At 43.8% G+C, this 106,182-nt stretch overlaps 1 protein-coding gene across 2 annotated transcripts; it reads left to right on the forward strand.

The window, feature by feature from the left end:
- Window positions 1-2,076: 2,076 nt before the first annotated feature.
- Window positions 2,077-88,746, forward strand: LOC124720248 (speckle-type POZ protein-like). Of its 2 annotated transcripts, none has more exons than XM_047245566.1 (6): window positions 2,077-2,164; window positions 30,333-30,473; window positions 37,585-37,692; window positions 55,271-55,847; window positions 85,367-85,412; window positions 88,453-88,746. In XM_047245566.1, exons 1-5 carry the CDS (start codon window positions 2,131-2,133, stop codon window positions 85,410-85,412), a joined length of 906 nt encoding a protein of 301 aa, XP_047101522.1. In that variant the 5' UTR covers window positions 2,077-2,130; the 3' UTR covers window positions 88,453-88,746. The 2 variants fall into 2 exon arrangements, with proteins under 2 accessions (XP_047101522.1, XP_047101523.1); XM_047245567.1 differs by having other exon boundaries at window positions 88,479-88,746.
- Window positions 88,747-106,182: the final 17,436 nt, after the last annotated feature.

Consider the following 106,182-nt stretch of genomic DNA (forward strand, 5'->3'; position numbering starts at 1 on the left):
GAATTACACTTGCTTGTATTTTTCTTAATTGAGCTGTATATGTGCCCCTAACTCAATAAATTTTGCCCTGCTGCTCAGATAGTGTCAAACCATCTATGTTGTCATCGCACATGAGGATCACAGCGGCAGCAATATGTTGCTCATTTTTGTAATCAACATCACTGAAATCCCACAAACACCTATGCAAAGCATATATATAGAAAAAGCGAGCATTATTCTCCGTTCCCCACTTCATATTTCAGTTTGTCTACATTCTACGAATACACATAACCTCAAAACTCATGCAAATAGTGTCACCAAAGTTGGAACACGCCGAAACTGTTTACTTTCACAGACGAGTTGCGCGCATGCGCAGTGGCCGGTAGCGCAGTTGCCTGCTGTAGGCTGAAGAGCAGACCAAGCACCAAGCACGGACTGCTTACGTCGTCTTAAGCTGGGTTTACACTAGCAAGTCGCTTGCAGAAGTTATTGCTGCAAGTTATTGCTATCCGCTTGCAGTTGTCTTTACACAGCAGCGCACGAATTAAGCAAGATTCTTCTGTAAGTTCTTTGGCAAGAAACTTGCGTCAACAACTTGCTGATGCTGTTTACATATGCTTTCAGTACCACTACGAGTGTCAGCCGAAGTGTAAAACGACAAGTAGGCGGGTGAGATATGCTGCAGCTCTTGTAATTGTAATGCAAAACGTGAAAAAGAAAAAGAGAAGTATTTGGGTTACAGAGTAGATAATGAGAAGATCGCAAAATGGTGCCTGTAATAACCTTTGCAAGAACTTAGTATCGAGAGCATGGATACTTTTGAAAACCTTTGCAGAGTGTCCACAAATGATTCTGAGTGTTTGTTGATGTTAACAGCGCCCGTCATATCAAAATGAGACACAAACTTCGGTACTGCCATTTTAGCAAAGGAACGTGTGCAGTCACTCTATGATTTATAGCTACCGGTGAGCTACGAATAAAATAGGCATTTCATTTATTTATGTGAAACATACAACCAAAAAAGTTTGAATTTTGAAATCTCTTCTTTGTAGGAGACTCATACAAGTCCCTAATGTACTTGTTTCATATTCCCGTCAGCACGATTTCTCTGTCGTACCTGATGTATATAGAGCCTTTTTAAAGTCTTGAAAAGGGAAAATTATTTGAAGGTATGTGAAAACACAACAATGAAATTAAATTTTTATTGAAATAAACAGCATTTTACAGAATGATATGCTTATAAAAATGTTTTTTTCCCTAATGCTCATAAAATGGAAAGTGAGAAGCTAAGTAAATAGAACAAGTAATAATTATACATCCTCTTTTTCTAGACTCCTAAAACAACAAGCGAGTGGATGCAGGTGGCAAAGAGGTTGTGTCTTCAAGTTATGCTACTTTGTATGTACTCCTTTTATAGATGAGTCGAATATCGACGAGATTTCATTTAATGCGCTCATCTTCTTCACTCTATCCTTAAAGTATCGGTTATGCACGTTCCGTATTTTGGGATAGCTCTCCACGGCTTCAATAAAATGTTCTGTGTCCTGCTTCATCCATTCCCGTTTCTCCTCCATTTCTGAAATTTGTTTGCATATAATACGTAAGATGGTTGCATAAAATTAAGTCACCACATTAAGTAAAATGTTAAATATGAGTGTTATGCAGACGACATACTTACTATAACTTGCGCTTCCTACTTGCAGGAAATAGAAATAAATCCTAAAAGCTGCAAGTTACTTGCAAATACTTCTCGCGTGGTGTTCACACTGGAAACGGAAAACGTGCAGCAAGTCACTTCCGCAATAAATTGCTACGGTCGCAAGTCGACTTGGCGATATCTTTACACTGGCAAATCGCGCGGCAAGTTCCTCCGCGCAAGTAAATTGCTGCAATAACTTGCGAGTGTAAACCGAGCATTAGCTGCGCATGTGCAGTACGGCCTGTTGCCTGGCGCTCTCTGACAACTGCTCAAACAAACCTCGGCAGTGGGTGGGGGAGCGGGCGATGCAGTGAGAGAGCTGACAACGTAGCGCAGCGGCATGTGACGTCACGCAACACAGCTTGGCCTCGAGCGGCCGCTAGCGCAGTTACGGCCCAGCCGTGGACTCTCACTGCAGTTGCTGGCGAGAGGTACAGCTGTGCAGCTGAAGCATGTGCGCGGAGCCAGCTGAGCGGAAGCCGGAAGGTGAGTGCTCACAGCGGCAGCCTTTTAACAACACCTGTCCGGAAAACTCCCGGAGCATCAGAGGCGTAACTTTCATATAACTGTAGGACCTTACACATGCGCCAACCGACTGACCGACCAATTTCGTGTGCCGCCTACACGTGTCCCGAAGCGAATGGACTCTGCGATTACAGCACCACAGTCACAAAAGACGTACTTTTATCGGGAGTCTGCATGCAGGTACAAAAAAAGGCAGGCGCGCTATAGACTTCTCAGACCCACGCAAACGATCAAACGTTTTGACAAAACCGCTCTTGTCTAGTATCAACGAAAGAAAAACGAGGATGATGGAATGCAGTCAAATGAAATCAGCTGATGCTGAGGGAATTAGATTAGGATATGAGGCATTTAAAGTAGTAGATGAGTTTATAGAATGAAATTTTCACTCTACAGCGGAGTGTACGCTGATATGAAACATCCTGGCAGATGAAAACTGTGTGCCGGACCGAGACTCGAACTCGGGACCTTTGCCTTTCGCGGGCAAATGCTCTACCACAGGAGAGCTTCTGCAAAGTTTGGAAGGTAGAAGACGAGGTACTGGTAGAAGTAAAGCTGTGAGGACGGGGCGTGAGTCGTGCTTGGGTAGCTCAGTTGGTAGAGCACTTTCCCGCGAAAGGCAAAGGTCCGAGTTCGAGTCTCGGTCCGGCACACAGTTTTGATCTGCGAGGAAGTTTCATAGTAGATGAGTTTTCATATTTGGGGAGCAAAATAACTGATGGTCAAGGTAGGGAGCATATAAAATGTAGATGGCAAATAGCGAGGAAAGCGTTTCTGCAGAAGAGAAATTTGTTAATATCGAGTATAGATTTAAGTGTCAGGAAGTCTTTTTCTCAAAGTAATTGTATGGAATGTAGCCATGTATGGATGTGAAACGTGGACGATAAATAGTTTGGACAAGAAGAGAATAGAAGCTTTCGAAATGTGGTACAGAAGAAAGCTGAAGATTACATGGGTAGATCACGTGACTAATGAGCTACTGAATAGAATTGGAGAGAAGAGGAATTTGTGGCACAACTTGTCTAGATGAAGGGATGAGTTAATTGGACATGTCCTGAGGCATCAAGGGATCACCAGTTTAGTATTGGAAGGCAGCGTGGAGGGTAAAAATCGTAGAGGGAGACCAAGAGATGAATACACTAAGCAGATTCAGAAGCATGTAGGCTGCAGTAGGTACTGGGAGATGAAGGACTGAGTAGCATGGAGAGCTGCATCAACACAGTCTCTGGACTGAAGGCCACAACAACTAGCCACGAAGTTTTCGAGCAGTGTTTGTCAGTTTAAGCTCACTTTCAAGCAGGCGCTATTCGTGTTCGTGTGTGTTTAGAGTGTAGTGAGCCACGGCCACAAATGTAAACAAAGCAGTTCTGCCATCGACTTTGCCACTGTGTCTAAAGAAGGAGAAAAAAACTAGTTTCCTTATCTAGGGAATAGCTTAAAATGAGAGACGTACTCATGAAAATGTGCTAAAGGAAATATTATTCTCAGAACCCGATGATTACATCAACTTTCTTCGAATGGACAATCAAACTTTTTAAAACTTATCGAGTCCCTCCTAAGAGAGCAAACTTGCCCGTCAAGTTCGTTATTGTCTAGGCGCGAATTTGTCAATCAAGACCGTACACGTACTAAGAAAGCTTGTCAGTTTAACCTTGCTTTTGAAGCAGACACTTTTCGTGTATATTGTATTTTGGCACCGGTAGGAATGGCTACAAATGCAGATAAAGAATTTCTAACGTTTGAATGGTGGGCTCCGTGTCGTTCCCAAGTCGTACATCGACGGTACACCATAAAATTACCAAATATGCAGCAACCAGTAGCAAAATTGTTTTATTTATTCACTTTTGTAAATCGATTTCAAGTGGTTAACAGCCATCATCGGTGCTTTCAACCAATGTGTTCTGAGTGGTAATACTGTCTTAAGCAGAGGTCAGACATAAAATGATCATACCACTTTGTTTGACCTCTGCTTAAGACAGTATTACTACATATTGGTTGAAAGCACCGATGATGGCTGTTACAGTTCAAATCGATTTGCAAAAGTGAATAAATAAAACATAATTTTGCGACTGGTTGCTGCATATTTGGTAATTTTATTTCTAACGTTGTCTCTGGGACTGTGTTTAAACAAAAACTAGACGCTGGTCCAGGGTATGGTTTAAAATGAGAAATGTGCAACTCGAAAAATGTTAATAGAAATGTTTCACCCAGAACCTGATGATTACATCAACTTTGTGCAGATAAACACTGAAACGTTTTATAACTTTTTTAGCATTGCTGCAGCGTGATACTGAAAAAGACACATGTATGCGAAAATTTATTCTCTTCTACTTGCTCCTCTAATGACAGGTCATTAAAATACCGCAAAGTGGGAACAAATAGCCCACATCGTCCGCAGAAGTAAAGGGTGAATTTAGATTTATTTCATTCCACTCCGCTTGTATGTCGCTCTATTCGTAAAATATTGATATCGTTCGTAACCTCTTCATGCATAATATTTGGCTGGTAAAAATGTGGTACCTGTACCATTTCCGTAATTGTCAGTGGTATTTTGTTTTTATCCTTGATCGTTGTTTTCATAGTAGTGGAAACTCACGATACAGTGAGATAAATAGTAATAAGACAATTTTTCACCAAACATACGCGGCGAAAAGTAGACACAAACAACGTTCGCCATGTTGTCAAACTTTGTCAATCAAAATCTCTCAAACTCGCCAGACACGATCTATGCTTGACAAACACGTCAAACTGCACCGCACATGGTCAAATATTTGGCAAGCATAGTCAAGTTTGACGAAACGTGTGGTATTTTATGGGGCCGTTTCTGCCGTGCATTGTTTTGAAACCAGATTGGCGGGGCCTGCTACCGTCTTAAATAGCCCAAAACATAAGCAAATTACTGCTTACGATTGCTTCCTATTCATTCTATCTGTCGTGTGCACGCAACAGGTGTTTTAAATACTAAAAATTACTGTGCTCACGTGAATAACATAGTGCCAGGAAGACAATTTCGAACGTTTCTCTGTTCTTAAATTCCTGTTTCCTCTAGTGAAGGCCTCAGTGAACGATCACATTTTGTCAAACTCTACTATGCTTGCCGAACATTTGACGGTGTACACTGTTCTTTGACGTCCTTTCCAAGCATAGAGCGTGTTTGACAGGAATTTTGATTGACGGGAAGGTTGACAAGATTTCAGACGTTGTTTGTGTCGATGATTCGCCGCATACGTTTAGTGAAAAGCTGGTAAGTTTATCTCACTGTTTCGTCTAGGCAAATTACCATCAAGGATAAAAACAAAACAGCAGTGACAATGACCAAAATGGTAGAGGTGTCATGTAGTAATGTTGTGTGAGCCTCACTGCCCGTTTTTTTTTATTAACCGGTTTGTGTCAGATTTTAATCTATGAAGCTCAGTGATGTATGTAAATACCGCAAATGTAAATGTGAATCCAAAAGTACTTGAAGTGAAGCGCATCTGGACAGCAAGAAACTCTTTAGCGTGCAATCCCCGCAACGGTAGTAGTTGTGAACCTTTGAGTATGGACTCTAAGAACAACTCGATTTATTAAAAAAAAGGCAACTTTTAATCTGTATCTTGTGGAAAGAGGACGTGTTGCTAGGCCGTCGCTCAGAACGTATTGTACATTTAATGAAAATTGATATTTTAGTGATAAACCGAGTAAAATATGTGTAAGAGTTGCCAAACATTTATGTATACAAATTTTCTGGAAGTGAAGAATAGAAATATCTTGTTTTTGGATAAGGAGGTGAACTTCATTGTCGTCGCAGTCTATCAATCGACAGAATTGTAAGGGTACAAAGTTCACTAAAGTACGGGAAAAGAAATGCATTCTCTATAGTTTTCATTCGATAAGTAACAACCTCTCATAATTTCTTACTTACAGTAACTGGATTATGTTCTTGTACCACAGTATATTGCTGAACTCCACTGACCAATTTTGATGTGACCGGACGTGTAGTCTGAAGGAAGTTTGTGTGCTAAGCAATCTCCTTTTCTCAGGAAAAGCAGATTGTTGTTTGATCTTATTTACTTACAACAGTGGTCCCGTAGGTATGAAAAGCTACGAAAACTTGGGCTCAAAGCTATCAGCAATACGGCCAAGTATTTTAAACCTTAAAGAACAATAACTTCCTCCAAATTGTAATACGTCACCAACTGGTGCAGAGGCTAATCACGAAAGGAGGCAGCAACCAAAATTCAGGTACCAGTTAAGACTTAAAGCAAAAATCTCAATCAAAAATAAATCTCTCTCTCTCTCTCTCTCTCTCTCTCTCTCTCTCTCTCTCTCTCTCTCTCTCTAACACATATATAAATATACATATTAAAGAAAGTCATCTTATAATGTCCTTCCCAGACCTATATTACGCAGGAAGGGATTAAGAAGAAAACCATTATTTTACGCATAACATACAAGCGGGAGTGCAATGAAATAAAAGAAATTGAAATACTCCGGTTCTTCTGTGGACGATGGCGGCTGCATGTTCCTATATTGTGGTATTTTATTGAAATGTCAAAGCAGCGAATAGAAGAGAATACATTTTCGCGTTCATGTGTCATGTTTTTCAATGTGAGGACGAAGTAATGCTAAACAAGTTATTGAACGTTTCACTGCCCCAACCGCAGAGAGTTACGTAATCATCAGGTTCTGAGTGTAACATTTCCGTTAACTTTCCATGTGTGTATTTCTCTCTCATGTTAAAGCAGTTCCTTGGCCCAGCGATTTGTATTAGTTCTTTTTTATTTAGAAATGCTTTATCTCCATTTGTAGCCATTCTCACTGGTGCCAAAATACAGTACTGGGGTACACGAAAAGCGTCTGCTTGAAGTGTGTTCAAGCTGACAATCTTTCTTCTACGTGTACGAGCTTGTTTGACACATCTGTGGCGAGGGCGGAAGCGAATTTGACACAGACGTTTCCTCTTTTACATGGGCCCCAACAAATTTTAAAGTTTAATTGCCCATTCGAAGAAAGCCCATGCAATCACCGGATTTTCTGAGTAAAATTTCCTTTAGCAGATTTTCGTGTGTAAATCTCTCATGTCAAGCCATTCCTTAGACCATCGTCTTGAAACACAGTACCAAAGTCAGTATCAGGTCTGCTTTGTCCGTATTCGTGGCCGTTCCCACTGCTGTCAAAATGCACAAACAGCGCCTGTTTCAAAGTGAAGTTCAAATGACAAACTTTATTTGTATGTGTACGGATTTTTCATAGATTAGCGGTTACACAAGTACGCATTTGACAAACAAATTCGTTCCTTTACAAAAGCAAAACGGGGATAATGGAATGTAGTCGAATTAAGTCGGGTGATACTGAGGGAATTAGATTAGGAAATGAGACACTTAAAGTAGTATATGAGGTTTGCTATTTGGGGAGCAAAATAACTGATACTGGTCGAGGTAGAGAATATATAAAATATAGACTGGCAATGGCAAGGAAAGCGTTTCTGAAGAAGAGAAATTTAACATCGAGTATAGATTTAAGTGTCAGGAAGTCGTTTCTGAAAGTATTTGTATGGAGTGTAGCCATGTATGGAAGTGAAACATGGACGATAAATAGTTTGGACAAGAAGAGAGTACAAGCTTTCGAAATGTGGTGCTACAGAAGAATGCTGAAGATTAGATGGTTAGATCACATAACTAATGAGGAGGTATTGAATAGAATTGGGGAGAAGAGAAATTTGCGGCACAACTTGACTAGAAGGGATCGGTTGGTAGGGCATAATCTGAGGCATCAAGGGATCACCAATTTAGTATTGGAGGGCGGCGTGGAGGGTAAAAATAGTAGAGGGAGACCAAGAGATGAATACACTAAGCAGATTTAGAAGGATGTAGGTTGCAGTAGGTACTGGGAGATGAAGAAGCTTGCACAGGATAGAGTAGCATGGAGAGCTGCATCAAACCAGTCTCAGGTGTGAAGATCAGAACAACGGCGCCCTTAATACGACGCACGTGACCTCGTTAATATAACCTGCTTTTGTTGACATATCTCGAATAAGCGAGAGGAGAGGGAAGTGATATGAAAAGTGTGGTTTCGATATCCACTTAATTCCTCTTTCACTGTATTTGTATCGATAGTAAATGGAGCTGGAACTGCAAAACCAGCCAGCCCGCTGCAATAAATGGTTTTCAGTTAACCTTAAATGTGGTTTCGACGATTTCGTGGACATAAGCTTCTGTCTCAAGAAATCTCATTATATTCGAACTGAGAATATGTTCAAGGACTCTGTAGCAAACAGGGATATTGGTCCGTAACTTTGTGGGTCCGTTCTTTTACCCTTCTTACATACTGGAATCACTTGCGCTTTTTCCAGTCGCTTGGGACTTTGTGCTCGGCGAGAGATTGACGATAAATGCAGGCTAGGTAAGAGGCCAGTGCCGTAAAGTAACGTTTGTAAAATCGAATTAGGATTCCACCCGGACCTTGTGATCTATTTGCTTCCACAGTAAAGTAAAGCCGATTTTATAAAACGGGAGAAAGGGATAATGTAGATAATTTTAGACCTATTTCTATGCCATCAGTGTTTGCAAAAGTTATTGAAAAGGCTGTGTATGTAAGGTTAATTGATCATTTTATACCACACGATTTGCTATCAAATGTACAGTTCGGCTTTAGAAGTCGTTTAACAACTGAAAATGCTATATTCTCTTTTCTCTGTGAGGTACTGGCTGGACTAAACAAAAAGTTCCGAACGCTTGGCGTATTTTTTTATTTAACTAAGGCATTTGACTGTGTTGATCACAAAATATTGCTCCAGAAGTTGGACCATTACGGAATGCGGGGAGTAGCTCACAATTGGTTCACCACTTACTTTAGCAACAGGCAGCAAAAGGTCATCATTCACAATGTTTATAACGGCTGTGATGTGGGGTCTGAGTGGGGTACTGTCAAGTGGGGGTTGCCCCAGGGATCAGTGTTGGGGCCGCTCCTGTTCCTTATTTATACACTCCTGGAAATGGAAAAAAGAACACATTGACACCGGTGTGTCAGACCCACCGTACTTGCTCCGGACACTGCGAGAGGGCTGTACAAGCAATGATCACACGCACGGCACAGCGGACACACCAGGAACCGCGGTGTTGGCCGTCGGATGGCGCTAGCTGCGCAGCATTTGTGCACCGCCGCCGTCAGTGTCAGCCAGTTTGCCGTGGCATACGGAGCTCCATCGCAGTCTTTAACACTGGTAGCATGCCGCGACAGCGTGGACGTGAACCGTATGTGCAGTTGACGGACTTTGAGCGAGGGCGTATAGTGGGCATGCGGGAGGCCGGGTGGACGTACCGCCGACTTGCTCAACACGTGGGGCGTGAGGTCTCCACAGTACATCGATGTTGTCGCCAGTGGTCGGTGGAAGGTGCACATGCCCGTCGACCTGGGACCGGACCGCAGCGACGCACGGATGCACGCCAAGACCGTAGGATCCTACGCAGTGCCGTAGGGGACCGCACCGCCCCTTCCCAGCAAATTAGGGACACTGTTGCTCCTGGGGTATCGGCGAGGACCATTCGCAACCGTCCCCATGAAGCTGGGCTACGGTCCCGCACACCGTTAGGCCGTCTTCCGCTCACGCCCCAACATCGTGCAGCCCGCCTCCAGTGGTGTCGCGACAGGCGTGAATGGAGGGACGAATGGAGACGTGTCGTCTTCAGCGATGAGAGTCGCTTCTGCCTTGGTGCCAATGATGGTCGTATGCGTGTTTGGCGCCGTGCAGGTGAGCGCCACAATCAGGACTGCATACGACCGAGGCACACAGGGCCAACACCCGGCATCATGGTGTGGGGAGCGATCTCCTACACTGGCCGTACACCACTGGTGATCGTCGAGGGGACACTGAATAGTGCACGGTACATCCAACCCATCGTTCTACCATTCCTAGACCGGCAAGGGAACTTGCTGTTCCAACAGGACAATGCACGTCCGCATGTATCCCGTGCCACCCAACGTGCTCTAGAAAAGTCAACTACCCTGGCCAGCAAGATCTCCGGATCTGTCCCCCATTGAGCATGTTTGGGACTGGATGAAGCGTCGTCTCACGCGGTCTGCACGTCCAGCACGAACGCTGGTCCAACTGAGGCGCCAGGTGGAAATGGCATGGCAAGCCGTTCCACAGGACTACATCCAGCATCTCTACGATCGTCTCCATGGGAGAATAGCAGCCTGCATTGCTGCGAAAGGTGGATATACACTGTACTAGTGCCGACATTGTGCATGCTCTGTTGCCTGTGTCTATGTGCCTGTGGTTCTGTCAGTGTGATCATGTGATGTATCTGACCCCAGGAATGTGTCAATAAAGTTTCCCCTTCCTGGGACAATGAATTCACGGTGTTCTTATTTCAATTTCCAGGAGTGTATAAATGATATGCCATCTAGTATTATGGGTAACTCGAAAATATTTCTGTTTACTGATGACACTAGCTTGGTAGGAAAGGATGTTGTGTGCAATATTGACTCGATTTCAAGTAGTGCAGTACATGACCTCAGTTCATGGCTTGTAGAAAATAAACTAACGTTAAATCACAGTAAGACTCAGATTTTACAGTTTCTAACACACAATTCAACAAAACCTGACGTTTTAATCTCACAGAACGGGCGTGTGATTAGTGAAACTGAACAGTTCAAATTTCTAGGTGTTCAGGTAGTTAGTAAGCTGTCGTGGAAAGCCCACGTTCAGGATTTTGTTCAAATACTTACTACTGCCATTTTCACTATTCGAACGGTATGAAAAGTGAGTGATACTCCGACTCGTTAATTAGTCTACTTTGCTTATTTTCATTCACTTATGTGGTATGGTATTATATTTTGGGGTAACTCTTCCCATTCTAAAAGGATATTTTTGGCTGAGAAACGGGCAGTTCGGGCAGTAAGTGGTGGGAGTTCACGAACCTCTTGTCGACCTCCCTTCACGAGTCTGGGTAATTTGACGTTGGCCTCTCAATATGTATATTCCTTATTGTCGTTTCTTGTTACCAATATTATTTTATTCCTAAGAATAAGCAGCTTTCACTAGGTTAATACTCGGCAAAAATCAAACCTGCGTTTGGATTGGAGTTCTTTAACTCTTGTGCAAAAAGGAGTGCAGTATACTGCTGCATCCATTTTCAATAAGCTACAACTCGAATTCAAAAATCTTAGCAGTAATCCACGCGCTTTCAAATCGAAAATGAAGAGTTTCCTCATGGGTCACTCCTCCTATTCTGTCGAGGAGTTCGTTGAAAAATTACAATGATTCTCATTGTATTGCTGATAGCGTTTTCTTAAACTTATGGACTGACTTTTTTCAGGTTCATGAACATTTATTTTTGTCTGTTATTACTTTTATGTTGTAAGTTCATGTACTGGCACGTTCCATGACCCTGGAGATTTGATTCTCAATTTGGTCCTACGGAACTTGACGTGTAAATAAAAAAAAAATCTGTTTTTCTACGATGCTTCCTACTGTGTCGTCCATACGGGAGTCTGTCCGATAGTCAAACGACGGTACGTTTGTACGTTTCTTATGCGAGAACGGTTTCTCGAATGTGAAATTTAAAACTTCAGCTTTCGGTTTGCTATGTTTCACTGCCACAACGGAATGGTCAACAAGGGGCTGAATGAAAGCCTTAAGGCCCGCACACACGCTACTGCATGTTTGACAATCACGCTTGCTCAAGCCTGCGCAAGTTCCTCGCGCCTCCACACGACTAAAGCAATCACGTACAAGCATCAGTTTGTTTACCACGGAACAGGTCTGTAAACTTCATCTGCTGCAGCCCCTGATTTGTAAGTGCTGTCACGTTTCCTTTTTCCTCGCCTGTAATTCGTTCGTAATGTATTAATTTTCTTAATAACAGTCTTTACAGACGAATGGAAAAAGTGGTAGAAGCCGACTTCGGGGAAGATCGGTTTGGATTCCGTAGAAATGTTGGAACGCGTGAGGCAATACTGATCCTACGAATTATCTTAGAAAATAGATTAAGGAAAGGCAAACCTAAATTTCTAGCATTTGTAGACTTAGAGAAAGCTTTTGACAATGTTGACTGGAATACTCTTTCAAATTTTAAAGGTGGCAGGGGTAAAATACAGGGAGCGAAAGGCTATTTACAATTTGTACAGAAACCAGATGGCAGTTATAAGAGTCGAAGGACATGAAAGGGAAGCAGTGGTTGGGAAGGGAGTGAGACAGGTTTGTAGCCTCTCCCCGATGTTATTCAATCTGCATATTGAGCAAGCAGTAAAGGAAACAAAAGAAAAATTCGGAGTAGGTATTAAAATTCATGGAGAAGAAATAAAAATTTCAAGGTTCGCCGATGACATTGTAATTGTGTCAGAGACAGCAAAGGACTTGGAAGAGCAGTTGAACGGAATGGACAGTATCTTGAAAAGAGGATATAAGATGAACATCAACAAAAGCAAAACGAGGATAATGGAATGTAGTCGAATTAAGCCCGGTGATGCTGAGGGAATTAGGAAATGAGACACTTAAAGTAGTAAAGGAGTTTTGCTATTTAGGGAGCAAAATAACTGACGATGGCCGAAGTAGAGAGGATATAAAATGTAGACTGGCAATGGCAAGGAAGGCGTTTCTGAAGAAGAGGAATTTGTAAACATAGAGTATAGATTTGTCAGGAAGTCGTTTCTGAAAGTATTTGTGTGGAGTGTAGCCATGTATTGAAGTGAAAGGTGGACGATAAACAGTTTGGACAAGAAAATAGAAGCTTTCGAAATGTGGTGCTACATAAGAATGCTGAAGATTAGATGGGTAGATCACATAACTAATGAGGTATTGAATAGGATTGGGGAGAAGAGGAGTTTGTGGCACAACTTGACCAGAAGAATGGATGTGTTGGTAAGACATGTTCCGACGCATCAAGGGATCATCAGTTTAGTATTGGAGGGCAGCATGGAGGGTAAAAATCGTAGAGGGAGACCGGGAGATGAATACACTAAGCAGATTCAGAAGGATGTAGGTTGCAGTAGGTACCGGGAGATGAAGCAGCTTGCACAGGATAGAGTAGCATGGAGAGCCACATCAAACCAGTCTCAGGACTGAAGACCACAACAACAGTATCTTTAGTTGCTGATGGCTTTATTTCGTTGTACTTTGTGAGAAGTACCTCATATACTCGTCTCTTTTCGTTTTATCGTGATATTCATTGCTTTTAATATTCCATAAGCATGGGTGTCTTTCGTAGCACCTAATACATTCCTCCAACACTTCCCGGTCCGACATCAGAACCAAGAAGGAAAGACGCAAAATCTAAATAAACGCGCGCTCTCCACAGTCTGTGACCGAATGACAGATGTGTGCTTGTTCAAGCCTCCCTACTCTAGGCACACACGAGCAAGCATGGACGCGCTTGGATGCTTGCACAAGCACGCATAATCGAAATTCGGTCAAGCGCCAAGCTGCTTGTGCAAGCCTGATGTTCTACATCCATACTCCGCAAGCTACCTGACGGTGTGTGGCGGAGGGTACTTTGAGTACCTCTATCGGTTCTCCCTTCTATTCCAGTCTCGTATTGTTCGTGGAAAGAAGGATTGTCGGTGTGCCTCTGTGTGGGCCGTAATCTCTCTGATTTTATCCTCACGGTCTCTTCGCGAGATATACGTACGAGGGAGCAATATACTGCTCGACTCCTCTGTGAAGGTATGTTCTCGAAACTTCAACAAAAGCCCATACAGAGCTACTGAGCGTCTATCCTGCAGAGTCTTCCACTGGAGTTTCTCTATCATCTCCGTAACGCTTTCACGATTACTAAATGATCTCGTAACGAAGCGCGCTGCTCTCCGTTGGATATTCTCTATCTCTTCTGTCAACCCTATCTGGTACGGATCCCACACTACTGAGCAGTATTCGAGCAGTGGGCGAACAACGGTACTGTAACCTACTTCCTTTGTTTTCGGATTGCATTTCCTTAGGATTCTTCCAAGGAATCTCTGTCTGGCATCTGCTTTACCGACAATCAACTTTATATGTTCACTCCATTTTAAATCACTCCTGATGCGTACTCCCTGATAATTTATGGAGTTAACTGCTTCCAGTTGCTGAGCTGCTAGATTGTAGCTAAATGATAAGGGATCCTTCTTTCTATGTATTCGCAGCACATTACACTTGTCTGCATTGAGATTCAATTGCCATTCCCAGACCAAGCGTCAATTCGCTGCAGATCGTCCTGCATTTCAGTACAATTTTCCATTGTTACAACCTCGACATATCACAGCATCATCCACAAAAAGGCTCAGTGAACTGCCGATGTCATCCACAAGATCATTTACATACATTGTGAATAGCAACGGTCCTACGACACTCCCCTGCGGCACACCTGAAATCACTCTTACTTCGGAAGACTTCTCTCCATTGAGATTGAGATGCTGCGTTCTGTTATCTAGGAACTCTTCAATCCAATCACACAATTGGTCTGATAGTCCATATGATCTTACTTTGTTCATTAAACGACTGGGGGGAACTGTATCGAACGCCTTGCGGAAGTCAAGAAACACGGCATCTACCTGGGAACCCGTGTCTATGGCCCTCTGAGTCTCGTGGACGAATAAGGTGAGCTGTTTGCGCTAATTTATCCTAGACACGGTCAAGCAAGCTTGCACAAGCACGATTGTCGAGCATGCAGTAGCGTGTGTGTGTGTGTGGGGGGGGGGGGGGTGCCTTTAGACCCGCTTAGCGATTCTCCGTGAGACCAGAATTTTCCTCGGGTTCTCTGCTAGATCTTTTGCCAGGCTGTGACGGTGGTAGTTCTATGCTTCGCGCATGGATCTTTTCACAGACGCACGAATCTCTACTAACTTTCGCTTGTCATTGCGCGTTCCCTTTTGAACTGAGTGTGCAACGGCCTCTTCTTCCTCAGAATCCGCCGAATTTGGTGATTAAACCATGGATCTTTTCTTTGTATCCCGGCTGGATTGGCGGTGCGTGGGTCTGCTTCTGTGAATTGCTTCTGTAAAATAGGCCGAGAGTGAAGGAAGCGACTAGAAGCAAGAGAGGTGAAGCACTTCGGTACTGCATGTAAATTTAACACTTTAGTGTCAAAAACACAACTAAATACGAGGGCCCCTCCAAAAGAAATGCACACAATTTTTTTAAACATCCATCTTTTATTCTACATGTTTTAAAGTTTTACAGTGTGTAGATACGTCCTTTAGGAACAATATTTTCATTTCTCCACATAATTTCCATCCCTCTCAACTGCCTTACGCCATCTTGGAACCAGCGGCTGTATACCCGCACGGTAAAATTCTGGACCAACCTGTTAGAGCCACTGTTTGGCAGCGTGCACAAGGGAGTCGTCATCTTCAAACCTTGTTCCACAAAGAGAGTCTTTCAGTTTCCCAAAGAGATGATAGTCACATGGAGCCAGGTCAGGATTGTAAGGCAGGTGTTTCAGTGTTGTCCTTTCGAGTTTTGTGATCGCTTCCACGGTTTTTTGACTGACACGTGGCCGTGCATTGTCACACGACTCAGTCGAGCTCGAAGTTTCTTCAGGGTCCTCACATATGCATCAGAATTTATGGTGGTTCCACTTGGCATGATGTCCACAAGCAAGAGTCCTTCAGAATCCAAAAACACCGTAGCCATAACTTTTCCATCAGAAGGTGTGGTTTTCAATTTTTTTTTCTTGGGTGAATTTGCGTTAGGCGACTCAATTGATTGCGTCTTCGTCTCTGGTGAAAAATGATGGAGCCATGTTTCATCACCTGTCACAATTCTTCCGAGAAATTCATCTCCACCGTTCTCGTACTGTTCCAAAAGTTCGCTGCATACCGTTTTCCTTGTTTCTTTGTGAGCCACTGTCAACATCCTGGGAACCCATCTGGCACAAATCTATTTTAACGCCAACACTTTCAGTAATCTGCAAACACTTCCTTCCCCTATTCCAACGTAGCGTGACAATTCGTTCACTGTGATGTGTCTCTCAGCAGTCAGCAGTTCGTTAACTCTCTGCACATTGTCTGGAGTGTGTGCAGTACGAGGCCTGCCGCTGCGAGGACAATCCTCATCTACATCTATGTGATTACTCTGCTATTCACAATAAAGCGCCTGGCAGAGGGTTCAATGAACCACCTTCATGCTGTCTCTGTTCCACTCTCGAGCGGCACGCGGGAAAAACGAGCACTTAAATTTTTCTGTGCGAGCCCTGATTTCTCTTATTTTATCTTGCAATCTGAGGAGAAAACTAGTGATTGAAATTTCATGAGAAGACCCCGTCGCAACAAAAAACGCCTTTGTTTTGATGATTCCCACTACAATTCACGTATCATGTCTGTGGCACTATCTCCGCTATTTCGCAATAATACAAAACGAGCTGCCCTTCTTTGTACTTTTACGGTGTCATCCGTCAGTCCCACTTGATGCGGATCCCACACCGCACAGCAATACTCCAGAATAGGGCGGACAAGCGTGGTGTAAGCAGTCTCTTTAGTAGACCTGTTGCACCTTTTAAGTGTTCTGCCAATGAATCGCTCTACCCACAATATTATCTATGTGATCGTTCCAATTTAGGTTATTTGTAATTGTAATCCCTAAGTATTTAGTTGAATTTACAGCCCTCACATTTGTGTGACTTTTCGCGTAATCGAAATTGAGCGGATTTCTTTTAATACTCATATGAATAACATCACACTTTTCTTTATTCAGGGTCACTTGCCACTTTTCGCATCATATAGATATCTAAATCATTTTGCAATTCGTTTTGATCATCTGATGACTTTACAAGACGGTTGATGACATCATCGTCTGCAAACAATCAAAGACGGCTACTCAGGCTGTCTCCTATGTCGTTAATATAGACCAGGAACAATAGAGGGCCTGTAACACTTCCTTGGGAACGCCGAATATTACTTCTGTTTTACTAGATGACTTTCCGTGTATTACTACGAACTGTTTCCCGCAGTCTCGTTTTCAAAGCACAGGAATTCTATGACAGCACGTCGCTTCTGACGAACGTAAAGTGTAGCAGCCATCTTGAAGACGTGCTGTGACGGCGCCACTCACGGGAACAGGTTGAACTAAGTTTGAAAACAAGCGGGAAGGATGTACCTACAGACTGTAAAACTTTCACACATGCAGAATGAAAACTGTATTTTTACATAAATTGCAATTCTTTCGGACTGACCCTCGTATCAAATGCATACGTAACTTTGGCTAGGATGAGCACTTAGGTGCAAAACCGTAGTCCATGTCTAATCTTGTGAAGTTAGGATGACTGTTCTGTATAATCTCAAAAGTAACAAATACCCGTTGCTGTCCAAACTTTAACTCAACGTAACTCATACAAAGTCAAATAGCAAGCTAGCCAACTCGGTACTACAAGCGATATTTCCATACCGTCTGCTCTTGATGAAAGGAGGTTGAAATCAACACGGCACTCGCTAAGCTCCTCAGCGTCGGCCAGAGGGTGGTGTGGGCGGCATTGTCTTCTCTCGTAGTGCCAACTAACGAGAGCGGGCACCTAAGTCGTGGCATTGTTAACTATCGACGCCACAGTTTCCAAGCCAAAGTTTAGTTTCAAATTTTACTTTGTGTCTGTCAGGCATTTTATATGCTCAGAACTTTTGGCTGCCTCATTGTGAAACAGTGTTTGAACTACAGACAATCTTAGTGTGACGTAATTGCGCTTTACTTTCCGGTATTATAATTATGTACATCATTGTTCCTGTTGAAATAGGATTATCATAAATGTTGGTACTAAAGTCGAGACAAACCCACAAAAATCGAATCATAAAATAACGGCGAGAAAGGACTTCGTGCAACTGGAAAAATTAACCTATGCGTCACTTGTATAAATACACTACCGGTCATTAAAATTGCTACACACGAAGATGACATGCTACAGACGCGAAATTTGACAGGACGAAGATGCTGTGATATGCAAATGATTAGCTTTTCTGAGCATTTACACAAAGTTGGCGTCGGTGGCGACACCTACAACGTGCTGACATGAGGAAAGTTTCCAACCGATTTCTCATACACAAACAGCAGTTGACCGGCGTTGCGTGGTGAAACGTTGTTGTGATGCCTCGTGTGAGGAGGAGGAATGCGTACCATCACGTTTCCGACTTTGATGTAAGTCTATCGCGATTGCGGTTTATCGTATCGCGACATTGATGCTCGCGTTGGTCGAGATCCAATGACTGTTAGCAGAATATGGAATCGGTGGGTTCAGGAGGGTAATACGGAACGCCGTAGTGGATCCCAACGGCCTCGTATCAATAGCAGGCAAGATGACAGGCATCTTATCCGCATGGCTGTAACGGATCGTGCAGCCACGTCTCGATCCCTGAGTCAACAGATGGGGACGTTTGCAAGACAACAACCATCTGCACGAACAGTTCGACGACGTTTTCAGGAGCACGGACTATCAGCTCGGAGACCGTGGCTGCGGTTACCCTCGACGCTGCACCAGTACTTACAAAAACAAAAAACTTGTTGAAGTGTGTAACTTGTTGTAGGCCGGCCGCTGTGGCCGAGCGGTCCTAGGCGCTTCATTACGGAACCGCGCTGCTGCTACGCCCGCAGGTTCGAATCCTGCCTCGAGCGTGGATGTGTGTGATGTCCTTACGTTATTCAGGTTTAAGTAGTTCTAAGTCTAGGGGACTGATGAGCTCAGATGTTAAATCCCATAGTGCTTACAGCCAGTTGAACCATGCGAACTTATTGTAACCTAAGCAAAACACCAACATAATGAAAAAATACTAAAGTGCTATCACCGGCCACTGCTTCGACTGGGGTGGGGGTGAGCAAGGAGCACAATGAATGCTCTTAGCCGTGTGCTTGGGTTGGTGGGATATGCTGCAGCGATTTCATATCCGCAATCACAGTTACACCCGTCCACCTCTACATCTGGAAACATTCAGGAAGCTTTTCAGCAAGTCTGAATAGAGAATGTGGCCATACTCTCAAATAATTAAAAAAAAAGCCTAACCTTTCCATTCTACTTTGTCTATTTTTGAAATCTGGATGCCACAAGTTAGAGTGTCTCATCTGTTTCGTGCTTTTTATTACTTCTGTACTCGTTGCAATGTTGTTGTTGTTGTTGTCTTCAGTCCAGAGACTGGTTTGATACAGCTCTCCATGCTACTCTATCCTGTACTAGCTTCATGTCCCATTACCTACTGCATCCTACATCCTTCTGAATCTGTTTAGTGTATTCATCTCTTCTTCTCCCTCTGCGATTTTTACCTTCCATGCAGCCCTCCAATACTAAATTGGTGATCCCTTGATGCCTCAGAACATGTTCTACCAACCGATTAGTTATGTGATCTACCCATCTAATCTTCAGCATTCTTCTGTAGCGCCACATTTCGAAAGTTTCTATTCTCTTCTCGTCCAAACTATTTATCGTCCACGTTTCACTTCCATACATGGCTACACTCCATACCACTACTTTCAGAAACGACTTCCTGACACTGAAATCTATTCTCGATGTTAACAAATTTCTCTTCTTCAGAAACGCTTTCCTTGCCATTGCCAGTCTACATTTTATATCTGCTATACTCCGACTTTCATCAGTTATTTTGTTCCCCAAATAGCAAAACTCGCTTACTACTTTAAGCGTCTCATTTCCTTATCTAATTTCCTCAGCATCACCCGACTTAATTCGACTGCATTCCATTTTCCTCGTTTTGCTTTTGTTGATGTTCATCTTATATCCTCCTTTCAAGACACTGCCCATTCCGTTCAACTGCTCTTCCAAGTCTTTTGCTGTCTCTGACAGAATTACAATGTCATCGGCGAACCTCAGTTTTTACTTCTTCTCCATGAATTTTAATGCCTACTCCGAATTTTTCTTTTGTTTCCTTTACTGCTTGCTCAATATACAGATTGAATAACATCGGGGAGAGGCTACAACCCTGTCTCACTCCCTTCCCAACCACTGCTTCCCTTTCATGTCCCTCGACTCTTATAACTGCCATCTGCTTTCTGTACAAATTATAAATAGCCTTTCGCTGCCTGTATTTTACCCCTGCCAACTTAAGAATTTAAAAAATAGTATTCCAGTCAACATTGTTAAAAGCTTTCTCTAGGTCTACAAATGCTAGAAATGTAGGTTTGCCTTTTCTTAATCTAGCTTCTAAGATAAGTCATAGGGTCAGTATTGCCTCACTTGTTCCAATATTTCTACGGAATCCAAACTGATCTTCCCTGAGGTCGACTTCTATCAGTTTTTCCATTCGTCTGTAAAGAATTCGCGTTAGTATTTTGCAGCAGTGGCTTATTCAACTGATAGTTCGGTAATTTTCACATCTGTCAACACCTGCTTTCTTTGGGACTGGAATTATTCTTGAAGTCTGACGGTATTTCACCTGTCTGATACATCTTGCTCACCAGATGGTAGAGTTTTGTCAGGACTGGCTCTCCCAAGGCTGTCAGTAGTTCTAATGGAATGTTGTCTACTCCTGGAACCTTGTTTCGACTCAGGTCTTCCAGTGCTCTGTCAAACTCTTCACGTAGTATCATATCTGTCATTTCAGTTTCATCTACATCCACTTCCATTCACATAATATTGCCCTCAAGTACCTTGCCCTTGTATAGACCCTCTATATACTCCTTCAACCTTTCTGCTTTCCCTTGTTTCCCTAAAACTGGGTTTCCATTTGAGCTCTTGATATTCATACAAGTGGTTCTCTTTTCTCCAAAGGTCTCTTTATTTTTCCTGTAGGCATTCTCTATCTTACCCCTAGTCATATATGCCTCTACATCCTTAAATTTGTCCCTTAGCCATCCCTGCTTAGCCATTTTGCACTTCCTGTCGATTTCATTTTTGAGACGTTTGTATTCCATTTTGCTTGCTCGTTGGAATATTAATTCTATTAATTAAAAATTATTCATACATAAAAATAGTTCTTATTCCCCATATAGTGTACTGAACAATTATTTACCTTCAGATATTCCTCCTTCAGTGTCTTATAAATCGCTTCACATGTTTCTGGAATTACTTAGATTAATGTGCTCTGTGATATTAGATTGCTGTATTGTAAACTAGAGCAGCTGTCCCCTGCATCAAGAAATCACAGTGTGTCAGTGAGCCTGTCTTCTGCACATGTTGCATTTCTGAAGTGTTCTTAGAAAATACTGAAATGTACTCTCATCCATTCATAAGTAATTATTTAAGACTTGACGTCTTCTCGCAACAAATTTTGCTGAATACTTTTATCATCTCGATGTAATACTCACGGCTTCACTAAAGTATGTTTGTTTTCTCTGCCGCTCTCTTCCAAATGCAATTGTCATACAAGCTACTGCAGTGCCTAGCCGGCCGTTGTGACCGAGCGGTTCTAGGCGCTTCAGTCCGGAACCGCGCTGCTGCTACGGTCGCAGGTTCGAGTCCCATCGTGCTTTGAGCCACTTTTGACTACAACCTTTGATGTGGCGCTAATGGGGAAAATCACATTGTCGCCATCTTTTTCGTCAAAGTTCAAGATGGCGCACGACAACAACTTCTCGCTAGTCGCAGCAAAAGTGGCCGTCTTTAATCTATAGGAGGCCCTGGGCACATTACGATATGGCGCCTTTATTACCTTGACAGAGCACTATTCTGTCAAAATAGACAAAGAAAGTAAATGAGCGAGGCTCTAGATGTATTGTTATTTATTTACAGTCACATTAAACCAATAGATAATGTAATATAATCCACAAAATTAACTCTTTTAGCATTCACAGGTTAGTGTTTAGAAATCTATGTTGACTGAAGAGGTACCCTTCTAGATTTGAGATGGGCAACGTCGTCAATCACTTCTTCAAAAGCTACAGTTTTAATTCTTTTCAGTTTGGAGAAGGAGCGTTCCGTACTGCGGTTGTTTACCATCATGCTTATTCTCAATGCGATTTCTACATTTGGAAATGTCTCCAATTTTGTTTTCTTTCCAAAGGTGATATATTTTCCAATATACTATTAGTTCCCCCATTTTTTACTATGAGCAATTGTCAAATATTCTGTTAAATGCAGACATTCCGTTTCCAACTCTTGCTCATTAACATCCTCATAATAAATTTCAGCAAATTCTTTGTGACTTTATCTCAGCTATTCGGAATTCAGAGTTTTCAAGCGAAAAAATAAACCAAAACGTCGACTGGTGTTCTCATTCGAACTTAATCGCTGTTTTAGATTAACGCTCAGGGTATCAGTTACGGGAAGAAAGGTTTCTACTTTGAATTTCTCTTTTCCATTCAGTTGGACTGACGGTGCAGAGCCATCAGAAAAACTCTGGCGTGAGCTTCTACTTTTTGTTCTTCGAGGTAGGTCCTTGTAATCAGATTCCGGGTTTCTTTCTTTAGCGGTCGATTCGAAGTCTCAAATTTATCCCTGACGTTAATGACAAAATCAAGTGAAGCAAACACGTTAGTTGCACCGTGCGGTGTTTGTTTCTTTCTGAAGATAATTACTTGTTTTGTCTATTCTTTCCAATATAGAGCTCCAAATTTACGTTAGTAAATTTTTGCTTTTCCATTTTTCTGGACAGACTAAGGGCTTCGTCTCTTGTTTCTAATGCCTGGTCTGTTTTTTCAGCGATAGACGTCAAAGTTTCTATAATTTATGACATTCATGCAAGGCGCTTACTGCATTAGCTCGAGCTGAGCATCAGGTTTGTCAAACCCTTTTAACAATATTTTTTGAACCGAAATGTTATGTCGATATATTCTATTGGTGGGTACAGCTCGACAAAAAGTTGTACACTCTCTGAACCATTTTAAAAAACTTCGTTACTCTGCTACAGACCCAGAAGCTTGGACACCTACCAAGTTTAGTGAATGTCTCGCACATTGTACAAATGTGGCAAATTCACATTTCTCCTTGATTGTTGCTTGTAGACCAGTATACTTCCCCGACATATTTGAAGCATTGTTGTAGCTTTATCCTCTGCAATCTTTTATGCAAATATCATGATTCTATACAAAATTCAAGATGGTGTCCGCTAATTACTCTGACTTACAGTCTTTAATAGGTATGAATTTCAGGAACTTTTCAACAGGAATACGTTATTTTACGTATCGAATTGTAAAAGTTAGCTGCTCAACATGAGACAGATCGGGTGTACTGTCAACGGTAATGGAAAAATATTTTACTAATTTATATTATTATATTATATTTATATTATATCACGAAAGTTGTATATGCGGTTTATGGGCTGTGCTACCTATTCGGAGATTAAGATTACGCCAAATAATCATTCAAGATGTCAACCTCACAGATACTGCAGCTGGTAAGGTATCTCTCATACCCAATATAATAAGGATATGAACCTGATTATCCATTCGTTTTCGAGGGTTGCAGTAGCCGGCCGGGGTGGCCGAGCAGTTCTAGGCGGTACAGTCTGGAACCGCGCGACCGCTACGGTTGCAGGTTCGAATCCTGCCTCGGGCATGGATGTGTGTGATGTCCTTAGGTTAGTCAGGTTTAAGTAGTACTAAGTTCTAGGGGACTGATAAGTTGAGTCCCATAGTGCTCAGAGCCATTTGAACCATTTTTTTTAAGTTTGCAGTAACAATAAAGAAGGATTTAGGACAGACATTCACATATGTTGCAATTGATTTATGATCAGAGTGCTTTACCATGGTCAATTGTATGTCTGCTTTCACTCGTAGTTCAGAAAACTAGTTCACGTTATTACCACACAATATCCAAAAAGCGAAATATGTTGTACATGCTGAAGTTCTGTAATTGTATCGTGTACAAAAATTAAAAAAATTACTTTAAAACAATAAAATCGAAAGATGAAAACACTTTTTCATTCATTTTTACTTATGATGCATTAAAGTTAGTTCCATACCTTCAAAGTGGCCTGTCGCAACAAGGTGCACAGATTTGAGTCCTGACGCAATTCCCATGGAGTAGATATGGCTTTTAACGGCGAACCAGCGGGTTTTCCCTTACACCGGTTATTTTCAGCTCCGGTTTAACCTACTCCTTAAAATTGCCGAAACTTTCTGAAATAACCGGTTTTCGGATTTTTATTGCTATTATTTCCAGCGATAAATCGAACAAACACTGAAAAATTGTAAGATTCCCCCAGACTTTCGCATTATAGATATCAAGATACACAGTATCAAAATATTAAATACAGTATGTAAATAAAGGGAACAGTTAGTTCGTCCACGCTACACTACTTTTCTTGAGGAATACTACAAAAACATCACCACTATCCTCCTAGCGATTCTAAATTTTTGAAACTGTGTTAATTTGTCCGTTTTTAAGGGCTACAAGTAGGGAAAGGCATAGTATGTAGACACAGGTAGTAGATAAATTACCTTCTACTTTTATCATAAACTGTGGATGAATTGTTAATTTTTAGTTTTCTCCTCATATGATGTCCAGAGTTCGTTGTGGCCTCTCCCGTTTTCAGTCTTCCAACGCAAATAGAGAATTGTACTTCACTGATAGCCCACTTCGCAAAATACTTTCAGACTAAGGGTGATGCCATTGTGCAATACATCTGATGTCCAACGGCGGCGGCGAGGTGCGGGAAGTATTGGCCACTGCGTGTGTAGACGCACCGTCTAAGAGACCATGCCACGTGGTTGTTGTTGCTGTTGTTGTTGTGGTCTTCAGTCCTGAGACTGGTTTGATGCAGCTCTCCATGCTACTCTATCCTGTGCAAGTTTCTTCATCTCCCAGTACCTACTGCAACCTACATCCTTCTGAATCTGCTTAGTGTATTCATCTCTTGGTCTCCCTCTACGATTTTTACCCTCCATGCTGCCCTCCAGTACTAAACTGGTGATCCCTTGATGCCTCAGAACATGTCCTACCAACCGATCCCTGCTTCTAGTCAAGTTCTGCCTCAAGCTCCTCTTCTCCCCAATTCCATACAGTACCTCCTCATTAGTTATGTGATCTACCCATCTAATCTTCAGCATTCTTCTGTAGCACCACATTTCGAAAGCTTCATTCTCTTCTTGTCCAAACTATTTATCGTCCACGTGGTAACAGACTAATTACTGTCTCAGCAACGCCCTACAAGGTCTTACGCCGTGTGTTTGTTGCTCTATTCTGGCAGCATTGTTGTGTGTGTATTGTGTATTAAACCGGGGACCCAGAAACGACAGAGAGGCTTCGACCTGCCTTAGCCCTCAGTGGTTCACAACCCCACAACAGGCCACAGCAGTGCACCCACCCCACCGCCGCCCCACACGAAACCCAGGGTTATCGTGATGTTTGGCCCCCAGTGGACCCTCCCGGGAACGTCTCATACCAGACAGGTGTAACCCCAGATGTTTGCGTGGTAGAGTAATTACGGTGTACGCGTACGTGGAGACAGTGTTAGCGGAGCAATCGCCGACATAGTGTAACTGAGGCGGAATAAGGGGAACCAGCCTGCATTCGCCAAGAGAGATGGAAAATCGCCTTCAAAACCATCCACAGACTGGCCGGCTCACCGGACCCCGACACTGATCCACCGGGTGGATTCGTGCCGGGGACCGGCACGCCTTACCGCACGGGAAGCAGCGCGTTAGACCGCGCGGCTAGCCGGCCGGGCTTTTTTATAAGAGGTGGAGCCCCCTCCACGCCCACACCGGCATGATGGCCAACACAATAGGTCTACTGCCAACTTTGCATAAGGGTTAGTATTCAGTAAAGTGAGGTGTCGCAGGATGTGGGTACTGCGATGTTTGCGTACGTCAGGTTAGGGCAGGGGCGGGCAGACGTTGCACGTGGCTCGTGAGCGCACAGCGCTGCACGTGTGCTGCTCGCGTGCAGTCGTCGAATGGTGCAGTGGCGACAGCCGGCAGGTTGCGGCAGTGCAGTGCCAGGCTAAGCTGCAGGCGTTGATGCGAAGCGACCACTACGTAGTGAACGTTGTATTTCAAGAACCGGAAAATGCAGAGTGAGTCAGTGAAACGGAGACGTGGACATTTGCTATCTTTTAAAAAGGAATGGGAGAATCATTTTTTTCTTTGTGCAAGAACGTGAAAATTCGAAATGTATAATATGTGGCAGTATTCTCGCTGGTCAGCGGAAGTTTAGTATTGAAGGCCATTATAATAAATTTCACAAGGACGAGTACAATTTATTGTCGGATTCTGAGCGGATGGGGAAATTGACTGAGCTTAAGAAGAGCGACCTGACGATATTAGATGCATCTGTCCTAGTTGCCGTTGTCACGAGAGATCTGCGACTTTCTTTTGTCATGTCTCTCATCCAACTGATTTAACATTTTATGGAGCACTGTTTTCAATTTTTCAGGACGACAACAATAATAGCCCAGCGGTACGTGTAAGCTATAAAATTGTGCTTAATATAGTGAGAGCTGGAAAACCATTTGCTGAATTAATAAGCCTCGGTTAAGAGCAAACATAAGTGATGAAAATTTACGTAACTGTTTGCGTTTGTCTGTATGTAGAAATTTTGTTCCACATATTAAACGTCTTGTAAACTCCACCTGTGATAATTAAATAAAACGTATCGTAGTTAATAGGTACTCTTTCGAACCATGATTTATTTCAAGCACTCCTGCTAACCTTATTCCATCATTCAATAAAGCAAGCTAGAAAAGCAAAACGCATTACACAGGAGGGAGTGGACAGAAGGTATGGTGGGGAGGGGAGATAAGCGGGTGGCCAGCTTGCCCCTGTGTGCACACAGAACACCTGTTAACTGCACGCGTGCAAGTACACCGCACATGTGCAGGATTCCTGCCCGCCCCCGGGTTTGGGTTAACCATTAATACGCGTTCATCTGGAGATAGATTGGTCGAAATCGAACGAAGGGTAGCGGTTCGAAGGGCAGAGGAAAAAAAGTGCCAAGGCAAGAGCCAAGGGAAAAAACCTCTGCGATAGTTAGGTCGGGGTGGTAAGAGCATTAGCGGTTGTCTTGTTGCCTGCGATAGGTCGTGCAAGGATAGGCTTTGTTAGTGGTGGGTATCATGCATGTCGATACCTTGACGTTGTGCGTTTGTGCTGCTCGGCGGCTGGCGCTGGGTGCTGGTACAGAGCCCTCGTTCAGCGTCAGCAACAGTTAGGTTTATTATCGATCATGTGTCCGATAGGTCATACACCGGAAGCACAGTGTGAGGGGAATGTTGGCGGTTTGTTTGTGAGTCAGTGGGCGAGCTCGTCGGTGTCCCTGCTGTGGCCTGTTGCCTCTAATAGCAGCCGGTAGTTACCAGTCAGTGTTGCTGACTTGCAGGGGCTTGCCGACGTTTGTCTCTTGTTAGTGTATGTTAGTTTACCATAGGTGGCTATACCCCAGCCAGTAGTGTCTTTGGCCGCTTGTGCTTCCACCTGTGGTTGTGATATCCGCCGGGCGGGCTGTCAGCATTGTTACTCTGATTCCTCTTCCCACTTTCTAGTATATCGGAATATTTCAAGCAATGGAAATTTTGCGAATAAAGGTGACTCCCTTTTCTAACAAAGAAGGTTTATTTAAAAACCAAAAACATTAGCACTGCTGCTATGGCTAGCTGATATTTCTTCATCCAGATGCCAAGTTCGTTTTGTTTGCCGATGATACAAACATTGCAATAAATAGCAAATCAAGTGTAATCTTAGAAAGATCAGCTAATAATATATTTGTGGACATTAATCACTGGTTCCTAGCCAATTCTTCGTCACTAAGCTTTGAAAAGACACACTACATGCACTTCAGAACTTGAAAGGGTTGTCCCACGAGTATATGTCTAACATACAATGACAAGCAGATAGAAGAAGTGGACAGTGTTAAATTCTTAGGATTACAGCTTGATAATAAATGCATCTGGGAGGAGCACACCACAGAACTGCTGAAGCGTCTTAACAAATCTCTATCTGCAATGCGAATTGTCAGACATAGGGGATATAAAAATGAAAAAGGTGGCATACTATGCTTACTTTCATTCCATAATGTCACATGGGATTATTTTTTGGGGTAATTCTCAAGCCAAGTTAAAGTTTTCTGGGCACAAATACGTGCTGCAAGAGTTACATGTGGTGTGAAGTCGAGAAGCCTGTTTAGGGAACTAGGGATACTAACTACTGCTTCTCAACATATTTATTCCTTAATGAAATTTGTCATTAAAATACATCACTTTTTCAAACCAACAGCTCAATTCATGGAATCAATACTAGAAATACGAATAATCTTCACAAAGATTTAAAGTCAGTCTTGTACAAAAAGGTGTGCATTATTCAGGAACACACATTTCCAATAACTTGCCAGCAGCCATAAAAAGCTTAACAACCAATGACATTCAGTTTAAGAGAAACCTAAAGGATTTATTAGTGGCCAACTCCTCCTACTCCGTTGATGAATTTCTCAGTAAAACCATCTGATTTGTGTGTGTACCTTCTGCACCATTTCAGTGCAGTAATGTGTTCATTGTAAATAAGTATTATAGTTGCTGTATTACACGTTTATTACGTTATAAATAAATTTAAAAAATTTATTTTTAAGTCAGTGCATTACTATCTGTAAAATGACTTTCACATAGTGTTTATTTAAAAATGACGATCATTCCACTTGGGACCTGTGGAATGGTACATTAGCTTATTTTAGTTGTAAATATTTGCCATGTATTGTTTTTCTGACATGTTCTACATGCTGGAGGACCTCCTCACTACGGATCAATTGAAATAAAAGTAAATCTAATCTAAAGTCTAATCATCCGTTTATTAGTAAAAGAAGCACGTGTTATCACTGAGACCAGACAGATACCGAAAAATACCTGTTATTCACGACTAAAATACCGGTGTTGGTTTTAACTGATCGGTTTTTCCCATCCCTACAAGGGATACCGCAAGTTGGGGCGTATATCAAATTCTCATACATACGAGGGTGGTGCGAAAAGTTCTTGGAATTACCAAGAGAGGTCAGAGTTAGCGCAACGAGTTGATCACGTGACACTTACCGGGCTGTTGCCTGTACACACGTGCCACGTCAGTGCTCTCGGAAGAGAGCTGTGGCGGTTGACGTGGTTCTGTTGTTCCTGCGTAGTGATTTGCGAACATGGAAAAAAATCGAGTTTCGATTGTGATTAAGTACTTTGTAAAGAAAGGTATGAAAGCAAAGGACATTGATGCCAATTTCCAGAATTCACTGTGCGACTCTGCTCCTTCATATTCAACCGCTGCCAAGTGCACAAATGAATTGAAATTTGGTCGGGAGAGCTCAGATGACGATACGCGCAGTGGTCGGCCAAGATGTGTCGCTGCTCCAGAAATCATTGCAAAAGTGCAATAAATGGTGACGGAGGATCGCCGATTGAAAGTGCGTGAAATTGCTCACCCTTGCCAGATGTCATCAGGAAGGGTATATCACACTTTAACTGAAGAACTAGAAATGAAAAAATTATCTGCAAGATAACAGTGTTTGGCTCGTTTTAGGAGAAACGAATGAGATTTTTCGCCGGTTTGTGACCACAGATGAAACTTGGGTGCACTGCTATACCCCAGAGAGAAAACAACAATCAAAGCAGTGGAAACATGCCGATTCTCCGCCACCAAAGGAAACAAAGATAATTCCTTCGGCGGGAAAGGTCATGGCATCAGTGTTGTGGCATGTGAAGGGGATTCTGCTTGTAGGTTATCTCCCCACTGGACAAACAATTACTGGAGAATACTATGCTAATGTCCTGTACAAATCGCAACACAAGATACGCGAAAAAAGGCCAGGTTTAGCAAGGAAGAAAGTCATTTTCAACTAAGACAATGCTGCCCGCACAAATGTGCCATCGCCGTGGCAATACAACACAAACTAAGGGACGAATTGTTGCCACACCCCCCTTATTCACCTGATATGGCTCTGTCAGACTTCCATCTCTTCCCAAAACTGAAATTTTTCTTGGTGGATGAAGATTCACTTCAAACGAAGCACTGATAGCCGGAGTTGACAACTATTTTGCAGGACTGGCGGAAACACATTTTCGAGATGGGATCAAGGCACTGGAACATCGCTGGACCAAGTGCATTAATCTACTAGGAGACTAAATTGAAAAATAAAGTTTCAGTGATGTAAGTACTTTTTTCTATTCTGTTTCGAGAACTTTTCAAATCACCCTCGTATTAAGCAACTGTGAAGCACGGATGGGTTCACTAGTAAAATATACAATTTGCCAAATCCTGAAAAGACAGACCCCCATACTGGAGAGAGTGAACGCCAGGGGAAAGAAAGAGGTGCAGAAATTCTACAGCCGGCCTCTGTTGCAGATGGTGAATCGGGCACGGGGCGGTTTGGCGCCACCGTCGCTGCCACTGCCTTTGTGTTGGCGTGGTTCTGGCTCTCCGTGGCAGTGGAGGAGAGGGGGAAGACCTCGTCTTCCCTGCTCGGGAGGTGGCAAGGACAAAGAGGTATGTAATTAATGAAGACAGGCTATCGATCGTGGAGGTAAGAAAAGACGGCAGCTGGCATTACGTCACGAACTTGAAGCTGATGTCCACCATCTTAAATAGCCCAAGACATAACGTTCACCGCATTCGTACTCCCATAGTTGACAGCGGTGACTCTTCCCCGTGACATCAATCCTGACTGTGTCGTATTACCAGAGGATATACGCATTCCGGAACAGAAAAGCGATCGAAATTGCTTGCTGACTCAACACTATGTGATCCAAAGTATCCAGACACCTGGCTGAAAATGACTTCAAAAGTTCGTGGCGCCCTCCATCGTTAATGCTGGAATTCAATATGGTGTTGGTCCCCCCCCTCCCCCCCCCCCCCTTGGCCTTGATGACAACTTCCACTCTCGTCGGCAAACGTTAAATAGGCGCTGGAAGGTTTCGTGGGGAATGGCAGCTCATTCTTCAGAGTGCTGCACTGAGGAGAGGTATCGATGTGCAGGCCAGTCCATTACAGGGATGTTACTGTCGTGTAACCACTCTGCCACAGGCCGTGCATTACGAACAGGTGCTCGATCGTGATGGAAGATGCAATCGTCAATTGCTCTTCAACAGTGACAAGCAAGAAGGTGCTTAAAACATCAATGTAGGCCTGTGCTGTGAGAGTGCCACGCAAAACAACGTGTGCAAGCCCACTCAATGAAAAACACGACCACACCATAACACCACTGCCTCTAAATTTTACTGTTGGCACTACACACGCTGGCAGATGACGTTCACCAGGCATTCGCCACACCCACACCCTACCATGGGATCGCCACAATGTTTACGCTCCTTACACCGAGCGAGGTGTCGTTTGGCATTTACCGGTGTGATTTGTGGCTTATGAGCAGTTGCTCCACCATAAAATCCACGTTTCCACACCTCTCGCTGAACTGTCATAGTACTTGCAGTGGCTCCTGGTCCAGTTTGCAATTCCTTTGTTATGGTCTGGATAGATGTCTGCCCATTACACATTACGACCCTCTTCAACTGTCGGCGGTCTCTGTCAGTCAACGGACGAGGCCGACCTGTACGCTTTTGTGCTGTACGTGTCTCTTCACGTTTCCACTTCACCATCACATCGGAAACAGTGGACCTAGGTTTGTTCAGGAGTGTGGAAATCTCGCTTACAGACGATTGACACAAGTGACACCCAATCACCTGACCATGTTTGAAGTTCGTGAGTTCTGTGGAGCTCCCCATCCTGTTCTCTCATGACATTTAAAGACTATTGAGTTTGCTGATATGGAGTACATCTACAGCCATACTCTGCAAGCCACCTGTGTGGCGGAGGGTACCTTGAGTACCTCTATCGGTTCTCCCTTCTATTCCAGTCTCGTATTGTTCGTGGAAAGGAGGATTGTCACTATGCTTCTGTGTGGGCTCTAATCTCTGTGATTTTATCCTCACGGTCTCTTCGCGAGATATACGTAGGAGGGAGCAATATACTGCTCGACTCCTCGGTGAAGGTATGTTCTCGAAACTTCAACAAAAGTCCACACAGAGCTACTGAGCGTCTATCCTGCAGGGTCTTCCACTGGAGTTTATCTATCATCTCCGTAACGCTTTCGCGATTACTAAGTGATCCTGTAACGAAGCGCGCTGTTCTTCGTTGGATCTTTTGTATCTCTTCTATCAACCCTATCTGGTACGGATCCCACACTGCTGAGCAGTATTCATGCACTGGGTGAACAAGTGTACTGTAACCTACTTCCTTTGTTTTCGGATTGCATTTCCTTAGGATTCTTCCAATGAATCTGTCTGGCATCTGCTTTACCGACGATCAACTTTATATGATCATTCCATTTTAAATCACTCCTAATGCGTACTCCCAGATAATTTATGGAATTAACTGCTTCCAGTTGCTGACCTACTACAAGGGCTATCCACAAAGTACATTACGTTTTGGAATTAAAAATAAAGTATTGGAATTTTTTTTATTATATGCAGATGAAAGCCACACTTAAATACTACTTTTCTACATAGTTGCCATTTAAATTAAGGCACTTATCGTAGCGATGGACGAGTTTGGAAATTCCTTCGTCGTAAAATTCGGCCGCCTGCGCCTTCAACCACTTCTTTACCTCTTCTTGAAGCAGTGCGTCATCAAAACGCTGCATAGCCAACCACTTCTTCATTGCTGGGAATAAGTGGAAGTCGCTCGGTGCCAGGTCGGGACTGCACGATGGATGAGGAAACCACTCCCACTTAAAAGATTCGAGAACTTCACGAGTGGTATTTGCCGTGTGGGCCCGGCCGTTGTCGTGAATCGGCAAGATCTTTGAGCCCAACTACCCCTGCGCTTGTTTTGTATTGCTCTTCTGAGGTTGTGCAGAGTTTGGCAATACCTTTGAGAGTTTATTGTAGTGCCTCTTTCCAGGAAATCCACAAAAATCACACCTTTTCTGTCCCAAAAGACAGTCGCCATCACCTTCCTTGCCGAAATTGTCTGCATGCATTTCTTGGGTTTGTGGGGGAATTTGTGTGCCCCCACTGCATTGACTGCAATTTTGTCTCGCAGTTCACATGCTTAACCCCTGTTTCGTCACCAGTAACGATGCGATCGAGTAACGAGTCGCCATCTTTCTCGTAAGCGTCCAAAAACGTTAACACTGCAGCCATTTGATGATTCTTGTGAATGTGTCAAGATTTTTGGTATCCATCTTGCACAAAACTTGTGGTAACCAAGCTTTTCGGTAATGATTTCGTGCAACAAACTTCGTGAAATTTGTGGAAAACTCATAAGGAGTTCCGTTATTGTGAAATTACGGTTTTCAAGGACCGCGGCATCGACTTTTTCGACAAGTTCGGCAGTCACTATGCTGGGTCTTCCACTTCGCTCTTCGTCGTGAACGTTAGTTCGGCCATTTTTAAATTTTATGACCCATTGACGCACTCCACCTTCAGTGATTATGTTGTCCCCATACACTTCACAAAGCTGCCGATAGATTTCTATCGGAGTACAGTTTTTTGCAGTCAGAAACCTTATTACAGCACGCACTTCACACTTCGCGGCATTTTCAATTAACGCTGACATTTCAAATTGTCACAGTAACTCAACGGAGTACAGCACGAACCTCTCACTAGCACGGCAGGATGCCGACTGAGCGGCGGAATGCCATGACACCAAGATGGCCGCGCTAGCCCCGCCCCTAACGGACACAAACGAAAACGTAATGTACTTTGTGGATAGCCCTCGTATATTGTAGCTAAATAAGGGATCTTTCTTTCTATGTATTCGCACCACATTACACTTGTCTACACTGAGATTCAATTGCCATTCCCTGCACCATGGCAGTAGGTGGCAGCACAATGCACCTAATACGGAAAATTTATGTTTTTAGGGGTGTCCGGATATTTTTGATCTGTGTTATTCATGTGAACTCTTTAATTTTTAGTATTTAAAAAAGTTATTGCTCACACGCGACAGAAATATTGAAAAAGCAGCACTCGTAATCAGTAGTTTATAATGTTTTGGACTACTTAAAATGGCTCCCAGTCTGGCTTCAGTGTGCAGCGTAGGTCTGTAGTGCCACGTTCTTTTTTCACCTCCATCCTACATACGTACTGCAGCACCCTGGGTGGCAGCAAAAGCATCACTGACCGCCATAATTTCTTATCTCAGATACACAGAACACACAGATTTTGCAGATGTAACAGATGCTGGATGCCATATGTTTATACTTCGAGGAGCTTAGGGGACGATGCGGGAGGCCCTGACCGCCGTACTAGGCAAGGTCCTAGCGCTTTTCATTGCCTTCCTCCGACCGTAATGGGGATGAGGATGATGATGATGATGATGATGATGATGATGATGATGATGATGACGACACAACACCCAGTCATCTCGAGGCATGAAAAATCCCTTACCCCGCTGGAAATCGAACCTGGGACCTCGTGCGCGGGAAGCGAGAACGCTTCCGTGAGACCACGAGCTGCGGAATGTGTGATATAAATATAGGTTAAAAATACACTAATCCCGCAGCAGCAAGGAAGAGTTGAGAGATACAAAGGAAAGTGGGAAGACGGGCTTCTGTATCTGAAAGATGTGGTCTGTTCAAATTTCGTGTTACTCGCATCAGTCACGCTAATATCGGAACTATGAGCATGCATATGAGGTTTGCTTCAAATACACACTGCAGCGGTTGTCTGCGTTAGTTAACTTCGAAATTGTATGTGGTGAGTTGATGTTAGTCAAGAACGCGTTTAAGATTACAACACCTCACTGAGTTCGAACGAGATCGTGTAATAGCCCTACGAAAAGGTGGATGTTTCAGGACTTGGCAGGGATGTGCCCACTGCACATGACTGCCGGCAGCGGTGGTGACGAGACTGTACAGCCACAAGACGACCGGGCTCCAGTCGGTCACATGGTGTACTGAGAAGGAAGACCAACGTGTTCGGCATATGTTTCTGTCATGTGCAGCACCAGTCTGAACAGCACCTGGCACCACAGTGACACATTGAACTGTTGCAAATCAGTTACTTCAAGAACAGCTCCGAGCAGGAGACCGTATACCGTGCATTCCACTGACTGCAAACAATTGCTGTTTGCGACTTCAGTGGTGTCAATCGTGCGCTCATTTGAGGGCAGGGTGGAGATTTGCTGTGCTTTCTGACGAAAGCCGCTTCTGCCTCGGTGGCAGCGACTGTCGTTTGTTGGTTAGACCAGTTGAGGGGCTGCAATCAAGTTGTCTGCACGCTGGACACAGTCTGGTCACTCCACCTGTTATGCTCCCCATTCATGCTCACCATACCAGGTGGCGTTTTCCAACAGGATATCGCTCACCCACGCACCGCTGTTGTAACCCAACGTGCTGTACGGAGTGTCGACATGTTGCCTTGGCCTGCTCGATCACCAGATCTGTCTCCAGTCGAGCACATATCACACATCATCGGACTGCAACTCCAGCGTCATCCGGAAACAGCATTAACCATCCCTGTATTGACCGACCAAGTGCAATCAAATAGGAAACTTACAAGAACATCATTTTTTGACATAGTCTTCTTGCGTTTCAACGCAGTTCGTCCATGGTTGTAAAAGCTTCCTGATGCCTTCATAAAAGAATGTCCTCGGTTGAGCTGCGAGCCAGGAATGCACCATTTCTTTCACTGCTTCGTCCGAGGCAAACCGACGGCCCCTTGATGCCTGTTTGAGTGGACCAAACAAGTGATAGACAGAAGCGGCATGATCGGAACTATATGGAGGATGATCCGGTACTTCAAAGTCGAGTTTCTGTAGCGATTCAGCAGTGTGGGCAGCACTGTCGTACAATAACACAACACCTTTCAACAACAATCCTCGGCGTTTGCTTCGAATTGCAGGCTTCAGCCTGGCAGTAAGGATCTCACTGTAACGTACACTCTTTATTGTTGTGCCCCTTTCCCCATAATGTTCCACTACTCGACCTTCTGCGTCCCAAAAAACCGTAAGCATCGGTTTTCTTGCGGACTGTTGGGTCTTGAACCTTCCCTTGCACAGCGAATTTGGATGATTCCATTCCATACTCTGCCGTTTACTCTCCGGTTCGTAATAATGGATCCATGTTTCGTCACCAGTAATAATCCTATCTAAGAAGTTGTCCCCTTCGTTACCATAGCGATCCAAATGTTTTTTTGCAGATGTCCAAGCGCGTTTGTTATGCAACTGTGTGAGTTGTTTTGGGATCCATCCTTGACTTCCGGAAGGCGTTCGATACCGTTCCGCACTGTCGCCTGATAAACAAAGTAAGAGCCTACGGAATATCAGACCAGCTGTGCGGCTGGATTGAAGAGTTTTTAGCAAACAGAACACAGCATGTTGTTATCAATGGAGGGACTTCTACAGATGTTAAAGTAACCTCTGGCGTGCCACAGGGGAGTGTTATGGGACCATTGCTTTTCACGATATATATATAAATGACCTAGTAGATAGTGTCGGAAGTTCCATGCGGCTTTTCGCGGATGATGCTGTAGTATACAGAGAAGTTGCAGCATTAGAAAATTGTAGCGAAATGCAGGAAGATCTGCAGCGGATAGGCACTTGGTGCAGGGAGTGGCAACTGACACTTAACATAGACAAATGTAATGTATTGCGAATACATAGAAAGAAGGATTCTTTATTGTATGATTATATGATAGCGGAACAAACACTGGTAGCAGTTACTTCTGTAAAATATCTGGGAGTATGCGTGCGGAACGATTTGAAGTGGAACGATCATATAAAATGAATAGTTGATAATGCGGGTGCCAGGTTGAGATTCATTGGGAGAGTCCTTAGAAAATGTAGTCCATCAACAAAGGAGGTGGCTTACAAAACACTCGTTCGACCTATACTTGAGTATTGCTCATCAGTGTGGGATCCGTACCAGGTTGGGTTGACAGAGGAGATAGAGAAGATCCAAAGAAGAGCGGCGCGTTTCGTCACAGGGTTATTTGGTAAGCGTGATAGCGTTACGGAGATGTTTAATAAACTCAAGTGGCAGACTCTGCAAGAGAGGCGCTCTGCATCGCGGTGTAGTTTGCTCGCCAGGTTTCGAGAGGGTGCGTTTCTGGATGAGGTATCGAATATATTGCTTCCCCCTACTTATACCTCCCGTGGAGATCACGAATGTAAAATTAGAGAGATTCGAGCGCGCACGGAGGCTTTCAGACAGTCGTTCTTCCCGCGAACCATACGCGACTGGCAGGTAATGACAGTGGCACGTAAAGTGCCCTCCGCCACACACCGTTGGGTGGCTTGCGGAGTATAAATGTAGATGTAGATGTAGAGAATATGAAATCCAAGTATGTAGTGGATGATATCGTAGGCAGAACCGTGAGTAATTTTCAGACGATGTGCCACTTCGTCAATAGTTAATCGTCTAAGAGAATCATTTCACGTGAACACTCAATGGTTTCTTCATTTGTGGCGGTGTGTCATCATCATCATCATTCATCCCCATTACGGTCGGAGGAAGGCAATGGCAAACCAGCTCCACTCGGATCTTGCCTAGTCGGCGGTGCTGGTCTCCCGCATCTTCCCCCTACCCTCCTCGGAGTATGGATCATCATCATCATCCCTGCGCAACTCAGACTCGCTGTTGCTGTTGTTGTTGTTGCAGAAGAGCAGCAGACGGGCAGCTACTACTCGGCCGCAGTCGGCGCCGCTCTCGCACTGCTGCTGCAGCGGCTCTGGCGGTTGATCAGCAAGTGGGCGGGTCGCTCCTGCGGTAAGTCCTGTATGGTAAGCAGGAGGAGGAGGAGGAGACGATGATTTACCCCGAATCTACGATATTTTTTCCGAACCGGGTCAAAAACTTGATAGTGGTGAGTGGCAGCGCCCCACTCCCTTCCCCTTCCCAATCTCGCGTTTGATATAGGATGTCAAAAGTTTTAAAAAAATTGATTTTTGAGAAATATGTTCATTTTGTAGAGCACATCTTTCTGAAGAGTTTGATATATACACTACTGTCCATTAAAATTGCTACACCACGAAGATGACGTGCCTACATATGTGAAATTTAACCGACAGGAAGAAGATGCTATGAAATGGGAATGATTAGCTTTTCAGAGCATTCACACAAGGTTGGCGCCGGTGGCGACACCTACAACGTGCTGACATGAGGAAAGTTTCCAACCAAGTTCTCATACACAGACAGCAGTTGACCGGCGTTGCCTGGTGAAATGTTGTTGTGATGCCTCGTGTAAGGAGGAGAAATGCGTACCATCACGTTTCCGACTTTGATAAAGGTCCGATTGTAGCCTATCGCTATTGCGGTTTATCGTATCGCGACATTGCTGCTCGTGTTGGTCGAGAACCCATCAAAATATGGAATCGGTGGGTTCAGGAGGGTAACACGGAACGCCGTGCTGGATCCCAACGGCCTCGTACCACTAGCAGTCGAGATGACAGGCATCTTATCCGCACGGCTGTAACGCATCGTGTAGCCACGTCTCGATCCCTGAGTCAACAGATGGGGATGTTTGCAAGACGACAACCATCTGCACGAACAGTTCGACGACGTTTGCAGCAGCACGGACTATCAGCTCGGAGACCGTGGCTGCGGTTACCCTTGACTCTGCATCACAGACAGGAGCGCCTGCGATGGTGTATTCGACGACGAACCTGGGTGCACAAGTGGCAAAACGTCAATTTTTTCGGATGAATCCAGGTTCTATTTACAGCATCACAATGGTCGCATCCATGTTTGGCGACATCACAGTGAACGCACATTGGAAGCGTTTATTCCTCTTCGCCATACTGGCGTATCACCTGGCGTGACGGTATGGGGTACAACTAGTAACACGTCTCGGCTACCTCTTGTTCGCACTGACGGCACTTTGAACAATGGACGTTACATTTCAGATCTGTTACGACCCGTGGCTCTACCCTTCATTCGATCCCTGCGAAACCCTACATTTCAGCAGGATAATGCACGACCGCATGTCGCAGGTCCTGTACGGGCTTTTCTGGATACAGAAAATGTTAGACTGCTGCCCTGGCCAGCACATTCTCCAGATCTCTCACCAACTGAAAACGTCTGGTCTATGGTGCCGGGCAACTGGCTCGTCACAATACGCCAGTCACTACTCTTGATGAACTGTGGTATCGTGTTGCAGCTGCACGGGCAGCTGTACCTGTACACGCCATCCGAGCTCTGTTTCTACATCTACATCTACATTGATACTCCGCAAGCCACCCAACGGTGTGTGGCGGAGGGCACTTTACGTGCCACTGTCATTACCTCCCTTTCCTGTTCCAGTCGCGTATGGTTCGCGGGAAGAACGACTGTCTGAAAGCCTCCGTGCGCGCTCTAATCTCTCTAATTTTACATTCGTGATCTCCTCGGGAAGTATAAGTAGGGGGAAGCAATATATTCGATACCTCATCCAGAAACGCACCCTCTCGAAACCTGGCGAGCAAGCTACACCGCGATGCAGAGCGCCTCTCTTGCAGAGTCTGCCACTTGAGTTTATTAAACATCTCCGTAACGCTATCACGGTTACCAAATAACCCAGTGACGAAACGCGCCGCTCTTCTTTGGTTCTTCTCTATCTCCTCCGTCAACCCGACCTGGTACGGATCCCGCACTGATGAGCAACACTCAAGTATAGGTCGAACGAGTGTTTTGTAAGCCACCTCCTTTGTTGATGGACTAAATTTTCTAAGCACTCTCCCAATGAATCTCAACCTGGTACCCGCCTTACCAACAATTTTATATGATCATTCCACTTCAAATCGTTCCGTACGCATACTCCCAGATATTTTACAGAAGTAACTGCTACCAGTGTTTGTTCCGCTATCATATAATCATACAATAAAGGATCCTTCTTTCTATGTATTCGCAATACATTACATTTGTCTATGTTAAGGGTCAGTTGCCACTCCCTGCACCAAGTGCCTATCCGCTGCAGATCTTCCTGTATTTCGCTACAATTTTCTAATGCAGCAACTTCTCTGTATACTACAGCATCATCCGCGAAAAGCCGCATGGAACTTCCGACACTATCTACTAGGTCATTTATATATATTGTGAAAAGCAATGGTCCCATAACACTCCCCTGTGGCACGCCAGAGGTTACTTTAACGTCTGTAGATGTCTCTCCATTGATAACAACATGCTGTGTTCTGTTTGCTAAAAACTCTTCAATCCAGCCACACAGCTGGTCTGATATTCCGTAGGCTCTTACTTTGTTTATCAGGCGACAGTGCGGAACTGTATCGAACGCCTTCCGGAAGTCAAGAAAAATAGCATCTACCTGGGAGCCTGTATCTAATATTTTCTGGGTCTCATGAACAAATAAGGCGAGTTGGGTCTCACACGATCGCTGTTTCCGGAATCCATGTTGATTCCTACATAGTAGATTCTGGGTTTCCAGAAATGACTCAATGTCCAGGCGTATCAAGGCCGCTATTACGGCCAGAGGTGGTTGTTCTGGGTACTGATTTCTCAGGATCTATGCACCCAAATTGCGTGAAAATGTAATCACATGTCAGTTCCAGTGTAATATATATGTCCAATGAATACCCGTATATCATCTGCATTTCTTCTTGGTGTAGCAAGTTTAATGGCCAGTAGTGTGGAATATGTACGCTATGTGATCAAAAGCATGACACGTGAATGAAAATGACGTACAAGCTTGTAGCACCCGCCATCGGTAATGCTGGAATTCAATATGGTGTTGGCCGACCCGTGGCCTTGATAACAGCTTCCACTCTCGCAGGCATACGTTCAATCATGTGCTGGAAGGTATCTTGGGAACTGCAGCCCATTCTCAAACCATTCCAATGAAGTGACTTGGCGTCTTCCTCCGAGTGCAAACACTTTGATATGATGGGGGCTCTCCGTATAAGTAGTTCGCATCTTTTAGCGAGTTTTGATGTATCTCTTTTTGCAAAGGTATCTCTTGCTGTTTCCTTGGCTGGTAGGTTAACAGTTTCAGAATCACTTCCTTGTTTTGATACGCTCTTTCCTCAAAAAGAAGTTTTGCAACACCCCGGTTTCGAGAACTCCTGAAGATAGTTCCTTTGGCTATTGTCACTAAACCCGCGTCACGGACTGTGCGACTGGTCCCGGCGGAGGTTAGAGTCCTCCCTCGGGCATGGGTGTGTGTGTTTGTTCTTAGGATAATTTAGGTTAAGTAGTGTGTAAGCTTAGGGACTGATGACCTTAGCAGTTAAGTCCCATAAGATTTCACACACATTTGGCCAACAACTAAACCCGCCTAAAGATGTAAACAACCATGTATGAGCAGCGCCTATTAGACGGAGGGGGTCCGACAGCCGATCAGTTCGTCATTCCACCAGGAAGGAGGTACACGGCTCGTGTTGTCTGTAGTTCAACCATGCCTAGACGGTCAATACAGCGCTTCGATCCCGTCCGGATTGTTACTTTGTGCCAGGAAGGGCTCTCAACAAGGGAAGTGTGCAGGCGTCTCGGAGTGAACCAAAGCGATGTTGGGACATGGAGGACATACAAAGAGACAGTAACTGTCGACGACATGCCTCGCTCACGCCGACCGAGGGCTACTACTGCAGTGGATGACGGCCACCTACGGATTATGGCTCGAAGGAACCCAGACAGCCTTTCAGCCACAGGATGTCGTGTTACGACTCACTGTGCGTAATAGGCTGCATGATGCGCAGCTTCACTCCCGACGTCCTTGGCGAGGTCCATCTTAGCAGCCACGACACCATGCAGCGCGGTACAGACGGGCCCAACAACATGCCGAATGTACCGCTCAGGATTGGCATCACGTTCTCTTCATCAATGAGTCTCTCATATGCCTTCAACCAGATAATCGTCGGAGACGAGTTTGGAGGCAACCTGGTCAGGCTTAATGCCCCACATACTGTCCAGCGAATGCAACAAGGTGGAGGGGTTCCCTGATGTCTTGGGGTGGCATTATGTGGAGCCGACGTAAGCCGCTGGTGGTCATGGAAGGCGCCATAACGGCTGTACAATACGTGAATGCTATCCGCTGATCGATAGCGGCAGCATACTGGCAAGGCATTCCTCATGGACGATAATTCACGCCCCCATATTGCACATCTTGTGAATGACTTCCTTCAGGATAACGAAGTCGCTCGACTAGACAGCGTGTTCTCCAGACATGAACGCTATCGAACCTATCCGGGATATGAAACTTCCTGGCAGATTAAAACTGTGTGCCCGACCGAGACTTGAACTCGGGTCCGTTGCCTTTGGCGGGCAAGTGCTCTACCATCTGAGCTACCCAAGCACGACTCACGCCCGGTCGTCACAGCTTTACTTCTGCCAGTATCTCGTCTCCTACCTTACAAACTTTACAGAAGCTCTCCTGCGAACCTTGCAGAACTAGCACTCCTGAAAGAAAGGATACTGCGGAGACATGGCTTAGCCACAGCCTGGGGGATGTTTCCAGAATGAGATTTTCACTCTGCAGCATATTGTGCGCTGATATGAAACTCCGCTGCATATTGTGCGCTGATATGAAACTCCGCTGCAGAGTGAAAATCTCATTCTGGAAACATCCTCCAGTCTGTGGCTAAGCCATGTCTCCGCAGTATCCTTTCTTTCAGGAGTGCTAGTTCTGCAAGGTTCGCAGGAGAGCTTCTGTAAAGTTTGTAAGGTAGGAGACGAGATACTGGCAGAAGTAAAGCTGTGAGGACCGGGCGTGAGTCGTGCTTCGGTAGCTCAGATGGTAGAGCACTTGCCCGCGAAAGGCAAAGGTCCTGAGTTCGAGTCTCGGTCGGGCACACAGTTTTAATCTGCCAGGAAGTTTCATATCAGCGCACACTCCGCTGCAGAGTGAAAATCTCATTCTGGAAATATCTGGGATAGGTTGCAAAGGGCTGTTATGGACGACGTGACCCACCAACCACTCTGAGGGATCTACGCCAAATCGCCGCTGAGGAGTGGGGCAATCTGGATCAACAGTGCCTTGATGAACTTGTGGATAGTATGCCACGACCAATACAGGCATGCATCAATGCTAGAGGACGTGCTACTGGGTATTAGGTGTACTGGTGTGTACAGCAATCTGGACCACCACCTCTCAAGGTCTCGCTGTACGGTGGTTACAACATGCAATATGTGGTTTTCATGAGCAATAAAAAGATCAGAAATGATGTATAAGTTGATCTCTATTACAATTTTCTGTACAGGTTCCGGAACTCCCGGAAGCGATTTGATGAAAAACTTTTTTGGTGTGTGTATTTCATGGTTAACCAAGAATATTTTGAACAGACTGAAGGAGCCGTCATGGTGGATAACTTGTGTGGAGAATTTTGAGGAAAGAGCACTTGAGTCAGCGGTTCTTAAAGCAACTGTTTTTTGGGCGTGCAAGGATGATACTTTCATAGTGTGGCTCCATGGCGGAGATAAGTCAATGGAGTTTTTACATCATAAACATTCACCGGAACATTCGATATACTATGGAATTAGAGAGACATAGTTGTGTCCCATTCCTGGGTGTGCTACTTAAAGGAAAGAGTGACGGCTGCCAGGGACATTCTGTTTATCGTAAGCCCACTCCCACTGATTTGTATTTGCACTCGCCAAGTTGCCATCACCCATCCTAAAGCATGAGTGTGCTTAAAACACTTTTATGCAGAGCCCATACAGTGTCGGATGCTAATAGTTTAGCTGCAGAACTTGAACGTGTAAGGTCAGTGTTTAGAGACAATGGATACTCGACACGGCAACTAACAGGGCATTCTCAGCTAAAACCAAGAACAGGAAGGTGGATAAAGAGGGGAACGCGCCACCAAAGTTCCTAGCTTTTCTTCCCTTTGTTGGAAAAATTTCCTTCAAAATAGCATGGATTCTTAGTAATTTTCAGGTAAGTGATTTTCCGTCCGCCATCTAAGGTTTCGGACCTGCTGGGATCAGTCAACAATAATTAGTTATTGCGGAAGGCGAGACTTCATACAAAATTTCTTGCAAGTGTGGTATGGCCTACACAGGACAAACAACACGCACAATGGGAGAACGCTGCTCAGAACAGAATCCTTGCAGTCGCTTTCTGCGACACACAAAATCTGCAGTTGCGGTACATTCTATCTCCAACATTAAATGGAGTATGACAAGTAGAAAGATTAAGGAAAGACAAACCTACGTTTCTTGCATTTGTAGACTTAGAGAAAGCTTTTGACAATGTTGACTGGAATACTCTCTTTCAAATTTTGAAGGTGGCAGGGGTAAAATACAGGGAGCGAAAGGCTATTTACAATTTGTACAGAAACCAAATGGGAGTTATAAGAATCGAGGGGCGTGAAAGGGAAGCAGTGGTTGGGAAGGGAGTGAGACAGGGTTGTATCCTCTCCCCGATGTTACTCAATCTGTATATTGAGCAAGCAGTAAAGGAAACAAAAGAAAAATTTGGAGTAGGTATTAAAATCCAGGGAGAAGAAATAAAAACTTTGAGGTTTGCCGATGACATTGTAATTCTGTCAGAGACAGCAAAGGACTTGGGAGAGCAGTTGAATGGAATGGACAGTGTCTTGAAAGGAGGATATAAGACGAACATCAACAAAAGCAAAACGAGAATAATGGAATGTAGTCGAATTAAGTCGGGTGATGCTGAGGGAATTAGATTAGGAAATGAGGCACTTAAAGTAGTAAAGGAGTTTTGCTATTTGGGGAGCAAAGTAACTGATGGTGGTCTAAGTAGAGAGGATATAAAATGTAGAATGGCAAAGGCAAGGAAAGCGTTTCTGAAGAAGAGAAATTTGTTAACATCGAGTATAGATTTAAGTGTCAGCAAGTCGTTTCTGAAAGTATTTGTATGGAGTGTAGCCATGTATGGAAGTGAAACATGGACAATAAATAGTTTGGACAAGAAGAGAATAGAAGCTTTCGAAATGTGGTGCTACAGAAGAATGTTGAAGATTAGATGGGTAGATCAAGTAACTAATGAGGAGGTATTGAATAGGATTGGGGAGAAGAGAAGTTGGTGGCACAGCTTGACTAGAAGAAGGAATCGGTTGGTAGGACATGTCCGAGGCATCAAGGGATAACAAATTTAGCATTGGAGGGCAGCGTGGAGGGTAAAAATCGTAGAGGGAGACCAAGAGATGAATACACTAAGAGATTCAGAAGGATGTAGGTTGCAGTAGGTACTGGGAGATGAAGCAGCTTGCACAGGATAGAGTAGCATGGAGAGCTGCATCAAACCAGTCTCAGGACTGAAGACCACCACAACCTGACAAAACATCACTTTTGGCCACGGCAACATCTATCATCTATTTGGGACTATCTTATAAAAGAAATACGCATCCCGGATAATCTAATGAACCGTGACACCGGCTACCAGCTGAATAATGCATGGAATCCCGTCACCTCCGAGATTTGCTTAGTCGAAGACGGCAGAATACTTCGTGTATCGCAGCGAGCGGCAGCACCAAAGACAGCTGACCTCTGCAGTTCCATCAGCTAAGGCGCTGCCGCCGGGCAGGGTGGCCCTTCTGTCACCGTGACTCTGGCACATGTGAGGCAATACTCACGGCGCACTATACACGGTCGTCCATTGATCGCGACCGGGCCAAATATCTCGCGAAGTAAGCGTCAAAAGAAAAAACTACAAAGGAGGAGACTCGTCTAGCTTGAAGGGGGAAACCAGATGCCGCTATAGTTGGCCCCCTAGATGGCGCTGCCATAGGTCAAACGGATATCAACTGCCTTTTTTTTAAAATAGAACCTCCATTTTTTATTACATATTCGCGTAGTATGAATGTTATAGTTGGACCACTTTTTTCGCTTTGTGATAGATGGCGCTGTAATAGTCACAAACATATGGCTCACAATTTTAGACGTACAGTTCGTAACAGGTAGGTTTTTTAAACTAAAATGCAGAACGTAGGTACATTTGAAAATTTTATTTCGGTTGTTCCAATGTGATGCACGTACCTTTGTGAACTTATCATTTCTGACAACACATACTGTTACAGCGTGATCACCTGTAAATGCCACATTAATGCAATAAATGCTCAAAATGATGTCCGTGAACCTCAGTGCATTTGGCAATACGTATAACGACATTCCTCTCAACAGCGAGTAGTTCGCCTTCCGTAATATTCGAAAATGCATTGACAATGCGCTGACGCATGTTGACAGGCGTTGTCGGTGTATCACGATAGCAAATATTCTTCAACTTTCCCCACAGAAAGAAATCCGGGGACGCCAGATCGGGTGAACGCGCGGGCCACGGTATGGTGCTTCGACGACCAATCCACCTGTCACGAAATATGCTATTCAATAGCGCTTCAACCGCACGCGAGCTATGTGCCGGACATCCATCATGTTGGAAGTGCATTGCCATTCTGTCATGCACTGAAACATGTTGTAGTAACATCGGGAGAACATTACGTAGGAAATCGGCATACATTTCACCATTTAGATTGCCAACGATAAAATGGGGGCCAATTATCCTTCCTCCCATAATGTCGCACCATACATTAACCCGCCAAAGTCGCTGATGTTGCACTTGTCGCAGCCATCGTGGATTTTCCGTTGCCCAATAGTGCATATTATGCCGGTTTACGTTACCGCTGTTGGTGAATGACGCTTCGTCGCTAAATAGAACGCGTGCAAAAAAATCTGTCATCGTCCCGTAGTTTCTCTTGTGTCCTGTGGCAGAACTGTACACGACGTTCAAAGTCGTCGCCATGCAATTCCTGGTGCACAGAAATATGGTACGGGTGCAATCGATGTCGATGTAGCATTCTCAACAACGACTTTTTTTGAGATTCTCGATTCTCGCGCAATTTGTCTGCTACTGATGTGCGGATTAGCCGCGACAGCAGCTAAAACACCTACTCGGGCATCATCATTTGTTGCAGGTTGTGGTTGACGTTTCAGACGTGGATGAAGACGTCCTGTTTCCGTAAATAACGTAACTATGCGGCGAACGGTCCGGACACTTGGATGATGTCGTTCAGGATACCGAGCAGCATACATAGCACACCTCCATTGGGCATTTTGATCACAATAGCCATACATCAACACGATATCGACCTTTTCTGCAATTGGTAAACGGTCCATTTTAACACGGGTAATGTATCACGAAGCAAACACCATCCGCACTGGCGGAATGTTACGTGATACCACGTACGTATACGTTTGTGACTATTACAGCGCCATCTATCACAAAGCGAAAAAAGTGGTCCAACTAAAACATTCATATTTCTTTACGTACTACACGAATATGTAACAAAAACTGGGGGTTACTATATAAAAAAACGCATTTCATTTGCGTTTGACCTATGGCAGTGCCATCTAGCGGGCCAGCCATAGCGCCATCTGGCTTCCCCCTTGAAGCTGGACGAGTTTCGTTCTTTGTAGTTTTTTCGTTTGATGCTTATTTTGTGAGATATTTGGCCCGGTCACTGCCAATGGACCACCCTGTACAAGGCGGGGTTGCAAACGTCTACGCCAGTCTTCGATGGCTCACCTGAAGATGACTAGCAGGTGCCCAGTCTAAATATCGTGGAATGACGTTTCAGACGACTGGGAGCAACCCCGAAATATCTTCGAACATCCAAACGTTTTCGTGGTGTAGGACTCAACTGTCAGTGGCTTTGTCCACATTCCAAATACACTGAAGCGCCAAAGAAACTGGTATAGGCATACGTATTCAGATATAGAGGTAAGTAAACAGGCAGAATACGACGCCGCGTTCGGCAACGTCTGTATAACACAGCAAGTGTCTGGCGCAGTTGTGAGATCGGTTACTGCTGCCACAATGGCAGGTTATCAAGATTTAAGTGAGTTTGAACGTGGTGTTATATTCGGCGCACGTGCGATGGGACACAGCATCTCTGAGGTAGTGGAGAAGTGGGTATTTTGCAGTACCAACATTTCATGAGTGTACTGTGAATATCAGGAATCCGATTAAACATCAAATCTCCGACATCGCTGCGGCCAGGATAAGATATTGCATGAAGGGCACCAACGACAACTGAAGAGAAATGTTCGGCATGACACAAGTGCAACCCTACTGAGCCGTACGTGGCTCGTGTTCCCGCCATCATGTATTTTACACCTTGTTTTTAACGCACTTCCACCTCACTGTGTTAATTATAATTACTACTGTCACTGAGTTGGCACTTTGACTGACCGTGACCGGCGTTAGCAGCGCGTATCGATATATCCGCTCTCGTAGTATCTTTGTTCGACTACTATTACTTCCCGGCTATTGTCTGTTGTGGGCAGTTCGGTTTGAGAGTTGGGGTTCCGACTTCGGGTCCGTATTGGTGTCGCTCGGTGAGGCCTGGCAGCAATACGTTCCAAAACATCCCAAAGGTGTTCTATAGGATTCAGGTCAGGACTCTGTGCAGGCCGGTCCATCACAGGGATGTTGTTGTCGTGTAACCACCCAGCCACAGGCCGTGCATTATGAACGGTTGCTTGATCGTGTCAAAAGATGCAATCGCCATCGCCATCGACAGTGGGAAACAAGAAGGTGCTTAAAGCATTAGTGTAGGCCTGTGCTATGATAGTGTCACGCAAATCAACAAGGGATGCAAGCCCCCGCCATGAAAAACACGACCACACCACACCACAACACCACCGCCTCCGGATTTTGCCGTCGGCGCTACACACGGTGGCAGATGACGTCCACCGGGCATTCGCCACACCCACATCCTGTCGTCATATCGCCACATTGTGTACCGTGATTCGTCACGCCACATAACGTTTTTCCAGTGTTCAATCATCCAATGTTTACGCTCCTTACACCGTGCGAGGGGTCGTTTGGCATTTACCGGCGTGATGTCTGGCTTATGAGCAGCCGCTAGGCCGGGAAATCCAAGTTTTCTCACCTCCCACCTAACTGTCGCAGTACTTGCAGGGGACGCAGTTTGCAATTCCTGTGTGATGGTCTGGATAGATTTCTACCTATTAAACATAAAACCCCCGTCAACTGTTGGCGGTCTCTGTCAGTGAACAGACAGGGTCGGTCTGTACGCTTTCATACCTAAAGTAGTCGGCACACGGACCGTGCTGTCGAACGTTAACGTTTAGCGTGCCCAGTTCATCGTGCTGCTGAACACTCAGGAACGATGCGACTTGTGCATACGCAATCGCAACGCACTCCAGCGGCAGTTGAGGGATGTTTCTAGTTCGTAAATCACACTGTTTACCAAAGGGGCGCCCGTAAAATTCCCACGTTAGCTCTGTTAAAACGCACATTTCTTCCGTCGTCCACGAAAAGGAAAGTACCATGTCCATTCAATAAGGACACGGGCCTATAAAAGTTCCATAAAAAACTGTGCGTTACAAATTTGGAATACTTATCCGCATAAGATAAACATTATTTCATCATTACCACATTTTAGTAAAACCCCAAGGTCAGTCTTACTTGATCACTGTTCCTACCCAGTACAAAATATCTATATACAAGTAGCGCAAGCTGTCCTTTAGATTAAGCCAATCGAACAGTCACCCCTCAAAAAGAGGTGAAATTGTATTTACATAACATCAAATATTATAGTCTATACTTATATTAAACTAATAATAAAGTATTAGAACCTAACAAAAACGCGAATGTTAGGAAAAAAAATTGGTTGTCAGGACGCGAACCACTGCCCCAACAACAGAACTCATAATGGGACAGGGCCGCCATTCATTACGCTAAACCAACATGACACCTCTTGTGTCTGATCATAGTATCTTACCGCTTGCTAAAAACCTTAGTCGTAGATATGTTGCTAACTGAAATTTAATTATAAGAAATTGTACCAAGAACAATTCGTTTTGGGTGGATCTGCAGTGTGTAGCTGCCTTCAAATAGCCTACTCTCATTATACGCAAGTTACAATAATTCTTTTGCCACAAATATGATGTTTCTCATTATTTTATTGGAACGAATCACACAACTAACAACGGGTTTTCCAGTGATTCTCAATTTGCTGGTGCTCAAAAACGGCATATATACATACAGGCTTGAAATGAATGCCAATATGGTGCCTCACAGCTCTGTACTGAAGGGAGACAGGCGTGCGTGTGACGTAGGCGGCAATGTGCCACCTCATTGGTCAACGCTCAGACGCACGCTCAGAATATCTGACATGCCAGATACTGCTCTGCGGGGGTGTCGGCTCTGCACGTTCGGAAACACTCCCGAGCGTGCTATTCCACGCAGTGACGTCAGAAATCCGGCACGCTCAACGTTCGGATGCACGGTCCGTGTGCCGACGGCTTTACGTGTCCCTTCACGTTTCCACTTCACTATCACATGGGAAACAGTGGACCTAGGGACGTTTTGGAGTATTGAAATCTCGGGTATAGACGTATGACACAAGTGACAGCCGATCACCTGACCATGTTCGAAGTCCAGGAGTTCCACAGAGTGCCCCATTCTGCTCTCACACGATGTCTGATGACTACTGATGTCGCTGATACGTAGTACCTGGCAATAGGTGGCAGCACAATTAACCTAAATGAAAAAAACTTTTGATCACATTGTGTAAGACATGAACCCAACGACCGAATGTACACACATGGGATCTCCGGGCGACCAGTGGCACGCGATCGTTTCATTTCATTTCCGCCTGTTTGTGAAACGATACGGTATTCTGCTCTACCCTGCCAGCCAGAAGGTCATTCACTGTAAATCCATAAAATCGATTTTATGTTCAAAATGATAATCAAGAATTTTTTGTTCACGTACTTCAAACACACTCCATAAGCCATCCATAAGCTTTTTACATAGAGCTTTTTTGTATGTATTTCGTGAAACATGCAAATGCTTTGTTTCTGTAAAATAGACAATCGCCGGCCGGAGTGGCGGAGTGGCGGAGCGGCTCTAGGCGCTACAGTCTGGAATCGTGCGACCACTACGGTCGCAGGTTCGAATCCTTCCTCGAGCATGGATGTGTGTGATGTCCTTAGGTTGGTTATGTTTAAGTAGTTCTAAGTTCTAGGTGACTGATTATCTCAGAAGTTAAGTCCCATAGTGCTTGGAGCCATTTTGAACAGATTTTACGAAATGCTCTTGCCAAGCCCCCCCAGTAGATTGCGCGCCTTCCTCACTGTGGACACGTACAGCACTCGCTGACACCACATGCACCGTACGTATGTCTGACTACAATCCGTTCATCATAAGAATACACCTCATGTAAACATTGCACCATGTACTCTTCCGCATTTGCTGGAACTTCATTGGATTTCCGTTTCACGTGGGACTGCAGCCAAGCTGTCTCCAGTACGATAATAAGTGTAAGTTTTCTGCTGTCAGTTACACGCACATCAACTTAGCGATAATACGGGACAACAGCTTTAACGGCGCATTTGACTTGCACCGTACTGGCCGGTCAGCTGGTACAGCTAGCCTCCAGTGACGTGGCCAGCTGCAGTTTACACGTAAAAACAGACGAGCAGAGGAGCAACACAGCTTCCATTGTCATTTAATTTTTGTTGTTGTTCTGGTCTTCAGTCGTGAGACTGGTTTGATGCAGCTCTCCATGCTACTCTATCCTGTGCAAGCTTCTTCATCTTCCAGTACTTACTGCAACCTACATCCTTCTGAATCTGCTTAGTGTATTAATCTCTTGGTCTCCCTCTACGATTTTTACCCTCCACGCTGCCCTCCAACGCTAAATTGGTGATCCCTTGATGCCTCAGAACATGTCCTACCAACCGATCCCTTCTTCTGGTCAAGTTGTGCCACAAACTCCTCTTCTCTCCAATTCTGTTCAACCCTCCTCATTAGTTATGTGATCTACCCATCTAATCTTCAGCATTCTTCTGTAGCACCACATTCCGAAAGTTTCTATTCTCTTGTCTAAACTATTTATCGTCCATGTTTCACTTCCATACATGGCTACACTCCGTACAAATACTTTCAGAAACGACTTCCTGACACTTCAATCTATACTCAATGTTAACAAATTTCTCTTCTTCAGAAACGCTTTCCTTGCCTTTGCCAGTCTACATTTTATATCCTCTCTACTTCGACCATCATCAGTTATTTTGCTCCCCAAATAGCAAAACACCTTTATTGCTTTAAGTGTCTCATTTCCTAATCTAATTCCCTCAGCATCACCCGACTTAATTCGACTACATTCCATTATCCTCGTTTCGCTGTTGTTGATGTTCATCTTATATCCTCCTTTTAAGACACGGTCCATTCCGTTCAACTGCTCTTCCAGGTCCTTTGCTGTCCTTGACAGAATTACAATCTCATCAGCAAGCCTCAAAGTTTTTATTTCTTCTAGGTGGATTTTAATTCCTACTCCGAATTTTTCTTTTGTTTCCTTTACTCCTTTCTCAATATACAGACTGAATTACATCGGGGATAGACAACAACCCTGCCTCACTCCCTTGCCAACCGCTGCTTCCCTTTCATGCCCCTCGACTCTTGTAACTGTCATCTGGTTTCTGTAAATTTTGTAAATAACCTTTCGCTCCCTGTATTTTACCCCTGCCACCTCCAGAATTTGAAAGAACGTATTCCAGTCAATATTGTCAAAAGCTGTCTCTAAGTCTAGAAATGTTAGACACGTAGGTTTGCCTTTTTCTGATCTAGCCTCTAAGATAAGCCATAGGGTAACTATTGCCTCACGTATTCCAACATTCCTACGGAATCCAAATTGATCTTCCCCGAGGTCGGCTTCTACCAGTTTTTCCATTCGTCTGTAAAGAATTCGCGTTAGTATTTTGCAGCTGTGACTTATTAAACTGATAGTTCGGTAATTTTCACATCTGTCAACACCTGCTTTCTTTGGGATTGAAATTATTATATTGACCTTGAAGTGTGAGGGTATTTCGCCTGTCTCATACATCTTGCTCACCAGATGGTAGAGTTTTGTCAGGACTGGCTCCCCCAAGGCTGTCAGTAGTTCTAATGGAATGTTGTGAACTCTGGGGCCTTGTTTCGACTCTGGTCTTGCAGTGCTCTGTCAAACTCTTCACGCAGTATCGTACCTCCCATTTCATCTTCACCTACATCCTCTTCCATTTCCATAATATTGTCGACTAGAATATCGCCCCTGTATAGACCCTCTATATACTCCTTCCACCTTTCTGCTTTCCCTTCTTTGCTTAGAACTGTGTTTCCATCTGAGCTCTTGATATTCACACAAGTGGTTCTCTTTTCTCCAAAGGTCTTTTTAGTTTTCTATGTGATGTTGTCGATGTGTGCGAGTCTGCTTCATTTCGTTGACTAAGTTTCCTCATGGTCCACCTGTGCAGAGTCTCTCTCTCTCTCTCTCTCTCTCTCTCTCTCTCTCTCTCTCTCTCTCTCACACACACACACACACACACACACACACACACACACACACATACAACTTGCTGTACACTGTTAAACATCAAAAACATTTTAAACATTTTGTAGTTACAACTGTTTTGTTTACGTAAAATGTTTTCGATGATCAAAAGTGCACAAGAAGTTGTGTGTGATGTTTAGTGTGTGTGTGTGTGACTGCACAAATGGACCATAAGCAAACGTAAGGTCAACGAAATGAAGCAGACTCTCACACATCGACAACGTCACATAGAAATGGCATGACAGACCCAAAAAATCGCAATAAAGTCATGAGATGTTCAATTGACTCCTTTATTAGACATGTTACGAGTTTCGGGATTACACCCATCTTCAGACATCACAAACTTCAACTCCTTCCCAACCAACCAGGCGTACAGCCTTGACAACTCAGTGTCGAATAACATATAACTGCGACAAGCAGTCTTGAAGCAGAGCGTTTGTCGCAGTTAGTCACATGTTATTCGACACAAAAAACGCACTTGAAAATAGAAATCATTTCCCGAAACGCGTCGTGCGAAAAATAAAGAAAATCGTGACTGGTAGCAGATGAGGTATTTATAAACAAACGTATTATTTTCAGTCGCAGGCTTTCAGAACCGTTTATAATGGATCAAATCAGATACTCCTGTAAGATTCAGATGTACACTACTGGCCATTAAAATTGCTACACCACGAAGATTACATGCTCGGACGCGAAATTTAACCGACAGGAACAAGATGCTGTGATATGCAAATGATTAGCTTTTCTGAGCATTCAGACAAGGTTGGCGCTGGTGGCGACACTAAACGTCCTGACATGAGGAAAGTTTCCAATCGATTTCTCATACGCAAACAGCATTTGACCGGCATTGCCTGGTGAAACGTTGTGATGCCTCGTGTAAGGAGGAGAAATGCGTACCATCACGTTTCCGACTTTCATAAAGGTCGGATCGTAGCCTTTCGCGATTGCAGTTTATCGTATCGCGACATTGCTGCTCGCGTCGGTCGAGACCAATGACTGTTAGCAGAATATGGAATCGATGGGTTCAGGAGGGTAATACGGAACGCCGTGCTGGGTCCCAACGGCCTCGTATCACTAGTAGTCGAGGTGACAGACATCTTATCCACGCGCCTGTAATGGCTCGTGCAGCAACGTCTCGATCCCTGAGTCAACAGATGGGGACGTTTGCAACAGAACAACCATCTCCACGAACAGTTCGACGACGTTTGCAGCAGCAAGGAGTATGAGCTCGGAGACCGTGGCTGCGGTTACCCTTGACGCTGCATCACAGACACGAGCGCCTGCGATGGTGTACTCGATGAGGAACCTGGGTGCACGAATGGCAAAACGTCATTTTTTCGGATGAATCCAAGTTCGGTTTACAGCATCACGATGGTGCCATCCGTGTTTGGCGATATCGCGGTGAACGCACATTGGAAGTGTGTATTCGTCATCCCCATACTGGCATATCACCCGGCGTGATGGTATAGGGTGCCATTGGTTACACGTCTCGGTCACCTCTTGTTCGCACGGCGCTTTGAACAGTGGACGTTACATTTGAGATGTGTTACGACCCGTGGCTCTACCCTTCATTCGACCCTGCGAGACCCTACAGTTCAGCAGGATAATGCACGACCGCATGTTTCAGGTCCTGTACGGGCCTTTCTGGATACAGAAAATGTTCGACTGCTGCCCTGGCCAGCACATTCTCCAGACCTCTCACCAACTGAAAACGTCTGGTCAATGGTGGCAGAGCAATTGGCTCGTCACAGTACGCCAGTCACTAGTCTTGGCGAACTTGGTATCGTGTTGAAGCTGCACGGGCAGCTGTACCTGTACACGCCATCCAAGCTCTGTTTGACTCTATGCCCAGGAGTATCAAGGCCGTTATTACAGCCAGAGGTGGTTGTTCTGGGTACTCATTTCTCAGGGTGTATGCACCCAAATTGCGTGAAAATGTAATCACATGTCAGTTCTAGTATATTTGTCCAATGAATACCCGTGTATCATCTGCAATTTCTTCTTAGAGTAGCAATTTTAATGGCCGGTAGTGTAGTAACGCTCTGGTAACGTTTCAGAGTCAGCCAACACGCCACCTGCTGCCGTACGCCAGAAGACGCTGGCAGCGGACCTGGGCGCGCTCCTTCAGTCTGGACATTCTGCTGACGTCACCATAACGGTGGGGGACAGCACGCTGAGGGCGCACAGGGCTATCCTGGTGGCCAGGAGTCCCGTGTTCGCGGCCATGATGGCCCACGACTGCCTGGAATCCAGCAGTGGCCACATTTCCATCACCGACATCGAGCCGGAGGTGCTGAGCCAGCTGCTGGTGTTCTTGTACACGGACGAGGCTCAGTTGGAGCCCCGACTGGTCCTGAAACTCCTAGTAGCCGCCGACAAGTACCAGGTGCACACTTTGAAGGAACAGTGCGAGTACGTAGTCTCCCGGAGCCTGCGCGTGGAGAATGCGGTGGCGTGTGCGGTGCTCGCCGTACAGCACTCGTGCTCGTGTCTCACGGAATCCTCTGCGCGCTTCATTGCGGCCCACCTCAAGCAGGTGATGGCCAGCGAGGGGTGGGCCACGGCTGTGCGGAGGCACCCGGAGCGCATGGTGGAGGTCAGCCGCCTGGTTGCCGCAGTTTCCTCAGATACCAGGTGTGTACTCCTTCACCTTCGTATTGTGCCTTTCCTACGCGGCTGCTACGGTCGCAGGTTCGAATCCTGCCTCGGGCATGGATGTGTGTGATGTCCTTAGGTTAGTTAGGTTTAACTAGTTCTAAGTTCTAGGGGACTTATGACATCAGCACTTGAGTCCCATAGTGCTCAGAGCCATTTGAACCATTTGTACCTTTCCTAAGAGATGTTAGACATACACTACTGGCCATTAAAATTGCTACCCCAAGAAGAAATGCAGATGATAAACGGGTATTCATTGGACAAATAAATTACATTTTCACGCAATTTGGGTGCGTAGATCCTGAGAAATCAGTACCCAGAACCACCTCTGGCCGTAACAACGTCCTTGATACGCCTGGGCGTTGAGTCAGAGCTCGGATGGCGTGTACAGGTACAGCTGCCCGTGCAGCTTCAACACAATACCACAGTTCATCAAGAGTAGTGACTGGCGTATTGTGACGAGCCAGTTGCTCGGCCACCATTGACCAGACGTTTTCAATTGGTGAGAGATCTGGAGGATGTGCTGGCCAGGGCAGCACTCGAACATTTTCTGTATCCTGAAAGGCCCGTACAGGGCCTGCAACATGCAGTCGCCCATTATCCTGCTGAAATGTAGGGTTTCGCAGGGATCGAATGAAGGCTAGAGCCACGGGTCGTAACACATCTGAAATGTAACGTCCACTGCTCAGTGCCGTCAGTGCGAACAAGAGGTGACCGAGACGTGTAACCGATGGCACCCCATACCATCACGCCGGGTGATACGCCAGTATGGCGATGACGAATACACGCTTCCAATGAGCGTTCACCGCGATGTCACCAAACACGGATGCGACCATCACGATGCTGTAAACTCAACCTGGATTCATCCGAAAAAATGACGTTTTGCCATTCGTGCACCCAGGTTCGTCGTCGAGTACACCATCGCAGGACCTCCTGTCTGTGATGCATCATCAAGGGTAACGGCAGCCACGGTCTCCGAGCCGATAGTCCGTGCTGCTGCAAACGTCGTCGAACTGTTCGTGCAGATGGTTGTTGTCTTGCAAACGTCCCCATCTGTTCAGAGATCGAGACGTGGCTGCATGATCCGTTACAGCCATGCAGATACGATTCCTGTCATCTCGACTGCTAGTGATACGAGGCCGTTGGGATCCAGCACGGCGTTCCGAATTACCCTCCTGAACTCACCAATTCCATATTCTGCTAACAGTCATCGGATCTCGACCAACGCGAGCAGCAATGTCGCGATACGATAAACCGAAATTGCGATAGGCTACAACCCGACCTTTATCAGAGTCGGAAACGTGATGGTACGCATTTCTCCTCCTTACACGAGGCATCACAACAACATTTCACCAGGCAACGTCGGTCAACTGCTGTTTGTGTATGAGAAATCGGTCGGAAACTTTCCTCATGTCAGCACGTTGTAGGTGTCGCCACCGGCGCCAACCTTGTGTGAATGCTCTGAAAAGCTAATCATTTGCATATCACAGCATCTTCTTCCTGTCGGTTAAATTTCCCGTCTGTAGCACGTCATCTTCGTGGTGTAGCAATTTTAATGGCGAGAAGTGTATTTTCCCCAGTGTTTCGGCGTATATTTGCAATTTCGTTTTCGCTTTCTGTTGATGGGAGTCAGCCTATACAAATTCATGTGACGCCACTGTCAGTGAGAAACGTCAGTGTGTTTCCTGTTACAAACAAAATCTGTGTCCATAGTCCGTATTAATACAGGGTGTGCATTAAGTCCGGGAACACTCTCAATTATTCATTTCACAAGAACCAGACATTGTAGAGATATCGCACATACGTCATTTTGAAGAGAACCGTGAAAGTTTTTTTTTTCATGTATAGGGCCACAGTTTAGTTTGGTAATTTGCCGATAGTCAGCGCTAGTCGCAAACACGGCGAGTTCAGGTGCGGAGCGAGCTTTCTGTGTGTTGGAGTTTGGCAAAAACAAGTGTGCTACAGCTGTTCGACGGATGTTTAGAACCAAGTACGGTAAGAATCCACCAACAAGGAACGCCACTTACCACTGGCACAACAAATTCATTGCTTGTGCCCAGGAAAGAGGAGAGGATGTCCCAGTGTGAGTGAAAGTGAATGTGGAGTGCGTACGAGACACATTCATAAAGAGTCCAAAGAGATCGGTGCGCCGTGCATCCCGTGAACTTTAAATGGCTCCAATGACAGTGTGGAAAGTCCTGCGTTTAATTTTTAGCAACGAAGCCCCTTTTCATACTAATGGGTAAGTGAACAGGGATAATTGTCGAATCTGGGGTACAAAGCATCCACACGAATGCATTGAATTTGAGCGTGATTCCCCAAAGGTAAATGTTTTTTGTGCCTTGTCATGTCGAACACCGTACAGGCTGCTGTTCTCCGCCGAGAGCACTGTCACTGGATATTCCAACTCGGACAAGTTGCAGCAATGGCTGATGCTTCGAATGCAATCGGACTCTCCGTTCATCTTTCAGCAGGATGGGGCTCCAACCCATTTTCATGATGATGTTCGTGGGTACCTGAACACAGAGCTGCCGCATCTATGGATAGGCCGTGCTGCAAAAGGGGACAGCTGTTTCATGACATGGCCTGCCCGGCCACCAGGTCTCACTCCATGTGACTTTCTTCTGTGGGGACACATTAAAGATCTGGTGTGTGTACCGCCTGTACCACGTGATGTAGCAGAGCTCCGGGAGAGAATACGGGAAGCGACTGCCACAGTCGACGATGCCGTGCTGGGACGGGAATGGCGAGAATTCCATTGCCGTATTCTAGTCTGCCGGGTCACTCATGGTTCGCATATCGAATGTTTGTAAAAAATACTTTTACAGTTTCTCTTCAAAAGGCAATATGTATGACATCTGTACAATCTATAGTTTTTGTGCAAAAAATAATTGAAAGTGTTCCCAGACTTTATGTACACCCTGTATTATAGCTCTAAAAGTACAGGGTTATTACAAATGATTGAAGCGATTAAAGCTCTACAATAACTTTATTATTTGAGATATTTTCACAATGCTTTGCACACACATACAAAAACTCAAAAAGTTTTTTTAGGCATTCACAAATGTTCGATATGTGCCCCTTTAGTGATTCGGCAAACATCAAGCCGGTAGTCAAGTTCCTCCCACACTCGGCGCAGCATGTCCCCATCAATGAGTTCGAAAGCATCGTTGATGCGAGCTCGCTGTTCTGGCACGTTTCTTGGTAGAGGTGGTTTAAACACTGAATCTTTCACATAACCCCACAGAAAGAAATCGCATGGGGTTAAGTCGGGAGAGCGTGGAGGCCATGACATGAATTGCTGATCGTGATCTCCACCACGACCGATCCATCGGTTTTCCAATCTCCTGTTTAAGAAATGCCGAACATCATTATGGAAGTGCGGTGGAGCACCATCCTGTGGTACGTTTAGCTCCCTGCTTGCTTTATTCGTCGACTTCCGCGAGCTACGCGTGAAACTTGCCCGCACGCGTTCAACCGTTTCTTCGCTCACTGCAGGCCGACCCGTTGATTTCCCCTTACAGAGGCATCCAGAAGCTTTAAACTGCGCATACCATCGCCGAATGGAGTTAGCAGTTGCTGGATCTTTGTTGAACTTCGTCCTGAAGTGTCGTTGCACTGTTATGACTGACTGATGTGAGTGCATTTCAAGCACGACATACGCTTTCTCGGCTCCTGTCGCCATTTTGTCTCACTGCGCTCTCGAGCGCTCTGGCGGCAGAAACCTGAAGTGCGGCTTCAGCCGAACAAAACTTTGAGTTTTTCTACGTATCTGTAGTGTGTCAATGAATGGAGCTACAGTGAATTTATGAAATCGCTTCAATCATTTGTAATAGCTTTGTACCTGTTATGCTTTCACAACTGAAACGATTTTGATAAAATTTGGTATGGAGATAGCTTGAACCCTGAGGAAGAGCATAGGCTGCCTTAGCAATTTGCATATTTTTTAGTATTATTAACAACTCTAAACGTGGTATACATTAATGTGGCCGCGCGGTTTGTGGCACCATGTCACGGTTCGCCCGGCCCCTCCTGCCGTAGGTTCGAGTCCTCCCTCGGGCAGGGTGTGTGTGTTATTCTTAGCTCAAGTTAGTCTAAGTAGTGTGTATGTCTATGGACTGATGACCTCAGGAGTTTGGTCCCCTATGAATTCACACATATTTGAAGATGTGTGTGATGCAGATGACTCTGGCCCGACTGTCAGCGACAGTCAGTGTCTATCGATTATTCCGTGACGGTGCAAATCCAAGGTTATGCTATTCAGTGTTAACCTGCTTAGCTGAGCGATTACGTGCTTGCCTACCGTGCAGCGAGCCCGAGTTCGATTCCTACATCTACATCTACGTGATTACTCTGCTATTCACAATAAAGTGCCTGGCAGAGGGTTCAGTGAACCACACTCATGCTCTCTCTCTACTGTTCCACTCTTGAAAGGACGCGGGAAAAACGAGCACTTACATTTTTCCGTGCGAGCCCTGATTTCTCTTATTTTATCGTGATGATCATTTCTCCCTATGTGGGTGGGTGCCAACAATGTTTTCGCAATCGGAGGAGAAAACTGGTGATTGAAATTTCATGAGAAGATCCCATCGCAACGAAAAACGCTTTTGTTTTAACGATTGCCACTCCAATTCGCGTACCATGTCTGTGACACTATCTCCCCTATTTCGCGATAACACAAAACGAGCTGCCCTCCTTTGAACCTTCTCGGTGTTAACCGTCAGTCCCACCTGATGCGGGTCCCACCCCGCACAGCAAAATTCCAGAGTAGGGCGGACAAGCATAGTGTAAGCAGTCTCTTTAGTAGACCTGTTGCACCTTCTAAGTGTTCTGCCAATGAATCGCAGTCTTCGGTTTGCTCTACCCACAATATTATCTATGTGATCGTTCCAATTTAGGTTATTTGTAATTGTAATCCCTAAGTATTTACTTGAATTTACATCCCTCAGATTTTGTGTGACTTACCGCGTGATCGAAATTTTGCTGATTTCTTTTAGTACTCATGTGAATAACTTCGCACTTTCCTTTATGCAGGGTCAATTGACACTTTTCGCACCATACAGATATCTTATCTAAATCATTTTGCAAGTCGTTTTGATCACCTGATGACTTTACAAGACGGTAAATGACAGCATTATCTGCAAACAATCTAAGACGGCTACTCAGATTGTCTCCTATGTCGTCAATATAGGTCAGGAACAATGGAGGGCCTCTAATACTTCCTTAGAGAACGCCGGATGTTACTTGTGTTTTACTCAATGACTTTCCGTCTATTACTACGAACGGTGACCTTTCTGACAGGAAATCACAAATCCAGTCGCACAACTGAGGCAATACTCCGTAGGTACGTAGTTTGGTTAGAAGACTCTTGTGAGGAACGGTGTCGAAAGCCCTTTGGAAATCTAAAAATGTGGAATCATTCTGACATCTCCTGTCGATAGCACTTATTACCTTATGAGTATAAAGAGCTAGTTGTTTCACAAGAACGATATTTTCTCAATCCGTGCTCACTACATGTCAATAAATCGTTTCTTCGAGGTACTTCATTATGTTCGAATACAGTATATGTTCTAAAACCCTACTGCAAATCGAAGTTAGTGATATAGGCCTGTAATTCAGCGGATTACTCCTACTTCCATTTTTGGGTATTGGTGTGACTTGAGAAATTTTCCAGTCTTTAGGTACGTATCTTTTTGTGAGCGAGTGATTGTGTATAACTGCTAAATATGGATCTGTTTTATCAGCATACTCTGAAAGGAACCTGACTGGTATACAATCTGGACCGGAGGCATTGCCTTTATTAAGTGAGTTAAGCTCCTTTGTTACACCATCTACTTCTATGTTTCTCATCTTGACAGTTGTTCTTGATTGGAATCCAGGAATGTTTATTTAGTCTTCTTTGGTGAAGGAGTTTCTGAAAACCTTGTTTAATAACTCTGCTTTAGTGGCACTGTCATCAGTGACTTCACCGTTGTTATCGCGCAGTGGAGGTATAGATTGCGTCTTGCCACTGGTGTGCTTTACGTACGACCAGAATCTCTTTGGGTTTTCTGCCAGATTTCGAGACAGAATTTCGTTGTGGAAATTATTAAAAGCATCTCGCATTGAAGAACGCACCATATTTCGAACTTCTGTAGAACTTCGCCAATCTTGGGGATTTTGCGTTCTTTTAAATTTGGCATGCTTTTTTCGTTGCTTCTGCAACAACGATCTGACCCGTTTTGTGTACCATGAGGGATCAGTACCATCACTTATTATTTTATGTGGTATATATCTCTCAATTGCTGTTGATACTACCTGTTTGAAGTCATTCCACATCTTTTCTACGATTACGTGATCAGATCGGAAGGAGTGAAGACTGTTTCTAAGGAAAGGCGTTAAGAGCATTTTTATCAGCTTTTTTAAATAGATATACTTTGCGTTTCTTTTTGATGGTTATAGGTGTTACGGTATTCAACCCAGCAGCTACTGCCTTGTGGTCGCTAATCCCTGTATTCGTCACAACACTCACTATTTGACCAGGATTATTTGTTGCTAAAAGGTCAAGTATGCTTTCGCAACCATTTACGCTTCGAGTGGGCTCATGAACAAATGGTTCAAAATAATTTTCTGAGAAAGCATTCAGTACAATTTCGGATGACGATTTTTGCCCGTGCCGGCCAGTGTGGCTGAGCGGTTCTAAGCGCTACAGTCTGGAACCGCACGACCGCTACGGTCGCAGGTTCGAATCCTGCCTCAGACATGGATGTGTGTGTGTCCTTAGGTTAGTTAGGTTTAAGTAGTTCTAAGTTCTAGGCGACTGATGACCTCAGAAGTTAGGTCGCATAGTGCTCAGAGCCATTTGAACCATTTTTGACTACTGAGGTCGCTGATTTGGAGTACCTTGCAATAGGTGGCATCCTCTTGGTAAAATAGTCCCCCATTCGGATCTGCGGGAGGGGACTACTCGAGAGGACGTCATTATCAGGAGAAAGGAAACTGGGGTTCTACGGATCGGAGTGTGGAATGTCAGATCCCTTAATCAGGCAGGTAGGTTAGAAAATCTGAAATGGGAAATGGATAGGTTAAAGTTAGATATAGTGGGAATTAGTGAATTTCTGTGGTAGGAGGAACAAGACTTTTGGTCAAGTGAATACAGGGTTATAAATACAAAATCAACTAGGGTAATGCAGGAGGAGGTTTAATAATGAATAAAAAATGGGAGTGCAGGTAAGCTGTTACAAACAGCATAGTGAACGCATTATTGTGGCCAAGATAGATACGAAGCCCACGCCTACTACAGTAGTACAAGTTTATATGCCAACTAGCTCTGCATATGACGAAGAAATTGAAGAAATGTATGATGAAATAAAAGAAATTATTCAGATTGTGAAGGGAGACGAAAATTTAAGTCATGGGTGACTGGAATTCGATAGTAGGGAAAGCAAGAGAAGGAAACGTAGTAGGTGAATATAGATTGCGGTTAAGAAATGAGAGGATGCTGCCTGGTAGAATTTTGCACAGAGCATAGCTTAATCATTCGTAACACTTGGTTCAAGAATCATAACAGAAGGTTGTATACATGGAAGAAGCTTGGAGATGCTCGAAGGTTTGAGACAGATTACATAATGGTAAGACATAGATTTAGGAACCAGATTTTAAATTGTAAGACATTTCCAGGGGCAGATGTGGACTCTGACCACAATCTATTAGCTATGAACTGTAGATTAAAACTGAAGAAACTGCAAAAAGGTGGGAATTTAAGGAGATGGGACCTGGATAAACTGAAAGAACCAGAGGTTGTACAGTTTCAGGGAGAGCATAAGGGAACAATTGACAGGAATGGAGGAAAGAAATGCAGTAGAAGAAGAATGGGTAACTCTGAGGGATGAAGTAGTGAAGGCAGCAGAGGATCAAATAGGTAAAAAGACGAGGGCTAGTAGAAATCCTTGTGTACCAGAAGAAATATTGAATTTAAATGATGAAAGGAGAAAATATGAAAACGCAGTAAATGAAGCAGGCAAAAAGGAATACATACGTCTCAAAAATGAGATCGACAGGAAGTGCAAAATGGCTAAGCAGGGATGGCTAGAGGACTAATGTAAGGATGTAGAGGCTTATCTCACTAGGGGTAAGTTAGGGCCTACAGGAAAATTAGACTTTTGGAGAAAAGAGAACCACTTGTATGAATATCAAGAGCTCAGATGGAAACCCAGTTCTAAGCAAAGAAGGGAAAGCAGAAAGGTGGAAGGAGTATATAGAGGGTCTATACAAGGGCGATGTACTTGAGGACAATATTATGGAAATCGAAGAGGATGTAGATGAAGATGAAATCGGAGATATGATACTGAAAGACCTAAGTCGAAACAAGGCCCCGGGAGTAGACAACATTCCTTTAGAACTACTGTCAACCTTGGGATAGCCAGTCCTGACAACTCTCTACCATCTGGTGAGCAAGATGTATGAGACAGGCGAAATACCCTCAGACTTCAAGAAGAATATAATAATTCCAATCTCAAAGAAAGCAGGTGTTGACAGATGTGAAAATTACCAAACTATCAGCTTAATAAGTCATGGCTGCAAAATACTAACGCGAATTCTTTACAGACAAATGAAAAAACTGGTAGAAGCCGACCTCGGGGAAGATCAGTTTGGATTGTGTAGAAATATGGGAACACACGAGACAATACTGACCGTACGACTTATCTTAAAAGATAGATTAAGGAAAGGCAAACCTATGTTTCTAGCATTTGTAGACTTAGAGAAAGCTTTTGACAATGTTGACTGGAATACTCTCTTTCAAATTCTGAAGGTGGCAGGGGTAAAGTACAGGGAGTGAAAGACTATTTACAATTTGAACAGAAACCAGATGGCAGTTGGCCGGCCGGAGTGTCCAAGCGGGTCTAGGTGCTTCAGTCAGGAACCGCGCGACCGCTACGGTCGCAGGTTCGAATCCTGCCTCCGGCATGGATGTGTGTGGTGTCCTTAGGTTAATTAGGTTTAAGTACTTCTAAGTCTAGGGGACTGATGACCTCAGATGTTAAGTCCCATAGTGCTCAGAGCCATTTGAACCATTTTTTATGCCTGCCGCCGGCTTTAAACGTATAATTTTTGCAGCATATCGAGGGTAGATTGAAGTCACCACCGACTATAATTGTATGAGCGGGGTACTTATTTGAAATGAGACTCAAGTTTTCTTTGAACTGAACTGTTCAGCAACTATATCTTCTGAGTTGGGGGTCTTTTTGGATCGGGCCCTTCCACACCCACACCAACGTGGTGAGCAAACCACAAGTTCTACTGTCACCTCTGCATAACATATTAGTTTTTGAATCAGGAGTCACATGATGTGGGCTGTGTTTTCCATGCGTCTTGGTTAGATTACTCATTAACATGGTCCATCAGGACATAGAAAGTGGACGAAAGCGATCGAAGGGTAGCGGTTGTAAGGGCAGAGGAGAAAAAGTGCCAAAGCAAGCGCCAAGGGAAAAAAACCTCAGCGACAGTAGGACGGGTAGTAAAGGCAGTAGCGGCTCGCTGTCTGCGACAGTGCATGCAAGGTATGGTTATGTTAGTGAGAGGTATCGTGCATCGTTACCTTTGTCGTTGCTGGAGCTCGTTGCGGTGCTTGCTGCAGTTGCTGCGTCCCTGCAACAGTTAAAGGTCGTCATACATTAGTGGGCGATCGGTCATAGATTGGCTCACAGTGTAGGAGGTGTGTGTGGCTGGTTTGCTTGCTGTGTGCAGTACGGTTTCCCTGCGGTTGCCTGTTTTTTTCGGCGGGTCGAGCATCTGGGGTTACCAGTAGTAGCTGTGTTGCAGGGGCTCGCCAGTACTGTCGTGTTAGCGTGCTATGGACCATAGATGTTTAGTTCCTTGCCAATAGGATCTTTGGTCTATTATGTTCCCATCCATGGAGGAGGAGGATATTGGTGTTTAACGTCCTGTCGACAACAAGGTCATTAGAGACGGAGCACATGCTCGGATTAGGGTTGCATGGGGAAGGAAGTCGGCCGTGCCCTTTAAAAGGAACCATCCCGGCATTTGCCTGGAGTGACCTAGGAAAATCACGGAAAACCTAAATCAGGATGGCCGGACGCGGGATTGAACCGTCGTCCTCCCGAATACGAGTCTAGTGTTTTCCATCTATGGTTGTGGTCGTAGTTACCCAGAGAAAGGATAAACGGGTTGCGCGAGTGTCTCGTGTTATTGTACAGTCGTGTGGAGAGTTTTTGGAATCGGTAAAACGATCCTATTAATAGTTTAGTCCGATTGTCAGATATAACCTCTACCCATACTATTTCACATGAACTATCTCCTTCAATTTCGCTACAAGGCAAGCTACCTCTGACAGCAATAAATACTCCACCACCAACTGTATTTAATCTCTGAACACTGTTAGATCGTTTGTAGTGGACTCCTGACCTGTTAACCGGAACCCAGAAACCCACCACCCAATGGTGCAAGTTAAGGATTCTGCAGCCTACACGGTCACAGAACCGTTGAGCCTCTGATTCAGACCCTCCACTCGGCTCTGCACCACAGTCATTTCTATCGACGATGCTCCAGATGGAGAGCTCCGCCTTAATCTCGGAATCAAGACTGGCAGTCTTTACCATTTCTGCTAGCCGCCCGAAACCAGACAGAATATGGTCCGATCCAAAGCGACACACGTCATCGGTAGCGACATGAGCCACCACCTGCAGTTGGCTGCACCCTGTACTCTTCATGGCATCCGGAAGCACCCATTCCACATCAGGAATGACTCCCCCTGAAATGCACACGGAGTGCACACTGGCTTCCTTCCCCTCTGTGGCAGCCATGTTCCTAAGGGGCCCCATTAAGCACCTAACGTTGGAGCTCCCAACTACCAGCAAACCCACCCTCTGTGAATGCCCAGACCTTGCAGGCCCAGAAGCTTCCTCTGGAAAAGGGTGGACAACTACATCCGGCTCAGAGACAGCGTCAGCCACAGGTAATGCCCGAAGCCTGTTCGTCAGACGAACTGGGGAGGCCCTACGATTGGCCCATCGGAAAGTTTTTCGCTGCCTGCCAGACTTTGGAATGATCTCCCACTCGACCACGGGTGAGGGGTCAACCTCAGTGCAGGCGGTACCCGGGGGGTACAGACTCCTGTCTGAAGCGCGTAAAAATATGTAACAAGCGAACAGTGTACTTGCCTTAGTAGTACCAGGAACTAGCGGTACGCTCTCGCTGAGGATCTGACAATTCCAGGCCGAATTATGAGTTTTCTCGACCTGTGGAATGGATGTTGTGTTGTTCTCAACATCCTCTCATCATCTCTGACGCGCAAGTCGCCCAGCGTGGCGCCACCAGAAATAAGACGTGTACACGGCGGCCGAACTCCACCGCAACAATGCCACACGATCATTTCATTTCATGCTATTTAACTGTTGCACCACCTCGTATTTCTAAAGAGTTTTGGTAGAGATACAACAATAAAATCGGTCAGTAAGCCCGACAACCATTTTTCAAAACTATTACTATAACCGTCCCAAAGTTAAGTGTGATTTGGCACATCGTTCTGAGAGAGGTCAAGCTGTTGAAACTGTTGGATGTGAGGTCCGTCATTTATGCAAAACACCGTTTTTTCTCAGTTATTTGTGGAAAATACTTGTCATAGTTACGTGCACATCACAACACGTCAGCATGATGCGGAGAATGGAAGTGCTTGCCACACGAAAACGTAAGTAAAAACGAATATAGGCGTGAAAACATGGCGACAAACTAAATTACATTCTAGAAGATAGGTTAACTCCCAGAAAAAAAACTTTCTCATCAACATCGTTTGGCTGCAGAAGACAAGCTACTTGTAGTAATTAACACACAAGTGATCCAGAAAAATTCATGCACACCAAATGTAAACGTATTTACAAAAAGAAACGATCTATTGTTTGAATTAAAGATGCCCATAATTTTATAATCATTTAACAAAAAACGTTCACATTACAGAACAGATAAAAACGAAAAGCCACTGATGATGGCACAGTGGTGCCGAAACATGTTTGGGTACTGAGAAAAAACGGTGTTTTGCACAACTGGCGGACCTCACATCCAACAATTTTTAACTCCAAAAACGGCCAACACAAGAAGCTGCATATCAAAATGATGAGTACAAGCTGTTAGCTATTCGAATACAACACACCTCAGAGGAATCTCATGTCTGCTGGAACTTGGATGCAGAACGTCAGGCGGCCTTAAGGACTACAGAGACACTAGAACAGTCACAACCCCATCGCATTTTAGACACTGAGCGTCATGTGTCTCTTACAGCTTCCAAAACGCTGAAGGCTCATAATGTAGGAGTCATTGAAACCCTGTACAAGGAACAGGGAATTGTACCACTGCATATGGAACGAAGGAGGTTTATGGTTAGACTGCGTACTAAAACTGCTCTACATGAGCCAGAGGAATACCAAAAGTTCTACTTCTGCACAAAATGATCGAGGCGTTTCTTTAAATATAATTAGAAAATATATTGCACGCTCTCAGATTTGACATACAGCAAAATAAGACACACATGCATTACATATCTACACGCGGGCACTAAAAAACTCAGCTCCATCCGAACAGACGATGAAGGCCCAGTGGTACCGATCGGCCGCCGTGTCATCCTTAGCCCAAAGCCGTCACTGGATGCGGATGTGGAGGGGTATGTGGTCACCACATCGCTCTCTGTCATTTGTTAGTTCACGAGACCGGAGCCACTACTTCTCAATTATGTAGGTCCTCAGTTTCCCTCACAATGGTTGAGTGCACCCCATCTGCCAACAGCGCTCAGCAGCCCAGATGGCCACCCATCCAAGTGGCAGGAACTGGCGTTACCACTGCGGCAAGGCTGTACGCACTGCATACATTTTTTATACATACGTCTCTATATTAGTACAGTACTGGCCATTAAAATTGCTACACCAAGAACAAATGCAGATGATAAACGGGTATTCATTGGACGAATATATTATACTACAACCGACATGTGATTACATTTTTACGCAATTTGGGTGTATAGATCCTGACAAATCAGTACCCGGAACAACCACCTCTGGCCGTAATAACGGCATTCATGCGCCTGGGTATTGAGTCAAACAGAGCTTGGATGGCCTGTACAGGTGCAGCTGCCCATGCAGCTTCATCACGATACCACAGTTCATCAAGATTAGTGACGTGAATTGTGACGAGCCAGTTGCTCGGCCACCATTGACCAGACGTTTTGAGTTGGTCAGAGATCTGGAGAATGCGCTGGCCGAGGACAGCAGTCGAACATTTTCTGTATCCAGATAGGCCCGTACAGGACCTGCAACATGCGGGCGTGCATTATCCTGCTGAAATGTAGGGTTCCGCAGGGATCGAATGAAGGGTAGAGCCACGGGTTGTAACATAACTGAAATGTAACGTCCACTGTTCAAAGTGCCGTCAATGTGAACGAGAGGTGATCGAGACGTGTAACCAATGGCACCCCATACCATCACGCCGGGTGATACGCCACTATGGAGATGACGAATACACGCTTCCAATGTGCGTTCACTGCGATGTCGCCAAACACGGATGCGACCATCATGATGCTGTAAACAGAACCTGGATTCATCCGAAAAAATGACGTTTTGCCATTCGTGCACCCAGGTTCGTCGTCGAGTACACCATCGCAGGCGTTCCTGTCTGTGATGCAGCGTCAAGGGCAACGGCAGCCACGGTCTCCGAGCTGATAGTCCCTGCTGCTGCAAACGTCGTCGAACTGTTCGTGCAGATGGTTGTTGTCTTGCAAACCTATCCATCTTTTGACTCAGGGATCGAGACGTGGCTGCACGATCCGTTACAGCCATGCAGATAAGATGCCTGTCATCTCGACTGCAAGTGATACGAGGCCGTTGGTTTCCAGCACGGCTTTCCGTATTTTCCTCAGTCATAGGATCTCGACCGAGGCGAGCAGCAACGTCGCGATACGATAAACCGCAATCGCGTAAGACTACAATCGGACGTGATGGTACGCATTTCTCCTCCTCACACGAGGCACCACAACGCCGGTCAACTGCTGTTTGTGTATGAGAAATCGGTTGGAAACTTTCCTCATTTTAGCACGTTGTAGGTGTCGCCACCGGCGCCAACCTTGTGTGAATGCTCTCAAAAGCTAATCATTTGCATATCTGGGCATCTTCTTCCTGTCGGTTAAATTTCGCGTCTGTAGCACGTCATCTTCGTGGTGTAGCAATTTTAATGGCCCGTTGTGTACATACGCAGGCATTTTCTAAAACTACTAGCTTGCTTACTCACAATCCGTCATAATTTCAAAACCATTTATAAGTGGGCGAAGCAGTGGCTAACAGCCAGTAACTTTAAAAGCTGAATTTTACATTCCCATTTATGTAGAAGGAGAAGCAGGTCTCCGCCGGTCGCCAGTAAATTGCTGGTCATATTCAGGACTTTGTGTAGAAGTTTGGCACAGTGATGCAGTGCAGTTCAGTTACCATACGGTTCAACGATGCGCAGCCGGACAGGAGACCACATCAGTCAACAGTAAAATTACGTCTTGATGTATCCTAAGGCCGTGATGCGGACTCGTCGGCAAACGTTACGAATCGAATGTCCGAAATTCGTACAGGAGCCTCGCTGATATGTTCATTCTTGGAAGTGTGCCGTTTGTAAAGAGCCAAAGAAACTGGTACACCTGTCTAATACCGTGTAGGGCCGCCGCGAGCACGCAGAAGTGCCGCAACACCACGTGGCATGGACCCGACTAACGTCTGAAACAGTGCTGGAGGGAGCTGGCGGCTTGAATCCTGCAGGGCTGTCCATAAATCCGTATGAACCGGTGAATTTTTACTTTAAAAATCTTTTCCTAAAGAATTTGCTTTATTTACTGGCGATTCATTAAGAACATTGACACATTTAACCACACTAGGTGAGCGTGGAAGTAATTGCCAGCAAGTAACTGATGGAAAATGTGAATTTATTCCTAAAAGCCTTTTCAAAACAGATTTAAAATTACAAGCAGAAAGCACACTCGAAATACCAAGTCACAATTGAAACATCACCTTAGAAAATTTATGAATCTGCTGAAACCTCTTACGTTATTTGATTTTCAAACAGTTGAGCAGAACTGAACGTTCTCAGACATTTCTCACTTTACTTATTCTGATCATCACTAAATTGGCACACAATATTTTTAGCGGAACGCAGTCTGACTTTCAATAATCAAAAAAATGAGTCTGAGCACTATGGGACTGAACATCTATGGTCATCAGTCCCCTAGAACTTAGAACTACTTAAACCTAACTAACCTAAGGACATCACAAAACACCCAGTCATCACGAGGCAGAGAAAATCCCTGACCCCGCCGGGAATCGAACCCGGGAACCCGGGCGTGGGAAGCGAGAACGCTACCGCACGACCACGAGCTGCGGACAACTTTCAATAATCCGTACAAAAGAATGGCCCTGACTAACAATAACCTATACCTTTCACGAGTCACTTACCTCACAAAAATCTTCGTTATCAGAACTACTGCAATACAGCGAGCGCCAATACTGCCAGCTAAATAAAAGATTCTAATTACTGAAGGCACTAACTACTGATAGGGATAGTTAGCAAATGAAAGATTTTGATAGAGAACAAACAATGTATTTACCTTAATAGTGTCCAAAAGTCTATATATATATATATATATATATATAAAGTTCATGACATCTAGTCTTACAAATTTACTGTCTCTGATGGACAGACGTCCAGATCATCCCCTCTCAAAACTCCGCCATCTCTCTCCCCACATCCACCTCTGCTGGCGGCTCACCTCCAACTGCGCAACGCTACACGCTGTTCACATCCAACTGCCCAACACTACAATAGCGAATATTCCAACAATGCCAACCAGCCACAGGCAGCACACAGCACAGTCAGTGATTTTCATACAGAGCGCTACATGGCGTTACCAATAAATAAACCTAAACAGCCTACTTACACAATTTAACAAATGTGAATTTTATTCCTAAAAGCCTTTTCAAAACAGATTTAAAATTATAGGCAGAAAAGCACACTCGAAATATCAAGTTACAGTTTTATTTAGAGGCAAGAACAATATTAACAGTAGGAGCCTTCAGGCTGTGGACCTTGCCTGCTACCTTTCAACACGGCCGTAGTAATGACCGCTCACAACAACCTCTGAAAGAGTACACTGGTGCAAATCTGCAACACACCAGATTACTTTGAACAAAAAAATTTTAACGACTCACACAAACATGTAAACAATGCACCCCGTAAGAGGAATGGAAATGGTACAACCCTCAAATTATTTGCCACCGAAAGTGCAATTTTTTTTATGGACACTTATGATGGAAGGGTAGCAAGCTTAGAACCTAAAATAACTATTTAAATAAATTCGGCCTTTAAGCAATAAATTCGTTAACACGGTATCCGACAAACATGACAGAGGCAGACCGACAGACAGACAGACAGACAGACAGACACTGACTGCCCGACACTGAGCCGGCTGACCAACTGACTAGACTCAGACTGAGAGACTGACCTGCCTGACCAACTGCCTCCGACTGACTGACTGACTGACTGACCGACCGACTGACTCAGTGGCGAGCTCATAGCGCCCCTTAAATGCATGTGAACAGGCAACCTTTCCGCTTTCCCACCAGAGGGAGACACCATAGCCGCGATTGCCACAGCGGCGCCACCGCCAGAAACGGAGGGCGACTGCTTCACACTACACGCTTCGGCCCACTCTTCAAAACAGCAAATGTTACCATAGGTCACCGTAACAGTGCGAGGGGGTGGAGGCATCCCAGATATGCCCAATAATGTTCTTGTCTGGGGTTTGGTGGCCAGCGGAGCTGTATAATCTGTCGTTCCTCATTAGTCTAGGATAATATATGGTTTAGTGTTATGAATTAACAGGGACAGTAAGTGGAATCGGTCCGAGAACATTTTTCCACACAAGCATATCGTCATTTGCAATCCCTCTTCCATCCAGTCCCCCGTCCCCCTCGTACGTTAGCTCCTTGGGCTCTCGGTAAGATCTGCAGAAGCCGACCCGGTTGGCCGTGCGGTCTAACGGACGGCTTTCCGGGCGGGAAAGAGCGCCTGGTCCTTGGCACGAATCCGCCGGGCGGATTAGCGTCGAGGTCCGGTGAGCCGGCCATTCTGTGGATGGTTTTCAAGCGGTTTTCCATCTGCCTCGGCGAATGCGGGCTGGTTCCCCTTATTCCGCCTCAGTTACACTATGTCGGCGATTGCTGCTCAAACAATTTCTCCACGTACGCATACACGACCATTACTCTACCACGCAAACTCGTCTGGTGTGAGACGTTCCCTGGGGGGTCCACCGGGGGCCGAACCGCACAATAACCCTGGGTTCGGTGTGGGGCGGCGGAGGGATGAAGTGCACTGCGGTAGTCGTCGTGGGGTTGTGGACCACTGCGGCAGCGGCGGGGACGTAGCCTCTCCGTAGCTTCTAGGTCTCCGGTTAACATACAATACAGATCTGCAGAAACGAATTTCATCTGGTGAGCGTGGAAATGAGTTTCTTCGCTACTAATTATCATACATCCCAGGTGCAGATTTTGCAATAGGAGCACCACAAGCGGTCGATTGTATCACTCGACCTTACGCCAGCCCTGTGAGAACAACATGGAGGATAACCAGTACTACAGCAGCGACTGAGCAGTGCTGCTGCATACCAGTAGCAGGCAGCAGCAGCAGCCAGGGTGGGGCGCAAGCAAGCACTGCTGCTTCAATACTGGTCATTCTTCGTGTTTTACAGTCCCTGTTAATAATTACGAGGGTTGGAACTTAAATAGTGGCAACTACTTATTCACAACCGATACAAAAGAGTTACATGTTTGCACCTGTTACTGTCCTTCAAAGTAGTCACCATCGTCTACATCTACGTTTATACTCCGCAAACCACCCAGCGGTGTGTGGTGGAGGGCACTACGTGCCACTGTCATTACCTCCCTTTCCTGTTCCAGTCGCGTACGGTTCGCGGGATAACGACTGCCGGAAAGCCCCCGTGCGCGCTCGAATCTCTCTAATTTTACATTCGTGATCTCCTCGGGAGGTATAAGTAGGGGGAAGCAATATATTCGATACCTCATCCAGAAACGCACCCTCTCGAAACCTGGACAGCGAGCTACACCGCGATGCAGAGCGCCTCTCTTGCAGAGTCTGCCACTCGAGTTTGCTACGCATCTCCGTAAAGCTATCACGGTTACCAGATAACCCTGTGACGAAACGCGCCACTCTTCTTTGGATCTCCTCTGTCAACCCGACCTGGTACGGATCCCACACTGATGAGCAATACTCAAGTATAGGTCGACTGAGTGTTTTGTAAGCTACGTCGTTTGTTGATGGACTACATTTTCTAAGGACTCTCCCAATGAATCTCAACCTGGCACCTGCCTTACCAACAATTAATTTTATATGATCATTCCAAAAATGGCTCTGACCACTATGGGACTGAGCACTAGTGCCTAGAACCGCTCGATCACCGCGGCCGGCTGATCATTCCACTTCAAATCGTTCCGTACGCATACTCTCAGATATTTTACAGAAGTAACTGCTACCAGTGTTTGTTCCATCATAATATAATTATACAATAAAGAATCCTTTCTATGGATTCGCAATACATTACATTTGTCTATGTTAAGGGTCAGTTGCCACTCCCAATCCGCTACAGATCTTCCTGTATTTTGCTGCAATTTTCTAATGCTGCAACTTCTCTGTATACTACAGCATCATCCGCGAAAAGCCGCATGGAACTTCCGACACTATCTACTAGGTCATTTATACACTGCTGGCCACCGTAAATGCAACACCCTGAAGGAAGCATCCGAATCAAGTGAAATTTACACCATGTGTTTGCAGCGATGAGATATGCAACTGATTAGAATTTCAGCGCAGACGCACATCACGCGCGCCTGTGGCGCCACCTCATAGCGCCATTTAAGGCCTGGCGATTTCGACGAGTGTACGTTCGGCACGTGTGTTTACCTTGTGGTTGTTTCACAAGACGATCAGTTATGCCTCGTAGACAACAGCGAACATGGTTTGATCAAGTATCCGAGTTCGACAGAGGAAGGATAGTGGCTTACCGAGATTGTGGATTATCATACAGAGAAATCGCTAGTCGTGTTGGACGAAACCAAACAACTGTAATGCGGATATGTGACCGTTGGATGCGGGAGGGTACGACGGACCGACGTGGTCGATCGCATTCACCTCGGTGCACCACTGCACGTGCTGATAGGCAAATTGTGCGCATGGCAGTGACGGATCGCTCAGTGACATCCCGAACCATAGCACAGCACATTGCGTCTGTAACGCATCATCCAGTGTCTGCGCGTACCATTCGACGCCGTTTACAGCAGAGTGGTCTGTCCGCAAGACGTCCATTGCTTCGTCTACCATTGACGCAGAACCACAGACGTCTCCGTCGCCAATGGTGTGATGACAGACGGATGTGGACGGCAGAATGGAATGACGTTGTCTTTACTGACGAGGCACGCTTCTGTGTGCACCACCACGATGGGCGGATTCGAGTGTGGAGACACCGTGGAGAGAGGATGCTGGACAGCTGCATTATGCACCGCCACACTGGTCTTGCACCGGGTATTATGGTATGGGGCGGTATTGGATATTACTCTCGCACGCCTCTAGTACGCATTGCCGGTACTTTAAATAGCCGGCGCTACATATCCGAGGTGCTGGAGCCAGTTGTCCTTCCTTACCTTCAGGGCTCGGCCACAGCCATATTTCAACAGGATAATGCGCGACCACACGTGGCACGCATTGTCCAAAGGTTCTTCGTCAATAACCAGATTGAATTGCTTCCCTGGCCAGATCGCTCTCCGGATCTTTCGCCGATAGAAAACATGTGGTCCATGGTTGCTCAACGAGTGACCCAGATTACATCCCCAGCTGCCACACCAGATGATCTTTGGCAACGTGTGGAAGCTGCTTGGGCTGCTGTACCCCAGGAACACATCCAACGTCTCTTTGACTCAATGCCGAGACCTGTGGCAGCGGTGATCTCCAACAATGGCGGCTACTCTGACTACTGATTCTGGCAGGAACCACGGGTCACAGACGTCTGTAAACGTAATCATTTGATACTTGGTCAACATGTTATCTACAAAATAAATTTTGTTGTGCTACCTCTTGTCTTTCTTGGTGTTGCATTTACGGTGGCCAGCAGTGTATATATTTATGTATTTGTGTAGAAACCGTTACCAGCGATGTGGAAGGCGTAGCATACCGTTAGCAGAGCCTGTACTGATGATGGTGCGAATGGAGCGGTCTAAAGTTATGGTGATTCTCGTGTACGACTGTACAAGTGGTTCAAATGGCTCTGAGCACTATAGGACTTAACATCTGAGGTCATCAGTCTCCTAGAACGTACAATTACTTAAACCTAACTAAACTAAGGACATCACACACATCCATGCCCGAGGCAGGATTCGAACCTGCGACCGTGGCGGTCGCGCGGTTCCAGACTGAAGCGCCTAGAACCGCTTGCCACACCGTCCGGCTGGACAGCTGTGATGGTGTTATCCTGACGGATTACGTTCCTCCACGGGAGACTGTCAGTGCACAGTATTGCTGTTCCGTTTTTGGAGCATCACCTGCGACCAGCATTGCGAAAAAACGGCGACACTTTTTGCGCAACCCACCTATCAATTTGCACGAGAATGCGCGGCCCGGGTTTGAGGTACCATGTGACGGATTGCGTGGCCCCTCCTGCCGGAGGTTCGAGTCCTCCCTCGCGCATGGGTGTGTGTGTTGTTCTTAGCCAGCCGATGTGGCCGAGCGGTTCTAGGCGATTCAGTCTGCAACCGCACGCCGGTACGGTCGCACGTTCGAATCCTGCCTCGGGCATTGATATGTGTGATGTCCTTAGGTTAGGTAGGCTTAAGTAGTTCTAAGTTCTAGGGGACTGATGACCTCAGAGGTTAAGTCCCATAGTGCTGAGAGCCATTTTGTTGTTCTTAGCATAAGTTAGTTCAGATTAGTTTAAGTAGCGTGTAAGTCTAGGGACCGATGACCGAAGCAGTTTGGTCCCTTAGGAATTGACACACATCTGAACATTTGAATGCGCGGGCACATACAGCGCAAGCTGTGGCTGCTCTGTTCGGTGGATGGGACTGGGAAGTACTGTACCAGTCATCACACCGCCCGGACTTAGGTCCTTGTGACTTTGAATCGATTCCGAAGATGAAGGAACCACTTCGTAGCATTCGCTTGAGAACTGTTCCGGAGACTCGACAGGCAGTAGACTGCTCCATTTGCACCATCAACAGAACAGGTTGTGCTAACGGTAGACTACGCCTTCCGCATCGCTGGCAACAGATTCTACACAAAGCTGATGACTACTTTGAAGGACAGTAAAAGATGCGAACATGTAACTCTTTTGTGTCGGTTGTGAATAAACAGTTGCCACTATTTAAGTTCCAACACTCGTACCTGTATAAGGAACATCACACTTGACTAATTTGGGACCGTTTCGTCGAAAGGACACGTAATATTCCGCTTTAAAATCATTTTGTTTACGACAAGAAACACAAGAACTGCATTCCGTAGAGAGTGGTCGTCACATGAAATATATGATTAGCAATATTTGTTTGGGATGACTCCAGCTACAGATTACAAAAGTAGAATTCGCAGTATTTCCCGAAACTCCAGAGAAAATACACCTGATGAATGCTACGAGAGACACCTATTATACAGACAGAGATGACAAAAGTCATGGGATACCTCGTAATATCGTGTCGGACCTACTTTTGCCCAGTGAACTGCAGTAGCTCGACGTCCCATGAACTCAACAAGTCGTAGGAATCCTCCACATATACACTGAGCCATGCTGCCTCTATAGCCACCCGTAATTACGAAAGTGTTGCTGGTGCAGGATTTTGTGCATTAACTAAGCGCTCGATTATGCACCCTAAATGATCAGTGGGATGCATGTCGAACTGCCCAGAATGTTCTTAAAACCAATCACAAACAACTGTAACAGTCACTATTAAAAGCAGTTTTGATCCCAGATTTGTTTGTTCTAACCGGTTTCGACCACGCCTGTGGTTATCTTCATACTTGACAAATACAAAATCTGACCAGAGGGGTAGTTACATTAAAGAAAATTACACACAACTACAAAGTTATAAAACGATCAATTACCTAAGTGCTGTATGAGCAGGAGCCTCCTTCTTGTGGTAAATCACTGATAGAAAGAGCATTTTAACAAAGGATGGGGCCCCTCCACGCCCACACCAACGTGGTGACCAAACCAAAAGTTCTACTGTCACCTCTGTATAACATGTTGGTTTTTGAATCAGGAGTCACATGATGCGGGCTGTGATGTTATCCATGCGTCTGGGTAAGGTTACTCATTAAAATGGTCCATCAGGAGGTGGACGAAAGCGATCGAAGGGTAGCGGTTGTAAGGGCAGAGGAAAAAAAGTGCCAAGGCAAGCGCCAAGGGAAAGAAAACCTCTGCGACAGTAGGACGGGTAGTAAGGGCAGTAGCGGCTTGCTATCTGCGACAGTGCATGCAAGGTGTGGTTGTGTTAGTGCGAGGTATCGTGCATCGTTACCTTTGTCGTTGTTGCGCCGCTTGCTGCCGTTGCTGCGTCCCTGTAACAGTTCAAGGTTGTTACAGATTAGTGGGCGATCGGTCATAGGTCGGCTCACAGACAGTGTAGGGTGTGTGTTTGGTTGGTTTGCGTGCTGTGTACTGTGCGGTTTCCCTGCGGTTGCCTGTTTTTCGGCTGGTGGAGCATCTTGGGTTACCAGTAGTAGCTGTGTTGCAGGGGCTCGCCAGTACTGTCGTGTTAGCGTGCTATGGACCACAGATGTTTAGTTCCTAGCCAGTAGTGTCTTTGGTCTGTTATGCTTCCATCTATGGTTGTGGTCGTAGTTACCCAGAGAAAGGATAAACGGGTTGCGCGAGTGTCTCGTGTTATTGTACAGTCGTGTGGAGAGGTTTTGGAATACCTGCAAGATGGTACCTAGCCGGTATTCCCGGTGAAGGTCCGCGATGCGTGTGTAGCGCGGAGCGTTGCTTACGATTTTGAGTACTTTGTTCTGTGTGAGCTGCAGACGGCGCAGGCGAGTTGGCGCAGTGTATCCCCAGACAGGGGCTGCATACATCAGGGGGTCTAATAAGTGTCATGTACGTGGACCTAGACACCCTCCTGTTCAGTGTTCTACGCCTGTTAAGCATAGGGTAGAGTTGTTTGAGCCTCGCCTTAGCTTTGTTGGTCACGTGTTGAATGTGCCCCCCCCCCCCCCCCCCCCCCCGAGTAGTTTCCTGTCCAGCCAGACACCGAGGTATTTGACCTTCTCGCGGAAACATATTGGGCGTGTGTGTAGTGTTATTGGGTTGCAGTGCTGAAGTTTGCGCAGTTGCTTCGGTCTTCTAGTGAACAGAACGGCCTCGCACTTGTCGACGTTTACTCTAACACGCCACTTCACCAGCCAAGGCTCCGCCCTTCTGTGTGCAGTACGTAGTCGTGAGTTAATGTTAGACGGCTTCCAATCTTGCGCAAGGATGGCGGTGTCATCCGCGTAGATTGCCACCGTCGTGTTGTGTGTAGCTGGGAAGTCGTGAATGTAGAGGTTCAACAGTAAGCGCCCTAGGATGTTTCCTTGGGGTACTCCTGCCTGGATACCATGTCGTGTCGATTGTTTGCCTGCACGTTGGTGTTGAAACTCCTGTCCGTGAGATATCAGTGTATGAGACGTACGAGCCCGTCGGGGAACCCTGCGTCGCTAAGTTTGCGTATTAAAAAAAAGTAAAAGTGCACGTCTTGCAACGTCCCCTGAACAATTATACAAGACTGTGCTTAAACTGACACACAATGTAAGATCATGTAAGAATTTAAACGTCGAACAGACCTAATTACTGGGCTACTGCACCCAAAATTTTTCTTAATCCAACATCAAGGTCGCAATCTGCTTTGTCGATATGAGCTCTCAAAAACAATTACGCTGTTATCCCTAAGGTAACTTAATCTTATGATCATAAATTATGGATCAAAATAACAAACATTAATAAATGATATAATAATGAAGAGTTTATTTATTCTTCATGTCACCCCAACAAAACATCATTAAATATAGAAAGACAAACACAAAACTATATAAAAATAAAATGTTAAGCTCTATAGGGTCTTCTCGTCCTAAAGAAAGATTTAAGCCTTTTGCCTCAAAAGTTAAATTCAAAAATTTATTAAGAGACAGTTGATTTCTCGTCAAGCCATTCATTCCAGCCACTAATTAAGAGACTAATGATTATGCTACCTTTGCACGGTCAAAATATCGCGGCTCTTTAAAAATCTACTCAGTGAGCACGCCAGACCTCAAAGTATTTTCAAGAGGACATGTTTTTGATAAACAGGCGGAAATCAATTTTGCCTAGTTCCTTATAATAAATTCACAAGGTAAAAATTACATACAAATAAATATACTAATTCTATCATTATTACAAAAATTAAAATTAAATAAATAATCTTAATAAAAAACCTAAAATACTTATAAAATCAAAATAAAAAATAATGAATTAAAACGTAATCTTAAAGATAGCTGGTTTAAAGCTTACTATTATATTTTATAAATCAATTATAGATTATTAACTTCAAAGCTTATCCCTTAAAGAATAAATAAGTTAATATTTATACCTAAAAAATTAAATAAAAACAATTAACTTCAAAAAATTAAATTTTTTCTTAAGAAACTAGATATCTTGGGAAACGATTAACATATCATTTCTATAGATAATTTAATAATAATCAGGAGTTTGATGAAATGGACTGGATCGTTCCTTTCATTAATGTTGATAGGAAGAGAAGTTTTGTGGAGTTGTTGGTCATTAAAAAGGAGAGGATTGATACCTCTATAAATGGGGTATGAACCCATTAGCTTGTTTAGCTTACCTTTTTACATTAAGGTGTATGATGCACGTTAGTTTTTGATACTAAAGGAGGTAGTTTAATTCTGTCTTATGTAATTTTTAATGAAGGTAATTTTATTTACTTGATTTACCCTATCAAGGCACTTCATTTATATTTTTTTTAAATTTGTTTATGTATTATTTTGGTTATTTCTAATTAATTTATCTCGGTTAGGATAATTTGAATATATATTTAATTAAATTTAAATACCTATAATGTTATTTTATAATTATTAAATGATTATTTTAATACATTTATTTACCTAGGATTATAGCTACTTATGTTTTTAGCTTAAAATAATCTGACTTTCAATAATCCCTACAAAAGAATGGCCCTGACTAACATTAACCTATACGTTTCACAAATCATTTACCTCACAAAAATCTTCGTTACTCGAACTACTGCAATACAGCGAGCACCACTACTGCCAGCTAAATAAAAGATTCAAACTACTGAAGGCACTAACTACTGATAGGCATAGTTAGCAAATGAAAGATTTTGATAAAGAACAAACAATGTATTTACCTTAATAGTGTTCAAAAGTCATAATATATATAGCATTTCATGACATACAGTCTTACAAATGTATTCTCTGATGGACACACATCCAGATCATCGGCTCTCAAATTTCCGCCATCTCTCTCCCCACATCCACCACTGCTGGCAGCTCACATCCAACTGCGCAATGCTACGCGCTGTCCACATCCAGCTGCCGCTGCCCAAGACTACAATGGCAGACAACAATGCAAACTAGCCACATACTGCACACAGCACAGCCAGTGATTTTCATACAGAGCGCTACGTGGCGTTACCAATAAAAAATCATAAACAGCCTACTTACAGTCTTACTTACATACCAGAGGCTCCGCCCACTTTTAACAAAATGTCATCGCTAACCAATGGGTTAAAAGTCAAATAACAACGAAAAAGTTCGTAATTAAAAGAACTATGGCAAGAATGAAACATAAAAATACGTGGAACTTAGCTGGTTCAACAGCTATTATCACATAAAATATGTAAAAATATTAAACCTAAAATTAAAAGTAAAAATCTTTTGGACAGTACATGTGTTGCCTTCTCTGGGCCTGTTGGAGAACCATTTAGAATCTTCTGGTTGCCATATTAAGTATAGACGCCATTCCAAAGATGTGGCAACAGGTTACTCTCCAGCGAGGTTGTTGTAATATCGATAGACAAACGTTCCATGTTATGGAAACGATAGACGCTCTAGCAGGGCGCTTTCCATTAAGGAGGCTGCAAAAATCGTTAACTGACGTGTTGTAGTAAATACTGCACAGATATAATTTCAAGGTGTAACAAGAGACATCCATTTGTATAGATTATTCGATAGATAATAATTAGTTCTTGCAGATGAGAATGAGAAAGAACGTAATCGAGAGGGCACAGTACTTGCATATATTCTTAAAAATACTGCCTATGACGCTCATATATATATTACAAATTTTACATGTAACAATATTAAAGGCCATTCCTATGTTTTATTTTACATGAGTCTTACAAACAAAAATATAAAGTATAAAAATAGTACTAAAAGACTAAGAATAAAACAGTGACAGTGTAAGGTACGGATTTAACAGGTACCTGTGACATACACTGAAGCACATGACATGCATTATTGGTCAATAAAATATATGCACAACATTATATACATACTAACAGTTTATATTAACTTTTGTTTCTTCATAAAATGTAAAGGAAAAGGAAAAACTGAAGTGGCTAAAACTTACGAGACAGACTGTTACTGTAGATCACTTGCACATAAGCATATAAAAACTGTTTATGAAACAAATATAGAAACATAAATCGTGTATATACCGTTAGTCAGAAAGTAGAGGGAATTTAAAATACAATTCTACAAGCTGTAGTATCAGAATATTACAAGGATTTGAATTTGCACTATGCAGTCTTAAAGCAAGACAGAAGTAAACATTCTAGAAACAGATTGTCAGTCATAAAATAATATTTGGCAAAATAATAAAGGTTACAATGTATAAAATGTTCCCCAGGGAAGCGTACTGGGGCCTCTGCTGTTCCTGATCTATATAAATGACCTGGGTGACAATCTGAGCAGTTCTCTATGGTTGTTAGCAGATGATGCTGTAATTTACCGTCTAATAAGGTCATCCGAAGACCAGTATCAGTTGCAAAGCGATTTAGAAAAGATTGGTGTATGGTGTGGCAGGTGGCAGTTGACGCTAAATAACGAATAGTGTGAGGTGATCGACACGAGTTCCAAAAGAAATCCGTTGGAATTCGATTTCTCGATAAATAGTACAATTCTCAAGGCTGTCAATTCAACTAAGTACCTGGGTGTTAATATCACGAACAACTTCAGTTGGAAAGACCACATAGATAATATTGTTGGGAAGGCGGGCCGAAGGTTGCGTTTCATTGGCAGGACACTTAGAAGATGCAACAAGTCCACTAAGGAGACAGCTTACACTACACTCGTTCGTCCTCTGTTAGAATATTGCTGCGCAGTGTGGAATCTTTACCAGGTGGGATTGACGGAGGACATCGAAAGGGTGCAAAAAAAGGCAGCTCGTTTTGTATTATCACGTAATAGGGGAGAGAGTGTGGCAGATACGATACGCGAGTTGGGATGGAAGTCATTAAAGCAAAGACGTTTTTCGTCGCGGCGAGATCTATTTACGAAATTTGTCACCAACTTTCTCTTCCGAATGCGAAAATATTTTGTTGAGCCCAACCTACATAGGTAGGAATGATCATGAAAATAAAATAAGAGAAATCAGAGCTGGAACAGAAAGGTTTAGGTGTTCGTTTTTCCCGCGCGCTGTTCGGGAGTGGAATGGTAGGGAGATAGTATGATTGTGGTTCGATGAACCCTCTGCCAAGCACTTAAATGTGAATTGCAGAGTGATCATGTAGATGTAGACGGTCGCAGGTTCGAATCCTGCCTCGAGCATGGATGTGTGTGATGTCCTCTGGGTGGTTAGGTTTAAGTAGTTCTAAGTTCTAGGGGACTTATGACCTCAGAAGTTAAGTCCCATAGTGCTCGGAGCCATTTGAACCATTTGACCTTTCGGAAGTAGCAGTCGAAGCACTGTGGCGCTTTTCTGACTTTAGATGCACTTGCAAGTGGAAGTTGTGCTGGGGGTGGAAGGGCTCTACTGGGTGGTGACAAACCTAGGGGGGATTTTCGAGCTGAGGGCTCCCTGATTGCACTCGCCTCTGCGGTCTCTAAGAGCGCGACTGCCGACCCTCCTAGTTGAGGGACAGCTCTCGCTCTCGCTCAGAGATGCGGCAGCCGGCTACTCTCCAACGAGGTAGTTCTAATATCGATACGTACCATGAACAGCATGTTGTTACGAAACGATAGACGCTCTAGCAGGGAGCATTCCATGAAGGAGGCTGCAAAAATCGTTAACTGGCGTGTTGCAGTAACTGCTGCACAGATACAATTTAACAAGAAACATCCATTTGCATAGATTATTTGATAGATAATAATTAGTTCTTGCAGATGAAAACTGAGAAAGAACGTAATCGGGAGCGCACGGTACTTGTGCATATTCTTAAAATACAGCCTATGACGCTCCTATATGTATTACAAATGTTAGATGTGACAATATTAAAGGCCATTCCTATGTTCTGTTTTACATGACAGTCTTATAAACAAAAATATAGTTAAAGTCAAAAAATTGTACTAGAAGACTAAGAATAAAACAATGACACTGTAAGGTACGAAATTAACAGGTACCTGTGACAAACACTGAAGCACGTGACATGCATTATTGGTCAATAAAATATATGCACAACATTATATACATACTAACAGTTTATATTAACTTTTGTTTCTTCATAAACTGTAAAGGAAAAGGAAAAACTGGAGTGGCTGAAACTTATGAGACAGACTGTTATCATAGAATAAGATCACTTGCACATAATTATATAAAAACTATTTATGAAACAAATATAGAAACATAAATCGTGTATATACCGTTAGTCAGGAAGTAGAGGGAATTTGAAATACAATATTACGAGCCGTAGTATCAAAATATTAAAAAGATTTGAATTTGCGTTATGCAGTCTTAAAGCAAGACAGAAGTAAAGATTCTAAAAACACATTGTCATAAAATAATATCTGGCAAAATAATAAAGGTTACAAAGTGTACAATGTTTTATGAAGGTTTCAAAAATTTATTAACAAATGACAGAAGAGTGAGCATTCCAAAGCAAATCGTCAAAAAAGCTCAAAGGAAAGTTTGTCTTTGAATTCAAGCTGCTCATTTAAAACAGATAACGGTTTACTTTTATAAAGTGAATATATTTCAGTGTCTTCCTAAGTATTTAGCAGAAGCCCTTTAGGTACATTATGTAATATTTTCAAATTCTTTGAAATGTAACCCTCAGAGTGTATCACGTGCACTGCTCTATCGAGAAGTGATTTGCCATCAGAAGGAGACTCCTGCTCATATGGCATTTTCGTAATTCATCGTTTTATGACTTTGTAGTCCTATATAATTTTCTATAATGTATGTAGCCCTCTGATCAGATTTTCTATTTGACTTGTAGGTCTGAAGATCACCACAGGCGAGGTCGAACCCGGTTACCAGAATAAGTAAGTTTGTGGTCAAGACTGTTTTTAATAATAACTATTAGTAATAACATTGATCATTGTCTGCTCTCACAATGTATTCAAAAGTGACAAACAACTGTGATCCAGTGACATAGCGCACTGTCATCCATAAAAATTCCATCTTTTTTTGTGAACATGAACTCTGGCTGAAAATGGTCTCCAGGAAGCTGAACACAACCATTTTCAATCAATACTGGTTCATTTGAACCAGAGAACCCAGTCCATTCCATGTAAATGCACTGACACCATTGTGGAGCCACCACCAGCTTACACAGTGTCTTGTTGACAACTAGGATCCACGGCTTCATAGGATCTGCGCCACATTTGAACCCTACCAACTGAGACAGGGACTCATCTGAGCAGGCCACGTTCCTCCAGCCATCTAGGATACAACTGATTTGGCCACGAGCCCAGGAGAGGTGCTGTAGGCGACGTCGTGCTGTTAACAAAGGCCTGCCATAGCCCATAAACCCAAATTTTGCTGCATTGTCCTACTGGATATGTTGATCATACATCCCACACTGATTTCCGCAGTTACTTCATGCAGTATTGCGTGTATATCAGCACTGACACCTATGATAACGCTGATACTCTCGGTAATTAAGTGAAGGACATCGGCCAGGACTTTGTCCATGGTGAGAGGCAATACCTGAAATTTGGTCTCCTCAACACGCTCTCAATAATGTGGCTCTCATAATATTGACTTCCTAACACTTTCCACTGTCACTAGGAGGTAAGTAGATACTGCCTACAGAAAACTAGAGACCTTTGGAGAAAACAGAACCACTTGTATGAATATCAAGAGCTCAGATGGAAAACCAGTCCGAAGCAAAGAAGGGAAAGCAGAAAGGTCGAAGGAGTATATAGAGGGTCTATACAAGGCCAATGTACTTGAGGATAATATTATGGAAATGGAAGAGGACGTAGGTGAAGATGAAATGGGAGATAAGATACTGTGTGAAGAGTTTGACAGAGCGCTGAAAGACCAGAGTCGAAACAAGGCCTCGGGAGTAGACAACATTCCATTAGGACTACTGACGGCCTTGGGAGAGCCAGTCCTGACAAAAGTCTACCATCTAGTGAGGAATATGCATGAGACGGGCGATATACTTTCAGACTTCAAGAACAATATAATAATTCGAATAGCTAAGATAGCAGGTGTTGACAGCTGCGAGAATTACCAAACTATCAGTTTAATAAGTCACGGCCACAAAATAATAAAACGAATTCTTTACGGACGAATGGAAAAACTGGTAGAAGCCGACCTCAGGGAAGATCGGTTTGATTCTGTAGAAATGTTGAAACATGTGAGGCAATACTGACCCTAAGACGTTTCGTTAGAAGATAGATTAAGGAAAGGCAAACCTACGTTTCTAGCATTTGTAGAACTAGAAAAAGCTTTAGACAATGTTGACTGCAACACTCTCTCTTAAATTCTGAAGGGGCAGGGATGAAATACAGGGAGCGAAAGGCTATTTACAATTTGTACAGAAACAAGATGGCAGTTACGATAGTCGAGGGGTATGAAGGGGAAGCAGTGGTTGGGAAGGGAATGAGACAGGGTTGTAGCCTATCCCCAATGTTATTCAATCTGTGCACTGAGCAAGCACTAAAGGAAATAAAAGTTCGGAATAGAAATTAAAATCCATGGAGAAGATATGCCAATGACATCGTAATTCTGTCAGAGACAGCAAAGGACTTGGACGAGAATCTGAACGGAATGGACAGTGTCTTAAAAGAGGATATAAGATGAACATAAACAAAAGCGAAACGAGGATAATGGAATGTAGTCGAATTAAATCGGGTGATGCTGAGGGAATTAGATTAGGAAATGAGACACTTAAAGTAGTAAAGGAGTTTTGCTATTTGTGGAGCAAAATAACTGATGATGGTCGAAGTAGAGGGGATATGAAATGTAGACTGGCTATGGCAAGGAAAGCGTTTCTGCAGAGAAATTTGTTAACATCGAGTATAGATTTAAGTGGCAGGAAGTCGTTTCTGAAAGTATTTGTATGGAGTGTAGCCATGTATGGAAGTGAAACATAGGCGATAAGTAGTTTAGACAAGGAGAGAATAGAAGTTTTCGAAATGTGGTGCTACTCAAGAATGCTGAAGATTAGATGGGTAGTTCATGTAACTAATGAGGAGGTACTGAATAGAATTAGGGAAAAGAGGAATTTGTGGCACAACTTGACTATAAGAAGGGATCTGTTGATAGGACATGTTCTAAGGCATCAAAGGATCACCAATTCGTTGTTGGAGGGAAGTGTGGAGGGAAAAAATCGCAGAGGGAGACAGAGAGATGAATACACTAAGCAGATTGAGAAGGATGTACGTTGCAGTACATACTCGGAGAAGCTGCAGCTTGCACAGGATGGACTAGCATGGAGAGCTGCATCAAACCAGTCTCTGGTCTGAAGACCATAACATCATCATTTTCCAACATGGAATGTTCCATGCATCTAGCTCAAAGTACCATTCCCTGGTCTTTTCAAAGTCTATTAATTCCCACTGTGCAGCCGTAATCACATTGGAAGCCTTTTCACATGAATTACCTGAGTAAAAATCACAGATCCACCAATGCACTGTTGTTTTGCTACATACCTTGTGTATTCTTTATTACTGTCATCTTTTTATGTGCATCCTGCTATCTCATCACTTTTGTCACCCAATGTACACTAAAATCTGATGCACATGTACAATTAATAAAAGATATTTCTCACACTGAAAAGTAGAGGGTGTTCAGTAAAGAGTATGTCCTCAAGATATCTCATTAAGCTTGCTTTACAACTTACTTGCCCGGTAAGGATTTGTGCAGTGAGTATTGATCTGTAAGAGGATCTGTATGGTTGGCACAAAATTCTTTCTAGTTCAGTTAGTCTCTAATTTAAAATATATTAAAAATTAGGTACACATGTGGTAAAAAATATTTATCATTTCCAGCTAAATATGAAACAAAATAATAAAAAATGATAACAGTGAAAATTTTAATTCAATGTTACATTTTTTTACCCACGATTAGTGGACTATCAACTGGAAACTCTGCAGGTGACTTCAAGTGAAGGATCATGGTTCTCGCCTGGTGTGGAGCAGTGACGATCAAAGGAGCCATTGTCATCACCGATGACCATGAGGTTCCCAACAACAGTGTGACTTGCATTTGGACAATCAGCCTCCTGACCTGTCTAATGTGGCTCACCATTTCTTCACCACTGTATTCAAGCTCTCCATGTCAGAGTAGCATCTTCACTGTTGACTCTGTGATAATTTTTTCTTGTCATTCATTATGTACATAACATTATACAGTGCAAAATGAGCTATTTAATTTTATTTTTATCATCACCCTTTTGAATTGTGCAACAGGTTTAATTACTCTGTTCTTTTTGTTACATTAGAAATAAGCATAAAAATGAACTTACATGTTATGGCTAATGTGATATGTGTGAAGTATACAGGGTGTTTTTGTAAGAGCATGCAAAGATGTTGCAGGACAAAGAGAACAGTTTGACGTAGGGAACCTGGGATCAGAGAAGCCAGCTTGCAGAGATGTGGAAGTAACCTTGTCTACCACTTTGTCTAGCATTACTGTTTCCAGATTATTTACAACTAATATGTGTACAAGTTTACACTTACTGTGCTGTTAATTTACTACTTTATTTCCTGCAAGGAAACAAGGACGATGAGCCTGATTGCTAAAAAGTCATGATACTGGTTTGTTTATTTTACTTGCCATAAGATGGCTCTGTTGTATGGTATTTAAATTGTTCCGTGACAGAATGTGCTATGAATCAATGACAAACCCATTCATTACTCAGTGCTATGCAGAGACGTACAGAACAATATGATGAAGCAGCAGTGGAGCTCACAGGCATCCATCTTGTCTATGGGAAAGGACATCACAATGCTCTCACTGCTGAGAGGCTGTACAGGGAACGATTTCCTAAAATTTCTTGCTAAAGATACTTGTGTATGAGAAGGAATTAGTTGCTGGAATTGTAGCTGCCTGTGATGTGATTCGAAACACACCAGGGATATTTGTCAGGGTGAGTCAGACTCTTCTTTGTCGATGTCAGCTTGCATTGAGGTTGATGGCCGTCAGTTTCAGCACATTTTGTAAGATAAAGTACAAATGTTATGTTCATTATGCCAATAATGGTGTTCGCAGTTACCTGTAACTAAAGTAAATAAAAATGTGCACAGTAATGTGGTTTTATTCTTGTTATCTTCTTAAGTGAGCCTGATATCACATGCAGCCAAAGTCTTGCCAACGACGCTCAACAGAAGGCTATATGGAAAGCTGACTTGCGTAATAGGAGATGAACAATTTGGTTTCAGGCAAGGAGTGGGAACTAGATACCGTTGGGCGACTGAGAGTGATAAGGGAGAGAGGTACGTGGAGAAGAGAAGGAAGGTGTAAGTTGTGTTCGTTGATCTTGAGGAGGATTTTGACTGTCAGATGGGACAAACTGATGGAAATCCTAAGGAAACATGGAGTTGACTGGAGGGATAGACGGCTAATTAGAAATTTATATTTCAGCCATAGAGCAAGAGTAAGAATAGGTGGTGTGACGAGTGAAGAAATTGAACTGGGAAGAGGTCTAAGACAAGGTTGTTGTTTATCACCAACACTGTTCAATACCTATCTGGAGGAAATTATTAATGAAAGTTTTGATGGAAGGAGAGGAGTTTGTACAGGGAGTCAGTGTGGAGTGTACAAGATTTGCAGACGACATGGTTGTGATGACAGATTGTGCAAGAGAGATGGAACAAATGTTAGATGATCTAAACACACAATTAGAAGAATATGGAATGAAGATTAACAAGAAGAAAAAGAAAAGCATGGTAACTGGAGGAAACAGGAGAAAATGCTGTATGAAAATATGGGGAGAGGAAATAGAGCAAGTGAGTAACTTCAATTACTTGGGAAGTGTAATAATGGATTATATGTATTGCTCAATAGATATTAGGAAAATAATTGTAATGGTAGAAGAGGGATTCAACAGGATACAGAAATTACTTTGTGGACCGCTAAACAAAGATCTGAGGAAAAGACTTGCCAAGTGCTACATCTAGAGCGTTGCACTGTATGGTGTGGAGACCTGGACATTGAGGAAAGAAGATTGGGGGCACTTGAGATGTGGATAAGGAGAAGAATGGAAAAAGCGAAATGGGAAGACCGAGTAAGGAATGAGGAAGTGCTAAGAAGAGCTGGAGAAGAGAGAAACATGCTGAAAGTCATTAGAAAGAGAAAACGGAACTGGATTGGACATTGTTTGAGGAGGGACTGTTCATTGAAGGAAGGAATAGGAGTGGCGGCGGGAAAAAGGGAAGAGGAAAGAGAAGATGCTGGACAATATCAAAGGAGGTAAATATTCAAAAGTGAAAAGACTGGCTATGGACAGACAAAAGTGGAAGAGGCTCAATCCATGACAAGACCTGCCCTAAGGCAGAATACCAACTGCTACTACTACTCTTAAGCCGAATTCTTGGACCCCATGTCCCCTGCCTCAAGTTGCTCAGTGAAGCATCCTCTCTCCTGTTAAATTTTTGCACACTCTTATGGAAACAACCTGGCAGTCAGGGGCAATAGTAATGATATATGTGGCTTGGATTTCAATAGATTTTGTGAAAAAAATAACTTTTTCCACTCTTGAGTATTTCATGTTGCTTGGCTTTAAATATTTAAACACCTTTCCACAGATGCCGTTTTTACCCCCCCCCCCCCCCCCCCCAATGGCGCTTAAAAGTGCTTCTATTGCAGGCCCACAAAATCCTTGTATCAAAATTGTTGTATGTTAGAGACTGCCTTCTGCTGCAATCTTCAAAAGCTGTACTAAAGGTGTGTTTACATCTGTGTGCCTTACAGCTAGTCACCGTGTGGCTGCAGCCTGCCCCCACATGGAACCAGAAGCGCCCAGTGTGAACACAGGTGTGAATGGAATCACCCGCACCCCCAGATGTCGAGGAACAGGCATGGACCTACATGCATGCCTCTGCTTGTGTGACAGGCAAGCACAGGCACATGGTGACTAGGCGCGAGTCGCACAGGTGTAAACACACCCTAAGGGTGAAGCTCACAGTGTGAATGCCTAAAGGCAAACCTCAAAAGGTTTCCACAACAGTTGAACCGGTGTTTATTTCAATCTAATGTACAAAGGCTACTCAGGGAAGTGATGCGCCAAACGCTCCAGAATTTGAAACTGTGTACTGGACCAGGTGTACAGCCCAGAATCTGTTTTGCAGAGGTCTTGCATTAGAGTCTCCGCCAAGCATTCAGCTTTAACCCACCAGAAAGTTTCAAATCAACACACTCCACTGCAGATCTAAAATACATTCTGGAAAGTCTGGTAGCACTTCTCAAATCAGTTAGATGTTGTCATGTCGATGTTAATGGGTATTAAAAGGATTTATAGTCAGACTGAAAGCAATAACTGCAAAATAGACAGATAAGGTAAAGCAACTATTAAGCAAGCTGAAGCATTTAATAAGCGTGCTGAAGAGGTTAACAAGCAGCTTTAGACAGTAATAAGAGATACTCGTGGGTAATGTGTAATTAAATCTGGCAGAAACTAATTTTGCTTTTCTGACCTATCAGCTGGGGACAGTACATGGTCAGCTAACAGACTGAGGTGGTGCAGTTAAAATCCTATGAGACTTACCAACAGTGTGGGCAACCAGCTTGCATCGAAAAATGTAGACCGAAAACTTAATAAAAACTAAGCTCAAAAAACCACAAATTACAGGAAACCAAGACACACACTGAGATTTGATAACAAAATAACCCACAAACAGAGAATGCAAGGAATACATGTGGCATACAGAATAAAACATACACCACAGAAAAGATTAAAAACATCGAACACACCATACAAGATATCAACAAAGCAGGCATATACCAGTTAATGTGCATAGATTGTGATTCAGTATATATGGGACAGATAGGTAAAAATTTCAGAACAAGACACATTAAAGAGTAGGTATAGGTCATAGTTAAAGGCTCTGAGGTGGAGTTGCCCCAAAATTTACATTTCTCAGATATGACTTACAGAATTTAAATTTTCACATGTAACAACAATCAAAATATTTAAACTGTTGATACTGACTGATGTTTTCTGAACACATTGTAGTTACGACTGCACCATGAAATGTCGTTAGCTCATGTGGATGAGCTTCTACAGTTCAAATGGGCATCTGGAAGGCTCAGCATGAGTACAACTTGCAAGATGCTGTATTGGATTTCGCTCTAATCTGTTGAAGCCCCTATTTGGTGGGTTTTATTCTACTTGACTGGCGAAGTTAATTCAAGTACAATAGTTCCTCCACCCACCAGTCCTTGCCTATTGTACTACTCACCTCCTCCTGACCCCTCACCCGCCTCATCTGCCATTTCCCTGCCCTTAGTGACCCCTTATCCCCTCCCCTACCTGTCCATCCCCACTCCATCCAACATGGTTAGAAAATATGTTATTTATGTTAAGGTCTTGGTTGTTTTGACATGGCCCACATGTGATATCAGCTAGTTGACAGTTGCTTGCTTTGTTTGAAAAATAATTTAAAAAATGCATATTGTCTTCCTTTAAAATGATGGCCTTTATATTTAAATGTATCATGGAGTTCCGCTCCTCCATCGTTTTATCACTCTCTGCATGGGCTGCGGCATAGGGTGGTGGGGTTTCGGGTTCTGCTGCGTAGGTCAGGAGTTCACTACACTCATCTGGCGGCTACACAGGTAGCGGAGGCAGTGTGGCGTGGACTGGGCGGTTTTTTAGGTTAGAAGGCCTCGAGAAAGTACGGGGTGGGCTGCAATCTCAAAGGGTGCATGGCAAATACAGGACATGCTTGGATCAAGGAACAGTCGGAATTGTAGTAGTAAATTGTTGTAGTTGTGCTGGGAAAGTCCCTGAGCTTCGAGCGCTAGTAGAAAGCACAGAAACTGAAATCGTTATAGGTACAGAAAGCTGGCTAAAGCCTGAAATAAGTTCTGCGGAAATTTTTACAAAGTCTCAGACGGTGTTCAGGAAACATAGATCAGGCAGAATTGGTGGTGGAGTGTTTGGATCTGTCAGTAGTGGTTTATCTTGTAGTGAAGTCGAAGTAGATACTCCGTGCGAATTGGTATGGGTGGAGGTTATACTTAACAGCCGAACTAAGTCAATAACTGGCTCCTTCTACCGACCCCCAGACTCTGATGATATAGTTGCAGAACAGTTCAGAGAAAATCTGAGTCTATTAACAAATAAATACCCCACTCATACGGTTATAGTTGGTGGGGACTTCAACCTTCCCTCGATATGTTGGCAAAAATACTTGTTCAAAACCGGTGGTAGGCAGAAAACATCTTCCGAGATTGTCCTAAATGCTTTCTCCGATAATTATTTCGAGCAGTTAGTCCACGAACCCACGCAAATTGTAAATGGTTGCGAAAACACACTTGACCTCTTAGCCACAAACAATCCAGAGCTAATAGAGAGCATCATGACTGATACAGGGATTAGTGATCACAAGGTCGTTATAGCTAGGCTCAATACCGTTTCTTCCAAATCCACCAGAAACAAACGCAAAATAATTTTATTTAAAAAAGCGGATAAAGTGTCGCTAAAAGCCTTCCTAAGAGACAATCTCCATTCCTTCCGAACTGACTATGCAAATGTAGATGAGATGTGGCTCAAATTCAAAGATATGGTAGCAACAGCAATTGAGAGATTCATACCTCATAAATTGGTAAGAGATGGAACTGATCCCCCATGGTACACAAAACAGGTCCGAACGTTGTTGCAGAGGCAACGGAAAAGCATGCGAAGTTCAGAAGAACGCGAAATCCGGAAGATTGGCTAAAATTTAAGACGCGCGAAATTTGGCACGGACTTCAATGCAAGATGCCTTCAGTAGGTTCCACAACGAAACACTGTCTCGAAATTTGGTAAAAAATCCGAAGAAATTCTGTTCGTATGTAAAGTAAACAAGCGGCAAGACGCAGTCAATACCTTCGCCGCACAGTGCCGATGGTACTGTTACCGACGACTGTGCCGCTAAAGTGGAGTTATTGAACACAGCTTTCCGAAATTCCTTCACCAGGAAAGACGAATAGAATATTCCAGAATTTGAAACACGAACAGCTGATAGCATGAGTTTCTTAGAAGTAGATATCTTAGGGGTTGCGAAGCAACTCAAATCGCTTGATACGGGCGAGTCTTCAGGTCCAGATTGTATACCGATTAGGTTCCTTTCAGATTACGCTGATAAAATAGCTCCCTACTTAGCAATCATATACAACCACTCGCTCACCGATAGATCTGTACCTGCAGATTGGAAAATTGCGCAGGTCGCACCAGTGTTTAAGAAGGGTAGTAGGAGTAATCCATCGAACTACAGACCTATATCATTGGCGTCGGTTTGCAGTAGGGTTTTGGAGCATATACTGTATTCAAACATTATGAATCACCTCGAAGGGAATGATCTATTGGTACGTAATCAGCATGGTTTCAGAAAACATCGTTCTTGTGCAATGCAGCTACCTCTTTATTCGTGCGAAATAATGGCCGCTATCGACAAGGGATCTCAAGCTGATTCCATATTTCTAGATTTCCGGAAAGCTTTTGACACCGTTCCTCACAAGCGACTTTTGAACAAGCTGCGGGCCTATGGGGTATCGTCTCAGTTGTGCAACTGGATTCGTCATTTCCTGTCAGGAAGGTCGCAGTTCACAGTAATAGACGGCAAATCATCGAGTAAAACTGAAGTGATATCAGGTGTTCTCCAGGGTAGCGTCCTGGGAACCGCTGCTGTTCCTGATCTATGTAAATGACCTGGGTGACAATCGTAGCAGTTGTCTTAGGTTGTTTGCAGATGATTCTGTAATTTATGGTCTAGTAAGGTCATCCGAAGACCAGTATCAGTTGCAAAGCGATTTAGAAAAGATTGCTGTATGGTGTGGCAGGTGGCAGTTGACGCTAAGTAATGAAAAGTGTGAGGTGATCCACACAAGTTCCAAAAGAAATCTGTTGGAATTCGATTACTTGATAAATAGTACAATTCTCGAGGCTGTCAATTCAACTAAGTACCCGGGTGTTAAAATTACAAACAACTTCAGTTGGAAAGACCACATAGATAATATTGTGGGGAAGGCGAGCCAAAGGTTGCATTTCATTGGCAGGACACTTAGAAGATGCAACAAGTCCAGTAAAGAGACAGCTTGCACTACACTCGTTCGTCCTCTGTTAGAATATTGCTGCGCGGTGTGGGATCCTGACCAGGTGACATTGACGGAGGACATCGAAAGGGTGCAAAAAAGGGCAGCTCGTTTTGTATTATCACGTAATAGGGGAGAGAGTGTGGCAGATGTGATACGTGACTTGGGATGGAAGTCATTAAAGCAAAGACGTTTTTCGTCGCGGCGAGATCTATTTACGAAATTTGTCACCAACTTTCTCTTCCCAATGCGAGAATATTTTGTTGAGCCCAACCTACATAGGTAGGAATGATCATCAAAATAAAATAAGAGAAATCAGAGCTGGAACAGAAAGGTTTAGGTGTTCGTTTTCCCGCGCGCTGTTCGGGAGTGGAATGGTAGGGAGATAGTATGATTGTGGTTCGACGAACCCTCTGCCAAGCACTTAAATGTGAATTGCAGAGTAATCATGTAGATGTAGATGTAGACTCCACCTAGGCTTTCGAATTTGCTTACCCTCCCTCACCCGCGTTGTGTACCAACTTTCCTCTTCCACCTTGAACACCTCCGAATATCCTACATTAGCCGTGAACTCGACACTACCCACCCCTTAGTTTCCTCCCTCCTCCCTGCTCACTGCTCCTGGTATACTGCCACACCTTTGCCACCACAATCCCCAATGCGACACCTCCACACTCTCTATGTCCTCTCCCAATGAAACATTAATCGCCTTCCCTTACTTCACTATGATATCTGCCCTGATATACTGATGTACACCCATCCTACCAGATCGAAAAGAACCTCCCCCCCCTCCCTTCCTCTCCACACACATCCTAAGCCTTGGTCTGGAACATTATCCCTCTTCACTCCCCCAAATTCCTCCTCCAAAGATCCGCCCAAACAAACACTCTCTTACACCTTACCTGAACTGCTACATTCCAGTGATACTCCTCTTCCTGGCAGTCTAAGCCCACTCCTCATGTCAGTCATCTGTGTTGCTACCTGTATCAGTCAACACTTTTTTAACTTATGTAGCTGTCCCTCTGTCTTTTATCTTTTGTGAAACATTCACTTGCCATATATTTTAATTGATCAGCAAAAATCTACCTTTTATGTTTTACATTATGCCAGTGAATATATGTCTTTATTATGATAAACATACATTTTGTCAACTTTCATGTCCAATTTTATATTGTTTTAAGCGTTTTGCTTCCATATGGCTGAAGAGTGGCGACTTGTATCCGCTGACATCCCACCCCTTGCCTACGTGGGACGAGGGGAATGAAATGAGGGGCTCGGGCATAAAACACCGTAACTGACATTTTAGTGCTTTGGAGATATTAGAATATGCAGTTTCATAAAAATATAACTACACATTTTACTATGTTACATCTTTTCTTCAAGTTTTAACTAAGTATTTGAACATTAATGAGGGTAGGACATCAAAGGGGCCGACTTGGAGCAGCAGTTTCCACTGTGTATACTTTTACAAATAAATTCATAAAACTGTCAGAATGACCAGGAAGGATTCTGGATTCACACTAATAGCAGTGTAAGTTTAAAAACATAGCAGAATAATTTTTTTTACATGTGAAATTTCATCATTTATTGACTTATTATTGGCTGCATTTGTTGCTATAGGTATACACTTTTGTTCGTAAGTAACAGATTCTTTGATAATTTTTGCACACGATGCAAACCATACTTACAGGTGTATGAAACTCTAGAATTTTCCAAGTCTATGTAAAACTGTGGTAAAAATTGAGATAATTAACTACAAAATTAGTTTTTTCTAAACATGAAGTTTAACGGCTCACTAATTTTTTCATAAATTAAAGAAGTTGGTCATGCTGACAAAGTTCTATGGATTTGCAAAAGTATAGACATTGGAAATTAAAATATCCTGTGGTGCCTCTCCTGCTCAAAGTCGGCCCATATAATGTCCTGCCACCCTTAAGGAATGCACTGTTGAGGTTACAAAATGGAAATAAATCTTTTTAGTTAGAAAAAAGAAACAATACATAACACATTGAGACCAATTATATGGTAGATACCATGTTATTTGTGAATGTAAAATGTAGATACCATGTTATTCATTACGAGGTGCATTCAAGTTCTAAGGCCTCTGATTCTTTTTCTAATTAACTACTCACCTGAAATCGATGAAACTGGCGCTACTTCTCCATGTAATCGCCCTGCAGACGTACACATTTTTCACAACGCTGACGCCATGATTCCGTGGCAGTGGCGAAGGCTTCTTTAGGAGTCTGTTTTGACCACTGGAAAATCGCTGAGGCAATAGCAGCACGGCTGGTGAATGTGCGGCCACGGAGAGTGTCTTTCATTGTTGGAAAAAGCCAAAAGTCACTAGGAGCCAGGTCAGGTGAGTAGGGAGCATGAGGAATCACTTAAAAGTTATCACGAAGAAACTGTTGAGTAACGTTAGCTCGATGTGCGGGTGCGATGTCTCGGTGAAACAGCACACGCGCAGTCTTTTCTGGACGTTCTTGTTGCGGTGCAGGAGGGAATTTGTTCTTCAAAACATTTTCGTAGGATACATATGTTACCGTAGTGCCCTTTGGAACGCAATGGGTAAGGATTACGCCCTCGCTGTCCCAGAACATGGACACCATCATTTTTTCAGCACCGGCGCTTACCCGAAATTTTTTTGGTGGCGGTGAATCTATGTGCTTCCATTGAGCTGACTGGCACTTTGTTTCTGGATTGAAAAATGGCATTCACGTCTCATCCATTGTCACAACTGACGAAATGCTGTCGTTGCGCGTCAACATTGCTTGGCAACATGCCACACGGGCAGCCGTGTGGTCGTCCGTCAGCCAGCATTCGTGGCACCCACCTGGATGACACTTTTCGCATTTTCAGGTAGTCATGCAGGATTGTGTGCACAGAACCCACAGAAATGCCAACTCTGGAGGCGATCTGTTCAACAGTCATTCGGCGATCCCCCAAAACAATTCTCTCCACTTTCTCGATCATGTCGTCAGACCGGCTTGTGCGAGCCTTAGGTTGTTTCGGTTTGTTGTCACACGATGTTCTGCATTCATTAAACTGTCGCACCCACAAACACACTTTTGACACATCCATAACTCCATCACCACATGTCTCCTTCAACTGTCGATGAATTTCAATTGGTTTCACACCACGCAAATTCAGAAAACGAATGATTGCATGCTGTTCAAGTAAGGAAAACGTCGCCATTTTAAGTATTTAAAACAGTTCTCATTCTCGCTGCTGGCAGTAAAATTCCATCTGCCGTACGGTGCTGCCATCTCTGGGACGTATTGACAATGAACGCAGCCTCATTTTAAAACAATGTGCATGTTTCTATCTCTTTCCAGTCTGGAGAAAAAAAATTGGAGGCCTTAGAACTTGAATGCACCTCGTACATTAAAAATGTTCATTTCCCACAGGCCTTCCGACTCAGCCAGGACTGCCAAGGTATGGCGTCTTGTGTTTGAAAATTATTTTTTTCTAATTAAATGCTTTTACAGTTTTCTCCGAATAAATCCACGTATTGTTTAGAAATTAGGTCGTAAAATATTGCGTGGGTTCTGAGCCTAGCACTTTCGTTTGTGATGTAAATTTCAGGCACTTTTTAGCCATATTTAATAATCATGAATTGGGGCCTTGCATTTAACTAGTGTGGTTGCGTGACGTAAATGCTGTTATAAGCAATGACCAAGAAAAAACAATCTCGTGACAGTAAGCATCCGCAACTACGTCTACATAAAATCGTTAATATAATGTAATTAAATTTAACAGTTTTAATATCTGAAAACACTAAATAGTGGTATTCAAAGTTCACTGTCACTGCTCTCGTCGTTTGTCTTGGACTGCTCAGCTGTTTTTTATGTCTTCTAATAAGCATGATGTACTTCTGGCATGTATGGTAAACAAGATGGAACTTTTATTTTTTCAGGTTCCTGCCTTGACAACTCCATCTTCACAACATTTCTAATTCCAAACTTTTCGCCAGAACCTGTTTTACTGGCTGTCTAATAAAATTCCCAGGGCTGCAATGTGAACCAGTTCCACACGTACAGCTGAGCGTTGTCGTCCGAGGTGAATCATTTGCCCCTCAGAACCTTCTTAAGGAGACCAAAAATGGCGTGATCACAGGGAGAGAGGTGGGACTGCATGGAGGGTGGCCGAGAGCCTCCCATTTGAATTTCTGCAGGAGTGCCATGACTGTGTTAGCCGTATGAGGCTTTGCATTGTCGTGGAGCATAATGGCCCCGCGGGTGACACTGCCTGGTCGTTTCGATTTGATCGCTTGCCGAATGGTGGTCGAGTAATGCTGGGCATTAGCTGATGTCCCATGCTGCAGGAAGTGAATCGGAAGGGGGCCATCCTGCTCAAAGAAAAACGTGAGCCTAGGGGCAAATGATTCACCTCGGACGACGACGTCCAGCTGTACGTGAGGAACTGGTTAACACCGCAGCCCTGGGAATTTTATGAGACAGTCATTCACAGTCACAGTGGGACAAGTCTCAACAGCCAGGGTCAATACTTCTAACATACAGGTAGTGGTTTCTGTAATGACGTCTCCGGCTCGTTTCTTTTTGAATGCCCCTTATACTTTGGAAGTTTCTCATCTGCAGCTCATTGGGAAGTAAGTATGAGACAGACAAGAAAGCGACCTAATAAAAACGTGTTAAAAAAGAAAAAAAGATCTTCACAGGTCTCGAGGAGGGGGAGTGGGTGTGGTTGGATCCACTCATCGTCCTCCATGCCTACACCCCTGTACACACAGTACCAACAGTGTGCTCACTCATTCCATGTCTACCACTTCCTGCTTTGTCATGAACTCTGCCAGTATAATTAATGGTGGATGTGCACTAAGTTGGAATACTTTGAGAGAAAAAAAATAAAAACCGTTATTTCGTCCAAAGTTTTCAAAGTAAAGTAACTTAATTTGGCACAGTTGTTAGGGAATATTAGATGGATACACACATACGTTTTCATGGTTGTTGAAGTTATTCGTTTTCAATAATAAATAACGTAAATTTATTCAACAAGGTGAGTACAAATTTTCCTTTTTTGAAAAATCTGTGAGGACAAAGTAAATGCATTTTCGTACTAGGTTTGACATACCATTATTACAAATATCTGTGGAACAGAATGATATTTTCTTTTGCTAGATTTTTACACCTCTCCAAATTTCTGTGGAAAAACATACCAAATCTTATGGCTTTTCTCTTGCATAAATGCCTTACTATTGCAGTAAATGAAAATTCCTTTTGCAGAATATTTGACTATAGTATTGACTAATTGCTGCCAAATTTAAGTACTAAATAGTACATAAATTTGCCTAAATGTAAGTTAAGGAATCCTGAATCAAAGATTTGACAGTGTTTGTATTAGACCTTACCTGGGTGCACTAGTGCAAACCATATCCACTCTCCTCTTCATACTCGAGCAGTCTTTGCTTTACTTGTCCTCTTCGGTTAACCTGATTTTCAAATTTAGTAACAATAATGTCAGCTGCATCAATTTTCCTGTTAGCGACTCCCTTCAATACCGACAGTGTGAAAGGTACTGGATCAAATGCTAGCATCTGTAGAAACTGAGCAAGCATCATATGCTGCAACTTTATCAGAGTTCTGGGAACGACTGTTGTCTGGGGGCATGGTTTTTCTATCAGGGAGTTATAACTTCCATTAGGATTTTGAGTTTTTCGATGCACACACTTTTGTTGAGTTCTGAATTCGCTAAACACTTAAACATTCCCCTCATCGCGACTGCATAAAACTGGAAGAAAACGTCAGAGGAATAAATAAAATGAGAAAACAAAAATAAGAACAGTGGCGGATGGCCCAGTTCAAGCAGTTGTTAATTAACGTTTTTATCAGACTTAGGGATGAAATTGGAAAGTAATATTCAGGAATTAAAATTTCAGTAGCATGTGGGAAATGAAGAGCCAATAAAATTTCGGGCGCCTTCACGTAATCCCCCTTAAATCTTTCATAGCATCCTCTGATGCCCCTCACATCTGGTGGATCCTGACCATAGGCACTTACCAACTGTAAGAGGCGACCGCGTTTCAGAAACCACAAAACACATCGAACGCTCTCCTGCATATACACCACTGTGACAGCAACTCTGCTGGAGAGAGAAAGGAAACCAGATGCTGTCAGAGGAGCACAGAAGTACATCAATATAAACTACATCAGGTAAGCTATCACTTGCAACAAACTGCACGCCAGTTGAAACGTCTCTGTGAAGTCGTTTCACAAAACGCTTGTCGGATTCGGTACAATGTATTCACTTTACTACCTAATTTTAGCTCAATTCATGAACTCTTCCAGAAAGACTAAGCACTCAAATAAGGCCTACTGAATATTGTATGTGTTTAATGTGGGGTTTCGGTTTTGTTTTGTGGGAATCGCTGAGATGGTCATCGTCTGCTGTGGGCAGACGATGTTGCTTCTCGTTCGAAGGAGAGCACAGGATGACCAACTTAGGTTTCCAATACCTCAACATAGAGGTTTACCCATCTAAGTCGAAGGCTGTTTTTGTGTGTGAGGTTGATGACGGAGGGCTACCCCTCTGGTAACTTACGCTGCACGGGGAGCCAGGTAATCTCGAGAGAGAAAGCGGCACTCTTCGATGAACGCCTGGTGAGTACGGGGGGTTTCAGCTGATAGGAAGCAGGTGGAGTTAGGGCTTAGTTATATTTAACTGGTGAAATACTTAAGAACTTCAGCGTATCTGAAGCGTGTGAAGCGAGTTATTTTTTAAATGATTTTTATTCTTATATTTTGTGGAAATTGCTTTTGTCTTTGTGTGTCGATTTTGTGCCACGTGTTTGGTAATCAAAGACCCTTCTGGTCCACCACGGCACCGCAATAGGCTTTATTTTAAACAGTTTGCTTGTTTAATGAGCTACAATTTCTGCAAGAATGTCTATTGTTTCGTGCGCTGTCTACAAAGCAGCACAAAAGCTTGAGTCAGAATGCACCACGTGCTCTAGTTCGGCCTTTTGCAAGCAGCAGACACCGTATGTTGAATAATTACGCACAACCTCGTGCATTGGTTAAACCTCTGTCCAGAATAGTGCACGTGTAGAATCGTAATGCGAATCTGACTGAGATATTTTTATGGTATTAATGCAAAGTAGATGATAGTATCATTGTCTCCCACCCCCGTCTTCTGTGTTTCTTCTTGCTGTAGTTAAATTGTGCTCTGTTTCATTCTCACGTAATTCTTACTTAAATATTTCGAGTCAGGCACCAGTTATGTGTAGTTAGGATGTGCAACCAAATATTTAGTTACAATAAATAATTTACGTGAAAGATAAACTCTTTGGTGTCGATCTTACCCCCTTACTCTGATTTCCAATCCTGAATTAATCAAGTTGCTTCATGCACGACATGGGGTGCTATTTATCTGGCTGCTTTAAGAAATTTGCGTACTTGTAATTAAATTGTTAAAGTATTTAAACTAATAATTTTCGAGCTCCATTTTTTCTAAATGGTTACGAATGGCTTGGGCCGGTGGCGACCCTGAATTTCTGAATTTTTATCATTATTTGTGTGAGAGAAGCAGCTAGAAATGCGAGATAACGTATATGCCTCGATGAGCAACACCGTAAACATAAAATACCTTACACAGTATACAGGGTGTTACAAAAAGGTACGGCCAAACTTTCAGGAAACATTTCCCACACACAAAGAAAGAAAATATGTTACGTGGACATGTGTCCGGAAACGCTTACTTTCCATGTTACAGCTCATTTTATTACTTCTCTTCAAATCACATTAATCATGGAATGGCAACACACAGCAACAGAATGTACCGGCGTGACTTCAAACACTTTGTTACTGGAAATGTTCAAAATGTCGTCCGTTATCAGGGATACGTGCATCCACCCTCCGTCACACGGAATCCCTGATGCGCTGATGCAGCCCTGGAGAATGGCATATTGTATCACAGCCGTCCATAATACGAGCACGAAGAGTCTCTACATTTGGTACCGGGGTTGCGTTGACGAGAGCTTTCAAATGCCCCCATAAATGAAAGTCGAGAGGGTTGAGGTCAGGAGAGCGTGGAGGCCACGGAATTGGTCCGCCTCTACCAATCCATAGCCCACCGAATCTGTTGTTGAGAAGCGTACGAACACTTCGACTGAAATGTGCAGGAGCTCCATCGTGCATGAACCACATGTTGTGTCGTACTTGTAAAGGCACATGTTGTAGCAGCACAGGTAGAGTATCCCGTATGAAATCGTGATAACGTGTTCCATTGAGCGTAGTTGGAAGAACACACTGACGAAACTAAAATGAGCTCTAACATGGAAATTAAGCGTTTCCGGACACATGTCGACATAACATCTTTTCTTTATTTGTGTGTGAGGAATGTTTCCTGAAAGTTTGGCCGTACCTTTTTGTAACACCCTGTATACAACAGTTGCACAGCGACAAACTTTTGTATTTATAGTAAGTATGCTCACCCTTTTTGTTTATTTCATCACAGACAAAATTAATATTAGCGGAGACAAACACGTGCTTAAATTCAAGGAATTGTATTCGCTCTATGCAACTAAATGAAGGGCCTGTTTGTTTATTACCATACGCGTTTCGCTTCTTTTATTTGTGAAGCATCTTCAGTTGCCTGTAACACGTGTTTCTTTTTATACATTTAATAAATGTATTAGTGAAAGTTACAATATGTTACCCTTACATTTTTCCATGTTTTTCTCTTGTTTTTCAGATTAGAACCAACTTTTGTAACACAAATTTCGCGAGGGGAAATTATCGTTTGGTGTTACTTGCGATTTCCAGCGCTGTTAGCCCATGCGTGTGATCCTGGGGATGTGTTCATTAGTTTCCGTGCACCAACAGGCCGATTTCCTGCGTTATTTAACACACATTTTTTACAATACATCACTTGCACTTAAAATTTTCTGATCAACATGTATATATTTGTGGTGTTTAGTGTTGCCAACTGTTGCTGTGTGCTTATATCTTTCGTCTTTTGTTTGTGTTGAGTGTGTGGTTTGATATTTTTCATTTGTTTTGTTTTTTGTTTTGTATGTATGTGTATATCTTGTGTGTGTGTGTGTGTAAATGCGTCGTTCTTTATGAGAGTGCGTGTATGCGTGCGTATATCCTCTTCCCCCTTCTCTCTCTCTCTCTCTCTCTCTCTCTCTCTCTCTCTCTCACACACACACACACACACACACACACACACACACACACACACACACACCCCAAATCAAAAGTATCACACTACACACACAACACATACAAAATAGGTAAGATAAAGATAAAGATAAATATGTAGCGACAGTTGGCAACACTAAACGCTTGTAAGCACATACATGTTGATCAGAAAATTTAAAATACTAGTGATGTAAGTGATGAGTTGTGACAAATGTGTGTGAAATAACGCCGGAAATCGGCCAGTTGGAGCATGGAGACTAATGAACATATCTCCAGAACCACACACATGTTATAACAGCACTGGAAATCGAAACACCGAACAATAATTTTACCTCACGAAATTTGTGCTACAAAAGTTGATTCTAATCTGAAAAACTAGAGAAAAACGTGGCAAAATATAACATAGTAACATATTGTAATTACCACAACATACATTTATTATATGTATAAAAGAAATATGTATTACAGGCTACTGAAGATGCTTCGCAAATACAAGTAGCGAAACGTGTACGGCAAAAAAACCAAGTGCCCTTCATTTAGTTGCATAGACTGAGCGTACCTCTATGAATTTTGAAGCAACTCCGGAACGACTAGAAAAAGACAAAATGACGTGTGCAAATACTGCGCAAGGACAGAGGTTGCTATGGATATACACCTTTATTATCCAAGTCCGTGACAATGATCCCGAAGGTTTTAAAAATTATTTACGGCTGCACAGTGCCACATTTTCGATGTTGTTAGAGTACTGACAACGAAACAAGATACTGTTGTGTGAGAGCGCGAACCTCCAGGCGAACGACTCGTTACCTAGCAAACGGACGGCCACCTCAATTCTTTTAGTTCTCTGCGTCAACACCCAGGGCGCCCTTGTGTTGTATTATACCAAAAACACGCTGCGCAATTTGCATCGCACTGAAGGAAGAGTTTTTAATGGTAAGTAGGCACACGTATTTGCAATAACTCTATATACAATAAAATTATATAAATGCGAGTGATACAGACTGGCGTTCACAGAAAAATATCCAAGGGAGAATGATTAATATAGGGTAATTTTTAAGTAGGTTAGATCAGATACAGTTTTTGCTCCATAGGTCCGTAGTGAGAAGATCCCTTAGGATATACAAGAAGTCATAAAACCAGAATACGTAAGACATAATTATATAGAGAGACATTACTTCCACAAGTCTTAAGTGACATGTTCCTCATGAATGTGGAACAAGTTAAAATACCTTAAGCATATTTTTACTAGAGAGGTACTAACAAACGCCACGGAACATGTACATGAATAATGTTCTGCGCATAAGACAGGCTGTTGTAACCACCATCATCACACAGGAAATCAGTTTAAAGCACTTATTTGTGTTGATCATTTACTGCGCTGAAGATGAGCAGAAGTCAG

Source organism: Schistocerca piceifrons, chromosome 11, assembly GCF_021461385.2.
Source record: "Schistocerca piceifrons isolate TAMUIC-IGC-003096 chromosome 11, iqSchPice1.1, whole genome shotgun sequence".
NCBI classification, from domain to species: domain Eukaryota; kingdom Metazoa; phylum Arthropoda; class Insecta; order Orthoptera; family Acrididae; genus Schistocerca; species Schistocerca piceifrons.

What these genes read in the sequence shown, in the direction of transcription:
- LOC124720248 (XM_047245566.1), top strand. Translation starts at nt 2,131, where the DNA reads ATGTGCGCGGAGCCAGCTGAGCGGAAGCCGGAAG. An exon ending in AGCTGAGCGGAAGCCGGAAG is followed by an intron (nt 2,165 to 30,332) that starts GTGAGTGCTCAC and finishes CCTCTGTTGCAG; the next exon opens with ATGGTGAATCGGGCACGGGG. An exon ending in GCAGTTTCCTCAGATACCAG is followed by an intron (nt 55,848 to 85,366) that starts GTGTGTACTCCT and finishes TTTGACTTGTAG; the next exon opens with GTCTGAAGATCACCACAGGC.